Source organism: Anabrus simplex, chromosome X, assembly GCF_040414725.1.
Source record: "Anabrus simplex isolate iqAnaSimp1 chromosome X, ASM4041472v1, whole genome shotgun sequence".
NCBI classification, from domain to species: Eukaryota; Metazoa; Arthropoda; class Insecta; order Orthoptera; family Tettigoniidae; genus Anabrus; species Anabrus simplex.
This window is the reverse complement of record NC_090279.1, coordinates 140,911,717-141,055,895: the sequence shown is the minus strand read 5'-3', so window position 1 is coordinate 141,055,895 and position 144,179 is coordinate 140,911,717. Positions and strand designations below refer to the sequence as shown.

At 40.3% G+C, this 144,179-nt stretch overlaps 2 protein-coding genes across 2 annotated transcripts; both read left to right on the top strand.

The window, feature by feature from the left end:
- Window positions 1-41,264: 41,264 nt before the first annotated feature.
- LOC137503082 (uncharacterized) lies at window positions 41,265-47,513 on the top strand. Its single transcript, XM_068230525.1, has 3 exons — window positions 41,265-41,823; window positions 42,255-42,543; window positions 47,242-47,513. The coding sequence occupies exons 1-3, from the start codon at window positions 41,593-41,595 to the stop codon at window positions 47,490-47,492; spliced, it is 771 nt and encodes a 256-aa protein (XP_068086626.1). The 5' UTR covers window positions 41,265-41,592; the 3' UTR covers window positions 47,493-47,513.
- A 4,011-nt stretch (window positions 47,514-51,524) lies between these two features.
- LOC136886711 (zinc finger protein 664-like) lies at window positions 51,525-105,399 on the top strand. The gene is made up of 6 exons (XM_068230925.1): window positions 51,525-51,828; window positions 54,494-54,571; window positions 59,169-59,264; window positions 92,298-92,380; window positions 103,109-103,676; window positions 105,307-105,399. Exons 2-6 carry the CDS (start codon window positions 54,506-54,508, stop codon window positions 105,397-105,399), a joined length of 906 nt encoding a protein of 301 aa, XP_068087026.1. The 5' UTR covers window positions 51,525-51,828; window positions 54,494-54,505.
- Window positions 105,400-144,179: the final 38,780 nt, after the last annotated feature.

Sequence of the window (144,179 nt, the reverse complement as noted above, 5' to 3'; positions counted from 1 at the left end):
ATTTCCAGCAGACAGACGACTTTACGAGGGGTATGGTGATCGGGCTGAGAAGGGCAGGTTGATCGCTTCGTCAAATCGCAGGCGATACCCATAGGGATGTGTCCACGGTGCAGCGCCTGTGGCGAAGATGGTTGGCGCAGGGACATGTGGCACGTGCGAGGGGTCCAGGCGCAGCCCGAGTGACGTTAGCACGCGAGGATCGGCGCATCCGCCGCCAAGCGGTGGCAGCCCCGCACGCCACGTCAACCGCCATTCTTCAGCATGTGCAAGCCACCCTGGCTGTTCCAATATCGATCAGAACAATTTCCCGTCGATTGGTTGAAGGAGGCCTGCACTCCCGGCGTCCGCTCAGAAGACTACCATTGACTCCACAGCATAGACGTGCACGCCTGGCATGGTGCCGGGCTAGAGCGACTTGGATGAGGGAATGGCGGAACGTCGTGTTCTCCGATGAGTCACGCTTCTGTTCTGTCAGTGATAGTCACCGCAGACGAGTGTGGCGTCGGCGTGGAGAAAGGTCAAATACGGCAGTAACTGTGGAGCGCCCTACCACTAGACAACGCGGCATCATGGTTTGGGGCGCTATTGCGTATGATTCCACGTCACCTCTAGTGCGTATTCAAGGCACGTTAAATGCTCACTGCTACGTGCAGCATTTGCTGCGGCCGGTGGCACTCCCGTACCTTCAGGGGCTGCCCAATGCTCTGTTTCAGCAGGATAATGCCCGCCCACACACTGCTCGCATCTCCCAACAGGCTCTACGAGGTGTACAGATGCTTCCGTGGCCGGCGTACTCTCCGGATCTCTCACCAATCGAACACGTGTGGGATCTCATTGGACGCCGTTTGCAAACTCTGCCCCAGCCTCGTACGGACGACCAACTGTGGCAAATGGTTGACAGAGAATGGAAAACCATCCCTCAGGACACCATCCGCACTCTTATTGACTCTGTACCTCGACGTGTTTCTGCGTGCATCGCCGCTCGCGGTGGTCCTACATCCTACTGAGTCGATGCCGTGCGCATTGTGTAACCTGCATATCGGTTTGAAATAAACATCAATTATTCGTCCGTGCCGTCTCTGTTTTTTCCCCAACTTTCATCCCTTTCGAACCACTCCTTCTTGGTGTTGCATTTGCTCTGTCAGTCAGTGCATCAGTGAACTTTTTTTATAATATCGTAAACCTGAATAATTATTATTGGTTATTCGTTAACAGCAGTAAACAAATAGCTGTGTGCGTGTGTGTGTAAATGTAGAGGTAGTCGCAAAGCTATGTACCGTACTTATCCGTCAGCTACTGAATATGGTTTTCCTTGGTTTCACATTTTCAAATCAGTCAAATGCTAGTCGCCAAACCTGAAGATAGTTTTCCGAGAACACTTACGTATAGACACTTGCTCTTTTCAGATGTGTTTCATCAGTGCATTTGTTTTAAATTATATAATAATAATTATTACTGGTTATTCCCTCCCCTGCGAACCATGTGACCTTGCCGCGGTGGGCAGGCTTGCGTGTCCCAATGAAGCAGACAGCCAAGCCGTAAGTGCAACCATATCGGATGGGTATCTGTTGAGAGACCAGACTAAGGAATGGTTCCTCGAAAGGGGGGTAGCAGCCTTTCGGAAGTTGCAAGGGTGGCAGTCTAGATGATTGACTGTTATGGCCTTGTAATAATACTCAACATGGCTTAGTTGTGTTGATACTGCTACACGGTGAAGGCAACGGGAAACTACAGACGTAACTAACTCCCGAGGACATGCAGCTCTCTGTATGAATTATGTACTGATGATGGCTTCCTCGCGGGTACAATTTTTCCGGAGGTAAACTAGTCCCCCATTCGGATCTCAGGGTGGGGACTACATGAGAGGGGGCGATCATCAGGAAAATGGATACTGACATTCTGCGAGTCGGAGCGTGGAATGTTAGAAGTTTGAATCGTTGTGGTAGATTAGAGAATCTGAAAAGGGAGATGGATAGACTAAAGTTAGATGTAGTTGGTATAAGTGAAGTACGTTGGCAGGAAGAACAAGATTTTTGGTAAGGCGACTACCGAATTATCAACACAAAATCAAACAGGGGAAATGCAGGAGTTGGTTTAATAATGAGTAAGAAAATAGGGCAGCGGGTAAGTTACTACAACTAGCATAGTGAAAGAATTATTGTCGTCAAGATAGACACCAAACCAATGCCCACCACAATAGTGCAGGTCTATATGCCTACTAGCTCAGCGGATGACGAGGAAATCGAAAGAACATATGAAGAGATAGAAGATTTAATACAATATGTAAAAGGTGACGAGAATCTAATTGTGATGGGAGACTGGAATGGAAGAGAAGAATGGAAGACTGGAAGAGAAGGTAATACAGTAGGAGAATTCGGATTGGGACAAAGGAACGAAAGAGGAAATCGGCTATGCGAATTCTGCACTGATCATAATTTAGTCCTTGCCAGTACTTGGCTCGAACACCACAAACGACGGCTGTATACGGACGAGACCTGGAGACACTGGAAGGTATCAAATAGAATTCATTATGATTAGGCAGAGATTCAGAAACCAGGTGTTCGATTGCAAAACTTTCCCAGTAGCAGACGTGGACTCTGACCACAACTTGTTGGTCATGAAATGCCATCTGAAGCTGAAGAAATTGTAAAAAGGAAAGAATGCAAAAAGATGGGATGTAGACAAGTTGAAAGAAAAGAGCGTGAGGGATTGTTTCAAGGAAGACGTTGCATTAGAACTTCAGTCTATGTCACGCAACATTAGTACCATGGTTACCGCTTGCATCGGCAATATCTACGCGCGGTAAGACTGTCCTATGTTTATTTTTCTCGCAGACGACTTGCACGACTCGCCGATGCTGCCAACCACTGTACTTAGGAACTTAATGGTACTGAGCCCTGGACCACAATTACATTTGTTGAGCCCTGGACCACAATTACATTTGTTTTCACATAGGTTAGGTTAGGTTAGGTTAGGACTATGTTTAATTTTATCGCAGGTTAGGGTAGGTTAGGTTAGGTTAGGTTAGGTTATTTATTTTTCTCGCAAACGACTCGCACGACTTAGCCCTGGACCACAATGACGTTTCTCTTCACATTAATACACCACGGCATTCTATGTCGCTTACTGGTCACGAAATGATGGGATTGATAGAAGCAAAGCCTACTACTTCTTTCTTCGTACATAGCGCATCCAGTGCATCTGGCCATTGTTGATACAGAAAACATATCTAATTATATTGACATGGCATCGTACGATGGATGTGCTATTAATGTAACAAGTTTTTCAGCGAATTACAAGAACAACTCCAATGATATACTTCAATTCTATGTACGTCGCAATTTGATTTCAAATAGCAGAGTATGTGAATGGTGTGGCCGTCACGTCAAATTATTAGTGAATGAGAAGTTCAATCGTGTTGTTTTTTCGTGTCGTCGCCTAACCTCCACTACAGTAAGGTTGGTTCCATTTACATACATTCTTCTTCTCTATTATATATTGTTTATCATTTAGGTTACATTTCCTTGTGATTTTTTCTTCCGGTGTCGGGAACGCTACGTACTACTAATAATTAGGCCTCTATTTCTTTTTTATATTCAATCACAAGTCGCGCGGATTTAAGCCTCTATTTCGTATTCATATTTAAGCATAACTAGCACTATCTATGGTTTCAAGTGTTTAGAATCGTAATTACTGCATCGAAACGTCTCAACTATTTCATCACGTTGTTATATAATCGTGGCTGGCGTTGGCACGAATGGACTCTACATCGCCTGAAGATTTGCCCTATGAAATGTCACTACCATAGTTCAACATAGCCAGATATTCTTACTCTTACTTGTTTCATATGGTTATTCTTTGACATTGCCTCACACTTAGGTCTTTTCATCGCGTAAGTTGGTCATAACTTCTGTCTGTATTGAATTATGGGAACGACATTTCACTGGACTAGCCTTCAACCAATGGCAGTGTCCATTCGCCCACCGTCAGCCATGATTACTATGATACAAACTTGCGTGACAAGGTCTGAAGTTTTACCGATGTTGCAAAAGAACTAAATGAAAAGGCTGAGGGAAACACAATAGAGGAAGAGTGGATAGTCATGAAAAATGAAGTCAGTAGGACTGCTGAAGAAATGAAGACATGAGTGCAAGAACTAGATAATGACCACATTTAGCGAAAATTAGTTTTTTACTTCTATTTGTAGCCATAACTGCCCTCTATCAGTTACTATAGAAGTTAATTTCAGAAAGTGCCTACTTTTCTCGCTAGATGGCCTTTAAGTTTCAACTGGTTCCCTTCTGAGTGCAAGACTTGGATAATAACCGGAATTATCCAGTTCTTGCTCTCAGTTTCCCTCGTACTGAAGAAGAGTAAGGAAGATGGCTGAATGCAGTGCGTTATTGAGTGCTGCAAATGCAAGCTTTAATTCAGAGGTAGGTTCCACTAAGAGCTGTATTTTAGTGCTAAATATATAGAATGTATATTACAGAATATTCAGTTCAATGTTACAATGCATTATACAACAATATTTTAGACCTAAATATTATATTCAAATAAATGTGGAAGTTTGTAGCCCACACTTTATGCTTTTATAAATGATTGACATTTTTAGATACCGCTACCAAGTTCTACTGATTCTTCTCCTGTAAAGAGTAAGAAAATGACAAGAAAAGAAGATAACTGGCAAAGAAATGTTAGGAAATGAAATATTTTGATTGGAGAAGAATATATATCAACAACAGGGAAACTTGTGCCTGCAAAGACAGTTGCTCCAGATTGTTTTTGTAAGAGAAAATGTACAGCCAAGTTCTCCAAAGATATTAAAGAACAAATTCTTAGGAATTTCAACGATATGAGTGATAAGAATGCTCAGGATGCATATCTCATGGGCTTAATAACCTCACATAATATTCAGAGGTAAGTTTTAAGTAAATATTAGTTTTAGACATAAATTTTGTAGGAGCATTGAATACACAACAATGAAATATATTTTTGTTGTAGAAGGCGCCCTGATCTCAGCATGAAGTGGAGAAGGAAGAAGAAGCTTGCTGCAAGAAACAATGAAACTGAGAGTGAAGATGAGGACGAAGAAATAGGTGTAGAAGTCAAAAACAGAGCTCCATCATTTAAATACAAGGTAAGTTTCAAAAAACAATTGCATAAATGAAATTAAATATGTTTGTATTGGTTTGTTATTATTATTACTACTGTATTATATTTATTTGTTATTATTTCCTTTTAGGTCTGTATTGCTGCTACAGAATTCATTGTGTGCAAGGCAGGATTCTGCAGTCTGCATGGTATAAAGAAGGGTCGAGTGGAACGTCTAGCTCAACATAAACGAGTGGCCATTACTCCACCAACAGATAAACGTGGTAAGCATGATACAAGACCAAATAAAATACAGAATGACATTATACAGCAGATTGTTGAACATATTCAAAGTTTTCCTGCACGATCCACTCACTACTCAAGAAACGCAACCAAGAAGAAGTATTTAAATGCCGACTTGAGTGTAAATAAAATGCATATGCTGTATCTGCAGACATTTGAACCTGAAGCTTTTCTAGCCATGAAAAGTGGAAGTAAGATTAAACCTAAAGTGACATATGAATTTTACTTACACATATTCAATACTAAATTCAACCTTTCTTTTGACTTTCCCCGGTCAGACACGTGTGAAATATGTGACAGCTTAAAATTGAAATTAGACAAAGAAGAGAATGAAGATACAATAAGAGCATTAGAGGCTGAAAGGAATTTACATCTAGTCAAAGCACAAACATTCTACGATGATCTGAAGAAAACTACTTTGCTCGCCCAGAGGGATGCATCCGTCGAGGCATTATGCTTTGATTTTCAGCAAAACCTTCCAGTTCCTGTATTGACAACAGGAGAAATATTTTACATGCGGCAAGTGTGGGTGTATAATATGGGATTCTATTCTTGTTCAACTGGAGAATCCAAAATGTATATGTATGATGAAACTATTGCGAAGAAGGGGTCCAATGAAACTGTATCTATTTTGAACCATTATGTAGAGAACTACATTCCGCATGAAATTAAAACTCCGCACATTTTTACTGACAACTGTGCAGGGCAAAACAAGAATATTTTGATGGTTCAGTACTTAAGTACACTAGCGGCTTCGGGCAAATTTGTCAAAATATATCACCATTTTCCAGAACGTGGACATTCGTTCATGCCCTGTGATCGTACCTTCGCACAGATTGAGAAGTTAAAACGCAAGAAAGAGTACGTGTTTGTCCCTCAGGAATGGTACGATATTGTTTCATCTGCTTCCCAAAAATTTACTGTGGTGAAAGTACACCAGGACATGGTATTTGATTTTAAACATCACTTGGGGTCACATTTTAAGAAAATAATAAGGAATGGTACTGAATCATTCAGAATAAGTAGGTACCATAAATTTGTTTATGAAGGGAGAGAGCTGTCTGTTTCTGCTGGTCAAAACACTTTTGTTCATACAAAATTTTGTCTGTTCAACACGAAACGTACTCCAATATTACATCCCGCCAAGTTGTACCAAGCTCCACTGCTTTTGAATAACAAGAAGTACAGAGATGTGATGAAATTGGCACAGAAGTATATTCCTCCTGTACACATGAAATGGTATTCCGATCTCAGATGTGAACGCGAGGATGAAGAACATGGCTCTGAAAGTGAGGCATCATACCACGAGTTCTAAAAACTGTTTTCAACCATATTTTACTTAATACTTATTATGTATGACATGCACTGGCCTTTCAAAACTCAATATTTGATATTTATAACATTAAAACATGTAATAAACATGTAATGGCATTCATTTTCCAATTTCTATTCCCATCTTTACATTCCTTAAAACATCTGAGTGCAAGAAATGGATAATTCCATCACACATTTTCTCATTTTTTCATTATTTCTAAATGGAGTAGAGGGTTAAAAATTGAAAGAGTAGTGTATATTTACATATACTTTCACATTAAACTGAAACCGTTAACGAATTATCGGATTTATATAGTTTTAAATGTTTTTCTCTTTTTTCTCAGAACTTAACTTTTGGTTATTAGCTAGTTCTTGCACTCAGGTCTTCAAATGTTAAGAAGGAAGAAAAGATCAACTAAGAATCAGTGGATAACTCAGGAAATATTAGACCTGATGGATGAACGACGAATATATAAGAATGCTAGAATTGAAGAGGGCAGAAAAGAATACAGGCGATTAAAGAACGAAGTGGATAGAAAGTGCAAGGTAACTGAGGAAGACTGGCTGAAGGAGAAATGCAAGGATGTCGAAGGTTGTTTGGTCCTAGGAAAGGTAGATGCTGCGTACAGGAAAATTAAGGTAATATTTGGAGAAAGGAAATCTAGGCGTATGAATATTGGGGTATGCCTGGCCGAAGCGGCAAAGGCGTGCTCGGTTCGCGCGGAAGGAGATGGGTTCGAGTCCTCGTCAGGAAGTTGTAAAGTTTCAGAAAAGAGTTTTCCACTTCCGGAGGTGCACATGTCCCTGAGGTTCACTCAGCTTACACCAAAAATGAGTACCAGGTTAATTCCTGGGGGCAACGGCGGCCGGGCGTAGAACTAACCACTCTACCCCATCAAGGGCCGAGGTTACGGATAGTGGAAGGCTTTACCTTCCAACCCTCCAAGGGCCTTCATGGCCTGTACGGAGATGACTTTGCTTCCTTACCTTTAGGTGTATGAATATTAAGAGCTCAGATGGAAATCCACTTCTAGGGAAAGAAGACAAAGTAGAAAGATGGCAGGAACATATCCAACAGTTATATCAAGGTGAAGATGTAGCTAATTTGGTTCTGGAGCAAGAAGAGGCTGTTGACGCTGATGAAATGGGAGACCCAATTTTGAGGTCAGAGTTTGACAGAGCTGTGAGCGACCTAAACAGGAACAAGGTACCTGGAATTGATGACATTCCCTCTGAGTTACTGGCTGCCTTTGGAGAAACCAGCATGGCAAGGCTATTCCATTTAATGTGTAAGATGTATGAGACGGGAGAAGTCCTATCCGATTTTCGGAAGAATGTTGTTATACCTACTCCCATGAAAGCCGTTGGTGACAGGTGTGAAGACTATCGCACCATTAGTTTAGTATCTCATGTCTGCAAAATTTTAACACGTATTATTTACAGAAGAATGGAAAAATAATTTGAAGCTGAGTTGGGAGAAGATCAATTTGGCTTCAGAAGAAATGTAGGAACACGTGAAGCAATCCTGACTTTACGTCTTATCTTAGAGGATCGAATCAAGAAGGACAAGCCCACGTACATGGCATTCGTAGATGTAGAAAACGTATTCGATAATGTTGATTGCACCAAGCTATTTAAGATTCTGAAGGTGATTAAGATCAGATACCGAGATCGAAGAATAATCTACAATCTGTATAAAAATCAGTCTACAGTAATAAGAATCGAGGGCTTTGAAAAAGAAGCAGCGATCCAAAAAAGGAGTGCGGCAAGGCTGCAATTTGTCTCCCACCTTTTCAATGTTTACATAGAACAGGCAGTAAAGGAAATCAAAGAGGAATTTGGAAAGGGAAAGACAATCCAAGGAGAGGAAATCAAAACCTTGAGATTTGCCGATGATATTGTTATTATATCTGAGATTGCAGAAGATCTCAAGAAGCTGCTGAATGGTACAGACAAAGTCTTGGGTAAAGAGTACAAGATGAAAATAAATAAGCCCAAAACAAAAGTAATGGAATGCAGTCGAACGAAGGCAGGGGATGCAGAAAATATTAAATTAGGAGATGAAGTCTTCAAGGAAATAGATGGATATTTTACTTGGGTGGTATAATAACGAACGATGGCAGAAGTATGGAGGACATAAAATGCAGATTAGCACAAGCAAGGAAGAGCTTTCGTAACAAAAGAAATTTGCTCACTTCAAACATTGATATAGGAAATAGAAATATATTTTTGAAGACTTTCGTGTGGGGCGTGGCATTGTATGGAAGTGAAACATGGTCGATAACTAGCTCAGAAAGAAAGAGAAGCTTTTGAAATGTGGTGTTACAGAAGAATGCTGAAGGTGAGATGGATAGATCGAATCACTAATGAAGAGATACTGAATCGAATTGGCGAGAGGAGATCGATTTGGCTAAATTTGACGAGAAGATGAGATAGAATGATAGGACACATATTAAGACATCCAGTACTTGGTCAGTTGGTTTTTGAAGGAAGTGTAGGTGGTAAGAACGGTACGGTTAGACCAAGGTATGAACATGGCAAGCGGATTAGAGCAGATGTAAGATGCAGTAGTTACGTAGAAATGAAAAGGTTGGCACAGGATAGGGTGGCATGGATTACTGCATCAAACCAATCTATGGACTAATGACTTAAACAAACAACAACTTGTTATTCGTTAACAGCAGTCAACACACATATATATATATACACACATATGTGCGTATGTGTAAAACGTGGAGGCAGACCGCAATCCAATGTGCGCATCGTTTTATAGAAAATGCGGACAGATAATGAACTTTCATCGATACGTGCATATATAAGCGGACAAGCAATTCTCCCCCTCTCTTACATTTATCGAAGTATCTTTCGCGACACGTTCAGCTAAAGTTAAGCATATGTGCGTACTGTTTACAAGAAGAATATGCATTTGAATAAAAATCAAATTATGTATTTACGATTTTTTCAGAATTATCTTCATAATTATTGTCATCATTAACGATGATTTTTTCCTGCTCTCTACTCCATCATCAACGGTGATTGTTATCTGCAGTCCACTTTTATTGTGAAAAATCTTTCGGCTTGATTTTCTACATTAATCTGAAAAATTAAGTTCATTTTTAAAAGCGTACCCGGTATAAAATATTATTATTTTTCTTTTTGTTTTCTTTTTAGATATTATCTTTATTTGTAAAAAGAAGACACGTAATATCATAGCGACAATAGTTAACTGATCGAAGTATTTTTGGTGAATCCTCATCGCTGAAAGTACTAGGTGCAATGCTCTATTCACTTTCAACGATCGGAGAAAGGAGTGGGAGTCCTTTGCTGTATAAACCTTCATCGCATTCATCTTTTAATTTTTAAATGCATGTTTTATCTTCTTATTGTTAACATTGAATTTTATAAATGGATAAAAAGTCTAATAATAGTATTTGATTTTTAGAAAAATGAGAACAATGAACAATCTGAGACAGATTACAGGGGCACCTACAAGAAGGCTAAGTGGTCTTCCTGTTAATAAAAGAATTAAAGTTATTTTCCTTGAGAGATTATCTACAAGATTTGGTAATAGAATATTATATAACTGTGAGGACTCTTAAGTGTTTCTACCTATTATATTTAATGCGTTAACCCATTCCGATTTACAGAAAATATAAATGAAAGAACAATTGCTTTGACATATCATGGAATAGAATACAACACATGCATTCTTAGTTTTAACATTGTTAATTTAGTATTATATCATAAAACATTAACGCATACATTGCATGAATTGAATACGAATTACTTTTATATTTTATTATCAGTTTAATGTCATTGCACTGAATTGGGAAACTATTAATGCGTGTTTTTCATCATTGAATATTTTAGATCCAAATTCGTTTTAAATATCATGCTACAATGTATTCGAAGAAGAAATATCTTCTTTGCTAACTACACATCTGCGCTTAAGTTAAATGTCCCAATTGCATGTTCATTTTTAAAGATAATTGTGAAATTCATGAAATTTGTATACATCATCGAAAATGACAAAACTGTTATGTTCTGATAATATTTCAGAATGGTTTCGTGAACACTTTGTAGATGAATTGCTGGCAAAATTTCAAAAGTTTGAAGAGGGTGCGAGCAATAAAGTTGTACAAAGTATTTCTCATCCTCAGATTAATGTCTGTAAGTTGGATCCATTAAATTCAGGAAGACAATAACTCCCACTTCCGAAAGCCATTGCACATAAAAATGCTGTTATGAGTATTCAGAGTAATGATGGCTATTGCTTTCTGTGGTGTATCGCAATGGCATTAAAACCAGCAAAACATCATCCTTCAAGAACATCACAGTATAAAGATATGTTTATTGAGTTGCAACAGACGTTAAATTTTGACGGTGTTACTTTTCCAACGGACTTTGTTACCGTATTTTCGTGGATTACGGAGGTGAAATAAGTTGTGGGCTGGAATGTGTCTATCTATGAAAGTCAGAGATTAATTTAAAACTTTAAAATAAAGGTTATATTTCTTTTCAGATATTAAATATCAACAAAACACTTCATTTGGTGAAAGAAAAAAAAGGTTTCAGGCACATAGCAATTTTGATACAAAAATTGAAAACCCACTGATTGGTAATTTAAATATTTTGAGCTTCAAGCTCCTAATTTACAAATTTACAACGTCGCTAAATGCGTTTAGTTAGATATATAAGGAGAGAGATCTCCCAAAACACAATTTTCAAGAGCACTTTGCTTCAACGATTACAAAGACGGCCTTCTAAAGGCCCCAATCAATAGTACAGAGAAAACTATTATATAATCACAAAAGAGCTTACATGCACTACAACTTCTGCCAAGGAGACTGCGCTCCCAAACCCTTACAACCTTTAACTTTTCCTAGAGCGTGTTTGCTCGATACAATTTCACCTTTAGGCCTCAACTTACAATTTACAATACCATATGAATTTTAGTTGACACAGGGTTCTACTGGGCCTTCATGAAAAGGAACAGGTTAAGTTACTGGCCCAATCTCAAAAAACGCACGGAGGCGTACACATGCACTCCTAGAAATGAAGGTTAAAAACCTACGGGGGCTTGTAGCCCGACGATGCAGAGGCTAATCCTACACTACTGAGGTGACTAGAAGCACAAGTTGATTTATGATTTACAGGAGAAGAACTTTTACGAAAATCATAGTCACCGCAAGATAATTTGAGGGGGAATTCGAGAGGGTAACGCACTCTCTATTCCCGATTTACAGTTTAAGTCTTTAGGACTTACATGAAATTTTACATGAGAAGGAAGAAAGTTTATATTTTAGAAATCAGGAAGTCTGTTAGCAGCCACTAAGGCCGGGGTTTCAGGGCTCTATGGCGCGTGATGTTTCAGATGAAATCGCAACCCAGTATCGACGGGGATTCGATCCTCAGCTTTTCCAGGTGGAAATCCATCAGCTAAGCAACTAAGGTAATGCCACAAATAATAATATTAATAAAAATAATAATAATAATAATAATAATAATAATAATAATAATAATAATAATAATAATAATAATAATAATAATAATAATTGTACAGGTGTGAACATTCTCCGTCCAGTTAAATTGCGCGCCTTCTATAAGGCCATCTATATATTTGAACTTGAAATAATGTTATGAAAGGCACTTGGATTTTCAACTATTTGATGTTTCTACCATCAGCCTAAGTGTCCCCTCCGGCGGGATTAAGGACAGTTAATTCTTAAGGGAAAGTTAATTTTCTGAGGTGGCTAAGCTTAGTTTTGAAGATTGTTTTGTTCTTGTGTCAAAGTTGCCAAAACACCTGTATCTCCTGTATCTAGCAACCAATTAGAAATTTTATGAGTATTTTCTCTAGCCAATTAAAATTGGTGGTATGTACAAGCTTCCAGCCTATCTGTAAAGAGTTTTGGAAACTTCCCCTCGAGATACTATACAAGCTGGGCGCTTTAAGGCCGTATTGTCATTGTCATGGCTCCAGTTTATTGTGTGCGGCGTATACTAAAGTGGCTGGGATCACAGATCGGGGTTCAGAAGGCCCAACAACTCAAGGTAATGGCAGAATTTCACTAGCATGTGATAGCTCCGGCAGATAGCTTGAGAGGAAGGTTTCAAAGCTATTTTCTTTCATGTGCATTTCTAACCGTGGTGGTTTAAATGTAATATTTTCGGCAAGTCTAAGAAATCTGTTTTATTCTCTACAGAGATATATGTAATGTAAGGGGACAAGAGTGATTAACCTATGTTGACCGCCATTGAACTTGTTATTAACAATATGTTACCATATGGAGGTGATCATTTGGTCACCCTGGCGTACAATAGGCTTAGCCTCTGTATCTTCTGACCATGAGTCCACCTAGTGTTTTAAGAATTTTCTAGCAGTGCAGGTTTCCGCCTCCCTGTATTTTGTTCTTCTTGCTACGGGCTTTACGTCGCACCGACACAGATAGGTCTTATGGCGACGATGGGATAGGAAAGGCCTAGGAGTTGGAAGGAAGCGGCCGTGGCCTTAATTAAGGTACAGCCCCAGCATTTGCCTGGTGTGAAAATGGGAAACCACGGAAAACCATTTTCAGGGCTGCCGATAGTGGGATTCGAACCTACTATCTCCCGGATGCAAGCTCACAGCTGTATTTTGTTCTTGGCTGATCATTATCAACCATTTTTCTTTACATGATGGTCATTTAGTATGGGCACTCATTGCCCCTCTTCATGTTTTCAGAAAGAAAAATGAAAAACTGTTGAGCAGAAGTGACTGTAATTACCTCATTTGAAGATTGCCATTGTATAACCTTGTGCGCTGTAAGGAATTTTTGCGTGTCAGAAGCTGAACTGTATTACATTTTGGAGCTCAGGTTTCTAGGCTACGGAATTTAGTGGAGGAAACCTGCTCTTATAAAAGAATGTAGCTGTTTCAGAGCTGTAATACTTACCCCTCGCATATTACCATGCTGATCATTCTCTCTACATTTGTACCTCATTTTGGACTTAAGTCGTTGTTTTTTGAGATAACGGGCTCATTATTATATTGTTATTGTTCATTTGGATCTCCTATTTACCAAATTTCATATAAGAGAAACAAGAAGAAAGGAATCATATTTCAGAATTTAGTGCATTAAATTATGCTCTGGAGAATCGCTTGTTCGCCCATTCACCCCGACACCTTCTTACACCTCTGTGATCCATGATATTTCCAGAACAAATGGTAGCAGGGCGTAGTTGGATGAGCCTAGACAAAGCTCTTTTTGACGACATTCCTTGAAATTTGAAACTAAACACTAGGCATTTTTCGGTTCTCCGATTTTTTAAAATTTTGGAAAATTTCTTTTATTCATGGCTGGTCCTAGAGAGGTTATAGTTCGGTGGTGTTTGCGCAAGGAAGAACTTGTTTATGAAGTAAATATTAGTAACGTTCTGTCTGGTGGCGCTGTTGCAACATATGTTTCTAGAGTCAAAGATTCTTTGGATTTACCTATTGTTATTCCTGTGCATGGAGAGAAGGAAGTTGGTGACGCTTTATCCATGATCACCACTAACATTGCAGATCTCACTTCTGGTTTGAGTTTCCTTGAAGGAGGTGTGCCCTCTCGTAACCAGCTTAATTCAGGCTAGACTATTGTCTCTTAAAATCAGTGGTGAAAACTCAAGTATGCCAAACTCCCTGGCTCAACATATTTCTGAGCTGCCTAATAAAGTTCATCAACTGTTATCTGGGTCTGCGAGTGGAAGGAGTGACTATGCTGCCCCATTGATTGTCAATATGGAAGACGATCCGAACAAATCCTCAGACAGTGCGGAATTAGTCAAATAACGACAAACTTCTGCCCCATTGGCAATTAATTGGCAATCCACAAAATCTTCTGCAATTTTTCATTAGTAATGCAGCTCTGACCCTCCTCAAAACTCAACTGCCTCTCCGGTGATATCTACGGGTTTTCGCAGCTTATCCCTTCCTTTAGTCATTTGCTCAAAGGATTTTCTACATTTTCCGTTAACTCAAATAATGATGTAGCCTAATAGTATTCTTAAGATTTCTAGTAGAATTCCAGGATCAAGCCTTGGCGTTTTCCCTCTCACATTCAAAAATCTTACGGATCATTTACCCTTACTCTGTTGGGGTCCTATCAGATAATATTGTTAAGGCGACATCGGAAAGGAGTTCCATTGAAACATTCCATGCCCACTTGTTGGCTAACTTTATACCTGCAAGAGCCTTGTTATCTCCAATTCAAAAACACTACTTCCGAGTCCAGAGGCTAGATGAAAACCAAGCGGACATTTTACAGGATATTAAGTTTTATACTATTATTTTTGCATTGCAATATTCTGAAAGCTAATTTGTACAAACTATCGTCGAAGGGATGTCGCCATCTTATATATCATACTTGTGTTTCGCTTCGAGTTCGCAAACGTTCATGGAACTTGAGGCCATGTCAGTGTCAGCGGAAGGAGTGAAATATGTCGATACTCTGCGAGTCGCTCGAGATCCATTACCCTCTTCTAATATCTCTCGGCCACCAACTCGTCGAACATTCTCTCCCCGTTAATGTTATGCGTGAGGGTCGGCCGACCATCTAAGGAGCAAGTGTCTCTTTTTAAAAATTAACGGACCTAAAAATGGAGTGTCGTCTACTCAAGGATGTTTCAAATGCAGGCCATTCACACACCTGGCTAAGAACTGTAACTCATCAAATAGTACAGCTTCTTGTCCTACTTCTGGTTTTACCTCTGCAAACCACAGCAATAGAAAATGACAAGGGTGCTCGGCTGAGTCCTCGCAACTATCTGCATCTCAAGGCTCAGCCCAGTTAAGTCTGGAATCTGCAAGAATAGGATAGTGGTAAAGGGCGATATGAATGCGATAGTTGCAAATAGAATGAAGGATTCGAAAGGGTGATTGGTAAATGTGGGGAAGACATGGAAGCTAATGGGAATGGGAAGCGTTTGATGGATTTCTGTGCTAGTATGTGTTTAGCAGTTACAAATACATTTTTCAGGCATAGGGCTATTCACCGCTATACATGGGAGGCTAGGGGTATCAGATCCATAAAATAGACTATATCTTAACCGACTTCAAATTCAGGGAGTCTGTTAGGAATGTACGAGTTTTTCGGCGATTTTTTTGGTGAAAAAGACCACTATCTGATATGTAGTAAACTAAGTATCTCTAGGCCTAGGATAGGAAAGTGAAATCTGTCTGCAAACGAATAAAGTAGAAAATCTACAAGACGAGGAAATTAGACAGAAGTACATGGGTATAATTAGTGAGAAGTTTTGAACACTGGACAGTAATCAGGTTCAGGATATAGAAAGAGATGTGGCATACAGGGATGCTGTAGTTGAAACAGTAAGGGAATGTCTAGGAAAGACTTTGTGTAAAGGTGAGAGAAAGCGAACATCTTGGTGGAATGAAAGTGAGATCAGCTTGTAAACGTGAAAGAAGGCTTGTCAGAAATGGCTACAAACAAGGGCTGAAGCAGACAGGGAATTTTACGTAGATGAATGAAACGGAGCGAAACAAATAGTTGTTGAATCCAAAAAGAAGTCGTGGGAAGATTTTGGTAATAACCTGGGAAGACTATGTCAAGCAGCAGGAAAACCTTTCTGGACAGTAATAAAGAATCTTAGGAAGGTAAGGAAAAGTAAATGAACAGTGTTTTCGGTAATTCAGGTGAACTCATAACGGATCCCAGGGAATTACTAGAAAGGTGGAGGGAATATTTTGAAAATCGTCTCAATGTAAAAGGAAATCTTACTGGTGGTGTCGCGAACAACGAAGCTCATGGGGGATAGGAAAATGATGTTGGTGGAATTACGCTTGAGGATGTGTAAAGAATGGTAAGTAAACTCCATTGTCATAAATCAGCAGGAATAAATGAAATCAGGCCTGAAATGGTTAAGTATAGTGGGAAGGCAGGGATGAAACAGCTTCATAGAATAGTAAGATTAGAATGGAGTGTTGGTATGGTACCTTCAGATGGGACAAAAACAGTAATCGAATCTATCTATAAGCAAGGAAACAGGAAGGATTGCAACAACTATCAAGGTATCCCATTGATTACTACACCCGGCAAAGTGTTCAATGGCATATTGGCAGGGAGGGTGCGATCAGTGGTTGAGAGGAAGTTGGTAGGAAACCAGTGTGGTTACAGACCACAGAGGGGCTGTCAGGATCCGACTTTCAGTATGCGCCAGGTAAATGAAAAATGTTACGAGATGAATAGACAGTTGTGTTTATGTTTCGTATATCTAGAGAAAGCACGTAGGGAAAAGATGTTCGCCATAATGAGGCGCTATGGAATTAAGGCTAGATTATTAAAATCAAACAAAGGCATTTATGAAGACAATTGGGCTGCAGTGAGAATTGATGGTAGAATGCGTTCTTAGTTCAGGATACTTACAGGGGTTAGACAAGGCCGTAGTCTTTCACATTTGCTCTTCGTAGTTGACGTGGATCATCTGCTGAAAGGTACAAATTAGCAGGGAGTGATTCAGGCAGGTGGAAATGTAGTAAGCAGTCTCGCCTGTGTTGACGACTTCGTCTTAATGGCTGATTGTGCCGAAAGTCTGCCGTCTAATATCTTGGAACTTGAAAATAGGTGCAAAGAGTATGGTATGACAATTCGACTCTCCAAGACTAAATTGATGTCGGTAGGTAAGAAAGTCAACAGAATTGGATGTCAGATTGGTAATAGAAAAGTGGAACAGGTAGATAATGTTAAGTACATTTGTTGTGTGTGCTCTCAGGATGGTAATATAGTGAGTGAGATTGAATCAATGTGTAGTAAAGCTAATGCGGTGAGCTCGAAGTTGCGATGAACAGTATTCTGTAAGAAGGAAGTCAGCACCCGGACGGAACTATATTTATATCGGTCTGTTTTCAGACCAACTTTGCTTCACGAGAGCGAAAGCTGGGTGGACTCCAGGTTATCTTATTCATAATTTAAAAGTAACAGACATGAAAGTAGCGAGAATGATTGTTTTTACAAACAGGTGGGATCAATGGCAGGAGGGTACTCGGAACGAGGAGATAAAGGCTAAGTTAGGAATGAACTGGATGGGCGAAGCTGAACCCATAAACCGGCTTCGGTGGTGGGGACATGTGGGACGAATGGAGGAGGATAGGTTACCTAGTTGAATAATAGTCTGTATTATGGAGGGTAAGAGGGGTAGAGGGAGACCAAGACCACAATGTTTTGACTCAGTTTCTAACGATTTAATGATAAGAGGTATAGAACTAAATGAGGCCACGGAACTTGTTGCAAATAGAGGATTGTGGCGACGTATACCGGTAGTAAATTCTCAGAGGCTTGAAGACTGAACGCTGAAAGGAATAAAAGACTAATGATAATGCATGTATGTATGATAAAATTGTACGATTTTATTTCCGTTAGTAAAAGAAGAATTGGATCGTAAAGTTCAGTCGGTTGAACCCTCCATCCATGCCTGTCCACATACGTTGCGGACGTACAATAAAATATTCGATGCTTCCTACAATGCTTAATACTTATATTACTACCTTCCATCCACATAAGTCAATAATTCTGTCTTCCCCCCGGCCTTTTCAAATTACACATTGGTAGGACAAAGAGTGTCATGATCTGATTAGACAACGTAAAAGTTTATTTAAAACTTATCGTCAACCATTAACGCAAGCGAATTATTTTAATATAAAGCGTCATATCGCTCGAACTAAAATTATATTTAATAACAAAAGAAGAGCTGCTTGGAGAGCATTCATATCGTCATTAACCACTCATGTCTCGGCGTCTCATTTGTGGAATGTGGTTCGAATGCTTACAAGAGCCTCACAAAATAAGAAACAGCAACCTAAATCTCGAGATATACTCTGTGCCTTTATTAATTCCCTTACTCCTGATTATACAGTACCACAACTCACATTTCCCTCCTGCATGACTCAATCCCAATTTTCCACTTTACTACAACATGTACAATCAGTTAAATTAAGAGCTGTATTGTCTACTGCTAACAGTTCCTCCACAGGTTCGGATTCAATAACATACACAATGCTTCAGTTGCTCCCTTCTCAAGCACAACTTTTGACGGGCTGAGTGGCTCAGACGGTTGAGGCGCTGACCTTCTGACCCCAACGAGGCATGTTCGATCCTGGCTCAGTCAGGTGGTATTTGAAGGTGCTCAAATACGTCAGCCTCGTGTCGGTATATTTACTGGTACGTAAAAGACCTCCCGCGGGACTAAATTTTCGCACCTCGGCATCTCCGAAAACCGTAAAAGTAGTTAGTGGGACGTAAAGCAAAAAACATTATTATTATTATTAGTACAACTTGTACTACTTAACAATTATAACAATATTCCGCATACCGCGCGCACCACCCCTTCAGTGGAATGATTTTCGTTGAAAACCAATATTGAAACGACACAAAACTCCCAACGACCCCGAGAATGACCGTGGAATAGTCCTGGGTGCTTGCTTACGTAAAAGCTTTTGTAACATTCTATTACGCCTACTAGTATGACCTTTGGACTAATGCAATCTCTTTCCAAAATTTCAATATGTCTTTTTAAAAGGTCGTAGTACCCAGGATCTGATCAATATGCTACCCATTGATATTCTATTAGCCCGATGGAGAAAACACAACACTATTGCTATATTTCTAGACATAAAGGGTGCGTATGATTCAGTTCCTCTATACCTCCGGTGGGAAAATTTGGCTTCAAAGGGTATGCCTTTCAAATTTTCATCTATGCTGCATCAACTGGTTTCTTATACTACATTAATGATTAAATCGGCACACCATCATATTACTCGTCGACAGGCAAAAAATGTGTTACCACAGGGAGCTATATTAAGTGGCATATTATTTGCCCTCTATACGAGTAATTTCGAACAGATCATAACACCATTTACTCGCGTTTTAGCATTTGCAGATGATTTCGTCATTTACGCCTCACACACTAGCATAGATGAATGCCCACGGACCATAGCGACTGTTATGAGTAATGTATTAACATGGGTCGACATAGGCCTACATGGTTTACAACTTTCTATTTCAAAGTGCGCTGCAATGATTTTTACACACAAACGCTCGTTTGATCATATGCCTATCACCTATGATGGATTCAGTATTCCTTTCACTACTCAACATACCTACTTGGGCATACTTATAGATCGTAGCCTGAATTGGAAACAACAAATTAAGTAGGTATAATGGAGAGTTCGGCCGCCACCTCACCCTCCGGCTCCCAGGGGCCGCTGCGCTTCCTCCTCCCGGGGGGCTTTCTCAGGAGCCTGCTCCTCCTCCTCCCGAGGGGCCTTCTCAGGAGCCTCTTCCTCCTCCCGCGGGAAATTTGAATTTGTAAACAAAGCCACGTGCTTTTTGACAGCTATCACCGACGACAACGCATCGCTAACCTCACTGCTGCCATCTTGACGGGCCTAAACCTCAGTGCGGCCAACGTAACCTCACTAGCGCGAGATTTGAATGGGTAAACAAAGCCACGTGCTTTTTGACAGCTATCATCGACAACAACGCATCGCTAACCTCAGTGCTGCTATCTTGACGGGCCTAAACCATAGTGGTGCCAACTTAACCTTACTAGCGCAAGATTTGAATCAGTAAACGAAGCCACGTCCTTTTTTGACAGCTGTCATCCGCCATCTTTGATCAAGAGAGCACCGTCCTGTCCTCTTTAGCTACTTACCTTTGAGGCGGATAATTTGAAAAATGCTTTCTGACAGCAGCCATCTTTAATCAACAGAGCACCGTGCTGCACTCTTTAGCTACTTGCCTTTGAAATGTGGTGACGGAAATTTCCACGTGCTCTTGTTTGCAAACAAATCCACGTGCTTTTTTGACAGCTGTCATCCGTCATCTTTAATCAACAGAGCATCATGCTGCCCTCCTCAGCTACTCACCTTTAACATGTGGTAGAGGGCAATGTGCTTTATTGACAAGCTGCCATCCTTAATCGACAGAGCATCGTGCTGCCCCCTTTAGCTACTTACCTTTGAGGCGGATAATTTGAAAAAAAAATTTTTGACAGCAGCCATCTATAATCTACAGAGCACCTGCTGCTATACTTTTGAAATTTGGTGGTGGTGGTGGTAATTGTTATCCGCCATCTTGCATCGCTAATCTTAGTGCTGCACTCTTTACGGTACTGCCCTTGAAATGTGGTAGCGATAATTTCCACGTCCTTTTTTGACAAGCAGCTATCTTTAGTTAACAGAGCATCGTGCTGATATCATTATAACACTAAACTTTATTCTTTGACATGTGGTGGTAGGTAATGTGCTTTTTTTGACAGCTGTTATCCGCGATCTTTAATACCTTTGACATGTGGTGGTGGGTAATTTTACAGCGACCATCAACAATGTACTAGCTAAATCCACATGTTTGCAACTTTACGCAGGCAATTTTTTAGGCGCTTTTACGGTGCCTATCCAACGGATCTGTTTTAGGATTCGAGTTAAAGCATGCAGCAGCAACTACAGTCTTAGGCGAATGCTGCTCAGCACGACGTGCATCTGACATGCTCTTGTGCAGGAAGTAACTTAGCAAAAAATAAATCCTGGTCCTGTTACGTCAGGAAGGGTAACCGGTCGAATTCAGGTCCTTCGGCGTCAGGAAGGGCATACAGCTGTAAAACAATGGTTCATGAGGTAAGACACTAGATACTATGATTTAAAATCCTAGAAGGGTATCCGGCTGTAAAACAGATTCTTGCGATTTGAAATCTTTGCACCAAGAAGGGCAACCGGCCGTAAAATAGATTTTTGTGATTTAAAATCTTGCGCCAGGAAGGGCATCCGGGTGTAAAACAGATTTTTGCAACTTAAAATCTTGCGTCAGGAAGGGCATCCGGCTGTTGAACAGGGCTAGGAACGGGGGAGCAGCAGCTAGCTGCGAGTAGGTATGTACTAGCACCGGGTTTCGAATAAGAAGACTCTAGAGTTCCTGAACAAGAAAAACTGTGTTTACTAAAACGTTGTATTAGAGTAAGTTTTCGTTTCTTTCTGTTTGTGGTTTTATATTGGTGATGCTAAATTTTACTATGTTATTTGGTTCTATTTCTGAGATATGCTATGTGACTGATATTTTTCGTCGGGGATATCTTTGTGATTGATTCGGGCGACGTGTTTTGCATTTAGCATTTTCTACTATGCGCTCGGTGTGGTGAACCTTCCACTAATAATGGTCCTCAGAAAATTAATTTATTTTAAATGTAGATATCAGGTAAAATGATATATTTTAGGTTTATTTAAGGAGCTCCTTTATCAGTTAGGTCGCTCGGGTTATTATTTCATTGTAGAATATTTTAATGTTTTCGTAGATGTGGTATTATTTGCTTAAATTATTTATTTACTAATTTTTTCATATTGAGATAATATATTTATTGTTAAAAACCTCACCTTAGTATTTATAAATTATATTTTTCTTATTTACAAAGCAAAAATTTACCAAAATTATTTAAAAGAAGAGGAATTGTAGCCCTATGATTTATTTTCATTCACTTTAAACTTAAAATATTTTTTTAAACTAAACAAAATTAATTCTTTTCATCCAGTTATTTTCTACTAAACATGTATAAGTTTTAGAAATATTTGAATTAATTATAGTATTGTTTTTTGAAAAGGGTGTAAGAAGTTTTCTTGTAGATGCTTGTTCTGGTTCCCCTTGTTGATCCCGCCCTTTGTTCCTTGGGAAATGGGTCCCTGGTGCTATATATATTCACTCTTCCACTATTTTAATTTTATTTATGTGTTTTGGTTGCATTTTGATTTTGTTACTTCCTTGTTGTGATACACTTACCCCATGGTGTCACTAGCCGGACACCATTTTAATATCACTTGTGGAGGGGGCGTGTCACTCGGTTCCTACCTAACGCAAAGGTGCCCCTGGAGGAGCTTTATTCTGCTTGACCCCCAACCACCACGAGTGTCCTACAAGAGTTGGCCAAGGGAGGTTAGATAGACCTTAGCATATATCATGCCTAGACTCAGCTAAAGACCCCTAGTTCGCTAACCCATGCTCTCTCAAGTCAGGTACCACTTTTAGTAGCCTCTTTCGACAGTATTCCATAAGATGACGACATCCTATTTTCCGAAGGTGGCCGAGCACGTAGCGCGTGGCTAGAGGTAGATTGCGGGTGGCGGCCATCTTGCGCATTAGCCGCTGGCCCAGAGTCCCAGTTATTTTCCACTAAACATGTATAAGTTTGTAGAAATATTTGAATGAATTATAGTATTGTTTTTTGAAAAGGGTGTAAGAAGTTTTCTTGTAGATGCTTGTTCTGGTTCCCCTTGTTGATCCCGCCCTTTGTTCCTTGGGAAATGGGTCTCTGGTGCTATATATATTCACTCTTCCACTATTTTAATTTTATTTATGTGTTTTGGTTGCATTTTGATTTTGTTACTTCCTTGTTGTGATACGCTTACCCCATGGTGTCACTAGCCGGACACCATTTTAATATCACTTGTGGAGGGGGCGTGTCACTCGGTTCCTACCTAATGCAAAGGTGCCCCTGGAGGAGTTTTATTCTGCTTGACCCCCAACCACCACGAGTGTCCTACAAGAGTTGGCCAAGGGAGGTTAGATAGACCTTAGCATATATCATGCCTAGACTCAGCTAAAGACCCCTAGTTCGCTAACCCATGCTCTCTCAAGTCAGGTACCACTTTTAGTAGCCTCTTTCGACAGTATTCCATAAGATGACGACATCCCATTTTCCGAAGGTGGCCGAGCACGTAGCGCGTGGCTAGAGGTAGATTGCGCGTGGCGGCCATCTTGCGCATTAGCCGCTGGCCCAGAGTCCCAGTTATTTTCTACTAAACATGTATAAGTTTGTAGAAATATTTGAATTAATTATAGTATTGTTTTTTGAAAAGGGTGTAAGAAGTTTTCTTGTAGATGCTTGTTCTGGTTCCCCTTGTTGATCCCGCCCTTTGTTCCTTGGGAAATGGGTCCCTGGTGCTATATATATTCACTCTTCCACTATTTTAATTTTATTTATGTGTTTTGGTTGCATTTTGATTTTGTTACTTCCTTGTTGTGATACGCTTACCCCATGGTGTCACTAGCCGGACACCATTTTAATATCACTTGTGGAGGGGGAGTGTCACTCGGTTCCTACCTAACGCAAGGGTGCCCCTGGAGGAGCTTTATTCTGCTTGACCCCCAACCACCACGAGTGTCCTACAAGAGTTGGCCAAGGGAGGTTAGATAGACCTTAGCATATATCATGCCTAGACTCAGCTAAAAACCCCTAGTTCGCTAACCCATGCTCTCTCAAGTCAGGTACCACTTTTAGTAGCCTCTTTCGACAGTATTCCATAAATGACGACATCCTATTTTCCGAAGGTGGCCGAGCACGTAGCGCGTGGCTAGAGGTAGATTGCGCGTGGCGGCCATCTTGCGCATTAGCCGCTGGCCCAGAGTCCCAGTTATTTTCTACTAAACATGTATAAGTTTGTAGAAATATTTGAATTAATTATAGTATTGTTTTTTGAAAAGGGTGTAAGAAGTTTTCTTGTAGATGCTTGTTCTGGTTCCCCTTGTTGATCCCGCCCTTTGTTCCTTGGGAAATGGGTCCCTGGTGCTATATATATTCACTCTTCCACTATTTTAATTTTATTTATGTGTTTTGGTTGCATTTTGATTTTGTTACTTCCTTGTTGTGATACGCTTACCCCATGGTGTCACTAGCCGGACACCATTTTAATATCACTTGTGGAGGGGGCCTGTCACTCGGTTCCTACCTAACGCAAAGGTGCCCCTGGAGGAGCTTTATTCTGCTTGACCCCCAACCACCACGAGTGTCCTACAAGAGTTGGCCAAGGGAGGTTAGATAGACCTTAGCATATATCATGCCTAGACTCAGCTAAAGACCCCTAGTTCGCTAACCCATGCTCTCTCAAGTCAGGTACCACTTTTAGTAGCCTCTTTCGACAGTATTCCATAAGATGACGACATCCTATTTTCCGAAGGTGGCGGAGCACGTAGCGCGTGGCTAGAGGTAGATTGCGCGTGGCGGCCATCTTGCGCATTAGCCGCTGGCCCAGAGTCCCAGTTATTTTCTACTAAACCCTGTATAAGTTTGTAGAAATATTTGAATGAATTATAGTATTGTTTTTTGAAAAGGGTGTAAGAAGTTTTCTTGTAGATGCTTGTTCTGGTTCCCCTTGTTGATCCCGCCCTTTGTTCCTTGGGAAATGGGTCCCTGGTGCTATATATATTCACTCTTCCACTATTTTAATTTTATTTATGTGTTTTGGTTGCATTTTGATTTTGTTACTTCCTTGTTGTGATACGCTTACCCCATGGTGTCACTAGCCGGACACCATTTTAATATCACTTGTGGAGGGGGAGTGTCACTCGGTTCCTACCTAACGCAAGGGTGCCCCTGGAGGAGCTTTATTCTGCTTGACCCCCAACCACCACGAGTGTCCTACAAGAGTTGGCCAAGGGAGGTTAGATAGACCTTAGCATATATCATGCCTAGACTCAGCTAAAGACCCCTAGTTCGCTAACCCATGCTCTCTCAAGTCAGGTACCACTTTTAGTAGCCTCTTTCGACAGTATTCCATAAGATGACGACATCCTATTTTCCGAAGGTGGCCGAGCACGTAGCGCGTGGCTAGAGGTATACTGCGCGTGGCGGCCATCTTGCGCATTAGCCGCTGGCCCAGAGTCCCCTTTTTATCCCTACAGACCCCTAGTTCGCTAACCCATGCTCTCTCAAGTCAGGTACCACTTTTAGTAGCCTCTTTCGACAGTATTCCATAAGATGACGACATCCTATTTTCCGAAGGTGGCCGAGCACGTAGCGCGTGGCTAGAGGTATATTGCGCGTGGCGGCCATCTTGCGCATTAGCCGCTGGCCCAGAGTCCCCTTTTTATCCCTACTACACAAGCTACATCAGGCCGGCGAGCACATAGACACTGCTGGAATGTGATGCTTCAGCTAGTTTCGCCGAGTACGAAATTCACTGCTCACGTACAGTCCGCATCATAATTAACAACGGCAGCTTGTCGGAAAAAATCAAGAACTTCAGACTATACACTGCGAACACTGTAACACTAATGTACCATCTTCACATTTTCAGGGTCACTTACGGAGTAATGCGCATAAAAGTAATGCCTGTAGAAGTGCTAGTAATGCAAACATCGAGGAAATTAATACTGCGTTTAAAAGTAGGATTTTTAGTTGCAGAATTCGTACTAGTCAGAAGTTTCAAAGTACTGAAAACTTTTAAAATTGCATTCAACCGGATGTGCAACAGCTTCTTGACAAAACTTTGACTAATCATCATTTATTTAAAGTTAATTTCGAACTTTTGCGTTGTAAATTAAGAGCACAGATGAATCCGAAATAACTGAAATTAAATCATTTAATACGAACAATTTTTTAGTAAGTGAGTCGACTAATTTTAGTGATGTAGTTAGGGATATCTCGAACATTATTTCAACTAAGAGCGAGGAATTTCAGAAAAAGGAATCAGGGTGGGCTTTAGTTGAAATTTTGTATCTAGAAGTTAACATCAATAAGTACAATCCCTTGCGAGGATCTTCGTACATCGAGCTGCCGACACGGATTCAGCGAAAAGAAGCTGTTGTAAACATCGAAAACGACGACGAGGCGTGTTTTACATGGGCTGTGGTGTCGGCTTTAAATCCTGCGAAATCGAGTGTAGCGAATAGAACATCATCCTATCCCCACTATTCAACACAACTAAATTTAGATAGTATAGAATTTCCTATGCAGTTAAAGGACATTAAGCGCTTTGAACAACTAAATAATATTAGCATTAATGTATATGGTGTAGACAAAAAGTCTGTAGTCGGTCCTCTGCATTATACATGTAATAAGAAGAGTACTCATGTTAACTTACTCTATATCGAAAACAGTGAGAATGGCCACTTTTGTTGCATTAAAAATTTGAGTAGACTTGTTGGCAGTCAGTTGTCAAAACGTAATGGTAAAATGTGGCTATGTGATGGATGCTTGCAGTATTTTAGAACTGAAGATCAGTTATCAAACGATTCCAAGGATGACTGCAATCATGTATGTACAGAGATACCTACTACAGGCAATAATGTTTTAAAATTTACGAGTTATGACAAGCAGATGTGGGTGCCTTTCGCCATTTACGCAGACTTTGAAGCCATCCTCAAACCATGCAGCACATGCACGCCTAATCCAGACAATTCTTTCACTAATACTACACACATGCATGTCCCGTATAGCTTCGCGTATTACATCAAGTGCAGTTATGATAGTACCCTTAACAAGTTAGAGCTGTATCGAGGACCTGATGCTGCTAAAATATTTTTAGAAAGACCTGAAAGTGATGCAGTACGTCTTAGCAGTATTCTAAAAACTAATATTCCTATGAAACCGCTCCCCGAAATTCAGTTACAAGAACATGAACGTGCTACAAAATATAGTATTTGTAATGGCGAATTTTCTAAAAATGACCCTAAAGTTTTCGATCATGATCATTTGACTGGCTTGTACAGATGTCCTGCTGATAATAGCTGTAATCTTAAGTACAGAGTTCCAAAATTTATTCCTGTAATTTTTCATAACTTATCTGGTAACGGCTCACATTTCATCGTTTCACAATTTGGAGCTTCAGATGAAAAAGTAGATATAATCCCTCAGAACAAAGAGCGGTACATCGCATTTACAAAGTTCGTAAAAGTAGATGAGGAGCATACTATAAAAATGAGATTTCTTGACTCGTTTCGCTTTATGGCGAGTAGCCTCGATAAACTTTCTGGTAATTTGCAGCCAGAACAATTTACAGAAATTCGACGCGTTTTTCCTGAAGAAGAGCAGTTTAATTTACTTCGGCGTAAGGGTGTCTACAGTTATGAATATCTTGACTGCTTAGAACGCCTCGAAGAACGTGCCTTACCATCAAAACAATCACTTAACAGCTCGCTGAATTCAGCGGATATTAGTGATGATGACTATTTACATGCGCAACGTATCTGGAAGCAGTTCCACATTCAAACGCTAGGTGAATACTCTGACTTATATTTAAAGATGGATGTACTTTTGTTAGCTGATGTTTTTGAAAATTTTCGCTGTGTTTGTAAGAAAATCTACAGCCTTGATCCATGTCAGTAATTTGCAGCACCTGGGTTACGTTGGGATGCCATGTTAAAATACACCCAGGTGAATTGGAACTGCTAACAGATTCGAGTTGGTCTAAGTCAGTGTAGCGGGCGGTATTCTAAGGCAAATAATAAGTACATGCCGAGTTTTGACTTTAGTCAGGAATCTCAGTATATTGTTTATCTCGATGCTAACAATCAGTATGGGTGGGCGATGAGTCAGCATCTACCAGTAAATGGTTTCCGCTGGCTAACGCAGTGCGAAATTGATGATTTACAGCTGCACGCCCTAGACGGTGAAGCTAATAAAGGCTATTTCCTTGAGGTTGACTTACAGTATCCTAAAGAGTAACACACTTCTCATAATGACTTACCGTTCTGCCCTGAAAATATGAAGTCCCCGTACATCACATCAACAAACAAAAATGCTAATTGCTAATTTGTGTGACAAATCTAAGTATGTCATTCGTTATCGAAATTTGAAACAGTGTTTGCAGCATGGTTTGAAGTTAATCAAAATTCATCGAGTACTAGAATTTAATCAGTCACCGTGTCTAAAGCCATATATCGATCTCAACAATAATTTAAGAACAAATGCAGTTAACGAGTTTGAGAAAGATTTTTACAAGCTCATGAATAACAGTGTGTTTGGTAAGACTATGGAAAATGTTGACAAACGCGTTAATGTAAAATTGATCACAAACTGGGAAAATATTATGAAAAGGTATGGTGCTAACTATTGAATAAGTAAACCGAATTTCCACAGCTGTAGTTTCATACATGAAAATTTAGTTTTTATACAGATGAATCGTATTAAGGTTAAGTACGACAAACCTACCTACGTCGGCTTTGCAGTACTTGAATTAGCTAAAACACTCTTGTATGAATTCCACTACGATTATATGACGAAGAAGTACGCTCATAATGAGCAATTGCTCTGCACAGATACCGAATCGTTTATTTACCAAGTCAAAACTGATGACTATTACAATGATATAAAGCCAGACTTGGGTAGGTTTGATACTAGTAACTATGTTGAAAATAATCAATATAATCTACCGCTAGTAAACAGAAGGGTTCTAGGTAAAATGAAAGACGAATGTGCTGGAAATATTATCGATTCATTTGTAGGTACTAAATCCAAGTCATATTGCATAATGCTCTTAAATCAATTGAAAATAAAGAGATTGAAAGGGATTAAAAGGAATGTAGGTCAGAATCAGCTAAGTTTAGAAAAATTATAAAAATTGTACTAAAAGTAATACACCTATTTTACATAAGCAAATGGCTGTTATTAGAAGCAAGAAGCATCAGTTGTACACTCATTTAATTATTAAGGTAGTCCTTAATAATGATGATTACAAACGGTTTGTCATGCCAAATTCTATCAACACTCTTGCCTAGGGGCATAGTAGTATCGATAGGTACTACTTCACATAAAGCAGATGTGTGTGTGTGTACGTGTGCATGTGTGTGTGTGTACACATTTTGCTAGAGGTGTTTACTTTGTAATATATACGTTAAGCTATCTTACATCACAATTTACTGTACATATTGTATAAAGATAGTAAGAAGGGAGAGGTACGCTGAGAGTGTAGTACAGCAAATGATTCGAGTTTAAACTTGTAACATAAAGCATGTACATACAAGAATTGCGTCGAGAAGGGAGAAGTTCGCAAACATCACTACGGTAAAATGCTTCGAGGTAAAGCTTGTACATACAAGATGTAAATAAATAATGTAGAATTGGCATATTCTTTTATTTTAGATTAGATATTACCTCCTCCTACTCCTTCCTCTCGAAGAAGAAGAACAAGAGTAAGAAAGAAGGTGTTCAGTAGATTCGTAAGTATGATCGTCTAACTCAGTAAGTATGTTGAGAAGATAATTTTTTTCTAAACAGTGTTTGATTCTAGTCTTGTAATGCAGTGTTCTACAACACTGAACTACAGTATGTATATGTTTTTGAACGGTAGTATGTGGTCAAGTCTAAACTTGCACACTCTTGCTTTTGCAATGCATGTTCGATAGGGATGTACCTTGATAGAGGAGGAGGAAGAGCAGCTTAGTAAGTATGGTGAGAGGAAATTATTTTCCAAACAGTGCTTGATTGTAGTCTTGCAATGCAGTGATCTACAACATCGAACTGTAGTATGCGATTCTGGTTGTAATAGGTTTTGAACAGCAGTATGTGTTCAAGTCTAAAAATGCATCACTGCAGGTACGCGATATGTGCGCTGCCTTATGCATGAAATCACGTTGTATGTTCGATAAAGCTATGCCTTGGCACAGTAAGTAAAGATAAAGGAAGTTATAAGAGTTGGTATCTTGCACAAACTGTTCAAAATTCTAGTCTTATTTTATTCCCTTTGAACAAAGGTACCCCCAGATAAGTTGTATCGTGTTCTAAACACATCAATCAATGTTCTGATCACATGTTGTTTCGAGTACAGTGCTTGATTATATTCTTAATCACTTCTTTTGTAATATGATCTTCTTAGAACAAAGCTATTCCTTGACATGTACCTTTAAATTGTTCGCTACTACGATAAAGATAGCAGCACGGTGCTCTGTTGATTAAAGATGGCGGATAACAGCTGTCAAAAAAAAGCACATTACCTACCACCACATGACAAAGAATAAAGTTTAGTGTTATAAAGATGGCAGCACGATGCTCTGTTATTAAAGATAGCTGCTTGTCAAAAAAGCACGTTGACATTACCGCTACCTCATTTCAAAGGCAGTACCGTAAAGAGTGCAGCACTAAGGTTAGCGATGCAAGATTGCGGATAACAATTACCACCACCACCACCACCAAATTTCAAAAGTATAGCAGCACGGTGCTCTGCAGATTAAAGATGGCTGCTGTCAAAAAAGCATTTTTCAAATTATCCGCCTCAAAGGTAAGTAGCTAAAGAGGGCAGCACGATGCTCTGTCGATTAAGGATGGCAGTTTGTCAATAAAGCACATTGCCCTCTGCCACATGTTAAAGGTGAGTAGCTAAACAGGTCAGCATGGTGCTCTGTTGATTAAAGATGGCGAATGGCAGCTTTCAAGAAAGCATGTGGATTTGTTTCCAAACAAGAGCACGTGGAATTTACCGCCACCACATTTCAAAGGTAAGTAGCTAAAGAGTGCAGCACGGTGCTCTGTTGATTAAAGATGGCTGCTGTCAGAAAGCATTTTTCAAATTATCCGCCTCAAAGGTAAGTAGCTGAAGAGGGCAACACGGTGCTCTCTTGATCAAAGATGGCGGATGACAGCTGTCATAAAGCCCGTGGCTTTGTTTACCAATTCAAATCTCGCGCTAGTGAGGTTAAGTCGGCAGCACTGAGCTTTAGGCCCATCAGGATGGCAGCAGTGAGGTTAGCGATGCGTTGTTGTCGATAACAGCTGTCAAAAAGCACGTGGCTTTGTTTACAAATTCAAATTTCCCCGCGGGAGGAGGAAGAGGCCCCTGGGAAAGCCCCTCGGGAGGAGGAGGAGCGGGCCCCTGGGAAGGCCCCCCGGGAGGAGGAGGCGGAGCGGCCCCTGGGAGCCGGAGGGGGAGGTGGCGGCCGAACTCTCCATTATACCTACTAAGGCAGCACGACAAAAAGCAGATGGCTATCTTAAAATCCTTAAAACAGTCACGAGGCGCCAATGGAGAGCGGTGCCCTCAATAGCGTTATCGCTATATCGGGCAACTATCCGTTCATATATGGATTTGAGTGCTAATTTCATAGATACGGCGTCTGAAGCCACTTTATCTCAACTTCATGCAACCCATCATCAAGCCTTACGAATCTTTATCGGCGCTTTTAAAACTTCCCCTACCAATGCTTTACTCGTAGAAACAAGTGAATATCCCTTTTTCATTAGACGCCAAAAGCTCGCTAAAAAGTATATTCTTAAACAACTCGTCCTATCCCGTTCCACACTAATACCAAAGCTACAACTTCTACACGAATATTAGTTAATAGCCAACACCCCAAAAATATGGACGAACTCCCGCAGTATATCAGGCTTACGTTGAGATTAGTTTCCTTCGCAATTCATTACTACGCTCCCCTCAGCTACCTGTGCATTCCTTCTCCTATGATAGCTTAAATTTTAAATTTTACTCCCCATATTATAATTACCTCAACATTGATTTCACCACATCAATCAATAGATTCCCTATTTCAGCGATTAAGAAACTCAAAATTTCTCCATTCGACTGTGGCGTTAATATCTATACTTATAGATCGAAAAATCATCGGGGTGTAGGTGGAGCCTTCTTCGTTTCCAATGCGAACAAAACTGAGCGATTCCATTTACCAGCTAACGTTTCCATCATTTCAGGAGTTTGCGATTTGACAAGCGCTCCTGTATGTTCAACACCATTCCCTAAAAAACAAACAAAAAAAAAGGTAATCATATATACTGATGCCCAAAATGTTTTACAGCTCTCATTTCGAACACACAGTCGTATAATTGGTATTTATATATTGTCAAATATTTACTTTATCATTTTGGAATTTCGGGTGTTTATTTAATTTTAATATGGGTCCAAGGACATTCCGCAAATCCAGGAAATGATAAAGCTGATCTTGCTGCTCGAGAAGCGAGTAACTCACCCTCTGAGCCTCTACAGTAGCTACTCCTCTCCCTGATTATTATCCTCTTATTAAAGATACCACCTTTCAATCTTGGCAGGAAGTGTGGCAACGCTCCGCTCGCACGAAAGGTCAATTTTATTATCAGCTACAACCATACATTCCACATAAACCTTGGTATCTTAATGGTTCATATACACGGCGGCATATTATTAACATTAGTATACGTTTACGGTTCAATCATGCACTCACTCTTCAATATAAATATCGTTTTAATATTAATAACCTCCCCCACTGTGTATGTGGTACTCCAGAAGGCGACAGTAATCGCCTGCTCTTCCAATGCCCTAAGTATTCTTCTTCGCGCCTCACATTGTTAAAGCAACTGGTAGAGTTATCCATCTCTTTACCAACAAGTGTTTCTTGTTTATTATTTGAACCCTCTTCCAACATTCTAAAAATTCTAAACCAGTTCTTTGATGACTCTAAATTAATTTTGAAAGCAAATGATCCTCTTTTGTTTTACGAATTTTCGCACTCCTACGTTCCATAGTCATATGAACACAGAAACTGTTCAATTCGATTCATAGCACTCCGTGAGTAACGTGTGTATAGCATAGCTTTTTTTTTTTTTTTGTGAATGAGCGCTTCGTTATTATGTGTGTGTTTATGTGGATTCTTCTTACAACAAATAAGTAAAGTAATACTCCTGATTTGTGACTGGGTAACATTAAGAGAGCCCAACCCCCCCTCCAAATAAAAGATTAAGAACAAGAATACTTGTGACTGGACGATAACACATGAGTCTACCTCAGTCTTCGTTTGAACGTCGAGGTTTCTGGACTGTTCCGGATCTTGGCGTGTACGTGTTTCGGCCGTGCATCGGTGGTGTTTTGTGTGAAAGTCGGTGTGTGTGACGAGTTTTAGGCAATGGATGCTGAAAGTGGGGGTGGCGGGACATTACGTCCACCTAAACTTCTGGTGAAGCGGAAGGAAAAATCAATTAATTCCAACCCTACAAAACCTGATTTAACATCTACTACTAACCTCAGTAGCACTCAAGTAACTAACAGTATGGATTTGGCTACTAATACCCCGAGTGACATTGGAAGTACTCAACAACCTAAAAGTATGGATTTGGATACTAATACTCAGGCAGAAGTTCAGGAAACCTATTCTCGCGAACATTTTGGCCCTTATTTGGTTATGGTAGAATCTATAGATCAAAAAAATGTGGCGGGAATTCACCCTATGGCTCTAGGGAAATTATTTTATGATAAAAAAATTCCAGGTGTTAAAAAAATCGTTAGAAAAGGGCGTAATAGAATACAAGTTGTTTTTACTCAAGCAGCAACCGCCAATGATTTTCTCAATAATCCTCTCTTACAGGAGAAAAAGCTAAAAGCCTATATTCCTACATCCAATGTCTATAGAGTTGGTTTGATAAAGGGAGTTGATAAGGATATAACAGTACCAGAGATACTTGCGCATATTGAGTCCATCTTCCCGGTGGCCAAAGCGCAAAGGCTTAACCGAAAAGTTGTCACAGAAAATGGAATAGAATACCTACCAACTGGCTCTGTGAAAATTACATTTCGGGCACAAAAGTTGCCAAGCCAGGTCAGTCTCTTTAGTGTGGTTCTGGAGGTCCAACCATTTATCTTCAATCCCTTAATCTGTAAAAATTGCCAGCGTTATGGCCATTTAGCAGCTTATTGTCGTGCGAAATCCCCTCGATGTGGACGCTGTGCTATGCCACATCTTACCAATGATTGCCAACAGGATAGTTTAAAATGCCTCCATTGTCAAGGGAATCATCAAGTAGGATCGAAAGACTGTACGATGCATGAATATCAGGTACATATCAAAAAAATAATGTGTACAGATAACATCACTTTCAAAGAGGCAGCTGAGCAAATCCAACCTGCAACATATGCCCCAACCTTACACCCTCAACATTTCCCCCCACTTCGGGTACCACAATCCCAATCAGCTATTGATACACCCAGGAAAAGAAAATTTACCTCTATAGTGGCTAGGGAGCCTCGACCTGTTCCGAGGCCCGGCTATGATAAAGCTGGTTATCATCGTATTCTTTTTGGGCAACAGCAGCCATATAGCCATTCGAGTACTTTTCCACCCGCGACCCAGAATGAAACTGTGTTTGTTACTCATGAGGCCGCAGCCTCACCTCTGCCAGTACCACCGCCTCAAGTAGGTTCAGCATCTACATCTGTGACACAACATAAGCAGTTGCAAACAGAAATTATTAACACTATTTTGCAGCTCCTACAACTCCTAGGGCCAAATGATCAGACCTTCCCTGTGGTAAATAAGCTGCGGGACACTGTAACTAATTTTTTCAAGTTAAATGCTCAGAATACTCCAATGGAATAGCAGAAGTATCCTGACAAAACAAAACGAACTACGACTACTTATACAGGAATATGTGCCGCATATTATTTTATTACAAGAGACTTGGTTTCAACCATACTCCAACTTTAATCTGAAGGGCTATAACATTGAAAGGATAGATGGATATGGATGTGATGGAATAGCTACTTTAATAGCAACCAACTTGTCTTACAGAGTGATTTCGTTTCCGACTTCTATCCCCAATCTCTATGTCCTTGCGATCCAGCTGCTTAATCTACTGGTTGTTAATTTTTACTGTCCCCCAGACATATATCTTACACGCGCTCAATGGACCACCATACTTCATCAATTTACATCCTATCCACAGCTTATAATTGCTGGTGACTTCAATGCGCATCATACTTACTGGGGTTGTGTCGACAACTCATCAAAAGGCAACAATCTATATCATACAGTAGTTGAACAACAACTCATAATCCTGAATGATGGCTCACCTACCAGGTTATCTGCCCCAAGTGCAGTTGATTTATCTTTGTGTTCAATCCCTCTCGCTCATAACATATCATGGACCACCATTAAGGATACGCACCTCAGTGATCATTTCCCTATCCTTATCTCAATTGGTGTCAGCAACTCGCATCCGATTAGAGCATGCCAAACATATCATTATTACCATCGATCACTCACTAACTTCGATCCGGATAATTTTCGAAATTATATTTGGGCTCGCATGACTGAAACCAGAGAGGATGTCCTCACTTATGACTGCTTATTAACTCTGATCAAGCAATATTTGGATCTTCATCACCCTTTGGTGATGACTATTCCAAAGTTTGTACCAGCCTCCACAAAAATTCATTGGTGGGATCAACAATGCCATAATTTAGTCCAAATGAGAAGGCAGCTCTTCAAAACCTATAGACATGCATCTACTCCCCAAAATTATTTTGTCCTAAAGAAACATCTTGCTGTAATGAGACGAATCTTTAACAACAAGAGAAGAGAAGCCTGGAAAGCTTTCATTTCCAACCTTACGATGAAGACAAATGCCAAAACCATCTGGAAGGCTTTACGTTCTCTGACCCATAGAAATCATTCACCAGGAGCTACCATAATTGAACCACATACACTTCAAGAGTTCTATCAGCAACTCACGCCCGACACAGCATTACCTATATCTCCTCTCATATTGCAACCATCGAGTAGCCACTTCAATACTTTATTACACCCCATATCCCTTCGAGAGTTGGATTTCAGTATTATTCACAACAAATCAACCTCTCCGGGACCTGACTATATAACCTACTCTATGATACATGCTTTGCCTGTACCGGCCAAGCAGACTTTGATTGATCATTTTAACTTTATTCTAGTTACTACATTGATCCCCACTGAATGGAATGATTTTTTTTCTAGTCCCGATACCAAAAACAAACAGATATCCACCGACCCCAGCTGACTACAGGGGAATTGTTTTAGGTTCTGTTTTGCGAAAAAATTTCTTAAAGATTTTACTCTATCGACTGTTATGGTGTCTCAACTTCCACAACCTCCTTCCTCGTAGTCAATATGCCTTCATTCCAGGAAGAAGCACTCAAGATGCACATAATGTGCTCATAACAGACATCCTACTAGCAAGAGCTCGAAAACATACCGTCATGGCAACTTTTCTCAATATACAGGGAGCATATGATAATGTCATACTTGATCTTCTCCTACGTAAGCTTCAAGATTTACTGCTCCCCTACAATTTCCTCATCATTTTGAGTAAGTTGTTGATGGATCGACGATTATTTATCAAAACTCCCTGCCCCCCAATGCCACTACGGTTCTCCTCTAAAGGTTTGCCTCAAGGAGATATTATGAGTGGGATCCTTTTTGCATTATACTTACATGATCTAGAACGATTAGTTCTACGGACATCACGTATTATCTCATATGCTGACGATATTTTGATTTATACTAGTCACGCACATCTGGACACATGTAGGAGAATATTAACAATTACTCTACGGGAAGTTCATATATGGCTAACGGATCATGGATTGCAGCTCTCTCCTTCCAAATGTGCCACGATGGTTTTTACACATCACCGGCAATATGACACCTCCCCTATTAATTTAGATAATATCAACATTCCGCTCACCACCTCACATCGCTATTTGGGACTAATTTTGGATAATAAATTATCATGGAAATACCACTTTCAAACCTTAACCCAACAGGCACAACATTGTCTACATATTCTGCAAGCTGTAGTTAGAAGGCAATGGGGAGCGGACCCCGTTATTGCCCTTGCATTTTACAAAGCTACCATCCGCTCAAGATTAGAATATGGTGCTCATCTTTTTGACATAGCTAAGAAAACTCAACTTCAAAAACTAGAGCGTGTTCAATTTCGAGCCCTCAGGCTGTGTCTAGGAGCCCTCAAAACCACTCCCACTAATGCTCTGTTGGTAGAAGCAGGAGAACAACCACTCCACATACGCAGATTATTTTTAGCTAAAAAATATATCCTTAAGAAGATGGCCCTAACTAACTCTGGTATTCTGCCCAAACTCCAACTTTTGTATGAAATCCCACAGCGCACTAAACAGAGTAACTTTCCTCAGCCGGCTTTGATTCAAGCATTCTCACAATTGTTGCCGTATGAAGGTGATATTCTAAAGTGTATGTCCCAGCCACATTTTGCTTTTAGTTTGCATATATATTTTTATACTCCCTCTATCATATTTCCTTCGGCAAATTACAGTCATACACCCAACAAACATTTTCCACTTCAACCGGCATCTATAAAGCGATTGCGGGTTGCTAACCCGTCCCCCAGTTTGGAAATTTACACGGATGGTTCAAAAACTGCGACGGGAGTCGGAGCAGCAATATATATGCCCCAAACGAAAACCCATCAAAAGATGTCACTACCTCATACAATATCCATTTTCACTGCAGAACTATTTGCTATAAGACAGGCTATTTTATTTTTCAAACAATCACGACACAATAAAGGTCATATTTTTACCGACTCACTGAGCTCACTACAGGCCATATCGTCCTTAAAACCCTCTACCAACTGGTACGTGTACAATGTTAAAAAACTCCTTTATGACTTACAAACAGCAGGACGCCATATCACGTTAGTATGGATACCCGGACACTCGGGAATAACTGGCAATACCATTGTAGATCAACTAGCTAAGGATGCGGCACATGCGACAGATAATATCAGAAACATTGCCCTGCCATATTTGGATTTATTAACCTCACTACGGATTGATAGCACCAATACCTGGAATGAGCTTTGGCAGGAAACATCCAAATATAAGGGTCAATTTTATTATCAGCTTCAACCGCAGGCAGGGAAAAAACCCTGGTACTATACCGGACACTATACTAGACGACATATTATAAATATCATACGATTACGTTTCAATCACTCCCTCACACCTCAATATAAACACAGGTTTCATCTTCCACCACATGCTAGATGTTACTGTGGTAATATAGCGAGCGATGCTAATCATATTCTTTTCAACTGCACAAGTTTTCATACATCTCGGCAGAAATTTCTGTACAATTTAACACAACTAAACATTCCGTTTCCTACAAGTTTATCCTGTTTATTATATAAGCCTTCTCCGCAAATAGTTAATGTCATTAATCGCTTTGTTGATCAAAACAAAATCCACGTGAAGTCAGTCAGTGGCACCAACATGATTAGGAGGTAAACTTCGTGCGGATAAAATCAGTATTACTGTTTTCGGCGCATTTCTCCGGCTCGATATATAATTACGTTTTCGTATTATATTGCAGCCACGGTAACGTGTGATAAAATTAATTAATTTCATGCTTTTTACGAATCCCAATCTTTTACCCGGTAGATTGCTAACTTTGTGTCTTTGAGTGTGTGTTTTTGTGTTTTTGTTACTCTACCCTCCTCTTTGTATCCCTTCTTCATTAACCGTTCCTAACCTTTCTATGTAGGCCCGGTCTTGTGTGTGAAAGTAGATAAGACGTCGAGACGGGTCACTCCGACGTGAAGACTAGAACCTTGTGTACCTGTTTTTATGTGTGCTCCTTTAAGACTATCTCGGATAATCCCCTTTTGCGTAATGATCCACTTATTGGGTTGGCATCCCGATTGGAAGAAAGATGAAGAAGAAGTTACTCTATGCGCAAATACTACTAATGTTTCGCTTTTCCTGTGTATCTTGCATATCTAACTATATTGTTTCACTTCGTAGTGATCATAAGGACTCAACTGCATGTTTTTATTTTCTGTTGCTACCTTAATGGGCATAAATGTAAACCAAGAAGCCCAATATATATCAAGAAGAAGAAGAAGAAGAAGAGTCTACCCCCACCTTTCAACAAGAAGAAGTGTCGAATACTCTGTAGCTGTCACTGGTAATATTTTGTCCGACTCGTTGGCTGAATGGTCAGCGTACTGGCCTTCGGTTCAGAGGGTCCCGGGTTCGATTCCCGGCCGGGTCGGGGATTTTAACCTTAATTGGTTAATTCCAATGGCCCGGGGGCTGGGTGTTTGTGCTGTCCCCAACATGCCTGCAACTCACACACCACACATAACACTATCCTCCACCACAATAACACGCAGTTACCTACACATGGCAGATGCCGCCCACCCTCGTCGGAGGGTCTGCCTTACAAGGGCTGCACTCGGCTAGTAATAGCCACACGAAATTAAATTAAAACTGGTAATATTAATACATCTTTCTTACATTCAACCTGTTCTACTGACTGAGACATATCAAATTTGCTCTCTAAGAGGTTGTGATTTAACTACATTAAAATATCCGGTTTTGTTTTGAAGTGGCAGGTATGTTGTTATATAAAACGGGTATTAGCCAGTTGTATAGCTTATTCCATTAGTTGTGTTAAGTAGTGATGGGCTAGCGACGGAATCGAGTAGAATCGAGTAATGTGCTCTTAGAATCGGTATTACTCGACTCCAGACTCGAGTCCAAGCATACTGGTGTCGCTATCTGTGGACATACCTTAGAACTAAAATCTACTGTACTGGAGTGCACGGCATTCAGGGTCACCCACAGAATATTTTTGTGGTGTGGAGTGCAATATGTTTGCTGCTGATGATTGATGTTCAGTCATCGGTCGTCAATAATTCGATTGTTATGATTATTATTATCATCATCGTAGGCACTAAAGGTTGTGACTTACTAACAAACTGTCAGCTGTTTAGCTAGAACAGAATGACGTCAATAATTCGATTGTTATGATTATTATTATCATCATCATAGTCACTAAAGGTTGTGACTTACTAACAAACTGTCAGCTGTTTAGCTAGAACAGAATGACGTTCTGTCCGCTGATTTGCTGCGTGAACGTACGTCACATTCTGGACGCCTCATCTTAATACCCGACATTATATCTGCCGAAAGTAAGATGTACATATAAACTGCTGTAATTCACCTGTTCCCCCGGACGATTGTAGGCTTTGGCACGGTTAGCAATAGGCTATGGTTACAATAAATCTGTCATACTACCGATCATATTAGCACATCTACGCCCGTGTATATGCATAATGGCTACATGAGATATAATTTACCAGTAGCGAAGCAATACAATGTGTGCAGAAATACCGTCTATAGTCTACAAATAGCACATGTTACCGGGAGAGTTGGCCGTGCGCGTAGAGGCGCGCGGCTGTGAGCTTGCATCCGGGAGATAGTAGGTTCGAATCCCACTATCGGCAGCCCTGAAGATGGTTTTCCGTGGTTTCCCATTTTCACACCAGGCAAATGCTGGGGCTGTACCTTAATTAAGGCCACGGCCGCTTCCTTCCAACTCCTAGGCCTTTCCTATCCCATCGTCGCCATAAGACCTATCTGTGTCGGTGCAAAAAAAAATAGCACATGTTTAAAATACACTAATTACAACATACATACCGTGACAGGGATTTGAAATAATAATAATAATAATACTGTTATAACTTTTACGTCCAAGTACGTACATTTGTATGGTTTTCGGGGATGCCGAGGTACCGCATTTAGTCCCCCGGGAGATTTTTTACGTCCCAATAATTCTACCGACACTAGGTTGACGTATTTGAGCACCTTCAAATACTACCGGAATAAACCAGTATCGAACCGGCCAAGTTGGGCTATGAAGGCCAGATAAGCTGTATTATCAATATTAGAATAGATGGCATATTCAGTGAAGTGTGTGCGAGACGCCGTAAACGGATATTTTCATATCTTATTATGCGTATTAAGTGGCATTATTATCGTTCTCAAGTAATTATCAAATTTAGGTTATTCCTTTTCCGCATTCATTCAGTTTTTTCATATCGTACCGCGCTGTCGCAATCCCATAAACCCTCAGCGACCGCTTGTACGCATGCTTCATCCATCTACGAGCCGGCGAGTGAGCGAACGTGTGACGTCATGCTACCATCGAGCCTTCGCAAGCGAAGCGAGTCCGAGCCTGGGGCCTGTTTCATAAAACTAACTAATAATATTAGCTAATAATATTAGAACTCATAAAACAAATTATTAGTTAACCAAATTCTGTTTCATAAAGTTGTATGCATGACTAATAAAATGGCTTCACTAATAATATTAGTTCATTAGTCAGCTGATACAGTTTGAGGTTAGAATCGATTTGTTGAGTGTTCTTTGGTTCTTAGTTTGATTTTGTTCCTTGCAGTAGGCTAGCACTTGACCCACTCGAGTTGATTACCGGCTATTCAGTGCGTATATGCAGCTCGATTGACTCAGTTGTAATTTTGAAATTTAATATACTTTCGTTGTTTCGTTGTTTTGTTTTCGTCGTTCGTTTTTATACAATGGGAAAAAGAAACGAAAATAACGTAAGAAAAGAAAGTTTTCTACGAAAAGTGTTGGAATTGAAGGGGCAGCTGTTCGGAGCCTTTTCACTAACTGTAACGAAGGACACCAAAAGGCAAGCGTGGATGGAGCTGCGAGATTATGCTGTGGCTATTGGGCTGGTTACAGCCGACAAAGATTTTACGTATGTGCGGGATGCTACTTGGCCAAACATGAGGAGCAGAACAGTGGTAAGTTTTAGCCGTTGTTTTTCTCGTAGTTGGAGGTTATGTTAGTGTTTATTTACTAAATTCAAGCCACCCTTTTCTCAACTGGATGTCGATATTGCAATAGATTAAACACATTTTTTTAAAGGGTGGTGGGGGGTAGTGGGGGAAACAAGGAGACTTCGCTCTGCATTAGAGTTCACTGTGCAGTATACTACTCATAGTCATTTAACATTATGCATCATACAGCCACCCTTTGTGTTTTTATGATTGTGACTGAGCAGAGCATAACCTCAAATGAACTCCAGTGATATTTATAAATCTTTGTTGTAGTAGGCGTGAAAGCTTACAAAATTAATTGTATAAAATAGATACATTAGATATAGGTAGTGCTTTAGTACAGTCAATTATAACAGGATATCCTTCTAGACTTACATGATTTCTTTTATTCACAGGCAAAAATTGACAATGCTTGTCAGACTGGAAGTGGGGGAGGAAGTTCAAAAAAATTAGACGATATAGACCACCTAGTCCTCAACATCATTGGAAGGGAATCTCCTGTTTTACAGGGATTCGGTGTAAATGATTCGTTGGGAGAAATAGTTCTTCCCATAGTGGAGCCAAGTGCAGCTTCGAGCAGTAAAAATATAGTGCCATTGGGAGAATCTGTATCAAACAATGAAATTGAGGGAAGCTGGGAAAATGGAGAGCTCCAGCATCAACAGGAACCACCTAAGGCTAGAGGTAAGCTGGAAATGATGTAACTGAAGATGTATTCTGGTATCTAATTCCACCTCTTGACTGTGACTTTAAACTTACAGGCTCAGGGTGCCCACTAGTAACCAAAATCTATTTTCCCTGAATTACATTTAGTGGAACACAGTACATAAAAGTGATGCTTGAGCATGTTTATCATACTCTAGTATAGTCATCTTGAAACATATTTTGCATGAACACTAATGGCATAAAGAACTTGAAATAAATGTATCATATGTCAAAGAAGCTACACTTCATCAGAAAATGTCAATCTGTGAAGTGGCTCAACAGTAATTCCATTGTACACAGCCACTACAACCAACCAACAAAAACTGACTATAGTACGTGCACCTTTTAGTGATACATGCACACCCTAGTGCTGAATCGGTCAATGTGGGGAATCTTCAAGATTCGTATGGGCGATCTTTCAAACACAAAGTATGAATCGCTTACGCATCGCTCTGAAACATCTGGCGTACACTTTACGTACTAGTACTGTTGTTGTTTACACAGCAAATCCATGCTAGGAACAAGATTCACATTGAGAAATGTTAAATAATGTATGTGTGACAAAGTTGTTGGCGTAAGATAATAAATGTTTAGAAAATTATTATTATTATTATTATTATTATTATTGATATTATATATTATCGATTCAATTCAGATTTCCTTTCCATTCGGTTGGCAGTATTACCGGGAGAGCTCCCTCCTTACTCCTCAACCCCGTACAAAGAAATATCGCTAAAAGGTGCGCAGACTATACATTGCTCACAGGAAGCCATCAATCACTCTTCTAATGCCTGTGCTCATCAGGGACCCTTTCTTGAAATTAGCATGAGTGAGCATGCCAGTTTTAATCACGCTCATAACAGAAACATATGGATTAGTTTTCAGAAACTTGGGTACGTTCCTAGTTCCTATCGCAAATGAAAGTGCCGTTAAATATGTAAGCTGGTCAACTAGTGTGTACAGAAATAAGCACCACTGACACAGTCCTTTATTTGTAGAATTAATTTCTGTGATAACTTCCCTTTTCTATAATATTTTCTCCTTAATAGCGAGGGAAAATCTGTAATAATCGTGGGCAATCCATAATACTTCGAGCACCTCTACGGTATGTAAATTATATGGGCAGCTTTTAAAACATTAAGAAGATAAGTTATTGTCTTTTTCATTTGTAGTATTATAATTTAAATTTTGGTTCAGTGATTACAAGGCAGTTAGGCCTACAAATTTATATTATTATTCCTAGCATTTACCCGTTGCTGCAAGGTGCGCCACTTTGCACGATACTGGGCATCGTGTTGTCTTAACTTGAGAGTCTTCATATAATTTACTGTGTTATGCTAGCTTTGCTCTGGACGTTCGTGTGGATGTTGCCCATTAATTTCAAAGGAGTGAGTTAAATTGGCAGCTATTCCAGGACCAGGTGAATTGGCCATGTGGTTGGGGGCGTGCAGCTGTGAGCTTGTATCCGGAAGATAGTGGGTTTGAATCGCACTATCGGCAGCCCTGAAGATGGTTGTCTGTGGTTTCCCAATTTTCACACCAGGCAAATGCTGGGGCTGTACCTTAATTAAGGCTGTGGCCGCTTCCTTCCAACTACTAGCGCTTTCCTATCCCATCGTCGCCATAAGACCTATCTGTGTCGGTGCAACGTAAAGCCGCTAGCAAAAAAAAAAAAAACCTGTTCCAGGTGCGGCACACAGAACATGACCACACCATTGGAGATGCTTTTCCCATGCCTTCTCAGTGATGGCTGCAATGCTCATTTGCTAGTGAACGGTGCAGTATACATGGTATTGATAATAATTAGGACAAATAATAGCTGAAGATGTCTCTAATAGAGATGAAAACATAATAGCCAAAGATGTGTCTGTTACAGACAATTTATATAGGCTGATGTTTAAAAACTTATTCCTGTCATTAGTCTCTGAGTACCGGTACCCCTTTCCTGTTAAAATAGGGAAAGCATGGAGAACACAGGGAAATGACTTGTTACATCAAAATTAGTATTTCTGTGTAATACTGTACCCAAACGGAATGATCGAGTGAGACTGATATTAGACGGGACACCAGTTGAACGCAGTGAGTAGTACTTTGAGAGAGAGATAGAGGCAGATGCTGAACACGTGTGGTAATGAAGGAGAGTGAATGAAAAAGAGACACATACTTGCACGAACCGCTCAAATGTTCCATCAGCCGCACTGTTCCAAATACAGTTTGTCCCACTCCCAGCATGGCCGGAAGACTACACACATGTTCCGAGCGGTATATTCATAACCTCCTGCGTATTCTGTGTCTGATAATACATTTATTGCTTGCTTATGCACCCAGTAGCCTTCATCATGAGTACTAATCTCTTTAAATTCAATATTTTAGTAGCCCTATGTACGGAGGATTTTGACTTACTAACTTCTTGTGCAACACATCGTACAGATGTAGTGGGAGATCATACTAATGATATGTTAATGTCAATGTTTTTTTCTAATAGAACCCTTTGTTTGGTTTACGAATCACAACATTAAGTGATCCTGTTAATTTATTCACGAGACATCGGTTTCTCTACCTGGAAGTGGAACCCCGGGAAATCTCTTCTGAAATCGCCTACTCACCTCTCTACACGAGTTGGTTTTTACATATGTGTCAGGCGTGAATTTCACCGGCATTTCAACATTGTAATAATGTAATTAATTTAATTAATTCTACTGTAATTCAGCCCCACACGCTGTTGTAACAAATGTATTTCTTCACGACTTCCCACGACACACAAATTCTAGTAACTGACTTCCTCGTGGCAGTGCAGTGAGTCAGCATGAGGTTATGAATACACCGCTCGGAGTGTGTATGTCAACTGTCGGCTCCGCTTTGAGCGGGACACATTGTACCACCTTCTCCACTGTAGCTACTGTTGTGGACTTCACTCATAACCCTGCCAGAGAAATGGTCTACATGGAAGTTGCTCAACAAAATACACCCCTCCATATTTATCTGGGGATACAGCCTCTAGAGGTTGGCGGGCTCCCCCGAGGCAATCCCAGATCAATGGGGGAAAGTTATTATCTGTGAACATTTAATTTTACTAATGTTTCATTAAGAGTGAATTTTAAGGTACATCACATGTCTCGTGCACTGTCTCCTTTGAGCGTTTAGCTGGGTTCACACGGTGCGAGTGGACTAGCATGATGCGCATCTTCTGGCCAGCTACTCGCATGTAATGGGTGTTCACATGACGTTGTACTCGCGTCTGAATTAATATGGCAGACCTCGTAAGGGAAAGGATATCAGCTGTTGCTGATATGTTAATTGTCAAGTTAGTAAATAGTGTTGGAAAAATAAATAGAAACAAAAATGTAATATGAGCGCGAGAGTGGATTGCATGACGTAGTGCATTCGGTGCGTCAACACATTTTTTACGTCAAGTTCTAGAGGGCGATGAAAACACATTTAAAAATCACTTACGACTCACCGCTATCCAGTTCGATCAACTTCTACAGATGATTAAAGTACAAATACAGAAACGCAACACAAATATGAGAGCGGCTTCAACTGCCCGTCTGAAACTCCAGGTTACACTATGGTACTTGGCAACTTGTGACTGTCTCAGATCTTTGGAATCTTTATATCGAGTTCCAAAGACTACAATATCCACGTTTGGGTCGGCTGTGTTGGATGCGATCTATGATGCACTGAAAGAATGCATCATAGTGTGTTCGCATGTATCAATTATTAAGTGTCAAAGAATATAATACATTGTTAAACATTCACTCAGCCCGGTAATATTGAATGGTTTACAATGTAGGTATTATATTCTTTGACCCTTTAATAAATGACAGATGACAACGGAGTAATAAATAAATACCGGCAAATAAATAAATAAATAAATATCACATTCTTACCAACTTAGTGAAATTGCTTCTCGTATTCATTACTCCATTCAGGAATCTATCAGCGATGTTAAACCATTAAACTGTCGATGAATAAATTTCTTCGGGTGATGTGCCTGACTTCTTGGATTTCATAATCTTTAATAGATTTTCTCTGTACGTGCTACGAATGTTTTTGGTTTTTGTTGATTTCTTCGGCGCCTACCCCAGGAATATTCATTTTTCAGCAATTTGTAGCAACGCTGAATCCCTGGCATCTTTTATTTTATAACTGGGAACCTGGCATTCCACAACACTTCTTCAGATTCGTACAATTGTACAAATTTTATTGTCTGCATATCGCTCCACTTCCTTTCTTGCACGGTTTTCAAGCTTTCCGCCATCTTGAATTTGTTACTCGCTCGTAGAAAGTTGGGCACGGTCTGAGTTGACTCGCTTCTCTCAAACTCAGGCAACTGGACTCGCATGAACTGTTCAAATGATGCGAGTGGCGAGCCAAACATGCGCACGCATCATGCGAGTCTACTCGCACCGTGTGAACCCAGCTTTTAGCACAAGTACCGGCATGCCTCTTTTTCTTTAAATGTCTTTCACTACCACACGTGCGACATATCTGTCTTCATCCCTCTCCCAGAGTACTCATTCAGTATGGGCTACAGTCTTAGATTGAAAGATTAATTTTGTCAATAAAATGGGTACCCTGAGATCAATAGCGGGAATAAATTGTTAAACATTAGCCATTGTAAATTAGCATAACTGTAAGTCTTAACTTTCCCCTTATTTTCTCCTGTTTTTATAGGTACTGTCAAGAAGAGGGTACTAGTCCGGGATCTGCAGGAAAGCAAGGAAATTGAGTACCTTAAGAAGCGAAAGCTTCAACTTGAAGTCCGGAAGCTGGAGTTGGAGGTGTGGGAGAAGGAAAATAAATTAAATCTTGAACATTCGCACCTCACAAGTGATGTTCAGGAACATTTACAAAATGAAAAGGAACCTGAATATTTTATGGTAGACAGTGATGGAAAATTTGTTATGGTTCAACCTAAAATGTAAAAAATCCAAATAAAAATCATAAAAAGCAAAAATTACTGTGATTTGTGTTTTATTCATCACAATGTCTGTTCACATGAAGTGGTCGTAAAGGAATTGCAGTTTTTCTTGAGCTTGGACTGGAACCTCCTCGCCCTCCTGAATATCCTCTTCCTCCAAATGATCCTCTTCCATTTCAGGAGCCATGTAGTTATCTAGACGTCTTGACAGGTTACAAAGTACTACACAAGCATTGATAACTTTACAAGCAAAGGTGGGATTTAATCGCATACCAATGCTAAGGACAGGAAATTTTTCTTTAAGGAGTCCTATTGCACACTCTATAACCCTCCTCGTTTTTTTATGTGCTCTTAAAAATCTTTGTTGAGACCGACTAGCAAAATCTTGGATTACTGGTGGTATGAGCCAAGATTTTAAAGGGTAGATGGAGTCTCCAAGCAGAACTGCACCAGGGAAAGGTCTCCAACCATTAGCCATCCTGTTGTTCAAGCCACTTAATCTTAAAACTCTAGCATCGCTGACACTGCCAGGCCAATTTGCACATACATAGTAGAATTCTAAATTTGGCCCACATACTAGCATAACATTCAAGGAATGTTTCCCATGTCGATCAACAAATGCCGGTTCATATGCACTTGGTGCATCAATTTTGATCAGTGTTCCATCCAGTACTCCACAAACTAAAGGAATACCACCAAGTTCAGTGAATCTGGCAACTACTTCCCCACAGTCAGCTGGCCAACGTACAACATCCTGAAGAAGAGTGTCATTTATCGCAGTCACAACTCTGTGCACAACTCTGCAGACTGTTGCCTTTGAAACACCGTGCATATCAGAAATACAATGATACTGTGCACCACTACCTAACCAGTGCAGTGCAATCTGAAGCTGCTGTTTTGAGGTTAGTGCTTCATTCCTTGCAGTGGGAGATTCTAAGATATTACCAATCCTATCAAGCACATATTCAAATGTTCTGTAATCTAACCTAAATCTCTCATTGTATTCATATGATTGTTCCATACCAGTATAGGCTGTTCTTGGCCTAAAAGTTCTTGGACGGCGAATATAAACTCTCTCCTCATCACTATTTGAATCAGAGTCAACCATTTCACTGATCTTCACAATTTTATGCCAATATATCAATATACCACACTCTTTGGTTTCACTAATAATATGAAATATGAGTCAAAATACACTAATAGAAATAATCCCAATAATATGAGTAAATTTTATTAGTTATGTTGTCTATGAAACACTTTACTAATATTATTAGTAACATCTACTAATAATTTTGACTCATAAACTAATAACTAATATTATTAGCTAATAATTTTATGAAACACAACACTAATATTATTAGTTAATATTATTGGTTTTTACTAATAATATTAGTGAAATATGTTTTATGAAACAGGGCCCTGGACTCGAAAGAATCGAGTACCGCGATTCCAGGCATCACTCGCGCACATCACTAGTGTTAAGGATTACCTAGTGAGTGGACGTAGTCCGCTGCGCAGAGTCTAAGAAAAAACAACGAAGAAGTGTTAAGGATTTTCTTCAGAGAGGAATTGTGATTTCTATAATTTTACACCGTGTCCACAACCTTTAACATATTGTCGGTAATGTTCAAGTTCAATAATTTAATTTTGCGAAACTTATAGATCTCAATTGAGAACAGTAAGAAGTTAATAGTAATCATTCTCAGTTTCAGTATCTACGCATTTTCAATATTTAATGTTTAATTTTCATTTTATTTTTAATTAACCATAAAAACTGTATACGCATATAACTGGCTTTCTTTTTGAAAACTCGCCTTTGCGTTGCAATGCCGGCAAGTCGTGTGTAGTAGCAATATATCGCATATCTAAATTTAGTGGAATGAGAATTTTTTCTTTAGAGCTACTCAGGTGAAGAAATGCGGATGATAGTTTCAGGAAGAAATTACAGTAGGTAATGTTTAATTTTAATTATTGAGTTGCTGTGTTATTTACCACTGTGTGCAATTTAATACCGACGCTGTGAATGTTGAGTTGTTCTTTACCCTGCAACGGTTACGTGAATGATGTTGATCCACGAAATATCACTGTAATATTTGTCACCAATGGAAGATAATCATTGATTTACTCAAATAAAATCTCAAATCCCAGATTGGCTAAGAAGTGATAGGAAATATTTTATTTTACAGAATACATACTTTACTGCCTTACAACTATATACAATCTCTTCTACGTCGCAGGGGTTCCGTGTTTTGTTTGTGTGTAACACTTTCGTGTGTGATGTCTTTGCTCACTGAAGTTCTTTGGTGTCGTGTCACTTCAATTGTCTTTTCACGGTAGTGCTGCAAAGGAAAAAAGGAAATATGCCATCATTTCCTGAATTATGTCATAATATGCAGGAATTAATTGGCAATAAAAAGCTATGGCCAATGTACATTAGGAGAATTCTGTGGACTAGCGAACTCAAGTACAGAGATAGATTACCTCTTACAGTGTTTTTTTTTTTTTTTTTTTTTTTTTTAGGAAATGGTTGTCCTATGGACTGTTTTATTGAATTTTTGGAAGGTCGTAGACGGAAAGCTAACATTCTAACTCCAAATAAATTTGCAAAATTCATAGGAATCTGGAAATGGTTGGAGAAGTGTGTGGAAGAAAAAAGAATGGATATTTTTTTAGGAAACAAACATACTATGACATCGCATTAGGTCGAGTTGTGGACTTGTGCCCTAACTGATTCATGAAATGATTTATTGGTCCAGGGATCATGCTCTTTTCCTTTAAGAAAGTAATATATCTATTGGTCCAGGGATCATGCTATTTTTCTTTCAACAAAAATCATTTTTGTGGTACTTACAATATTTTTCTGTAATGTGCAACAACAAGTTGTTGAATGCATCCTTAGTTGATTTTCCATACAGTTCCATTAGTGATGGGATGCACGAAATTTCTGCTATGGTTAACTGTTTTATGTATGAATGGTGAAACCCCCTCAAAGTAGATAATTGAGAATATCCCCGCCAACGGTCAGTCCATAATTCCGTTCCAGGTAGAACATGTTCTAAAACAATGTCCATTAATGTTTTTGATTTTCTGTCGTCGACATAAATAACCATTCCCCTTTTTTTACATTGTCATAAAGGCCGAAAATCCATTTTTGTTTAATTATTCTTCCAACATTATGTTTCCTTTTCTTAATAACACTTTCGTCCAGCTGAACATTAGTACGTACCCCACCGAACTGCAATATGTCTTTATCCTTAATCAATTTCCAGGGCAAATGTCACGGATATATCTGAATTGCTGCACCATAGAAAGAATGCTTCGTCATATTCATAATATTAGCACTTGCTCAGACGCGACATTTAGATGCCCACAACATCAGTATAAATATTGTACCGAGTTCAAATTTTGATCATTAAAAATGTCCCTTTCCTCAGGCATCTGAAAGTTCGGCAGTTTTTGCATCTTAAACTGTACCCCCGAAATCCACCTCTCTCTCTCTTTACCAAAATGCAATTGCCTCTACAGTTACTCCTGACACATCTGGCTTGCTTCGGCATGAGGTGTAGGTCTTGTAGCTTCCTTATTATATGCTGATTTTCCTCGTCAAAAACCGCGATAACATCCTTAATGTTGCTGACCTCCATTTTGCTATTTGAACTGCCCGCACTAGACATATGGACAAAGATAATGAGAATTCACATAGCACTCCCATTCATTGTTGTCAGCCCTGGATCTCAAGAAACAAACAAAAGACGGTGCGAGCAGCAGAATGCAACATAATGGACTCCTCTTTACAGCTTGTAAGTACGTATTCATATTTCTTGCTAGTAACGTAGTATTTCTTAATCAACCTGGAATTTGAGACTTTATTTGAGTAAATCAATGATTACCTTTCATTTGAGACAAATATTACAGTGATATTTCATGGATCAAATTCACATAACCCCTGCGATATATGGTGGTAGAATTCAAAATCTTGAGAAGTAGATTCTTCTATATCACATCATTACCCCACAACAGCTATAGCTGGTGATAATACTCGTGATAATTTAAGTAACAGTAGGCTGCCTCACTTTTGCGAGTTATTTCCTGATTTATTGGTGTGTAAAAGATCTTCAGGGGTGAGTGGCGGTGAGTATGCATGGGTCCAAATCCCAGGATCGGCAGCGCTGAAAATCGTTTCCGAGGTTTCCCTGTTTTATCATTAATAAACTTAATTAATGCTGCTCCATACCTAATCCTATCCCTTTCCCTTGGACTTGTTAGTGCAACATTAAACTACTAGCAGGAATGGAAGAAAAATCTTCAGGAATAAATTCTGCCTGTGGAAACTGTAAAAGGTACTTACTTGAATGTAAAACCATTAATATATTAGTAGAATAATCTGTGATGGCCAGAACATTTATACATGGCACACTACAGTAATTTCCCCTACATTTAAATATACTAAATACAATTGATCATAGTTTCCTGAATAGATATGTGTTTACATAGAAACATATTCCCTGGCAATGCGTAGGAATCAACTCAGTTAGCAACAGGAATGAAGCTTGTATTACCTATAGGAGAAATTGTAGTATTCATTGTTAGTGATATTCCCTGGCAATGCGTAAGAATCGACTCGATTAGCAACAGGAATGAAGCTTGTATTACCTATAGGAGAAATTGTAGTATTCATTGTTAGTGCAGTATGTTTACTTTTAAAATAAAACACCACAAAGTGACTAACAAACTCTGCTATTGGCCAAAATGAATTCTGTGAGGCACTACTCAAGGTATTCAACACAGAGAAGTTTTGTACCACCTGGGGAACAATATAAACTGCTAAACATTTAAACCAATTGTTTGACATGGAACTCCCTTCAAAGGACACTCTGGCAAACACCACTCGGTTGTGTCATTTGACACGACATGCACATAAAAATAAAGAAAGTATATTTAAGTAAAGGTTGGTGGCATTGTTTGATGAAATGAGCTGCTAGCAGTACTGTATAAATTTTTGTTCTCAGTGCAGCATATTCTTCTTCATTTTCCATTTCCAGTCTTTTGGGTTGAAATGTGAATCAAGAACCTCAGTTTTTTCTCTCTCCACCACTTCCTCCCTTCCTAGAATATTTTTTCTAATTTTACTCCTCTCTTCTCTATACTCTACCGTATCCATCCACCTCTTTCTTGGCATTCCCCGATGTCTTTCTCATGTGGCCTTCTCCATAAATACTTGCTTTGGAACTCTATCCTCTTGCATTCTCATCATGTGTCCATACCATTTCAGCTTGCTGGTCTCTATCTTGCCTTGCAGTTCAGGGAATCCAATTCTCTCCCTGATTTCTATGTTTCTGATTTTATCCCTTCATGTCTTCCCTATTATTTCTCTAAGGAATTGGCCTCTTGTTTTATGCTTTCATCATGTTTTTTATTGTCCATGTGCCTGCTGCATATATCAAAATTGGTGTGTAATACATTGGGTGCTAAATTTTCTTGCATTCCTTTGGAACGTGTCAGTTACAGACTATATATTTCACACATTGGTGACTTCTTAATTGATTTTCCCATCATATGCAATTATTCTCCCCGAATACTTGAAGGTTTCCACTACTTCTAATTGTCTTCCATTTCCTTCAATATTCCCACTTCCTTCCCTTTTACCTCTGGTCACCACTACTATCGTACACTTTCCACACTTATTTTCATAACGTATTGCCCTATCTCCTGATTCCATACACTATCTTGTTCTTGTACTTACATTTCATCTTCTCCACATATTACTGCATCATCTTCAAAGAGGAAGGCCTTTGCCACCTTGGTTCCCATTTTTTTGTTGTATACTCTTGAATTTTACCCATGAATGTAATGAAGATTGGAGGGGATAAAACACATCCTTTTCGAAGTCCTGTCTCTACTTTGAACCAGTTTGTTTGGCCTATCATGGTATTCTTCCTACTTACTCGTGTTTCGTTTATGGCTATTATTATTGGTTCTTCTCCTCTCTCTGCCTTCTTTTTTATCAATGCGTCTGAGACCACTTGCCATGGGTACACTGACATATATCTTCTCATTATAGATAAATATCACCCCTAAATCCTGCCTAAACTCCCATCTGTTCTTCATCATGTTCTTTAGGTTCAACGGACTGAAAAACTTAAAAGTTATGTTTACACTGAGTATAAAGTATGACACTGTATGGAACTGAAACATGAGATAATAACTGATGCTGAGAAAAACAGAGTTGAATCATTTGAAATGCTTTATTATGAGAAGTTGTTGAAGATGAGATGGATAGAACATGTCTCAAATAAAGAGAGAGTGAATCCGCTTGATGAGAGGAGAATGCTTTGAGAAAATTTTATCCTAAGAAGAAAAATTTTGATAGAAAAAATCTCAAGTTGTGAAGTTGTTCAGTTAGTTTTGAAGTGATGTGCAAAGGATAAAAATGGTATGAAGATTCCCAGATATGCACCCGGATGACCAGAGTGATATGCAAATGGAATAGTCACTGAATTTTCAAAACATTTTGTGCATTTTGATCACAATCAATGAACGTTGGATTTTTAACAAGAAAGGTGATCTTGCAGAGGTTTCAGTTCCATATAAAACTGTATGTAATATAGCTATGCATACAATATAATGTGTCATGTGAAACTAGGGGTCTCTTGACTATGATCTTGATATCGACATAAATGTTAAATTATATTTCCTATGGAAGTGGTCACTGTTTTACAAGTCATGTAAAACTGGAGGTCCTTAGCTATGATTATAGTATCAGTCATAGTAAACTTGAGGTCCCATAGGTATGTTCACAATGTCAACAGTCATGTAAATTTTTGAGTCTTTTTGGTATAATCATACTATTGAAGATCATGTAAAATCACAAGCTTTTTGCTAAGTCTCTTGACAAATAATGTTAGTAGCAATGACAGCAATAATGTAGTATATTTTACTGGCTTATGTTTCAGTTTTAGGTCATTGGAAGTAATTAACAATTCCAGTAACTTCTAACTACTTCAGTTGCAGTGTGAAATGGACCTGGAAGTAAGGATTAAGGAGGAACCAGCCTGGCTTGAAGGAACAACAAATGCATCACTTGTAAGTCTCATTCCAGATAACTTTATAGAGGTCAGAATTTAACCCTTAGTAGGTGAATTAGTTAGGCAGGGGCATAATTTACCATGTGGCTTCTCAATATTAACACCAGCAGTCACCATTAGTTGCATGAGCACCTGGGTATATTACGACTGTTTTGTTTCTTTTTCTGGGAATACGCCACAATGCTGTACACAAAGCTGCCAACTCTTAGGAACAACAAACCACAGTATTGATGTACAGTAAAACCTTGTTATATCGAAGTAGTTGGGATGCAAAAATTGGACTTCGAATTATATGATTTTGAGTTAACTGCCAACTCGTAGTTCAGATAAACCAACACTTGCCATGTCACAAAATATTCTTAAGACCTGTTACTGCATGCAATTAACATTGATACACAGTTTAATCCCTTCAAATGCCATAGGAAAAAACTATTGCTAAAATGTATCCAACAAGGTGCATTTACAGTACTCAAATAACGCACTTGGACAACTCACTGACAAACATAACCTCAAGCAACAAAGAAAAAAACATGATTCAAAGAAGAGAAGAAGTCTATGCTGGCTCCCCTGTGCAAGTCCCTTATTCATTGAATTACTGTACTGTAGGCATTTTAGATGTCCTGTACTTCCACAGAAAGTACTAATCCAATGTCCTCAAAACATTGTGGCTTATCAAACTTTTCTATGACGAGGGGAAAAATTCTCACTCTTCAGTCTGCATCACAAGTTTATAACACAATACAGTATTTCTATTCTTGTACAATTTCCTGCTGTGGTACTTCTCTCGAAAATATTCTCGTAATTGTCACGTCACGAAGTATTGTAAGACCCATTAATGCATGCAATCACCTTGGTTCACAGTTTAAAACTTTCAAATGCCATTGATAAATCTATTTCCTAAAAGTGTCCAACAAGGTGCATTTACATTTATTCAAATAATGCACTTGGGTAAATCACTGGTAAACACAACCTTCACAACAAAAGAAAATTACATACGATTCAAAGACAAGGACAAATTATGCTGGCTGCGTTGTGCAAATGCTTTATTTTTTGGTTTACTGTTCTGTTTGCATTTTTTAGATGCCTTGTACTATAACGAGAAGTGACCGACTCCCTTAAAACGTAGCTTGTCAAACTTTGCTATAAAGTCAAATAATAATACTTTGCGTCTCGCTTCCCTGTGCGTTGCAACACTGTACAATGACCCTCACCCTTGTACGATTTTCCAGCTGGCAATCTCTCCTTTAAAACCAAGTCCGTTTGGGCTTGGCATTAAAAGAAATGCAGTTTCATGGGCATTTACGATATTGTTCGGTGTGCACGAACTGCTTATATGCACAATTTTTCGCCAACTGTAAGCATTGCCATTGTTTGCGGATTCAACTTCTCCTCACACTGTCTGCTATGTGATATTGTGGCTTTCCTTAAAACGCTGAATACAAAAGAATTATGATTTTATTCGAGCTTGGAAAATGTGAAGCACACTGTAGATGCAGCGGAGTGAGTGAATGTATGGAAAACTACCTCAGCCGGTTCCGGAAGACGCATTCTATCATGACCCGGATAAATTTTGAATTTAACTTACTCTGAAAAACACCAATTTTTAAAAATTTTGAGGATGTTTTGAATTGAAAGTCTGAATTTGGGTAATGGGGACCAACACTGTTCTTGAATTATGAGTTATCCATATTTCAAATTAAACATTTTGAATAACATGAAAACCGTACCTCATGTTTCTGGGAACGGGAGCTGCTTTGAATTATGCAGTATTTTGAATTAACCAATTTCAAATTATATATTTTCTCCTGTACATTCATGGGTCAAACTAATGACAGAAACATGGTTCATGGGACAAGGAAAGCGGTTATGGTGCCACAAGTCACCAGATAAGGGCTGCCTAGTGGATAGTTGGCCTCTAGCATTTATTAGGGAGACGGCAGTGCATTCTATGTTTGATAGTGGCATAAAGTTGAATCAATGTTGTGGGCTTGATATTGAAGGAGCCTTGGTTAGGTCCAGCTAGTGACAAAGTTGTGATTAGCAATGTCTCAAGATTAAGGATTCAGGGCATTTCATGTGTTAAGTACCCATTGACTGACTGACTGTTTTTAATTGAATACCTCTTTTGGTTATTGAAATGGATTCCAGGAAGGTGCGTGGTTATGTATTTATTCTGCATAGTTTGGTAATGGACTCTTTGTGGAATTGACATAATTTCCTATCATATCAGCCAATTGCCGTGATAGTAGTTGCTGAAGTGATGGTAAATGGTGGGTGCTAGATTGAATTATGTTATGGCCATTAGGTCCCTGGCTCTCATGGAGAACATATTTTCCCCCCAAAATAGATTACAGGTCAGATTTGTACCATTCAAAGTTCTTTACAATGACACTAATGTTCGGTGAGTAAGCAGTAAAATTCTGCCTTAGAAGTTTACTGTGAGTATAGCTTGTCTAAAGAAAACACCCTGATGAAAGCGGAGAGGCAGTGGAAAAGTTTTGGAGAAGATGCAAGATTTTTTCTTCACCTTTCCTTGCTCTGTCTGTTGCTACTCTAATCACAGTCCATTGCAATCATATGAGTGTGTGGCTTTCAGTTCAGTGGGTGTTCATCTGAGGGTAGAGTGATGACATGCTAATTTAATGTCGGCGAGTGTGATTTGGGTTCGGTCTAGAGGTATTGAAAGAAGCTGAATTATCCCAATACATGTCTGTAGTTTTACTGGCATGAAAGTGAATTCATGCACATCATTCTGGCACCTCAGGGTCTTTGATAACCTTGACAGTTTGAAGAGATATATTCAATGGATACTGTGACTTGATAGTAATAATCTTTTGCACACACAGTGAACTGCTAATTTACAGATGAGATATTGCCCAATAGTTGCTTTAAGCTGAAATTCTGCAATTAATAAATGCTATTCTCAGAATAAATCTGTGGTTTTGAGTTCTGAGTTAGTGGCACTACAGAAGAGAATGGTGTCTGAACATATCCAAAATGTGAGTGTACTGCTGTTTCAAGATCTTTACCTTTGATATATCTTGTTATGTTCTGTGTCAGACTTGAAGCTGGCATGTGAGTGCACTCCTGATCAAGAACTATAGGTTTAATATTGGTTATAACACTACTGCATCAAACTTGAAAATTATGTTAAAGAAATGTTTGCCAATATCCGAAACTGTTAGCAAGTGCGTTAAGTTTGGGGTTGGACTAGTCTGTACTTTTTACTGTCATTGTCAAAATTACTTTGGTTTAGGGGTTGCACCTCTTCTATTTTTCCCCTCTGATTATAATAGAGGGTGGTTGGCCCATTGTACTTCTTTTAAACTAATATCTTCCAACACTACTGCACCAACATTAGCACCACATGTTAAAATGATCACTCCTATCATAATTAGTGTAGAAGAAGTTAAATTGCAAATATTCCGTTGGTGTTCTTGAGACTGGATACACCAGTCTGCTAAACAAAATGTTAACACAGGTGTGATTACTCTGGGTTACCCTCACATCCACAATGTGTTTGAAGATATGTGTGTTAAGGAAATATAAAATATAATATAAATATATATAAAATATAAATGTTTGCTCAGAAGTTGAATTCATTTGGAAAGGCAGAATAGTGATTATCTCATTTTATTCCACAAATACAGGTCAGACTCTATGTAGTATATAGAAACATGCTACGGGATTATACTAGAACATAACCTTTTTATCACAGTCCCCCCCTCCCCCTTCAGTGCTGACAGGGTTTTATGAATCCAAGTGAGAAATTTTGAAGGTCGCGTAGTAGATCATAAAAGAGCTTTTGAAACTGCAGATATACACTCCGACACTGTTTACTCTCCACTGACAGTGTTCTTCACCGAACACTACAAAACATCCTTGTAGTAATAAAGTAATAAAATATTTCATTTGTTGTTGCTTTGAGTTTGGGCAACAGCAGATCTTTTGCTGGTTTATGACTGTGATAAGCCTGCTTCTTTCATGTTTATTTTCTTTATTTTACACTTGGAAGCATCAAAATATGCTGTTTGAAACAGAACTGTCTTAATGCTTTATGTAGCACCTGTGAGCTCTGCAAGACCAGAGTAGAGATTGTGATTCCAATACTTCAAGGTATTTTAATCTGTCTGTAAACAAATTCTATGCTGAGAACAAAAAATGACTTAGAACAAATGTAACACTTGTAATTGGTTCAAACAACCTTTAAGGTTATATTGATATGATTGTACATATGAAAACAGTTCCTACAATTTAGTGTTTATGTCTATGGCTGCTTCCTTCCCAGTTCTCTGCGAGATGGCCCCAATTCCATCCCTGGTGGGATATCTTCTGATATGGCTAGAAAATGCTTCTCATTTGATATTTGGTTCTCTGTCTTATCCTTTCTCTGGCATAAGGAGTGAGCAAAGACAATAACACCATTCTCAGTACAGCCTTTGGTTATAACAATCCTCTGCTGGTAGAAATCTTCCTTAAACATCAGTAAAATTTTGAAAGTAACTGTGAGTTAATTAAATAACATGATCATTTGTTTGTGACTATGTTTGTAGATGTGTGTTATGAGCATACCTAATGTATCTTATTTTCCACAGGAAAATATTGAACATCTATCAGAAGTGATAGCTCTGAAGGAAGAAGTTAAATCAGAATTAACAGAGGCAGAATCAATGCAGGAAAACTCTCTTGGGGTAATGTACATAATTTGATAAGCCATTGTCAGGTAATGAAAATAGTTAGAAAATGGCTCAACAGGTATCAGTGTTTGACCCTTCATTTCAGTACACATTATTAATAACCCTATGGAAAATATTCTTTTTTATGAGATTGACTGTTTACTAACCTAATTTTCACTTTTCCTTCAAGTTATTCAACGATATTGCATTATGAATTGTGCAGCTGTTAGGATTGCTCCAAGACTTGTACTGTATATCATTTGGGAGCTGGTATCATTCCTACTATACTTTTGACTTCGTAATTATTCTCGAACACAAATTAGCTATGAAATACATTCTTTTGTTACTGTTCCAGGATATTTTACTAGTTGCATCCAAATGAAACACCTTTGTAATTTTATTGATATATTAATTATTGATTTCTAGGTAATAGCATTATTTATAGATACAAGTTGCAGGTGATATGCTTGCTTACTGTGAGGGTCCACTTATATACTACACACATTGTAGCCATCTTGTGGCAAGTGAAAAACATTCTTATTCTTCCTAATGTGGTTGTGTTGTTACTAGTCCATTGTGACTTATAATATTACTTAAGCATGCAATGAATAAATAAGCCATTCAAGAGTTATCTTGCCTGTCTGTTTCATACTTTGTAAAGGACAGTGTTTGTGAATAGGCCTTTTAAGTTCACCGTTACTCACCTGAACATTTGTTACATGAATGAATTTGTCACTACCAGGATACATATTTGATCACTGCCATTGTCCACTTCATAGCATGGGTCGTCTTCTTTCAGTATGAATATGTTGCTATGGGGTATTTCATTGCCCATTTATTGAGATACTAGCATATGTACCCGTTCTTCGCATGGGAATTGGTAATGGATTTCATGAATCTTTAATGAATTTATTTTAAGTTACATGCCTGTATTCAATCGTTTAATACAGCACATTAAACTGATATTCTTCTACGGAAGCACGTGGCAGTAATGTGAAGTACGTTAAAGCTGAACAAAGTGGAGACAGAATACGGTCAATCACATAGTTTATTGAATTACACAGTGCCTTTTCCAAAATTGTTCGTAAATCTCCCTATTCCTTGGTTACATATTGTTGTTCATCTGAAACCGCCAGTGGTACTGTGGCTGAAGGATATGAAACCAATCGTTGACAATAACCTCCCTTATTATCTCTTCTTTTGAAAACAGTAAACCGGCTCTTTAATTAAACAATTTATCCTAACTTGAAATTTCATGACAGCCTGTAAAACAGTCCATTAATCTTAACCCCCTTTTTTTCCTCCTGTCAAAAATGTGCACATGAGAGTTTTCTTTTAGGAATAGGTTTTCCTTAAGGCTGGAAGTTCTCCATTAAAGTTCATCATGTATATTTTGTGGGGGAGTAAAATCACTATTTCGACTTCCAATAAACCCTCAAAGCAAACCAGGATTAACAAATAATATCCTAATACCTACCTAAAGACAGATATAAAGTTTGGTAGAAATATATACGGCAGTGTCCCAGTTATAAGAACTCAACAAACGGACAAAGAGACAAATCGACATAAAAACTAAATGGAAAGTTTGCTTGAAGTTGGGCTGAAAAACGTTCGTTAATGATATCTCCTTTATTCCTCATGTTGTCCCCCATAAGTCCACCCCCTCGTCTACATCGTGGGGACGGGCAACGGTACGAAGTAGGGGATAGCCTGTAAGGGAGAAGTACAGCGGGGACCTTGTGTGCCCCAGGACCGCTACAGTAGCTGTGAAGGCCTTACAGGAACCCTGAAAAGTAACGGCTAACGGGGCTCTGGTGAAGCCTTTAACGGCAGCTGAGGTGGAGAAGGAGACCTTTGGTACGGCAAAGTTGGCGGAGGAGGCAACCCTTCCTCTTGGGGTAAAATAAAGAGGAAAACCACTGCCTTGTGGTGAAGAGGGATCTTCAAAGGCTAAGGGAGACTACCCCAACAGAAAACAGCAGGCTTGGAGGCGTAGGTGGCAGCCCCACCACCAAACTCGGGTGCTGTGGGTCAGTAACTCGCACAACCTTAAATTACCTTATTACAGAAACATCAACAATGAGAAACCGGACTGATCCAAAGATGACAACCTTTGGCTTGAAAAGGCTAACAAAAATTGGGCTATAGAATGCGAGGACTCTGCGGGAAAGTGGAAGGCTATGACAGGCAGTGGCATGTATTAGGATTTATGGCCTGAACATCCTAGGTTTGAGTGAGGTAAGATGGAGTGAGTTTGGGGAATTGGCAACCCATGATGGAGCTACATTTGTATACTCTGGAAAACCTGAGGGAGACGGAGCGAGTTATGGAGGTGTGGGTATATTAATGGATAAGGAGGCCAAGAGGAGCCTTATGGAGTGGTACCCAGTGACGGAAAGTATAATAGTGGCACGTTTTAAGACCAATATTAGAAACATTGTGTTGATAGTATGCTATGCACCTACGGAGTTGGCGGAGGAGGAAGACAAACAGGCGTTCTATGGACATCTTAATAGAATGGTTAAGAAACAGAAAAGGAAGGATATCATCCTAGTTGGAGGAGATTTGAATGCAAAAGTGGGACAGGATAATGAAGGACTTGAACATATTATGGGAAGGCATGGTTTAGGGGAACGAAATGAGAATGGACAGCTGTTTGTGGAATTCTATGCAAGCCATGATTTGGTTATTGGTGGTACTATATTTCCTCATAAGACTGCCATAAGGTGACATGGGTATCACCGGATCATAGGACAGAAAACCAGATAGATCATGTGGCTATTGGACGAAGGTGGAGGAGTTCATTGTTGGATGTGAGGAATAAGAGAGTTGCGGACATTGGTAGTGATCACCATCATGTTGTGGCTACCTTTAGAATGAAGATACAGGCACAAAAGAGAAGGATAGAGCTAATAAGGAAGCGATATGATGTTAGAAAGCTAAGGGATGACAGACATGTGAAAGAAGCCTTCAGGATAGAACTAAAGAATCGATTCCAAGCACTCACTGAGGTGGAGGATGAAACTATTGAGGAAAAATGGGTGAAGACTAGATCTGTATTTACTGAAGTAAGTGAAAATATCCTGGGTTATAAGGACGGGAGGAAAAAAAGACTGGATGACTGACCAGACATGGGAAATTAACAGACAAAGGAAAGAGATAAAGGAAGTAATGAATGCATGTAAGACACGAGCAAGGAAGGCAGAATTGCAATCCAAATATGCTGCGAAGGATAAGGAAGTAAAGAGAAGTGTGAGGAGAGATCAAAGGAAATGGATAGATGACTTATCTCAACAAGCAGAGGAGGCAGCCAGAAAGGGAAATCTTAGAGAACCCTATACCATCACCAGAGTTCTGGCAAGGAAGCAGATGCAGAAAAACCGTCCAGTCAGAAACAAAGATGGTGTCCTAACAAACTCCGAGGATCAACTGAAGCGATGGCAGGAACATTTCTCTGCGGTGTTAAACCACTCCTTGGAGGAGGAAGTAGATGCAGGAGAAGGCGAAGAAGAAGAGGAAGAAACCCAGCCTGACCCAAGGATTAAAGTCTGCATTCCAACAGTGGAGGAAATCAAGCGGGCATTGAGAGAGTTACATATTGGTAAGGCAGCAGGTGTTGACAATATTCCAGGAGAAGTCATGAAGGTTGATATGGATACCACTGCCAATATGTTGCAGCCGCTATTTGAGAAGATATGGCTTAATGGAGAAATGCCGACAGATTGGAAATGTGGGTTGCTGGTGAAGTTGCCAAAGAAGGGCGATATATCAAACTGTAACAACTGGAGGGGCGTTACGCTTCTTTCAATCCCTAGCAAAGTCTTCATCAGGGTTCTGTTGAACAGAATTAAGGAGTATATCAACTTGAGGCTCCGACAGGAACAGGCAGGCTTTCGATCGAATCGCTCGTGTGTAGACCAAATAAACACCTTGAGGATAATTCTGGAGCATCTGCTGAATGGTCATCTCACCTCTATGCAGTGTTCATCGATTTCGAAAAAGCTTTTGATTCGATCAACAGAGAAGCTATGTGGAAAGAAGTGAAGCGGTATGGAGTGCCATCCCAAATTACCAACCTCATTCAGGAAACATACCGTGATTATACATGCAGGGTCATATATAAGGGCCATGTATCAGAGCCTATATCTGTACGTTCAGGAGTACAGCAAGGTTGTATCCTCTCGCCAACCATGTTCCTGGTGGTGATTGATGTGGTAATGCGGAATGTAATGCAAAATGTGAAACGCGGTATCCAGTGGGGATTGGCTAATAGGTTAGAAGACCTAGACTTCGCTGACAATGTGTGTCTCCTGTCGGAGGCACATGGTGAAACGCAATCAAAGATTGAAGACTTGGTAAAAGAAGGAAAAAAGGTAGGACTAACGATTATCTCCAAGAAGACCAAGGCCCTAAGGATGAACACCAACAAACTAGACCCATTTGTCTTCAGTGATGAACCTATAGAGGATGTGGATAGTTTCACCTACTTGGGCAGTGTAGTTACCAAAGATGGAGGAGCAGTACAGGATGTTTCTCAACATATACAAAAAGCAAATGGTGCCTTTGTTCGGCTCTATCCAGTATGGAAGAACAACAAAATATCTATCAGGACCAAACTTTGCATTTTCCGAAGTAATGTCAAGGCTGTTCTACTGTATGGGTCCGAGACCTGGAAGGTGACTAAAGTGATTACCTCCAAGTTGCAGACTTTTGCCAACCGCTGTTTAAGGAAGATTTTAAACATCTACTGGCCGGAAGTAATCTCCAATCATGAACTATGGAGAAGGACAGGTGAAACCGAGATGGCCATACAGATAAAGCGGCGGAAATAGAAATGGATAGGGCATACGTTGAGGAAAGGGAATGAAGCCATTGAGAGAGAGGCACTGGAATGGAACCTGCAGGGTAAAAGGAGGAGAGGAAGGCCCAAACAAACGTGGCGAAGATCTGTACACATGGAGGCAATGGAAGAAGGCAAGACCTGGAGAGAAGTGAAGAGGTTGGCTGGCAACAGGATCAGATGGATATGCTTTGTTGATGCCCTATGTTCCACAAGGAACAACAGGAATTAAGTCAAGTCAAGTAATCCTCATGTTGAAATGATGCACATGAGGAAAAAGTTTTAAGTCAAGTAATCCTCATGTTGAAATTATGCACATGAGGAAAAAGTTTTAGAAATTGATTTCCATTAAGGCAGGAAGATTTACATACTTACCTATATTTCGATGGAGTGCAAAATCATGGTTTCTGTTTCATATAAACCCTACTTAATTCATTGATTTAGAAACAGTATTGGCCCTGAAACCAACCCAAGGACAGGTGGATTCTAAACATGAAGTAAGGTAGAAATATATCCAATAGTTTTCATGTTATAAGAACTCAAACAAACGGATACCAAAGCTAAAAAAAATGCAGATAGCCATTACTACACCTGAAATGGAAAACAGAGTAAAAATTTTGCCAAAGTAGTCAATGCACAGACACACGGGCATTTGGATTTTATTTATATAGATTAAATGTTAGGTCTTCCTGTAAAGTACCATTTCACTTAGCGTGTGTAACATTATTTTTAGCTGGATTCTCTGGCAGATGGCATATTCCCATCATCGCCGCTAGATGGGGGCTTCATTCAATGCATTCCTGACCCGGTCAAATGACTGGAAACAGGCTGTGGATTTTCATAGCCTGGATTGTAGTGCCTCAATTCCCGACTTAACATACTGATTTTCATTCAATTCTCTTCAGTCATCACTCCCTCTCGTCTTATTCTTCAAGAGATCATTCCTTTGTGGTTCTCTTGAGTTTTAAAAATCATCCTCACAATTTTCCTTTTCGATATGGACCGATGACCATGCGGTTTGTTCACTGTAAAACAATCATGCCGAGAACCATTGCCAGTGAACACGACTGAACCATATTTCCATGTTAGCAATGATCGGCGTTGATATGGATTAAGCAACAGAAGTCTAAACTTATGAATTCTATTGTCATAGACAGTACAGTAAAACTGTATAAGACATACATGATCAGAAATTGTTTTCCCTGTTTGTTATGTAGTGCAGTGCTTTTTGACAGGACCCGTTCCCAATATTTGCATGTCCTCTCCTCCCCAGGGAGTAAGTAGAGTAAGTCGTATGTGTACCAAGTTGCTTGAGAGCTATGCTTGAGCATACACACATACTTCCATAATGTTGCTCAGAATGGACATTCCAGCTGGGGCTGAACTATGACTGACACAGTTCTTTTCGACGGCCTTGAAAACTGTGGATTCAACATTAATATCTGGGTGCTAGGGGTGTTTTGCCCCTACAGTCATTTTTTTTTTTCAGATAGTAAGTCGTATGTGTACCAAGTTTGGTTGAGAGCTATGCTGGAACATACAGGGTGGCACACAAAATGTTATACACAGGAAATTATTTATAGAAATGATAATATACAATGTATTGAATACAAAATGGCATTACAACATTCACTGACATTTGCATGGTTAGTCCTTGTGCAGGACATGTTCAATATGTCCACCTTTTCGGTGTAAAACAGCTTTGAGATGAACCCGCATGTTCGTGATCACTCCAGAAAACAAGTCCTCACTCAACCCTTGGAAGAAACTCACAATGGCCGCTTGCAATTGCTGTACATTTTCTGGTATATGGCGGTAGATTGTCTCCTTCAAATTTCCCCACAGGAAGAAGTCGCAGGGATTGAGATCGGGGCTATGCAGTAACCAGATTGAGCCGCTCTGAAAACGCTCGGGATATCAATGGGACATCACATGGGGCCCGAAATGTTCATTCAGGAAGTCCAGAACTACTTTTGCGTGTGTGGACGAGGTCCATCTTGCATGAACCATTGTGTCTCAATTGGTAGTCATGATGGAAAGAGTTCTGGAAGGAAACTGTCAACATGCCCAAGTAATGCTCACTATTGACTGTCATTGAAAAAGATTGGCCCAATAATTCCATGACTGGAAATTGCAGCCCACACACACACTCTTTCACACCATGACTTTCAACTTCGTGCCTAGTAGCAGGCCGGACATTCTGTTTGTTCACTGCACCACTGAGATAGATGTGTGCCTCATCACTGAACCATTTGTTGTGCAATACGGGATCACCTTCTGCAATAAGCCCATGCAGCAAACTGTACTCGCCGTTGCTTTTTAAGTGCCGTTAGTTTATGACCTGTTGTCATTTTGTTTGGAAACACATCAAGGTCAGACTGCAGTATTCTCTGAATTGTCTGATGAGGGATGCCCAGCTGAACACATGCAGTTCTGGTGGATTTGGAGTGGCTCTGAGCCACACCTGCTCTCACAGCATTCTCCAGTGAGTGGATCAGCTTGAGGCGGGGCTGTTTTCTCTCCAGTATGTTGCCTTCTGTTTCAAATTCGCTGGCCAGTCTGCATGATGTCTGCTGGCAAGGAGCCCACCGAGTACGGAAATGAACACAAAACCTACGCTCCTTTTTTCCACATAAAACAACACTCTCTTCACCTTCTGTTCATGCGTCAATCTCCCTTTGTCCGCCATGCTGTGTAACTGGCAGCCGGGACGCATATGGGACATGTGGTGCTGCCTGTTGGATCACGCATGAAATAAGGTTTCTGTTCACGAAAGGACATGGTTGTGAGCCCAGGTTTAAACATATTATAAAACATTTCCATTGTATTATATTTTGTGCACCATCCTGTACATACAGTATGTTCATCTGTAATCTCGATCATTTTGGATATATTCTTTTCCACCCCTTCTCACCGTGCCAATGAGGCTGATTTTGGACTTAATTTATATCTGGGGTGTGACTATTCACCTCAGTGACCCCAAAATCTGTGGATTCTACATTGATATAGCTCTTTTTCTATTGTTTTAATACTTCACCCCCTTACCATCTCTGCCCAAAGGAGTCCTATGTGTCTTACACAAAAGTATATTTTTTCCAGATAGTAAGTCGTATGTGTACCAATTGTGGTTGGCAGCTATGCCGAAACGTACATGCATAAATCCGCTTCTCTAGAATCCTGGAACTGACATTGCCATGGTTACGGCAGTTAATTTCTTTATCTGATTCCTAGAGCAGGTGTAGTGTGGTGCCAGTATCTCCATAACATTTGGTTTTAGGGCATTAAAACATGGTTAAACTACTTAAGGTTCACAGTAACCATTCTACGACTTCAAATTGAGTTGCCTTAAACCAGATCCCATTCATACTTTCAACTTGTAACTTGAGGCCATAATTTTAGCCTTAGACATTCTTATCATTCATGTAAATATAGACAGATTGGCCATTTTTTAAAATCTTTTAAAGATATCAAAGTAAGATTGCACCAACATTAACCATTACTCTCACACATTTTTTTCAGTTATGTTTTATTTGTGTAAATTGTCATTTGTGAACTTGCAACAAGTTTCCTCATATTTATAACACACATGTTTCTCTATGTAAAACTTTCATAGAGTATCCTTTAGGCATGAGATCATGGCTGATGATGCCCATGCAATGGGTGAAACATGTCCCTTTAAATTAGTATGACAGGACGAGTTGGCCGTACGGTCAGGGGCGCGCTGCTGTGAGCTTGCATCCGAGAGATAGTGGGTTTGAATCCCACTCAGCAGCCCTGAAGATGGTTTTCCGTGGTTTCCCATTTTCACACCAGGCAAGACTGTACCTTAATTAAGGCCACAGCCGCTTCCTTCCAACTCCTAGGCCTTTTCTATCCTGTAGTCGCTATAAAACCTATCTGTGTCGGTGCGACATAAAGCAAGTAGCAAAAATTAATATGACAAGATGTAAATCTTAATTTTAAGAACCCAGTGTGTATTGAAAAGATGGATCTCAAGAAACTTTTGTAACATTGTTGAATTAATGTACATTTCAGTATGAACCAGTCATGAGATTTGTAACATTTAATGTCAAAACAAACCTGGCTCCCTATAAGTTAAACAAATACCTCAACCTAAAGCTAATGATCTGTAAAATAAGTAAGGATATAGCTTATTTAAAATAATGTTTATGATTAAAGTTGGTCTCTAGATTTTCGAGACATGTTCAGAGGAAAGGCTTACCTGCTCCCAGTTTAACTATAACCCAAAGTAGCATCAAGGAAATCTGGCCTAAGGACAAAATCAAAACATTCTATCAAAAGAATTCGCAATTAAATTTACAGTTATACAAGATACACTTATCAGTATTTTAACACTTATCCTCAATAGATTGGAAATCCTTTCAGGTACAAGTAGATTACAAGTTAAATGATATGTTGAGCAGGAAACAAATGACTTTAGATAATAAACTTGTTTATTTAAAAGAAACTCAGCTGCAGTTAGCAAAAAAACATAGAAAAAATAAAAAGCATCCTGCCTATTAACTCACCAGCCATAGTTAATATAACAAACACAGACTTCTTACAAAAAGAAATTGGCCTGTTAAGCAGAGGATAAAAGCATAATTGGCCCAGCATACGAAAAGGAAGTAACATGATCAACACTATAGCAGAGGTTGAGTCAAATATATCGAAACTCGCCTTAGATTTACAGAAAGACATCAGCTATGAAATAAAAAAGATATTACCAACAGTAACCGAGGAGATAAGTAAAACTTCTGATTCCAACCACACAAATCTATTGCAAAGATTAAAAACCAAAATTAATTACAATAACATCATAGTAGCTAATATGGACAAAAGAGGGACCACACTTTTATTAAACAGGAAGGAATATATTACAAAAACAGTAAACATTTTGCAGATACAAAATTTTCAATAGTCAACAAGGAACCCACAACCAGAATTCAACAAAATTTAAAAACACTAATAAAGAATTCAACTTTCTTACTCAATGAGCAAGAGCAGCAAAAACTAATCCACATGAATCCCATTATCCCCATAGCCAGATCCTTACCTAAATTATACAAGAAAGACAGACCCATGCGTCCCATCAACAATTGCAGAAATAGCTCGACCTATGAGGCTTCAAAGTACATTCACTATTTTCTCAGAAGTCATTATATATTTATATATTTAATAACAAATCCCCATTAAAAGTTCAGTGGACTTTTGTGATAACTTGATGAAATTTACCTTCTACCCAAACACATTGTGTGCTTCTTTGACATTACTGACATGTAATCTAATGTGTCAACAAAAGAAACCGTGAACATTATCAAGGACAACCTTTCCAAACACAGTAATCTTAGCACATTTGAAATAGATGAGTTCTCTAAGATCGTGAACTTTGTTTTAACGAACAACTATTTTACTTTCAACGGCAAAATTTATCACCAGGATGGCCTAGCTATGGGTGATCCATTGTCAGGTATCTTGGCTGACATATACATGGATTCATTACAACACCTTAAAATGACATCGGAAATAAAGGGACTCAGCCTGTGGCTAAGGTATGATACCTTTGCAATAATCAGTAACAGTCTTAAAAATAGTAATGAAATTTTGGATTTTTTAAACAACCTTGAACAAAATATAAAGTTCACCAAGGAGAATGAGGTCAATGGATCCATTAACTTTTCAGACATCACAGTAACATGCATTAATAATACATTCGATTTCCAAATTTTTTGCAATCCCACTCATACCCCACTAACAGTTTAATTTACAGAGCATTAAAAATCATTTTAACACCTAAGAGGCTAAAAACAGAAGTAAGTTACATAAAGAATTTGGCAATATTTAATGGTCAACAAGATCAAACTTAAGTTAGCAACAAACCTTGTCCCGGATATACCCAAAAACTCTAAATTCGTCACTTTCATTTACATAATCCAAGTATTTCCCAGGTAACAAACCCCTTAAAATATCAAAATATCAACATTGCCTTTAGGACAACAAATACCAACCAAGACCTGTTTCTCAATCACGACACAGTTAACTCAAACAGTAGAATCTATTCTGGCTCAGGTATATACAGGCTCAAATGCACGCAATATAACGTCTCGTTCATGACACAAACAGGCTGGAGTTTCTTTAGAAGGTATCAAGGGCATGATAATGCCAATAAACTAGAAACAAATTATCATCCATGAATTCCCACATGAAAGATGAAGGGCTTCAGTTCACGACTATCATACCTTACGAGTATCAAGAGTCAGCGAAGGGAAATTAATGAACAAATTAGAAAACACTTATATAATATTTGGACCAATACTATAACAAAGACCTAAATTTGAACAACTTTTTTTGATGTAAAGAATCTCTTATATGTAATTTTACCCAACTTGTTACATTCACGGAATGTGAATCAAAATAAAAATCTAAAACTAACATCCATAAAAGCTTCCATCTTTCCATTAAAAGTAACTCCCTCCATGTCCGCCCCTACCAACCTCCTACAGCCAGCAGTGCATAAGTTTAATGCTTCGCCCGTCTCCTCTCCTCTTCCACACCCCCTTCCCTCAGCTCCACACAGATACAATACAAGAAGTGCATGTGTCATTTGTTCTGACACTGCAAAGGCAACTAGTTCTCACGAGAAAAGTCAAGGGGGTAAGTATATGTATACACAGCATTTTTCGTCAAGTTTAACCCTTTTCTCCCTAACCTTAAAAAACCTTCTACCCTCCTCTCCTTAGAGATTCTTCACCACACATCCCTCAGTATTCGATTTGAATATTCAAGTTGTAGCCAGCTTCAAGCACGAGCATCCCCATTTGACTAATAGTACAAGAGGAAGCTATCACATCAGCTAGTAAAGGCATACACAGCAACACACAGTTGTGAACCTTTTCTCACTTCTTCAGCAAAAATAAGAAGACTGTGGACTCACCTTACAAATATGGGTTTAACAACAATAACAACTCCATCAGTCACAGAGCTATACACTCTATAACACTACAAACTTGCTATAGGAATATTCAATGTCATCTTTCAATGATTAAACTATTAAGGTTCATAGTAACCATTCTATGACTTCAAATTGCATTACCTGAAACCAGATTCCATTCATACTTCGAATCTGTAACTTGATGCCATAATTTTAGCCATAGACTTTCTTATTGTGCATGTAAATATAGACAGGTTGGCTATTTTAAGAAATGTTTTAATTTAGGACTGCACCAACCTTAACCATTATTCTCACACATATTTTTTAGACATGTTTTAATTTTGTGAATTTTTGTTTGTGAACTTATAACAAGTTTCCTCATTTTTATAACACACGTTTCTCTGTGTAACACTTTCACTAGCGTAATCAGGATCCTGTTTTTTATCCTATAGGCGTGAGTTAACGGCTGATAATCCCCACGCAATGGGTGAAACATGTTCCATTAAATTAGTCTGACAAGATGTAAATCATAATTTTGAGAACCCAATGTGTATTGAATAGTTGGATCTCAATAAGATTTTTTAACATTGTTAATTAATCTCAGGTAATTTTTAAACAATATTCAGCTAATCTCTATACCTTGTTTAATCTTGTAACTTTTGTTATGAACAGATTGTCATGCATGGCTGTAAGAAGCATTGGTGGCTTTTTTTGAATTGGGGGATTAATTTGACAACACATTTTCATTTTGGGCTATTCAAGGGATTTTGATTCAACCATCTGGGACCATGGCAACAAACTGTCTTGTTAATGATTATGTTAATTTGTAGTTGTCTCGGCACTAATTCAGCAAATTTGTCCTATTCTTTTTCTCTGTGATATCCTCCCTAATGTTTCTTATTTCTTATTGTACAGTTGGTTAGGAAACATCTGTGCTTTTTAATGAATCTAATTGTGCATGTTAGTGTCGTTCTCATTAATTTTTATAATATTTCCTTTGTGATTTGTTGTGAAATATTTTTTTATACATTTTGGTGCTGTACTATTTGTAATTTTTTGTGTCTTGTTTTTCAGAGTAGCCAGTTCTTATTCATACACTAGTGTCCTTCTATATTCGTGACTGCTTGTGTATTATTTATATCTCCCCCCTCCCCCCAATCCATGTACCATCCTTTTTATAGCCCTTGTTGACTGGCACTCGCCTTTGTCTCTTCGACGATCACTTTTTTTCGTAAGTAATTATACTATAAGTTTCCCTATCCATCATTAAATGCTCATGAAACCTTGTGTTCCTGGGAATAAGTCTGTTGAGCATGGGATCAGCAAGTGTTAAGTCTCTAGGAATGTTCTAGTAGGAAAGATGTTGATCAGTTATTTTAGAAAGTACAAAGCAGTCATTGTTGAAATTGTGGTTCTTTTTCGGAAGCTCACTAGCCTGGGTGAATTTTGTAAAGAAATGGTAAGTAGTGACGTTTCTCTCTGTTCCCTCAATATCCATGACAAGTCTCAATACCACATTCCTTCCCTGGTTCTCTTCTTTCTGTCTGTTTACTGGTTTATGTTCTAAACTTCTGTGGTGCACACATAAGCCATTTAGATTAAGAAGTGAGGGTAATAGTTTCCACCTGATTAGGTATTGAATAGGTTGAAACAATTTCCCTCACTCCTTAAAGTAAATCGTGATTCAATATGGGCCAAAAATGAAGTTTTTGGCATTAAAAACATAAGCCATGTCGAAACCCGAGATGAGCCGTAGATTTAATCCATGTTTTACTCTTGGTTTTGTAGGTAAATACTACCTAAAGGGGCATTTTCCCCTAAGGTGAACCTTCTGTTCACCCACAGTAGTATTTTCGTATGGAACAAACACTTTAGGTTCTTGTGAAATGGACATGTCAAAGACATCCCTTATTGCTGCTAACTTGCCGTTTCGTCTACGGGCTGGTCTGTCTTCCTTATTATCGAACCTCAAAACTGGGTTATCGTTCAAAACCATTGAAGAGACATTGTGGCTCGAAGGACAAGACGACTTTCTGCTTCCTACTATAATTCGGGTGTTTCGCCCACTGATTTTTAGACTCCAGTTAGCAAAACCACGCCTGTAAATTTAGATAACTGCATGTCATTGTTGGTTGTGATCATTGGCAGTCAACAGTGAATACTAAATTCTGTAAATCGTACATACTGCACCTAAAACTGCTTCAAGCTTTATTTTTAAAAAATGGGCTTGTACGTTTTCTTTTATCTTCTAAGACCCTCTCCATTTCACAGTTTGTTTCCCATGAAGTGGTTTCCATCGTTTAATCAGTGATGAATGATTTCATTGCCAACAGCTGGGAATCACCTGTCCTCTGAAGAGCGTACCTCGTGTGTCCAGGTGCAATTCTCATTATGTTACCCAATCTGGAATGCAATAATTGAAATGTACGTTTCCCTGAAGTATTATAAATATAACCTACTGAAATCTTTATGATCTTATAGGCCTATAGATATAGGTTGTAAATATTGTAAATGAAGAAATAACGTCGTTCATACTACACTATAACCGCGATTTTGTGTGACCTTGCTTTAGCATATATATTTAACAGAAGAAATACCTAGTCCCAAAAATTATTCTATAACAACAATGCAGTTGTCTATTTGATTTTTCATAATTCAAAATAGGACAAAACCTGCATTTAGCATTAAAGAAATGTTAAAATTCTCCAATGTTTGTTTCTGTGCAAAAGATGTCATAAACTTGCTAAGAATGATTCAAGGCAGAAGTGGAATTTAGAGCATAGGCACTTAAGTCTGAAGGGAGATGTCGGACTCTGATAGATCTGACCGCGGCCGCTGTAGTAGAAGAGAACCCCTGTTTTAATGACAATGTTATTATATACACACATACATACATTATCATTATAGACTGTTATGCCTTTCAGCGTTCAGTCTGCAAGCCTCTGAGAATTTACTAAACGTCGCCACAATCCTCGATTTGCAACTGGTGTTGTGGCCTCATTTAGTTCTATACCTCTTATCTTTAAATCGTTAGAAACCGAGTCTAACCATCATCGTCTTGGTCTCCCTCTACTTCTCTTACCCTCCATAACAGAGTCCATTATTCTCCTAGGTAACCTATCCTCCTCCATTCGCCTCACATGACCCCACCACCGAAGCCGGTTTATGCGTACAGCTTCATCCATCGAGTTCATTCCTAAATTAGCCTTTATCGCCTCATTCCGAGTACCCTCCTGCCATTGTTCCCACCTGTTTGTACCAGCAATCATTCTCGCTACTTTCATGTCTGTTACTTCTAACTTATGAATAAGATATCCTGAGTCCACCCAGCTTTCGCTCCCGTAAAGCAAAGTTGGTCTGAAAACAGACCGATGTAAAGATAGTTTCGTCTGGGAGCTGACTTCCTTCTTACAGAATACTGCTGATCGCAACTGCGAGCTCACTGCATTAGCATTATTATAACCTTCAAAAATTCCTATAGTAATCTGTGCAGTATCCTTTGGTTACAGTGAGGACTCTCTTCCTGATTCATCTGTTATCACGGGCAAATTCGGGCATGATAGTTTTTTTATCCCTTATCTGTATTCACACAGTACTTCAGCGTTTATATTGAATGCGATCATTCATCTTAGGTATCGATTCCTCTCTACGCAGCAGTGAATCTATGTTCGGCAAGCATGAGGTCTTCTCACAACTCCGACTGGTGTACTAAACCTCGGTATGACATGGTTTTGCAATAAGTGCAGTGACAGCAGTTTTTGACTCCTTAGAAATAAAAGCTGAAGTAAATGATTGCTTAATGTTAATACTATGTACTTAAATAATATAAAAATGTGATACTTCTCCTTCTCAAGATAGAGCGATGTGCATAACTTATTTCAGAGGTTAGGTTATGTACTTTTGCATCTTGTTAAATTTCAGAAAGGCTGGTCCCGTTTAAATTTTTAGTAAAATTATCATTATTCTGTAGGGAGCTTGAAATATATTTTCATAATATGTGCGCGGTAAACCTAGGTTAGGAGACGCCATTTGAAATAAGAAAATGGAAATGTTGGCCACAATCCTCTGGATTGATGCTAACACAGTTCTTCGGAATGAAACGCAATATGCGTGTTCAGACTATTGGAATCAAAATATGTGCGTTAATAAGTAAGCCACTTTTTTGTGTGTGTAACATCCGCAAAAATGTCTAAACAAAGCGATTTCCGTTTCAAACCACCTTTAATGTGTTTTTGTGCAAGTTTGTTATCTTTCCGACTTTTATGGAAAATCATGTATAACATTATAAGAAAAACCTTAAACTAAAACGGTTTGCATTCACCGACAAAAATTTCTCAAAATGAGGAACAAGCTGTATTTTCAGTACAGTGTGTAGGGTAGTTATCTCCTTCTTTTATTGCTGTTATTGTGTAAGTGATGTATGATGGTACCATTTTTGTTATTTCAGCTAAACCCTCATTTAAGGTTAAAAAAATCAGGTCCCTGTAAAAACGTTAAATAGGGGTTCTACTGCAGTTGTTGAAAGTACCTTGCACGTGATTGTCAATAGGGGTGTTTTCTCCATTCCATCCCATTTCGAGATATATGCACTTCTTGTGGCACAGAGTCAACCTCATCTTGTACTTCATTATTCGATACTTGGAGATTCTCATTTTCTTCTCCTTCAAGAGAAACGTTATCCTCATCATCACCTTTTTGGAAACACAAAATCAGGATCAGCCAATGTATCATCAGCTTCCTCTGTATCTTCAATCTCACTAATTTCATACAATATATTTCGTATAAATTTCTGACATAACCATATTTGAACACGGAAGCAAAGAACAGATTATTACATTCCTTACTGCAGCACTCCCTAGTCTTGGAGGTAGTCATGCATTGCTTCTGTTGTGACCGTTAGGTAGGGCAGCTTTGAAATTAATGGATGGGTCCATTCGACACATTCATCATATATGTACGCAGGTAGAGTAGTCAGCAAGCAAAAAATATTTCTGAAACATGTCAATAATTGCCAAATGAGATGAACAAATACACAAGGATTTTTGCATATACAGTCCATATTTTGTCAGTTACAAGCAATTGAAAATTAAATCTGGGTCGATTCGACCCATTCAGTGTAGAAGGTTTAAACGTGTTGGAGGCGAGCTTTAATGAACATGTCCAGATGAAGATAATATTTTCTGAAATCATTATAATGTTTCAGGTAGAGCACAACTCATTAGTGGATTTGAGAATGTGCTTCACATACTCCGATGCTATCAGCTTTGGGTAGTGGTATCGGTTATGAATTAAGTTGTATAGTATGTTGACATTGGGTTCGATCATGGCAATGTGATTTTATGGTTTTCTTTTTCTGAACTTTCAGGTGCAAAGTGATATAATGGTTTTATTTTATTCTAATTAGTGATCATATTTTCAAAAGTGCCCTTGAATTATAGTCACGACATTATGTCTCCATCGAAACAGGGTAATTTTATTTTTGGAAGGCAGACCTTTGTCATATTGAACAATTCTGTTGATTTAAATAATTCTTTGCTTCAATTCCATTATTGTTATGTACTAGATTTATGGAGGTTACTATTTTTGCCTCCAGTAAGTCTCAAAGATCTTAAAAGAATTTTTAATATAGTCAAAGTCAGTCAGACACCTCTTCTTCTAGAGGATGGTTATGTAGTTGTATTTTCCTTTAAAGAATCATTCACCTCTGCTAATCTACTACTCTACTACCTGTACTCCTTATTTTAAAGCATTAAATATGAAGTTCCTTTGATGTGTAGTTTTTTATATGAATATTTTTATGCCCTTCAATTCTGTCCTGTGCCTTACACAGTACTGTAATTCACTGCTAGGCCATACAACAGCTGATACTGTTTCAGATTCTTTGCAGTATACATAATGTGTGGCAGTTGGTATCATTGCCACTTGTGGTATTTTGCAGGAATTGCCCTTTTCAAGCAGTGGCTTGTTGTTAGGACAGTAGTGTGAATTTTTTACAAGTTGTTCTTTTAGGCTTTGCTGTTATGAATTGAGGGAGTTGTCTTTAATATATAAAAATGCTTGAACTAATCGGTACATACAGGGACATCCCTATCCATGTGGTCATCTGACAAGGAACTCCTTGGGTTGGACCAGACCGAATGCAATGGAAACTGTTAGGATTATCGCTGATGAGAGTAATCCTGCAAGTACTTAAAAGTAGTGACTTTAACTGTAATCTGGAGTATCAAAGGTATGCCAACACAAAAGGTCCACCTCTGGATTCCCTGTGTTCACCAATTGGGTGCAGAGTAGTTTGGGGGCAGTATATAAACATGCAAGCTATTAAGAATATTTCAGGCATTTTTGTATGTGGCAGGACTTTGAACACGTCTGGCAAACAAAACAAACTACAACAGGGGATTACATTTATTTTATTACTTAACTATTAAAAAATAACAAGAAATACAATAATTAAGTCATCTTGATGTTGTTCAATATTAAAGTATTTTTGAATTGAAAATCAACACTCACACATTTCTGCAGTATAAGTATATAATACTTTGAAGATATTATTCACTGTCCTTGGAAGGTATGGAACGTGGTTTATGCAACACTGAAAGATGGATATATTATTAGGTACTATTCACAGGTTTGCCGGCCACTGCCACCACATGCCCCTTGGAGAGGCCTCCATCGCACAGAATGTGCTGTCTTAAGAGTGCATGCTTAATCTCTCCTCCTTACTTGGCAGGAGAATTGAAACATAGGGCTTGGCAAAGAGTGCAAGCTTAACCTAACAGGCACAGATTTAAATTTAGACCTCACTTCACAGGCCCTGAATTCAACCATAGGCTTAACCTTACAAGGGCGTTAGCTTCACAGACTCAAGTTCAATGCCCAACCCAACTGCCAATGTGATCAGGGATATGAGTGCCAGCTTAAGATAACTGGCATGAATTTGATGCCCAGCTTAATCTTACAAGGGGATTACAGACTCAGATTTCAGTTTTGATCCCAGGCTTAGCCTAACTAGACAAGGTGAGACATGGTCCAGGGGCTTTTTGATCTGTTCTTGGAAAAAGATGGTGGCTACACAATTATTTTAATAGGACTAGGGAAATGGAATAAGGCTTTATACATTTGCTTTATTCATAGGGCAATAACGTTGAAAGGCGGCCTTATGTCATGGAACTGAGGAACTGTAGAAGGCCCAAAGAGTTAAATGGTTATAAGACGAAAGGGCTAAATGGCTAAAGGACTAAAAGGAAAAGGACTAAATGGCTGAAGGACAGAAGGGCTAAATGGAATGAGTTATGGTGCAGGGCTCAGAGCTGAACTTGGACAAGATGGTGGTATGGGACTAGGGAGATGGTGAAGAGTTTAATATTTGTGTATTATTCATAGGGGAATGCCTATATAAAGCCACTTCAAGGTCTTGAAGCCGAGCGGCTGCAGAGTCAAATACGCTACCATGTGAGCTGAAGCATAACACGCTGTTGGTTTTTAGTGTTTAGAACTCTGAATTTTCTATTGTAACATTTCGAGCTTGTAGATTTTAACTCTAAGAGACTTATAGTAGCTTACAATATTGTTGATATCACTTAGGGAATAAAACTTTGTGTTCAGAACCGAAAAATATGTTAGCACTTCACATGACTTGGAATGGAACTGCTGAGTATCATGCTAAGGAAATGCCTGTGCATTGAGAGCATCTATTTAATTCAAAACACCTGACGTTTGAGCTGCAAGAAATTAAAAAAAACCACCACAACTGGGAATCAAATTCGGTACTCTTTCCCTTGGATTGCTGACTATCATATTAAATAAATGATTGTGCATTAAATTCAAAGACACCCAACCTTCGAGATACAAGACATTACGTAAATCGCCAACCCTACTAGGAATCGAACCGTGGGTCCTTTACTTGGGAAGCATACATTCATGCTAACTAAATGAGTGTACATTAAAGTCTTGTGTGGTTAAACGAAACACTGCTAGTTCGACTTCCTTTCGAGGTGGGGACAATTAATATTCACTTTACGTCTTACTAACTACACGTTAACGATTGAAAAAAATCCAATAATAATAATAATTGCAATTTCGAAGATCCAAGCTGCTTTCAAGCTGAATACTCAACATGCATGCACACTAAGAAAGAAAAGGCCAGCACTTTAACCGTCTGAGCTACTCAATAAGCAATTAATTTGCTAATGACTGAAATTACAAACCACGCTTCAAACAGTTTTCGAAGGCGCTTACATGCCAGAATTACTCCTGGCAGTTTGCTTTTACGAGTCAGTAAATATACCGATACTAGGTTGACGTATTTGAATACCTTCGAATGCCATCTGGCTGAACCAGAATTGAACCTGCCAAGTTGTGGTTAGAAGGCTGGTGCCTTAACCGTCTAAGCTTTTCAGCACGACAGTTCAACTAAGTGCCGGAAGCTTGTGTCCTTATCCTGAGTTGGTGCAGCTCTTTTCAGTTACACCCCAAGTGGAGGTGAGTTGCTTGCACCATTTTAACCACATACCATTCTGAAATTTCAGGCAGTACAGGGAATCGAACCTGGGCGTACGAGAACGGCAGGTAATGACACTAACCGTTATGCTACGGAGGCTGACACACTAATAATTATAATAATTTGGAGCCACGAACCTACTACACTGTCGTAGCAGGGGCAGAGGTGATACTCCCATGTGGCGCATCCCAGGGGGCGGATAGGGGGGTCCTAACCGGCTTGCCGGCGGACTTGAGGGAAATAAAATACCTCTCGCGGACCAAACACACTACCCCCTGCGGGTGGGGGTCGCACATGTAGAATACACCCGCGGTATCCCCTGCCTGTCGTAAGAGGAGACTAAAAGGGGCGACCAAGGGCTGACTGAATTAGAACCATGAAACTAATTTTGAATCGTACCATCACGCGGGGAACACCATAGGTTGCCTGTACTTGCGAGTAGTACCACTAAATTTGGTATGAAATAGGTTTGTGATTAGTAGCAGTATAAGCCTGGCCTGGTGGATTTCAATACCCGTGCGTCATACCCATGTGAGCAACACCGCGGGTCTGGGCGTAGCCTGTGAGTTGTACCACTATATGAGCAGTACCGTGGGTCTGCGTTGTCTGTGATTAGTACCCACTATGAGAGGAACACCACGGGAATACTGGCACCCGTGTTTAGTACACCTAGGTGGGGAACCTTCTCGGTTTGCGTTGGCTATGAGTTGCGCCATTGTGTGAGACAAACCATAGGTCTGCGTTACTTGTATGTATTGCAATACTTGTGAGTAGTACCATCTTTTGTGGTACACCGTGAGTCTTCGCTACTTCTGATTAATACCCCAACATGACACATACCATGGTTCTATTTTACTCGCGACATGTACCATTCTGTGGGGCCTTAGACGTGGATTTTGCACCCCCTTTTGACACCAAGCATCATTGTGCTTTATAAGTGGTTCCTTGGTCCCACAGGAGTTCGCGTCTTATCAGAAATACTCAGTAAAGAGTAAAGTCCGCGACCAAGCCTGTAATTACAAAATCTAGAATATTTGAATCAGTCTGGATTACACCTACACGCACATTATTTCCGTAATATTCAATCGTTACCAATTAAAGGGCTAGTCCTGAACCAAAGGCCTGTTCCACACTCAGTTGACAGAGACCAAGGGATCGCTGTTTTATTGTTTCTAACTGCTAGGCTCGCAATGATAATGCTGACAAGCTGTAACAGTTCTGATGATTTTTGCGCACATCTAGCTTGCGAGGTCCAAAGAATGCAGTAACACGAAACTTCCTGCTTACTTGTCACCATTATTATTGCGAGGCTAGTTGTTAGAAACTACAATAGAGTAACCCCTGTGGTCTCTGACAATTGAGTGTGGAACACGTCTGTGGTTCAGAATTTGCACTTTGCTTGGTAATGTGTGAATATTACAGAAAATAATGTGCATGTAGGTCTAATCCAGGCTGATTTAAATATTATAGATTTTGTAATTCCCAGCTGGGTCGAGGATTTTATTACTTATCACCAGGTAGGTGGTTCTGATAAGACGCAACTCCTGCGGGAGTAAATTCGGGCACCAGCTATTTTTTCTCATTAGGTGTGCATGTTGAGTATTCATTACGAAGGTGGGTTGGATCCTCCAAATTATCATTATTTTTATCATTGTTAGTGTGTGTGTTTTGGGCACTTAATAGGTGAATTGTCGGTCTGAGAAGCTCAGAGATTAAGGCACTAGCCTTCTAACACCAACTTGGCAGGTTCGATTCTGGCTCAGCTCAATGGTGGTTAGATTTACTGGCACATAAATGAAAACTTGCAGGACTAAATTCTGGCACGTCAGCATCTTCAAAAACTGTTTCAAGCGGGGATTGAAATTTCTGCACTTAGCAAAGTAATTGCCGAGCTGAGTGACTCATGCGGTTAAAGTGCTGGCCTTATCTTTTTTATTGCGCATGAATGTTGAGTATTCGGCACGAAAGCAGCTGGGATCTTCAAAACTTTTCAAACGTTGGACTGTAGTTTTTTTTTTTTTTTTTTTTGCTATTTGCTTTACGTCGCACCGGCACAGGCAGGTCTAGTGGCGACGACGGGATAGGAAAGGCCTAGGAGTGGGAAGGAATTGGCCGTGGCCTTAATTAATGTACAGCCCCAGCATTTGCCTGGTGTGAAAATGGGAAACCACGGAAAACCATCTTCAGGGCTGCCGACAGTGGGGTTCGAACCCACTATCTCCCGATTACTGGATACTGGCCGCACTTAAGCGACTGCAGCTATCGAGTTCGGTCGACTGTAGTTAGTAAGACGTAAAGCGAATATTATTATTGTCCCCAACTCGAAAGAAAGTCGAACTTGATGTGTTTCAATTAAAAACACAAGCTTTTAATGTACAGTCGTTGATTTAGTTGCCCATTTAAAGAAGCCACCGGTTCGATTCCTAGTCTGGTCTGTGATATTTAATTTCTTTTAGCTCGAAGGTTGTGTGTTTTGATTTTAACGCACAATCCTTTAGATATTATGATAGTCAGCAGTCCAAAGAAAAGTGTGCTGAGTTTTATTCCCAGGCGGCCTGGGGATTTTTCAATTGCTCGCAGCTCCAGTGTTAAGTGCCAAGTGATGTAAGCATTACAGCAGGCAATTACACGTCTCCAGGGTTCAAATCTGCAGACCAGAGGTCAATGCAGGAACAATAAATTTTATATTCCCCGCCTTAGCAAATAAGTTACTTCTAAGTCTAGTCAACTTGCTCGTATCGCCAATGTGCTTTTGCTGAGATATACATACTAGGCTAATTGCAAAAACAATGGACTTCTTATTTCATGTCACAGCAAATACTTCCATGTGTAATAAGAATGTTCCTACAGTTTTTTTTCTTTCTGAGATGCACATATGTCACGACCTCAGTTTAAACTAAATCTGTTGCATTCTCTCTCCACATAATCATTTTGTGCTAATCTTTAACACTTAGGCCGATTGCAGAAACGATGACTACTTCTAAGCCTTAGACAACGTCTACCTAAACAGCGTCTAAATCGAGCACGAGCTTCCATTGCATAAACAATGTTCAGTCGATGTTTAGCTATACATCGCTTAAAGTTTCAGCTTAGGTTTAAAAATTGCACCACCCCCATATCCTGCTACCATTACACATCAACACAGTGCACGACATATACGCGCTGATACTTACCTCGCTTACCTCTCTTCGTAAATTGCCGTGGATGGACTGGAACGAGCTAAAACAGCTCGGAGCTGGATCCGTGCGTAGACAGAGGGAAGCGAAAGGACAGAAAGGCATGAACCCGTAACCCCATGAATAAAAGAATGGATCAAGGAAACTGGGGTTTATTATAAACACACATAATATTAGAATGAAGACAGAAATGTGAGGCTGCATTAAAAGTTACTTACATAATTGTAGAAAATTGAAACATCAAGTAGTATCCCGTTCAATGACATAGTAAGTTTCGTGTAACACGCCGCCAGTACACACGATCGCACTACACACTTACGCATGACAACATAGAATTAACAAATTCGTTTCAGAAAAATAATGTGACGTGAAACACATAATCGAAGGAATCAGAAAATGGAACCACTAAAGGAATAATACAGTCGCGGTAATACGGGCCGCGCACATATCAACAGTTTGCATCCGCGCTCCAAGCGAGCGTCCACTCGATGATAGCGCGTTCCAACCAAAGCCAAGCACAGCCTCCCTAAAAGGAGTAGAAGTGAAGGAGAAGAAGATGTTGCCACAGTTACAAAAGAAAAACTAATCGCCGCCAATGGACCAAATAACGGCCTAGAAATATAAAATAGCACACTACACATGGCCCAAACCGGCCAACTAAAACGAAAAATAAAATAAAATAAAGAAAAATTAAAATTGAAATTACGAGATACGGAGTACTATAGACCGTACACAAGCAGACAGCACAGGCGCGCGCGCGCGCGCGCGCACACACACACACACACACACACACACACACACACACACACACACACACACACACACACACACGTATGAACAACAAGAAAGACCCAATATAAAAAATCGACCCAGATCAGGCCGGAGTGTAAAGGCACGCGACGTATACTATCGCACAGGATAGCGAAGGATATCATGGGCTCACGAGCATGGTTCGAACACCGCAGATACAATGCTGGACCGCCGCAAAATATAGGCAAGGCTGATCCAAATATAATCGTAGCAATCACAACACTCGTCGACCCGCTACACGGGACATCCAAATTGCCTCACGTGGACAAACATGGATTAAACCCCGTAGCGTCAAATCACACAATACACCAATGCTCAGCCATGATTCCGAATGATGAGTAGGTCTAAACAAAATGCATGGTCTCAAAACCCACAAACACACACAGGCCCAAACAAACAGATAGGTAAATACCACTCTCCGTTCCCACGCGTGTGCACACAAAGGAAGGAAAAATTAAAACACACACATAAAATGAAGTAATTAAGAGCCTGCAAAGACAGGTGATAAAAGACTACCGAAATACAATCACACAGAACAGTTTTTGTAACTGGCATGAAAATGAAATAAAATGAATGAATACCAGGGAGCAGCAATCAGGAGTCTCGAAATATTTATCTGAATCAAAATAATAACTTCAACCGAGCCTTGAAACAAGTAAATCCACGATAACAGCAATTCGCAGATCAAGAAGCACATTTTAAATTCCAGTCTGCTTATCACGTTTGATCCGACCATTGTTGGCATCACGAGCAGACCAACTTAACACTCGGAGAGCGAGAGATAGACTGTGTCAAAGAGACTGTGTATAAAAATAGATGGCTAGAGCGCCATCTTCAATGAGAAACTATAGGTTTCACGTCACATTCGGGTAATGTTATCGCTAATGGCGACAACGACAGTCAAGGAGAAGTAGGAATAAAGGAAGTGCACCACCAAGGCAGGCTTGGTTCGGCACAAAATGGAGACAGAAGTATTTTTCATGCAACTCTTTGCTTGTCGCAACCAATGAAATTTTTCGGAGGGCGCGCCGAACGCCAGCCAGCTGTTTGTCTTCCTACACATTATACTCAAATATGGCTAAGCATGAGCATGACTTGCCCACAGATAACAGTATCACTTTCGGTAGAAATTAAATCTCATCATAATATTATCGACACTAAAGCGACATGCCAGTAGTATAAGTGGACAGTTCAGCAGCCGCCACCGCCACCACACGCTCTCGGGAGAGGGCTCCGCCGCATTGACTGCACTGCCTAAGAGCGCGAGCCTAACCTCACATCCGCCATCTTGGAGGGGCTTAACCTAATTTTTTATGCGTAAGAGAGCTAGCCTAACCTCAGTTTTACGGCCGGATGCCCTTCCTGGCGCGTAAGAGAGCGAGCTTAACCTCAGATTCGCTATTTTGAAGGGGCTGAACCTAACTTTTTACGCGTAAAAGAGCTGGCCTAACCTCATGGAGGGGCTTAACCTCAGCTTTACAGCCGGATGTCCTTCCTGACGCCTAAGAGAGCGCTATCTTAGAGGTGCTTAACCTAACTTTTTTACGCGCAAGACAGCAAGCCTAACCTCATGAAAGGGCCTAACGTCAGTTTTACGGCCGGATGCCCTTTCCGACGCTATCTTGAGTAGTGGGGCAATGGGTATTCTCGAGACGTGATTTGAATAGTAGGGCAATGGAGATTTGCATAAGACAGCACACCTAACCTCATGGAGGGACCTAACCTCATTTTTACGGCCGGACGGCCTTCCCGACGCCAGTTGCACAAGATGGCGGCTATTCACGGCTCCTTATGAGACGCCTTAATGGTGTTTGCGCAAGATGGTGGCTGCAGTACACAGGCTCTTATGAGACCCCTAGGGACGCTTGCACAAGATGGCTGCTATACATGGCCCCTTATGAGATGCCTTAAGGGTGCTTGGGCAAGATGGCTGCTGCTCTTATAAGACGCACTAGGGACGCTTGCGCAAGATGGCTGCTGCTCTTATGAGACGCCCTAGGGATGCTTGCGCAAGATGGGGCTACACGCAGCTCCTTATGGGACGTCTTAAGGGCGCTTGCGCAAGATGGCTGCTGCTCTTATAAAGAAAGTTAGCCTAGAGGCTAACGTGCCGTGCTAGAAACAACGGTTTGATTCATTAAATTTGGGGCTTAAATGAAAAATGTTAAATATCTCGAAAACTGTGCATTGTAGAGCAAAACGGACACATTTTTTCTACATAATACTCAGGTTCGCTGTATCAGGAATATGATGGCATAAGAAAAAAGTAGTATAATGATATCAACGGTTCGGTTCCTACTTAGGCCCTTTGGCATTTGGTCTGTTTTAGCCTGTTTTGTTGTATCTTGGAGCATGTTTTCGTATCTTGATTAGGTCTTGGTATGGTAGAGAGTATAACGTGCCATGCTAGAAACAGTGGTTCGATTCATTAAATTTTGGGTTTAAATGCAAAATGTTAAATATCCTGAAAACGGTGCGTTGTAGAGCAAAACGGAAAAAATTACGAAATTTAGATTAATTTTGAGATAGATGTCAAACGAGATTACCAGGTTATTAATTGTGTCGAAACCCCAAAGATTAATTGACATTAGATTACAGTACAATGGAGATGGCCTGAAACTCAGAACATTCCTGTTGAACATAAATTTCGTTTAGACTGAAGTAGGTAGATACTCCCACAATAATCTTATTCACATTTGTTTCATATTACTCGTTTATAATTTCACTTTCTACGCAGAATCCATCGCACCATTTCAGGTTCCGTAGCTGGAAGAAAAGTTTTGTTACTTACAGTTATCGGCAAAACTATAAACCATCAAAGCGTGCCTTGGCATTTCGCCGGGCGACGATTATCTTAACCTGGGTCAAACTGCAACCACATTTCTTCTGGTTTGCTGGGAATACTACTTAATTTTGTCCAGTCACAGTTACAAAAAAGCTTGTTCCTTCCAATCAACCAAGATAACAACTGCCATCACACACCATTGTCGTTCTACAAGCAATATGATGATTAAAAACATTAGTTTTGGTGGACGCGCCTAGGTGGCAGGAGCGTACACACAGGAACCCCGAGAAGCATAGCGCTCACGGCATATACTGGCTAACTAACAGCAACTACTGGGTTACATAATAAATTTTGGAGAGTCTCTGGCAGGTCCACAAGATACATATAATGAATGTTGCCATTCCTTGGCATAATAGTAAGTCTGTTAGATAGCCAAACACTTTCAAATTCTTTGAATACGTCATAACACAAATGTTCGTCTCTGTCCCCATTCCCCTTTGTCCTCAACATGGACACTTACACATGGGACCTGCAGAGGAGTATTCCTGGGGCTCTCTCTTTCGTGCAGATGATGTTTTACTTGCTGATTGATCCAGAATGGGACTGCGGCATCAATGTGAAGGTTGGAATACCTGTTTCTTACAGTATAACCTTAGAATGAACAAAAAGAAGATTGAATACCTGGAGTCGTCCGAACCATCTAATGGCTCCATCCAAGTTGATTCATATACCTAGGATCGTGCCTAAAGACTTATAATGGGGTAGTTGTTGAAGTGCTAGTTATGATAAAAGCAGCATGGATGAGATGGCAGGAAGTTACAGGCACACTCTGTGACTGGTGGATGCCACTACAACTGAAGTCCAGAGTATACTGCATGGTACAACGTCTTTCTGCTGTGTACGGTGTTGCATGTCGACAGACTGAGAAAGGTATGGAGTAGGAATTATACAACATGAGAATGTGTATACTCCATTAGTCGATGGGTACCGATATCCTGCGTCACGTAAAAAAGACACCGTTCACCAGCAAACCGGCATCGCTCCCGTCCCTTGTGAGCCATAGGATACGTCACCAATAATGTGGTCATGACCTCTTGCAGTATCTGACGCAGTTGACAATTTCACCCAATCCTCTGAAATTACTTTGCAGTGTCTGCATGGACCTACGATAAAAACATTGACAATAAGGTACAAAAATTAGGACTAGAAATGCTGCTGGGGTTGGGGAAAATTTCTGGGCATATACGAAAATATGTACATTGAGATATAGAACCAAATCTGCAGTGCTTAATAGATTAGTGTATACATGAAGCAGCTATACCAGACGAATGAAGAATTAGTGTAGTAACAGCTTGTGTACAAAGGATAAATATAAAGCCAGTAATTACGCACTAGTCATCTTTACTGCTGTTGCTTACAAGCACTTGGTATGCATTCTTTATGATTATATTATACATATTTACGAAATTACCAACTGGATCAATATTTCAGGTTTGGGAAACATTATTCCACTGAAGCTCATCTTGTAGATTCCAGCAGGATGTAAAAATTGGCTTGTTTGTGAAGCTCGTTCAGATCTGCTTACATGATGACGATTTAAGGAGTCAGTGTAAAATACTGATTGAGGGTATGCACAGTAGAATCAAGTCAAGTCCCTTAAAAACTCCATTACGTTTTTGCTTTGTGGCAAATTCACTTTGGCCAAACCACTCCTGCCCCTGATGTATACTAGAGTCAGGAGGTCAAATGTATCACAATTGAAATATCTTCGGCTTTGGTAGGGTAGATCTTGGGAGACTACTGACAAAAATTATTGCAGTTGGGCTAGATAAAATAGTGACTAAATGGGTGGCTATAAAGTTGTGGCCAAATTATTAGAGTAAACATTAAAATGTTGAGAATTGAACACATAAGATGTTACCAGTTTTTAAGTTGATGACTTTAGTACTTGGTATTCATGCCCTTAGCTTTCACGAGTGACTTGATTCAACTGGGTATACCCTCAATCAGTATTTTACACTGGCTCCTTAAATCATAATCATGAAACGAGATCTGAACAAGCATCTCAATCAAACCAATTGTTTTCGTCATATTTGTTTTTTTGGATTTTTTCTTTGCTATCGCTCAAATATTTTCTATGGGGTTCATGTCTGGACTGTTTCTAGGACAATCAAGCACTTTTACATTGTTTTTCTATAAAATGCCATTACTTTTTTGCTTTGTAGCAAGTTCACTTTGGCCAATCAACTCTTGCACCTGACTTAGCAAATGGATCCTTAATACTATGTTGTTCACGTTCCTTCTACACTATATAATCGTCCATAGCCCTACCAAGAAAACTCTCCAGACCATCATTGAATTTGGATGCTTCACTCTCTGCTTCACAAAATCAGGATGGACAGCTTCTTCTTTTCTTGTGACATATTGACTTGTCTCTTTTTTGACAAGAAATACTGATTCGTCACTAAAACAAAACCTGAAATAAATACAACGAATAAGCCTGTCATAAAATCCAATACACTGTACACTTTCAAAGCAGAATTTCATCCTTGTGCTGTACTGTATGGTTACATCAATTAGATTGGGTTAAAAATGGAATAATGAATGATAATTTAGGCACTGCAGTAGTTGTCATGGACTTGCCTTTTTCCATTCATCAGGTGACCAATTCTGGAAAGTCTTGGCCCAGTGGAACCTCTTTGCAGCCATACAGGAGTAATCTTTGCTTTTCTTTGAGGTCATGTTGCTTTCATTCCAGCATTAAACAGCTCTTGTCTCTCAGTCCTGGCTGATACGAATGGCCCATACTCTTCTAATTTCTTACGTAAATCCGAACTAGTAGGCTTGCAATTGTTTACTAACAAATTAGTCAGTTTTCGCTTACTTCTTGGAGTTAGTTTCATCTTTTGCCCATGGTTTCCAACACGTTGACATTTTGTCTTCTTCTTGTCTTCACATTTTTTAGTTATACTAACAGATTGCTGATATATGCAGTGTAGAAACTAGCTCTTGCTGTGAATAACATTTCTTGGCAAAATGGCCTTTTATCTCCCCATAACCTCAAAATTTGACAGTTCTCTACAACCACTCTCCAAAAATATCAACTGAACTTGTGAATAGCATCAGTAATGCATGTAGCTTACAGAATGCACAGTCCTAACAATAGGTCACATTATTTACTTCCATACAGCAACAATATGCAGATGTAGATGATAAACAACAGAACATGAGCATTAACAAAACTGACTAAACCATCTGAATATTAAAATTACATTGTGGTTCTCACTGTAACCACTATATGCAAAAATTACATTACGGAGGACAGGGATATCCCAAGGGGTAACTTTACCTCCAAACATGTTCAAGGATTAGGCTATAATAGTCGATAATTTACATAAAGATAGAAATATATCTTCTACCCTAATAATTTGGTCATGTCTGTGTATTTCTAGAAAGTAGAACTCAGAGCATTAGAGTAGGTGAAGCTTTATTTGATCCTGTGACAATTATGAGATTGGGTTCCACAGGGCAGTATTGTGAGACCTTTATTATCTGATATATAAACAATATGAATAATGAACTGAAATTAGAGATGAGGATCTTTGTAACAAATAAGTTTCAGGATTGTGAGTGACTGGAAAAAGGCCTTGACAGTAATGTGAGATGGACATCAGGCAATGTTATGATGGTAAATGGGGTGTAAAGTCAGGTTATATGTTTCAAAAATAGAAAGAGTCCTCTCTGATTTAATTATTGTGTTGATGGTGTGAAAGTTCCTCATGGTGTGATCTCTGTAAGTACCTAGGTATTCATAATAAGGATAGATCTTCATTGTGATAATCACATAAACAGGATCGAAAATAAAATTTACAAATCTCTTAATATGATTATGAGGTAATTTACGGTTTGTAAAGGAGAGGGTATATAAATCTCCAGCCAGGCCACAATGATAGTATGAGACTGTCAGCAGTATTACTTGATTAGAGAACAGAAAATAATTCACAGAAACAGCTCCATTTCTTGTGGGTGATTTCAGACAAAAGAGTTGTATTACAGAGATGTTGCAAAGTTTTGGCTGGAAAGCCATGGAGAAAGGAAACAAGCTGTACAATTAAGTAGTATATTCTGAGATGGCTTGGAATGACATTAGTTGATGAATAAATATAAGTCATGTTGTTTGTATGTAGGAAAGGTCACAGCATGAAGATAATTTGGAATTCATGAGGACAATTTTCGGCAAATGTTCACTTATAGGAAGATGATTTAGTGAATGAAATAATTTACCAAGGGAGTTGTTTCATACATGTCCACAATCCTTTTCTACATAAACAATCAACAGCCCTAAATACTGTTGATTGATTGATTATTTGGTTGATTGATTGATTTAAATTTTTTGGTCTAAATTTGATGTATACAGAGAGGGATGATGGATACTTCTATTGTTATGATTTAAGTATTGTTTACTTGTTGAGGATGTGGTAGCAATAATGCGTAATTATTTGGCATTACATTGAAGTGTTTTGGGAAAGAAAGTATGTAGGAACATGGAAATGAACAAAGAGGTGACAGGTCAAGTAATGTATAGAAAGATAGGAACAGGGAAATATCAATATAAGAGGATAAAGAAAAGTAGCTAGTCTTTGTGGAAATAGGGATCAAATGAAAGATAAAAAGAAGCAATGAATGGTACTTCCTAATGATGTGGAGATAGTATTTATTATTATTATTATTATTATTATTATTATTATTATTTATAATTGTCCACGGAAAAGTTTGTGGCACAAGGACACGAGGACGGGTCGCAAAATTATGGGTTGATCAAGTAAGAGAGATCATGGATTTACCATGGAGAGTTAGTGTCCCGAAAACGCAAGTGCGTACAGAATGATATCAGCTTATAAAAGAAACAACGAAGCCCATGGGTCACAATACTCAGTCATGAGTGGAACGACTGCGGAGATAGATTATTTTTTACTTTCTTTAAATTGTACATGTACTCATACACAAAAGTGCGTCCATCCCCACATGTATGTGTACATATACTCTGCTGCATATTCACAAATAAATAGGCAATTTAAAATTTTCATAATTACAAATGTAGCTCCTTTTCTATTGCTACCTTGACTACTGCTCTCCTACAGTGTGTTCCTTTTCATGTTCTTATCTCACTTACCTGTTGTCCAAAATGCAGTGGCAAAAGGGACTCTGGTTAGGACATAGCAGGTCGTTATGCAAGTTAAGTTCCAAAAAGGGTAAAAAATAAAATAAATAAATGCAATATATATTTTAATCTAGTACCAGTTGTATAGTATTATTTGATATAATTCCACATGTTGTAGTGTATATGAGTTAATTATATTTGTAATTACAGAAGATATTATGAGTACAATTTTGTAAATAATATAAATTTATTAAGGATGAGCTATGTGTTTAATAGAAAAAATAGTTAAATTGAGTAATAATGTGTTTTAGGAAAATGTCTTCTTCTCTGTTCATTTAAATTTTTTTTGCTATTTGCTTTACGTCTCACCGACACAGATATGTCCTATGGCGACGATGGTATAGGAAAGGCCTAGGAATTAGAAGGAAGCGGCCGTGGCCTTAATTATGGTACAGCCCCGGCATTTGCCTGGTGTGAAAGTGGGAAACCACGGAAAACCATCTTCAGGGCTGCCGAGAGTGGGGCTCGAACCAACTATCTCCTGATTACTGGATACTGGCCACACTTAAGCGACTGCAGCTATCAAGCTCGGTGATTTAAAATTTAGTGCTTGATATTAATTTATTATTGTGTACCATTTGCCACCAAGGTAGACACACCTCTTTTGCATTTTATGTGATTATGATTTGATTGTTCCTATCCATTCTTATATTTTTAAAATGGGAGATAAATTAATTTTACTCTTCTTGTGCCACTATGAAATTTTTTTTCTCAGCTGTTTCTTGTTTAGGCCTACATATTTTTATTCCCTTCTTTATTCTACTTTTTGTATTTCTTGCTTACAGCCTTCCCAAGATATTAAGAAGGAAATATTCATAGAAGAACATACTGATGATCAGCTGTTTCCATACATCAAAGAAGAAACAAAGTACGTTCACTAAGAATCCTGTACAATATGGAGTATGTTTACTTATTTACAGTTGTGTTCAGTAGTGGTTGGTTTATCTCCAAAACTGGCCATTTTCATCAGTTGAACCCTTTTGTCACAAGGTTATTTTTAAACACTAATACTGTATCTTAAAATTAATTTTGTTAAAATTATCTAAAATATTTGGGAATTTTAAGATCATATTTAATGTCCTGTCATGAATTTTTATTGAATATATATATACAAAAAGAATCTCAGGTATTTGTTAAGCAACCATGAAAAATGTGTTCTTTCTTTCACTGTCACTGCATCATTAGTTCACCCTATTCTCTGTTACGGAGTTAACCGTGGAAGTCAGAGGTGAAAGAAGGTGCGGGCTGGAACGGGTCTAACTACAAGTTTGAAAGATGATTTAAAATTTCAACAAAGGTTATATTTTCAAAACTTAACAATGGTGACATAGAATTTTGAGCGTACAACAAATAACAATCAGTTAAATCAGGTACACAATCTAGAAGTCCACAAAAAAATTTAACCAGTTTCCACTAGGGAAATAACAAAATCAGGTACCAGGGTAGCTTTACAAGGAAAGCCCGATTTTCGGGTTCTTACCAGTTCTGGGCTTCATGCCCCAAGTTACAATTCCTAAGCCCTCAGCTCACAACCACACATACCCAACGGGCAGAAAATCCCTAATTGCTCGGAGCACTTGCTCCCAACTTTTAAACTCAAGCCTCCACAGAGGCACCTTTCACACACAAGAAAGAGCTGATCCCACTCTCAAATTTTGAAGCCTATTGAAGAGGCCATAAACTGACTTTACACTAATTGCCCTCAAGACACACATATAATGGTACAGGGGTACCTCATACCCAATCTGCTGGGCCTTCTCAGGAAGGACAACAAAACGGGTTAAATAATGGCCCAAAGTACAAAATTGAATGGAGGCGATTACTTGCACTCCTACACTAAAGTGTTTTTTTTAACCCATGTGGCGCTAGGCCGATAATACAGGGGCTAATCCCAATCTATGGAGGTGACTCGTATGAGGAAATTTAACACATTAAGGAAGAGTAGAAACGGTTATGAAAACGTAGTCACCTCGATTTCAAAATGCAGGGGTGCTCAAGAGGGTAAAGCACTCTCTATGTCCGCTTTACAGTTAAAGAGATTTGTAGTTTTTACATAGACAGAAGAGGAAATTACATTTTAAAGTGGTAGGTTACATAAAGGTTTCGAACCCTCCCCGAGAGTTAAACTGCTGAGCTAGCAAGAAAAAAAGATGTTAACAGGCCATTACCTTGTTGAAGAACTGTTGCCTGAAGAACGGGGCGCTTCCCGCCCCCTGCTACATATCCACACACTAAGCCAGATGTTACTGAAGTGGCCCTGAGACAAGAAAGTCAGCAGTTTTTATACCCTCGTGGAAAGTTCGAGGCCTTTCATGAATTATAACAACCCGCCCTCAAACTGTTATTGGCTATGGTACACAGTTACATACAATATTGGAGAAGAAAGCCCCGATTGGCCGAAAATTAATTACAGAAATTCCTGATTGGCTACATTCAAAACAGGCAGAAAGAAAGGATTAATATTGCCAACCCACGAATGACAGAACGAAATTTAGTAAAGACAAAACTTATGAATACAACATTTCTTCAGGAGAGTTCATTCCATTACACCAGAGTGTATTACCGTAGTTTTTGGTAGAGACATTTGTTACAGAATGTCCACACTTCTTGATCAATGAAAAACAAAGGCAAATCAAAAACACTCAGTGACATCTTCTGATAAACCGTAGAGTTAGTTCAGTTGTTAAAGTTCCAAGTTTCTCCAGTGGAGAAGTTTCAGTTGGCGCAAGATTTGAACTTGCGTCGTAGAGGTGTACCCCCCGCAAAAGTCCTTCCAAGGGGTGACACAGAAGAGAAACAAATTTTTTTTTTTCAAAACAAGGTCCAAGTTCGTTGCTGATTGGTTGAAGAAGAATTTAGAAGAGAAAATACAATTTTTCAGTAGTTGGAGGTCACTTAAGTTGTTTGATATAGATAGGTGCGACTTAGATTAAGTCCAGTTTTAGAATTTCTTTGTTGTGGTAGAATTGCGAAACAAAACATTAATTCATGGTAGTAAACTTTTTCTAAGTCCTCCAAAAGTTGACTGAAGCAAAATTTATTAATTGCCGAATAGAGTGTCCATGTAGCAGAAGAAGTACATTAGCTGCCGATTACTTTTGATGGCAAGACCTGCCACCGCTGCCTGTGTCCAGTGGAGGCTGCTCGGACCCCTCATGTACCCTGAGATACCTCTCTCCCGCTACTATGGGAGGGGTAGTCGTGGTGAAGCACGCCGCAGATGCGACAATGTTGACAGTCCTCGAGCAGTTTGCGGGTGCTGTGCCGCACATCAGCCTTGGCCGGAAGGAGGGCTCCGGCTCGCCATACACTGGTTGTCCTCACTGGAGTGGAGTGGGCCCGAACCCCACCTCAGTGGCGGTACGGCGCCGCACGGCTACGGGGGCACTAAAGCAGTAAGATCTCGGCGGCAGAATTTGTGCTTGACATTAATGTTTTTAGGGTACTGTCTTTGTGGTGAGGCTGAGGGGCCAGCGGCGTGAAAATATTTATTTTATTTTAATGCCACTGGTGTGGTTTAGCAGGACACGGGAGCGTGGTAATGGCCGAATAGACAGGACAGCAGAGTAACTATGGGGAAGATTTTACAAAGTGAATGAAGTAACACAGAGCAGAAGGCCTTAGAAATACCCCCCCCCCCAAAAAAAAAATATAACATTCTTACAAAATGTTAAAGATCCAATGAGCAAGTAATTTACACAGGTTTCACCTGAGACAGGTGAACCCTAAAAATTCTCTCGGTGGCTGGATTGCTCACTCACAAAGTGACCGGCATAGAAAATCTAAGATGGTGCACGGCCCATGAAATCTGGGGGCAAGCTTGCCCGCGGTAACAAAATTCTTGACCATAACTTGGTCTCCTACCTTTAAATTGGTGGGCCTCCTTCCACGATCATATCTTTCCCTAACCTTTTCATGAGAAATTTTAGGATTGGCCTTAGCCTTCTTCCAAAGATCTTTAATATTATCTGGATCTATTGTCTCAGGTAGCATATCACTAAGAGACCAAAGGTTAGAGAGCAGCGTGTTGGGTACAAACTTAAACATCGAAGAAGCTGGAGTGAATTTATGAGATTCGTGAACCTCCGAGTTCAAACAGAAGGCTAACCAATGCAGGGATGTATCCCATCTGGAGTGGTTGTCGTGATGATAGGCAATAAGAGCGGACCTCAGATTACGATTGACCCGTTCAGCTAGAGATGGTTGAGGATAGTAAGCAGAAGTAGTCATATGAGAGATGGACAGATCAAAACAGAATTTACGAAAGAGATTGGATGTGAAAGCTTTCGCATTATCTGAAACAATATATTGACACAGACCAAAAGAAGCGAAGATGGAATTTAAACAAGAATTGGTGGACTGAGCGGTAGCCAGCTTAGTCGGAAATAACCAAAAAATCTAGTGAATCCATCTACATGCACAAGGATGAACTTGTTGGCATTCCCCTTTGACTGGCGGAAGGGTCCTACGTAGTCGATGTAAAGATGTTCCATGGGGCGCCACGCTTGATGAGAAGACAAGAGCCCTTGCTTAGTGGACATGGTGGGTTTACTACGCCAGCAAGATTTACAAGCTTTTACTAATTCACGAATTTCGCCATCCATACCTTTCCAGATAAACATTTCTCGGATCTTTTCTGGAGTTTTAAAGATGCCTAAATGCCCCCTAATGGGGTCTCATGATAGTACTTGAAGATCATGGACACAAGCACAGCTGGAACCACTACTTTCGTCATCTTATCATGCCCCGACGGGCAATATAAAACACCATTCCTCAATACATAAGGGACGACATGTTCCCCAGAAGAAAGGGTTTCCATAATGGGAGCCAGCACTGGATCTTCACGTTGATATTTTTCAATATCCCTAAATAACATGGGAGCATCAGTCAGAATGGCATTAACCTCAGTTAGTATGGACTCGGGAGGTGAAGTACTATCAACCTGTTCAGGGGTCTCTATGTCATTGGCAAACATACGGTTTAGTCCATCTGCCACAACATTTTCAGTACCTCTTATATGCCTAACATCAAATTGGAAGGCAGAAATTCTGATGTCCCAGTGGGCTATGCGACCTGTACGACGTGGCCTACCTAAGACCCAACTTAAGGCTTGGTTATCAGTCTCCAAGTCGAACTTGACATGTTCCAGATAGAGGCAGAACTTTTCTGGAGCAAGCAAAACAGCTAAACCTTCAAGTTCATAGTTGGAATACTTGGCTTCTTGAGCCGAAAGAGTTCTAGATGCATAGGCGATGGGTCGCCTCCCTAGTTCGGTCTCTTGAAGAAGGATCGCAGCCACTGCCGACGACGACGCGTCGGTTTGGACGATGAATTTCTTCGAGAAATCTGGCATAGCAAGAACAGGGGCATTACAAAGAGCTAATTTCAGATCTTCGAAAGCGGCTTGTTGAGAAGGCCCCCACTCAAATTTGACGCCTTTCCTACGAAGAAGGTTCAAGGGCGCCGGTCTATTAGCAAAGTTGGGAATAAATTTCCTGAAGAAGTTCACCATGCCTATGAACCTGGCAATACCTTTGATGTCCTTGGGAGGTTTGAAATCACGGATGGCCTGTGTTCTAGAATGATCAACTGCGACACCATTGGGCGACACTGCCCTAGGAATGACATGGAAGGTTTAGCGAAGGCAACCTTGGACAACTTCGCTGTTAACCCTACCTTACGAAGGCGACTCAGGACCTCTTTCAGATGATGTAGGTGTTCTTCAAAGGTCTCAGAAAATACGACGACATAATCTAGATAATGATATAAATACTCAAATTTGATGTCAGAGAAGACCCTATCTAACAGTCTCGTAAGCACAGCTGCACCCGTGGGGAGCCCTATAGGCACGCGGTTGTATTCATACAAGTTCCAATCAGTGGCAAATGCGGTAAGATGTTTAGATTCCTCAGCTAGAGGTATCTGGTTATAAGCCTGATTGAGGTCTAAGATGGTGAAGAATTTAGCCTTTCAAAACCATGAAAAACAAGAGTGAAGGTCTGGAAGGGGCACAGATTCTAACACCACCTTACAATTGAGAGCCCTATAATCAATCACAGGCCTGAAGCCGCCTTGGGGTTTCGGGACTAGAGAAATAGGCGAAGAATATGCCAACTTAGAGGGGCGAATAATACCATCTTTTAGCATCTGATCTATGATTTCTTTCAAAGCCTTCATTTTAGGTGGAGATAGCCTATAAGGTGGAAAATGGACTGTAATTGAATCAGTAACCTTGATCTTGTATTCGATAAGGTCAGTTACACCAAGAGTATCAGAAAAACTTGTGGAAACGACTGACACAACCTGCGAATACTATCAGACTGCTCCTCAGGTAGATGTCTAAGGTCTAACAACATCTCATCCTGGGTAGGCGAAACAGATGAACACAACACAGAACTACATTTTAATAAAGGGATTTTGGAATTACTAGCAAATTTGAAAGTGCACGACTTGCTCTGAAGGTCGAGCACTAGACCAGTGTGAGACATGAAGTCCGCTCCCAATATAATGGGGCAAGAGAAGTGCTTAGCCACAAACAATTTAATTTTCCAAGTAAATTTGGCAATTCTAATTTTGGCATACAAAAAACCTTCAATTTCTAATGGAGAGGAGTTTGCCGAAACGCATTGAACAAAAGACGAACAATAATCAGGAAGTTTACATACAGATTTTAATTTGGAATACCATTCAGCCAAAATAGTGGAACAAACACTGCCTGAGTCTAAAAGAGCAGTTACAGGCTCATTATTCAATTCAATCTTGAGAAATGGAACAGGTGCAGGGGAATCCGCCGCAATCTTAAGACATTCTTTGGGACCTCCAAAAGGTAAATTCGAAGACTGAGATTTCCCTTGAGATTTCGGCAGTTTTACTTGGGGCTGAGCCTCGGAAAGAAGAGTTAGTCGACTCAGCCGAAGCCACCGGACATTTTTGATTGTTGGTGGAAGTTGCACCCGAAGTTGTGCAGGAGGGAGTGCTATTAGAATTCGGGCAATTTTTGGCAATATGGGTGAAAGTGCCGCATTTAAAACAGCCTTGGGATGACCCTGCTCCCTTGTTTGTCCCATTGGATTTAATCAAGGGGCACTTGTTCCAAAGGTGGTCGGGTGACCCACAAGTATAACATTTGCGGGTGTTACGGTTCGGCAAGGTGGAGGCTGAAAATTACTGGAAGATGGAGAGGGTTCTTTCGCGACACGTAAGGTGTCGGCGTATCTAACCCCTTTGGCTGAAACCGCCATAGCTTCCAACTCGGCAAAGATTTGCGGACATGACGCAAAGCACAAATATGACCTGTACAATGGGGAAATGCCTTCCACAATGGCCTGTACAATTTGGTCTTCAGGAAAATGAAGAGCAAACACCCTAGTATAGAACTTAATATCTTGGATGAAGTCGGCAAGATTTTCATCGAGCCGCTGTACACGGTAATAGTACTTCTGAATTAGTGATGACCTAGCTCGAGCCGGAATAAAATTAGCTAACAGATGGGCGTGGAAGTCTTTGATAGATGATTGCTCGGCAATCCCTAACCATTTTGTCCGAGAGGACACCAATGGAATAAGGGTAAATGATCTGCAAAATTTGACACGGAGAAAGAGAAAAAACGAGAACATGGTCTTGGAATTCAACTAAAAACCTTAAGAATGAAATAATGTCACTGGTAGAGTTAACAGAAAATACTTCGAAATACCCCTGAGCAGCATTGCTAATGGATGAGGCAAACTACTGAACCCGGGTGACATAGTAGGTAAGGTTCTAAGGGGCGGAGAAGCTGTTTCAGAGGGTGCATTATTCAAAACAAAGGTTGGAATGGATGTGCGACGAACGGACTCAGTTTCTAATGGAACAGTTGTTTGTCGGACTTTTACAGTTTTCCTACTTTCTTCCCCCGTGGGAGAATGCTCCTCGCTGACAATGTTTACCAGAGTGGGTTGGTCAGTTTAGGGGGGGACTGCCCCAGTTAACAATAGGCTAACCTTACTGGACAATTCAGAATGGATTTCGAGAACTGCACTAGTTTCCTTCCTTGGACTGTCATTTAACTTGAGACAATAGATCAGTGACCCTATTGTAAAAATGAAACAATCTACCTTGCACACGTTTAAGTTGATTTGGAGAGGTATCATTTTCTTCAAAAAAACTAACTACAGATGCTAGCTCAGTAGTATTATCAGTGATCGTGGGTAGAGCGTCGTCAATCTCTTTCTCTCCCAAACTGGGGATTGACATAGGCAAATCAAAGGACACTTTAAGCTTGTTGGTATCTACTGCAACCGTGCCTCCAGATTGCACATTTCTAATTGTTAATTCATAAATCAATTCCTCCTTGCGCAAATAGCCGGGATGGAGGACATCGCAAGGGCCGGGCATGATGATACAAATTTACAAATTTAGAAAAATCGAACAAAATTCCAGCGATGGAGAAAATTGTTATAGTTCGATTCAAAAGCAATATTTAGCCGTCAAAAGGAGCTAAATTGAGACCCATTCAACCACGCTCTGCTACCACTTGTTACGGAGTTAACCGTGGAAGTCAGAGGTGAAAGAAGGTGCGGGCTGGAATGGGTCTAACTACAAGTTCGAAAGATGATTTAAAATTTCAACAAAGGTTATATTTTCAAAACTTAACAATGGTGACATAGAATTTTGAGCGTACAACAAATAACAATCAGTTAAATCAGGTACACAATCTAGAAGTCCACAAAAAAATTTAACCAGTTTCCACTAGGGAAATAACGAAATCAGGTACCAGGGTAGCTTTACAAGGAAAGCCCGATTTTCGGGTTCTTACCAGTTCTAGGCTTCGTGCCCCAAGTTACAATTCCTGAGCCCTCAGCTCACAACCACACATACCCAACGGGCAGAAAACCCCTAACTGCTCAGAGCACTTGCTCCCAACTTTTAAACTCAAGCCTCCACAGAGGCACCTTTCACACACAAGAAAGAGCTGATCCCACTCTCAAATTTTGAAGCCTATTGAAGAGGCCATAAACTGACTTTACACTAATTGCCCTCAAGGCACACATATAATGGTACAGGGGTACTTGATACCCAGTCTGCTGGGCCTTCTCAGGGAGGACAACAAAACGGGTTAAATAAATGGCCCAAAGTACAAAATTGAATGGAGGTGATTACTTGCACTCCTACACTAAGGTTTTTTAAAAACCTGTGTGGCGCTAGGCCGATAATACGGGGGCTAATTCCAATCTGTGGGGGTGACTCATATGAGGAAACTTAACACATTAAGAAGTGTAGAAATGGTTATGAAAACGTAGTCACCTTGATTTCAAAATGCCGGGGTGCTCGAGAGGGTAAAGCACTCTCTATGCCCGCTTTACAGTTAAAGAGATTTGTAGTTTTTACATAGACAGAAGAGGAAATTACATTTTAAAGTGGTAGGTTACATAAAGGTTTCGAACCCTCCCCGAGAGTTAAACTGCTGAGCTAGCAAGAAATAAAGATGTTAACAGGCCATTACCTTGTTGAAGAACTGCTGCCTGAAGAACGGGGCGTTTCCCGCCCCCTGCTACATATCCACACACTAAGCCAGATGTTACTGAAGTGGCCCTGAGACAAGAAAATCAGCAGTTTTTATACCCTCGTGGAAAGTTCGAGGCCTTTCATGAATGATAACAACCCGCCCTCAAACTGTTTTTGGCTACGGTACACAGTTACATACAACATTGGAGAAGAAAGCCCCGATTGGCCGAAAATTAATTACAGAAATTCCTGATTGGCTACATTCAAAACAGGCAGAAAGAAAGGATTAATATTGCCAACCCATGAATGACAGAACGAAATTTAGTAAAGACAAAACTTTGAATACAACATTTCTTTAGGAGAGTTCATTCCATTACACCAAAGTATATTACCGTAGTTTTTAGTAGAGACATTTGTTACAGAATGTCCACACTTCTTGATCAATGAAAAACAAAGGCAAATCAAAAACACTCAGTGACATCTTCTGATAAATCGTAGAGTTAGTTCAGTTGTTAAAGTTCCGAGTTCCTCCAGTAGAGAAGTTTCAATTGGTGCAAGATTTGAACTTGCGTCATAGAGTTGTACCGCCTGGTACATTCTTATAATCTGAAATGCCATAGATACTCTCAGTAATTTTGTACATTCGTACCAACAGTGACATGGAGAAAAAGGCATGTTTGTAGATTATAAACTGAATCTACATATTGAAAATTGTTAGGTTTATGCACATTTTAAACAATATGATAATTTCAAACTAAGATGACTGGGTTCATTAATCAATATAATGATGGCTGAGTTCAGTAATGCAATAACTCAAAGAGTGTCATTTTTATATCATTTATTTGTTTAGACTCCTTTTTTATGATCTTTTCTGTCACATTGTATGTTAAGTCAGGCTGCTCCATTTGTGGATGCAAAAGTTGATAATATGTTGTAGAAATGAGTTATTCATATCATTAGCACTACATTTTAGATATCAGCATTTTCAAACACTAATTGAAATTTGAAATAAAAGGAGCTTCATTCCTTACTTTACGTAGGAAGAATATCCACTGAGATGCAATTCAATGTCCTGTCCAGTCCAATTTCACCTCAAGCCCTGATTTTCATGCTTTTTCTAGCTGTAAAATATTGCAATGAAACACTACTGGAAAAGATATATTCTTTGTCACCTTCATAACAGCTATGAGAGCAGTATCTGGTGGAGAAAACTAGTGTAAGTGTTAGGGAAAGAGCCGCCATCTACCTGTTATATTTCAGCATTGCAGGATTACATCAGGATTAGTTGTAAAGACAGCTATTAAGATATACACTGATGTAATGCTTGCTACTAAGTTTGAAGTTCCTTTTATAATCCTACCGTCCTATATGTAGGTCGGCTCTGTTTGATCGTACATCAATGCTATGTAATAAGGAATAACCACTCTAACGTAAAGAATCCTACACTGATATAATAAAATTGCACAAATACTATATGTATGTTTCCATGACATCAAATAACATTCATATGAGATTAGCCATGGTTCAGGTGATCTTGCTGACAGTCGCAAACAATGTTCTCACCTTTATTAACAACATTGATTCTTTCAAACAACTTCAACAAGAAGGGCTTTTACAGAAATTATTAGTTGCCTGCCACAAAGTGCAGAGTGGCTGAACAAGATCAAAACTCCAATGTATATACCATTCTTTATGTAGGAGAACAGATATATATATATACATACGGATATCAGTTGATAAATGTGTGGCAGATTAAAGAGTTTTCATTTCTCCTTTTACACTGGACTGCTTCTTCTCATGCATTTCTTAAATTAGGTTGTCTATGAGCTTGTACATTCCTAAATCGTCATTAGCTTTTTGCATGTGGTATCGTGATTCCAGAGAAAATACTCAACACATCCTCGTAACAAGTTAGAGCTTTTGAAATTTAAGACTACACGTCAAATTTGACTTCAGATGACGTTTACCCTCAGGATTGTGATGTTCATGACTAATGATCTATCTGCATGGGATATCACTGAGTAGAATGTTCAGTAGCAGTTCCTTTGTGTGAGTGTTGTAGTAGAGTTGGCTGTTGCACTATTTGTCACATGGTTTTAATTTGTCTCTGTAGATCGAGACCCGAGGTGAGCTATGCAGAATATCAACCTCCAGATGGCGGAGAACTTTGTTTAAGGTGCAATGTGTGCGGTAATGTCCTGTCTGAGAATTCGGGCCTCTTGCAACATCTAAAGAGGTACAAAGATGATCCTACCCTCAAGTGCCATCACTGCGGAAAGCTGTTCGATAGCGGAAGCAGCTTGTCGGAACACCTGAGGATCCACTCGCTCCTAGTGTGCGGATTTTGCCGTAAATGCTTTACAAAGAGGAACATGCTGTCAGAGCGAATGCTGTTGCATAATGGTAGAATAGGATACGACTGCACGTTATGTAATAAGAAGTTCAGGAATTCGTGGCACTTAACGAACCACATGTTGACTCACACAGGCGGCGAGAAGCCATATTGTTGTAGTATCTGTGGTAAATCCCACAGCAGGAAAAACAACCTAGAAGTTCATATGCGGTTTCACACAGGAGAGAAGCCTTACCGGTGCAGTGTCTGTGGTAAACGCCATAGCAGAAAAAACTCCCTAGCAATTCATATGCGAATTCATACAGGCGAGAAGACATGCTCGTGCAATGTTTGTGGCAAATTTTTTACCCAGAAATCGCACATAGTTTCTCACATGCGTACTCACACAGGCGAAAGGCCACACTGTTGCAATATATGTGGCAAATCATTCATTCAGAAAGGAATCTTAACAGGTCACCTCCGAATGCACAAAGGTGACAAGCAATTCTGTTGTGATGTCTGTTGCAAATCATTTGTCCGGAAAAGCGACTTAGCAGGTCACATTCGTACCCACACAGTAGAGAGGCAATTCTGGTGTAATATCTGTGGCAAGTCATTGAGGAGGAAATCTAGCATAATACGTCACATGCGGTCTCACACAGAGGCTAACATATAACATCACACAGGCATCAGGCCACACTGGTGCAATGTATGTAGCGAATATTTCTACCGGAAATGGGACCTAGCAGCTTACAATGCGAGAAGTCATAATGCTTCAATGATTATAGCAAGTACGTTATCTCGATAATCTTCATAGTATGTCAGACGGGAACTCGCTAAGTAATTCATAAGGAAAGCTCGCATAGCACGGCATATGCAGACCGACATGGGCGAGTAGCCGAACAGATGGAATGTCCGAGGCAGTTTTTTTTAGCAGCATATCCCTTATAGAACTTATCCTGCGAAATCACACTGTTGCAGTTGGGAAGCTCTTTGCCGTTAGAGATACACTCTCGAAACACTTGCGGTCTCATATAGGCGAGGGGCCGTACTGGGCAATGTCTGTGGGAAATCCTTCAGTCAGAAAATCAATGTAACAGGTCAAATTCAGGAGCACACAGGCGAGAAGCCACACTGCGGCGGTCTGTGACAAATCGTTCAGTTCAAATTGCTACTGCTACATGCGGACTCACAGGCAACAAGCCGCCCTGAAATAATGTCTGTGGCAAATCATCAAGAAACGAAACCTTGCAGTTCACATGCGGACTGACACGGGCGAGAAGTCCCACTGCAGCAACGTCTCTGGCAAATCAGTCAGGACAAAATTCTGTTTACCTTTTGACATGCGGTCTCACGAAAAAGTAGCCATACCGTTTCAGTATCTATAATAAGCACTTATCCGGGCGAACCACACTCTCGAAACGCATAACAGTCTGTAAATTTTCAGCAAGAATGACAATGTAATCGCTCAGATCCGAAGTGACACTGGAAAGAAGGCAAATGAGTGCTCTGTAATGCGATAAAATGTTCGAGAATCATGCAAATGTGAGTTTCACTGGAGAGTTGTCGTTCTGATCATGTTTTATGGCAAATCTTTCGCACGCAGTCCAGGTTCTCGGTGCACACGAGCGAGACAACGTACGATTGTCACGTGTCGCCCGGAAGAAGCCGCACGTGATTTAATAATAATTTTATTTTACCTTTACGTCCCACTAAGTAATGCACGAGTGTTCGGAGTTCCACAAGACCTTCTCCAATTCTGGAGATGTAGCCAGGGACATGCAATTGCACACAACAGGGAAGTAATAATTTCTTCAGCCAGAACGGCACTTTCTCGGCATACGTCGTGATGTGAAGCAGAGAGCTGTCCATCCTAATGTGCCTTTTTTCTGAGGTAGAATATTCAGGTAACATAATGCCCGTTCCATGTTCGAAAAGAGCAAAGTGCGTTTAATGAATTTTCTCCTCATCATTCACAGATAAGTGACAACCGCTTGTTCTCGGTCATGGACGACCTTTTTTTCTGTTTCCGGACTTCAGTAGAAGTAGTAGCTGTCCAGATGCGAGAATAAGAAGTAATCCGAATGAACACAGAAGAATCATATGATAAAAACAAGTGGTCAAAAACTATAAATGCAGGAAAAAGTATTCAAACATTTGAATAAACAATTAAGGGAATAAATAAGTGTCAAATCAAGTCACAGTAGGGTATTTAATTGAAGAAATTGTTGCTGAAGACAGAGCACACCTGTGCTACCCCTTCCTACATTTCACTAGTTTGTTCATTCAGTTAGGTGTAGACCAGTAGCTCAAAACTTTATCTGCTCCCTCGGCTCTTGTATGATAATATTGTGTCTATCAACCTGTCTGAATGTAAATTGAAAGTTCAACTTCAGTGCCTGTGGCTATTTATGATGTTCACAAAATGCTCAAAGAGTCGTCTGTAAGTAAGGACACGTATGTCAACGGATGAAGTATACACGCGCTTATGTTTGTCCATCTTTGTGTGCCTGGTTGCAGAGAATTGGCCACTCGTTTTTCTCTTATGAAACCACAAATAAGTCACTAATAATCTTTTATATCTCAACGTTGCAAGTGTTGAGGAGGCATACTGAGTAATGAGCCCTTTTCATCATGTCAAACTTATATTTTTCTGTTCAAAATCTTCAGCAAGAATTGTTAACTCTTGTGTCTCAGCAGGTGTTGAAAGCTGTTACTCACATCCAGACATATCCATCGAGTATCAAGGTAGGCTTTCTTACTTAAATTAAAAGCCTACATAATCTGACTATATTTATTAAATCAAAAACAATGAAATATGGCGGGTGAGTGTACAAATATAGCCATAAACAGTGGTCTGCAGTCAATGATATAGTGTAACGTTGTGGCTGTATGATTTCAGCATGAAATTAACACCTACCACAAAAGAAGGCCTGAAGGCAATTTTCTAAAATTCCCTTTGTGGTTAACTAGAAAACAACAACTTGAGATTCACTTTGCTTGGATCCATAAACAACTGTGTGTTACGCTTCCGATTTCTCAAACGCCTAAATATCAGGAAGTGATCTCCAGACCTTTCCTAATTTAGGCTGTTCATTAACTGACCATCAGCATAGAACGACTTACCTGGACCCTGGGTTGAACCTGAGTAGTCTCCAATTGACATCGCTGAGCTATCACGGTCATCCAATAAAATTAAAGGTTAAGGAAATATGCCTGATGACGAAAGTGTCCATCAAAACAAGAGGACTTCAAATATCAGTGAATTAATGGCATAATATTGCACAACATAAAGTAGTATTATTTATACTAAATGAATGAAGTTATTTCATGAACCAAAATAACAGGTACCGGGCGAGTTGGCCGTGCGCGTAGAGGCACGCGGCTGGTGAGCTTGCATCCGGGAGATAGTAGGTTCGAATCCCACTATCGGCAGGCCTGAAGATGGTTTTCCGTGGTTTCCCATTTTCACACCAGGCAAATGCTTGGGCTGTACCTTAAGGCCACGGCCGCTTCCTTCCAACTCCTAGGCCTTTCCTATCCCATCGTCGCCATAAGACCTATCTGTGTCGGTGCGACGTAAAGCCCCTAGAAAAAAAATAACAGGTTGAAGTCAGTGATTGGAATAAATCCATGAAAACCTGCAAAATGAAATCCTGATATACTACAATTTTACCCATGCTATCATTTTGATATAATGTTTAATCAAACCCCAAAATGAGCTCGGCTGATCAATTATTATTATTGGTTACGGAGCTGAACTACACCCACTTATATAGCCCTACTATAATATAAACATGAAAAATGTTACAACTCCTTTATGAACAACATGGCCATGAATCATGGGTATCCCATAGACTGATGGCAGCATACCATGTGGTACTGACTCTTTGTCAAACTAGAATAGTAACCTCTCATTTAGGAGCAGTTGGCAAGCTACATCATTTCATGGTCTTATCATGTCCGAGCAATCCCAGGAAAACGTTCCATGTACTTCAACCACCATACAACGTTCACACTGGAGGACACGCCATCAACAATTCTTAACACCTAGCTGCACTAGGAACATGTCTGACTGGTTGGCTGAATGGTCAGCATACTGGGCTTCAGTTCAGAGGGTCTTGAGTTCGATTTCCATCCGGGTTGGGGAATTTAACCTTAATTGGTTAATTCCAATGTCTCGGGGGCTGGGTGTGTGTGGTGTATTCAACATTAGAAATCATCGTAGGTGGGGCCCTCATCTTCACAGATATGCAGGTCGCCTAATAGGCCGTCTACTAGAAAAAGACTTGCACCAGGCCTCTCCGGAGGCCATACACCATTATTATTATTATTATTATTATTATTATTATTATTATTATTATTATTATAAGAACATATCAAGAAATGGAAATCATAAATATCTAAGAACATCCTTCTGACACCTTAATAATTACTTAAATGCTCAGTGAGAATATGAACTATGACTGTGTTATGGAAAAATTGAAATGGGAATAAAATATCAAATGTTCGGAACTGTTACTGAAAGTCCACTCCATCATTTGCCCAGACAGCTGCCTCTGTGGATTAGTGGTAGAGTGTCGGCCTCCGGATCCCAAGATAGAGGGTACAAACCTGGCAGAGGTAATCGGATTTTTGAAGGGCGGAAAAAAGTCCATTTGACACTCCATGCCGTACGATGTCGGCAAGTAAACTCTGGTGACACATACGGTGTTTACCCGACAAACTTAATTAGATCTCAGCCATAGACGCCCGAGAGAGTTTCGGTTTAATCGTTCTGCCATCTAGAGGGCCTAGAGTAAAACGGAACGTCGAAATTGACGAGCAGACAGCCGGATGGCGTCAACTTGAAATGTCTGCACACGGTAGCTGAGGCCATACAATTCTTCTTCTTATTATTATTATTATTTGCCCAGACAGTAGAATTGAAATTCAAATTGACTTCCCATTTATTTTAACATCAATAATGTTGTAACATGCCCTTCCATTTCCGAAGAAGGTCTTCCTCATATAATTGTGAACACCTGTTATCTCGTCAAACAGGTTTATACCTGCGATCTCCACTGGCTTACAAGTGAGCAAACAAATCTAGCCACAGACGGCTTTCACTACAGCAAAAATCTACGTCCAAATATTTGTATTATCAGACAATTTACCGGTCGAAATTGTCATCACGAATGAACTCAAGTCTAATGGGATCTGTGGAATATGATATGCGTCTCCCTGGATTTAATGGAGTTATTAGATGAACAAAGGATCCCTCTGGATATAGGATCCTGCTCAATGTTCAAACTATGGACCTTACCATATTTCAAACATTTTGTCCTGATGATTCTCGCTCAGGCTTTTTTACAAAGAAACCTTGGCTTTTTCTACACTATTATTTCTGGAATATCTATTTGGAACAAATCTCCCTAACTGAGTCGCATTGTTTCATAACTACATTGACAAATTGAACTTATCTGCCACCGAAAGTTATGGACAGTACGATGTTTCTCACTTCCCCTGAAAATATATTACTCCAGACGCATATGGCAACGACTTCAACATCGACCCCAAACCTCAATAGACCGAAGCCCATACTATCACCTCCTGACAAATTTGTCGCAGATCTTTTTAGTGAGTCTTTCATCATCCATTTGAATTTAGCCATCAAATTTCAATCAGCTTTTTACAATTTTTTCTGATAGTTTCTCAGTATGTTGGTATAATTCCGGAGACCTATTCATCCACACTCCTATGCATACTGGACCAAAGATTTCCCTAAGGACTTCTCTATCTTGTTTCTCGATAATTTTTGATATTGATTTTTGTCTAATCGTAAAGGTTTCTGACGTGTGTAATGCTTCAGGCTTAATTACGGTGTTATAATATTTTAATTTAGTGTTGCAGGATGTTGATTTTTGTTTTACCTTTTCCATGTGATTCTGTGGCCTACTTGTAATACAGAAATCTCTCACTTCCCCATAATTTAATGCAGATGGTTGGATGATATCTCCATGTATTTGAAATTATTTGCCTGAGAAATTTTGCCAAACTGAGTTACCAGATTTTGTTTGTTTGAGTATCAAGCAGATCCTTCCATGTATTGGGTTTTTTAATATGAGATTTGAATTCGTTTTAGATGCAATTGCATGAAGTTTTTCCAGGGACAGAATTCATTCTGGCTATTGTTGGATAGAATAACTAGACCATTTGCAAAAACCAAATATTTGATATGAATTTTGTCATTAACTAGCTTGCCAGAAATTGCCTTGAGGCAACCTCTAATGCTAAATATCTAAGTTATACTGCTGAGATAGGTTAAAATCGAATTCTTCCCTGTCTTCAATATACTAGCTTGGTGGAATAAATTATTATTGTTATTACTATTGTTATTAGTATGAGATAATTATTGTAAATATTATTTGTTTTAGTGATGTAGCCATATGCTAAATAAATAAATAATTATAATAATTATTGACATTTAAAAATAACAGGGTTACCAAGGCTTTCCAATTTGCATACACAACAGATGCTACGTCTGTGGACATGAAATCCCGCAAATTAACATAAAATTCCTCTAAATTTCACTGCTCTACTGCAAACATTTTCCTCATTACGTCTGAACATATTCAATGAGAAATGCACTAAATTGAACGTCCCAACCTGAAAGAAAATTTAGCAAAATTTCAGTTATAACACAGTGACACTTATAATACACGCAAGCATCGTAAATTTCGCCTCGTGTCTTCTCAGCACAAATATTAATAGTTGAGACTGTGATAAACTTCCACCAAAATAATACAAGGTGAAATCAACAGTACACAAAGCAGTATTCACCGGACTACGTTGTAGAAGTTACTGAAATACACAGACCTCATTTAACTCTTATCGGCTCCCATTTATGCTCATCGTTTTCCTCTTTTTGTATGGATTTACTGGTTTATTTTACGCAAGTTTGCTCAATAATATTTTGCATTTTCATTATTTTATTTCTCTTATTGTCTTAATACTAAGAATCTGAGAGATAACACTAAATATATACCCTCGCAATTTTCTACACACGCTAATAATATACATTCAGAAAACACATCGAGACTAGAATCTTCGCAAAAATCAAGGATATGTGTTTAGTGGTTGAACACCCTCAGTGCTATTCAATATCCATATCCTCTCCCGTGATGACATTGAAACTCTCACAGTAGAGCTCAATAAGTTACCAGGTACTGTATTTAGATTTGTAGTGCCTTCCAGCATCAATATTTGATGTTTGTGTTTGGTGATTTCACCACTCATAATACAATATGGAGCTACCCTGGTACCGACAAGAACGGAGAGGCTGGCGCGTAGAATGGGCAGATTCGTTTGATGCAATTCTACTGCATGATGACAAACTTCCAGCATCATTCAAGAGTGCGGGATGGATGTATGGGTATAATCCAGATATTAACTTACGTATCTCGTTAGGAAACGCATATCTCAGTTATCAGTGGGGAAAGCAATTCATCATCGTCCTGTTGTATGTCAGATATATGCTGCAATCTGACCTCAGACAGTTCCTTTTCATACATACTTCTTCATTACAGACTACTATGCCTTTCGGCGTTCTGTCTGCGACTCGCTGTGAATTTCCTACACGCCACCACAATCCTCTATTTCAACTAGTTCTGTTGCTTCATCATAGTTCTATACGTCTTATCATTAAAACGTTAGAATCTGACTTCCTTTTCGAAGGAGATATTTTTGTAAGAAGGCTTGAGGGGGAGAAATTGACCATTTCAGTTTACGCGAACATTCTGAATATGGAGCCTTTTCCTGAATCATATGATAATTTTGTAAATTTCGTGAAGTATTGTTCTCGTATCTCGATTCCCAGAGGCTGCATACTATATACAGAAACTAGGGAAATATTGAGAATCTATCGTGATCACTTAGACAATGACCTTTTGAGCTCCCATACCGTCCAAGCTGGGGAAGATCTATTAAAAGTGATATCGATTAACTGGAGCGATGGAGGAGACTGATCTAAGGAAGAATAACCAGAAAGCCTCGAGGTTTCTTACCCGTCTGAGTTGTGACCAAAAGGATAGAGAGGGTCATGCGAATGTAACAGCTATACAGATTGCCCGCCAGCTCGTGAAAAATGGTAAACCTCACCATCAGTCTTCAAAATGTAACGGTCAGAAGAAATAGAGTCTAGTCGTCTTATGCGGCTTTTCTGAATGGCAGCCATTGACCGTTTAAAGAGCGGTAAGCCAGGAGGGATAGACGATACTATATAACAGCAGATTAAACAAGAACGTACTACGCTGTCTTAGGAGAGGAAGAGGTGATACTCCTACATGCCGCGTCCTACGTGGTTTTCGGGGGACTTGAGCGAAATGAAATAGCTCTCGGGAACCAAAATCACAAACCCCTGGGGGTGGGGGACGAGACCAAAGGATGTCGGTTTTGAAGCAAATTACCCGCGTTTAGTTCCATGAAACCTGAGGAATACCATGAGTCTTTTGGAAGATCACTATGGGTTTACAATACCCGCGTATAGTACCCACCACTATGACGGAGGCTAACCCTTTGCCCAAATTCCGTTGGAGTGTCCCAGGCAGATGAAAAGAGGCTAACCTCGCTCGGGTGTTTCAGCATCTGGTAGTGGGCATTATGGGTCTGCTTTCCGAGGAACACCACGGGATAGTACGGGTCCCTGTGATTAATACCACTATGTGATGAACACCAAGGTTTTGCGTCCCGAAGAACAGCACGGGTGATTTGTACCCTTATGTGGGAAACGCAATGGGTTTGCGGTGCCTGTGGGTGGTGCCCTTTATATGTGGAACACCGTGCGTCTACGTTACTTGTCATTACCTGTCATTGTGTACCAACTATGTGAAGAACATCACGGGAAGTACGTGTCCTTGAGACTTGTACCACTATGTGACGAAACCCTGGGTTAGCGTTCCGAGGAACACCGCGGGTCTGGGGACCTGTCATTAGTACCAGTATGTGAGGAACACCACGGTATAGTACGGTCCATGTGATTAGTGCCACTATGTGAGGATCACCACGGGATAATGCGGGTCCCCGTACTTAGTACCACTATGTGAGGAACACCATGGGTTATCGTTTCGAGGAACACCACGGGTCTCAGCTTTACCAGTCATTACTACCCATTATGTGAGGAACATCATGGGTCTGCGTTCGAAGGAACACCACGGCTCAGGGGTTTACCTACCATTAGTACCCACCTGATGAGGAAGGAAAAGGGATAGTACGGGTCTCTGAGATTTGTACAACTATGTGAGGAATATGATGGGTTGGCGTTCCGAGGAACACCACGGGATAGTACGGGTCCCTGTGATTAGTACTCACTATGTGAGGAGTACGACGGGATAGTACGGGTCCCTGACAATAATACGGATCACTGTGATTAGCACCCACTATATCAGGGACACCATGGAATAGTACGGGTCACTGTGATTACTATTTACAATGTGAGGAACACCACGGTATAAAATGGGTCACTGTTATTAGTACCCACGATATGAGGAATACCGGCGGATAGTAAGGGTCACTGTGATGAGTATCCATTAAGTGAAGAACGGGGAAAGCAACGGAAAACTACCTCACTCCTCACTTCCCTAGTATGCCTCTTCAGTGACACCTAGGCTATCTATGACAACTGTTGGTGGAGCTGTAGAGGATCAAACCAGCCTTCGGGCTGAATACCCAACACAAGTGAGGAACACCGCGGGATTGTGTGGGTTACTGTGATGTTTACTCACTTTGTGAGGAACACCGCGGGATATTACGGGTCATTGTGATTAGAACCCACTAGGTGAGGAACACCACAGGGTCCCTGCGATTTGTACCTTTATGTGGGCAACACCAATTGTTTACGTTGCCTATGAGCGGCGCCCTTATGTGAGGAACACCATAGATCTGCGTTACCTGTGCGTAGTACAATAATGTGAGGATCACCGCGGGATACTACGGGTTACTGTGATTGGTACCCACTAGGTGAGGAACACCACAGGGTCCCTGCTATTTGTACCCTTATGTGGGGAACACAATGGGTTTGCGTTGCCTGTGGGTGGCGCCCTTATAAGTGGAATACCGTGAGTCTATGTTACTTGCTATTAACGCTAGATGAGAAATACCATGGCTCATACGTACGTATATGGAGGTCCATTGACCTGGATTTTGTACCCGTTTACACAAAAAGCATCATCGATTCAGGGAAGCAGCATCTTGGTCAGTATATACCATTTTTGTAAGTTAGCTTCCGGTAAGGTGGGCCAATGCGGATCGGATCCGCTGATTGTTTTAAGTTCATAATAATTGTTCATCGTCGTGCTTTGGAATCTAGTCGGATGATTGATTTTGGAATTATTTTTAATTTTTAATATTGTGAGTTGGATCCGCTGTTTATCTTACATTCGTATGCATCCATACATTATTCGCAATCAAGATTTGAATTATTGTCAGAGGATCAATTTTTGGACTTCTAAATTGTTATTACAATTCGTACGATTAGGGGCCGATGACCTTGAAGCTAGGCCCTTTTAAACAACAATCATCATCATTATCACATCACGAAGATATGGAGTAGACTTGGCTAATTGTTACACACACTGTAGTTCCGTCGTGTGGAATGTAATCACTATACAGCTCAGTTGATTTCTGGGTGTGGCTGCTGTATGTTGAGTGCAGTTTGAAATATCTACACATGGCCGAGTTTTAAACAGTCTTTCCTCTGTTGTACATAACGGACATGTGAGGTAAGCTAAGCCACAGCTTGTAAGAACATATCCATTCCACTCGACGGTCGCAAGCGTTGCTGGATTCCCTCTTTCACGGCAGTTTCATTCTGCTACATTTTCAGAGCTATACCAACAAAGTATTTTATGTTTCCTTTCAGAGAAATGTTTTGCCACTTCGGGTTGCTCTTCCATTTACTAGATGCCACACCTTCAGTACACTACAGACCTTCATATGAAGCGGATTCCTGAGAATGCCCCGCTCAGTTTGCTTCGAAACGTTTGCAGCTACTAACGCAATTCGACCACGGCATACACCGGGCATGGAAAACTAAGCCGTCAATCTCATAGAGTTCAGGAAGCACTCGAGCCTAAGGAGCGGGCAGTGGTGAAGTGACTAGCCGCATCATCAAGGACATCTTAAAATGTCTTCCTTACAATATATTTACCCAAAAGTCTAAATTCTCTTGGTCTCTTGCCTGTAGCTCCACATCTCCCTAGCTAGTGTTCTCTGTCTGTTGACCATCCAAGTAGTGCCTTAGATGATGGCATCCAAGTTCGATGTAAAATACAGGCCCATTTCGACCAGGAACGATGTTTCTATATAAGGTTATATCTGATTTATCTGACGATGATAGCCTAGTATCACTGTCGCTGAGCTGGCTGCGGTTTGAGTTCCGGCTACGGAGTGTGGGAGTTATGAAATGAAGGCATCCTCTGGTTGGGATTCCAGATTAAACTAGAAACCTTTGGTCATGATCAAAGTATGTAGGTTCATGAAGGACAGGAATTTTCCTTGCAGAACAGACTAATTCATCATGGTGTTGCTCTGTTTCCAGTTGTCCATAGACCTTTGTGGTTACATGGTAAATTGACTATACTATATGATATTGGTCTGGATGGAAGAGACATACGAACCGTTGCCAACCTGTATTAAAATCGGTCCGTAACTGTGATGGTTGATAACACCAACAATTGTGCTATTGAAATAAAGCAAGGGCTGTGTTATAACTCCACTCCTCTTCAATATCTAGAGTGAAAGGGTGTTTTTCTGAAGCACTGCAAGTAAAACAGGATATCAGAATTGTTAAAGGAATCTTAATAAATTATCTGCCATATACAGATTATACTTTTCTGTTTGCAATAAGTGCTGAAGATCCACATACATTAGCAAACTGATGGGTCAAACACAGTTCTGCGTTTAAGCACGAAAAATACTTACTACCGTAAGAAAACATGTCATTCAACCTATAAACTTGACAGTATTTGGCACATCCCTAGAGCATGTACAGTGCTTTAGGTCTCTCACCTGCGCACTTGACCACAGCCTGAGCAGTCCTGTTGAAACTAGGTCCCGAGGACTGCTTTCAAGAGATGATGTGAATCCTCTGTAACAGGGACTTCCTTCTCTTCGCCCATGTTTACTTCGTGTTGTGTATTTCCTGTTTTACTTTATGTTGCTGAGGCCTGAACACCATCCTTCGAGGTGTGGGGCTACAGTACTCACGTACATTGTCATAAATTAAATTACTTCGGTCATTTCATTCGAAATTAGGAGGTAGTTCTCTGGTTTATACGTTTAGAGAATAATAATTTCAATTCATATCCATCAAAAACCCAGACACATGCTTTTCACATGATGAATAAAGAAGCATCTTTAAAGTTGCAGGTGTAGTGGATGGGAAAAGTAGTGGAACACAGTGATACGCACTCTTTGCAAGCGTTATTGCGCCAAAACCAAGGCAAAAGTCCTCTCTCACCATGCTTGACATGATCAGGCAGGGTTGCTCATCCAGATCGTCCGGAACTTGTGAAACTTGAATAGAAGTTGCTCCGTGACTACGAAGAGTCCTGGACAACGTGGAACTCTTTAAACAGACTGCGAATTGGGAAAACGTAAGGAAGAACATGCACCTGATACTAGTGTTCGTGTCTCGCACTAGGCAGCACCACTGTAATATGTAGCATCTTTGTTGTAATTTGTACTGTATTATGTGACTGACACAGCTAAATAAATGACCTTCAGTTTATCTTAAACATACATTTTAATAATAATAATAATAATAATAATAATAATAATAATAATAATAATAATAATAATGTTATTTGCTTTACGTCCCACTAACTACTTTTTAAGGTCTTCAGAGACGCCGAGGTGCCGGAATTTAGTCCCGCAGGAGTTCTTTAACGTGCCAGTAAATCTACCGACACGGGGCTGTCGTATTTGAGCACCTTCAAATACCACCGGACTCGGCAGAATCGAACCTGCCAAGTTGGGGTTAGAAGGCCAGCTCCTTAACCGTCTGAGCCACTCAGCCCGGCAAACATACATTTTAAGGAAAGAGCTGTAGGGGAAGAAGGAGAAAACCTTGACCACGGACTGTACGAGAATGTTATGGACTCGGTACCCCCACGCTTTTCCGACTTGCTGAGAACAAGAGTCAAATTTCTCCGATGACAGCCGACAACCGATGAAGATATTGTAGAAGAATAAGACGATGAATCATTGCTAGTTGTATATTGTGAATACATCTGTACAACGTAGGATGCGATAAGCCTGTCACTGCTGAATGTTTCATACGGCACAACGCATTTCTTGGAAGCAGCGTGTTGGCACAGTGCGCACTTCCGTCTCGGAATGCAAGAGAAACAGTGCTTCGCGATGGCGTGGTGGAACATGAACCACGCTTCATAGCCAAGTCCAATTCACTGACTAAAATGTTCGACGTTCTGAAACAGATAGAATATGTTGTTCATGAAATACGAGGGTCGAGTCATAAGTCATGGCAACTATTTTTTTTCTCGCGAACAGGAGACAAAACTAAAGGTCTAAGATATGCATTTAGAAGTATAGGCATGTACTTATGCATAATGCCTGAAGACAAATTCTGACTTAAGGAGATTCTCGTAGGAATGTGACAGAACCCGGGCCATGGGTAAACATTGTTTTATTATGGTATAGACAGCAAATACAGAAGACTACGTACAAAGGACATGTCTCCACTGATTACAGACCTTCGAAATAATCACCCAATGTTCCCACTGTGCGTTGCCAGCGGTGGGGCAGGCGCTAACGTGTGACACCTCTCTCCGAAATGCTGTTGCGATGTCCTCTTCTTTACGAAACCGTTGCCCACGTAATGGGTCTTTGACGTTAGCGATTAGATCATAGTTATACACATAATGCTTCCCGCAGCTTTGCATGGCTTTGGCATGCATTTCTGCCGCAGAGAACTGCTATTTTAATATACGATCGTTGCTCTGCTTGTTGACTTCCATTTTGTGACGCTCTCACTTACACACTGAACTTAGGGGCATATTTAAACCCACATTGTTGTTTAGATACACTATCTAGCGGCATTATACTCAAGTACATACCGTACGTTTCCAAATACATATCTTAGATTTTCCGTGTTGTCTCCTGTTTGCGAGAGAGAAGATAGTTGCCATGACTTATGACTCGACCTCCGTATTTAATGAGCAAATGTACAACGTATAGTATGATAAATATATGATGCACAGTATAATAGTATCAGTATATAGTACCTGCAATAAACAGCGTATTTATCACTACGCGCTTACAATGGTACTAAAAGGAATCAATTTGCCGTTAAATGCACACTTAAACAGTAACTACTTTCATAATTTTAAAATGATTAACAAAATTTAAGAACAGTTCAAAATAAGTATTCTCTGTGTACCTAATCCAGTTGCAAAATCATATGGTACCTAGTAGTCTAAGTAAGTGAACTAACTTGAATATTATAAAATGAATAATTAAACCTCAGAAGAGCCCAAAACCGACATTACGTGTACAGTTACAGGCTTGAACAATTCCATTTTAAAAATTTACTTCACATTGAAGTTTCAAAACTTAATTTTATAAACTTTTTCACTTGCCATCGGAAACAACTTTCTGTTATAATATAACCCTGCTTTGAAAATAATAATGTACTTTTTCCGTGCGAAAGTCCTCACATTGTGGAGTACATTGTTCTTTTAATAACTCGACTCGCGATGCGGAATATGTAGAGTGTATTAACGAACATGGGCTCATCTTCAGGGCAGTTTCACGCGGAGTGAGGTGATGGGATAAACATAGCTCCGTCACTGTTCCGAAGCATCAATATAGCTGACGGTTGTGGGTTCCTGTTCCTGTTCACGCGACACGACTCACGAAGTAATCTCACTACTTCGAAACAGTGGAGCGTTGATGTGTTGATTGAGCCGGCTCAGTGTTTCGAAGCCTACCGGGCCTACGGTATAAATGTGAGTTGATCTAGAGACGCCTCCTCTGAAATATAAATGAAAATTTTCGCTTATGCCATTCAGAATAGTGACGGATGTCCATACATCTCCGTAGCTTGTACCGTCACGCAGGAGTATAAATTATTCTGAAGTGTTGGTAGATAACCACCTCGTTAATAGCTCTGAAAGCGAGGCGCATGACTATACCTCGAAGTATTTAGTCGTAGATAAGTACAGAAATATTATGGCAATCACCTCAGTAATGTGCCCTACACGATGGGCCCAGAGGAGGGATGACAGCTGCTTCGATTGGCGGTGTACACGCTCATTGTAGGCGCTCTCTTTGTGCAACAGAACTTGCTGACGTACATCCTATGCCAGAATAAGCTTACGAAAACTGCAGCCTGTTGAGCACCTACTGAGAGAGATTATGCACCACCTACATTTCTACTTTGTTCACAGACGAAGTCTCCATAAGACGGATGTGTGAGAGGAGAACAGTTCCCAAACTGTGACAGGAATGCCGAGAGCATTACTGGTGTGTACTTCCCGCAGTTTCTCACAACACCAGCACCACCTAGATAAATCCTATCTGCAGAGGTGGAATGGGCGTTTAGGGCCTGTCAGGTGGTCAGCGAAAAACCCGGGTCCGAACCCCTTAGATTTCATATGGGAACATGTTGGAAGCTTACGTGTGTCTCAGAGGAGTGAAGTACGACAATGTTTGTTTTTAGTGGCTCAGGAAGTAATAAGCCGGATCCAAGCTTTTGAGTTGTCGCTCTGTCTGCTGGTGTACCTCGTAAGAGGACAAGTCACCTCTCATTCCATTGTTTGTGTAATGCTTCAGTGTACAATTTAAACCATTTAATTTCACGTACACAAATTCCCGTCCAATCCAATACCACGTTCCATATGTCCAGTCACAACACTTCGTCGTCATCCTGCTAATGAATGCGCGACGCATGTTAAACAATCGTGTATTCTCTTTCCAATTTTCACATGGTGCTGGCGCTTCTTGGCGATAAGTTAAAATAAGTCACTTGTAACCATGGCATGGCACCTCTTTTTTCCATACCAGTGGGTGCGAGATGTGTCTCACATGTGGATTTCACTCGGTTTTACGATATGATGCTCTTCCCGGTGCCAAGCGTGTTGGTAGTGTTGCGTAAATATGAAGAGGAGAGTGCTGGGACAAACAAAAACTCCCAGCCCTGAGCGTGAGCCAAGACCAACTACAATATTATCAGATCTGAATGCGTACAGTGGCGGTTCATGGGGCCCAATATACAGATTTTGGTCATGAATATGGGATTGAGGCAGGTGTTTTTGAAACATGGGTTTCTATACTGTACTACACTATTTTGTACCACATGAACCCCGAAAGAGAGTACATATAGCAAAATATATCGCCCCAGATATACACACTAAATAGTTAATAATGAAGAAATACAATTGAACTCACCAAATGGCACAATACTTATACAACGGTTGAGCACGCCTGTTCTTCTAACTGGCTAACATTTCAATGAGTGTGTTGTTGGTGATGTGCTTTTCACCAGTTTCCTCCTTATGAATTGAACGAACTTTTACGTATGGAATACCTTGAGGTAGATAATCAGTAGAAATACACGTTATTTTTAAAGTACCACATCAGCTAAGGAGTCGGAATGAAACAGGTGCATGCTACATGACGACTGACTGGAAGTCAAGGGAAAGCTTAGGCTGTGGATAGGCGAGATAGGAGTAGCCAGTGAGATAGCTTTATTTGAACGGCCACATGACCCAATGACGTACACATCGTCCAATCCTGACGTAGTGACAATCTTATACAGCTGATTATAATCACATGGTTTACAATCGTAAGTTCTAGAAATAAATATGAAAATTGTAACAGAATATATTACACAAACAGTGAGTGAATTCAGTCTGTTTTGAAACTTCGCTCTGCTCCCGCTGTTTTAACTGGCGTAGTTAGTGCAATTTGTACAGTTTTGTGTACCTCAGAGAACGATTCTTCGGAGGAATGCTTCATGAAGAATGTGAACAAATCATACACAGAAGGAATACCTTTAAAGGTATAATTGCGATAAATAACTGATCGTTCATTTCTCCGTTTCTATCGGTAAATAAATGGCCTGCAACTTAATGAAAATTATTGACTGAATTTGTTAGGAAAATTTCTCTGAAAGTAGCAAACTTTTCGGAACTAAATTTCGAAACTACTAAATATATGACATTGTTGAATCGGTCTTTCATTTGGCTGATCACTGTAACCCACACTTCTTTGGCATCTACAGTCAGATTGACACCAGAACTGTATTTAGAGCTTTTTGTTGTCGGAATAGAACATTCTTCTTCATCTGCCTGATACCTTTCGTTGTTTTCTCTTATTTCGGAAACAGCTGATTCAAAACTTGCAATGCATTGGATATGGTAACTGCATTGGCTCTGTGTCGGAATTGGGTCATACAAAATATAAATATGTTTCATCGTCTCCTAGAAGAATTCCAGTTAAAACATTCTGAATTGTTAAGTAATTTTTAAAACCAAAATACTCCACTATTATTACATCATCCCAAGGCAAGTATTGTAGAACGCTTTAATCGTACACTCAAAACTATAATGTAGCGAGAATTTAAAGCTCAACGTTCATATCATTTGATTGAACTGCTACCTAAACTTGTGTCTACCTACAACGTTGCACCTCATCACACTATCGGGACAAAGCCACATCCTGTTACAAAGAATACACCACGCTTAGTTGCTATTCATCTTGTAATCAAAACGGCTGATCCGCTTCGCCATCGCTTTAAAAATAGGTGAATTCATACGCATCGGCAATCAAAAGTCTATCTTTGCAAAAGGATACACCCCTAACTGGATCACAGAATTTTTTAAAAATCAGGAGTGTTAAGCTTAATCCAGTTACATATATATTTCGTGATCTCAGAGGACAGCAATAGGTATATTGGAGAGTTCTGCCGCCTCCCCCTCCACCGGGCCCCCAGGGGCCTCCTCCTCCACCGCCGCACGGGAGGCCTTCTCAGGGGCCCGCTCCTCCGCAGCCAGGGGCCTCTTCCAGTGCTGCCAACTTAACCTTATTAGCGCGAAATTTGAATTGGTAAACAAAGCCACGTGCATTTTCTGACAGCTATCATCGACAACAACGCATCGCTAACCTCACTGCTGCCATCTTAACGGGCCAAAATCTCAGTGCTGCCAACGTAACCTGAAAATAATCCAGAAAGGAACTAAACAGATGGATGACATTAAGGTAAGAACTGCTTCATCTTCTTTGTGTTGCATAACATGCATGGTATGATATAATGTGTTTTTATAAACAATATATCTTTTCTTTAATTTGATTATTGCAGGGGCTTTGAAATTTTGAAAGCATGATACCTCTTCAAAGTAAGATGTTAAGGAGCATAACTAACTTTTTCTCACCATAATGAAGACTGATATATAAATGGTAGTATATTGTTTCATTTTGCAAATACACAATACATATTTCATCAAATTTAAAAATGTTCTACTTATTGCAATTCCTTTGCTTCCCTCACACCTATCGAAAATATTCTCACGTATAGCATCTAAAATGTTTTGAGTTTAGTAGAAATAATAACGAAGAAGGCTAAACATGCAACCCTCATATCAACATAATCGATATCAATATCTTCCCTGACGTCAGGAAGGGCATCAAGTTAAAAATCAGCTTATTCACACCACAAACCCATGACGTCAAGACTGTAGAAAACTAGGCCAGATGAAGAGGGAAGGTGATCTACCGTATAAAAGCTGGGATCAGACAAAGAGAATTGCATATGAGGAGGGAAGGGGATATGACCGTCAAACTTTGCCAGACTAGATGGAGGAGGAGGGATGGGCATCTGTCCGTAAAACTTAGTTAGGTAAGGAAGAGGAGAGAAGGGCATCTATCCATAAGACTGGGCCAGACGAAGCGGAAACGCATTTATACGTAAAACTGCGCCAGACGATGAAGAGGAGGAGGGAAGGTGATCTATCTGTAAAACTGCGCCAGATGATGAGGAGGAGGAAGAGGGAAGGAATCTATCTGTAAAACTGCGCCAGACGATGAGGAGGAGGAGGGAAGGGGATCTATCTGTAAAACTGCGCCAGATGATGAGGAGGAGGAAGAGGGAAGGAATCTGTCTGTAAAACTGTGCCAGACGATGAGGAGTAGGAGGGAAGGAATCTATCTGTAAAACTGCGCCAGACGATGAGGAGGAAGAGGGAAGGAATCTATCTGTAAAACTGCGCCAGACGATGAGGAGGAGGAGGAGGAGGGAAGGGGATCTATCTGTAAAACTGTGCCAGACGATGAGGAGTAGGAGGGAAGGGGATCTATCTGTAAAAGTGCGTCAGACGATGTATCCGTAAAACTGGGACAGACGATGTGGAGGAGCGAAGGGCAACTATCCTTGAAACTGAGACAGATGACGATGAGAAGGCGTAGGAGGGCATCTGTCTGTCGGATTGTGTCGTAAAGCCTTGAGCAGACTTCACGATATCACAAGTGCACAACTAAGAATAGAGATGCGTTTTAGGTGAAGGAAGAGGACTTGTGATCATGGACATTTGTCCGTCGGATGAATTCGTTCAGTAAAGCCACCAGAATGGTATCGGGAAGGGGATCTAGCGAGATGGGATTGGGAAGGGCATCTAGCTGTAAAAGTGAGGCTAGGCCGTTCCAAATGCCCCTCCAAGATAGCGTCGGGAAGGGCAACACGCCACTCTGAGAAGTGTCATATGGAGTCATATATTCTAAGGAGGGAAGACCATCTTTGAAAGTCCAAAGGAGTGTCTTAAAATTGCCTCTGATACTTCGGATTTTGTTCCATTCCTCAAGATTGAAATAAACAATGAACATGTTACTGCCCTCTTAGATTCCGGAAGTGTTGGCTCTATTATTTCAGAAGAATGGTATTCCAAATTAAAGTTTTGATGTAAATTTCCTGAATATGTTTCTTCCTCTGTAGGTTGTGCTTCGGCTAACTCTTCACCACTAGAAATTTTACGATTTATTCAGACGAAAATTCGTACTTCTAAATTAACATGGAAATTTGATATTTTTTGCTAAAAACTTGTCATGCCCTGCGATGTTAGGGGTAGATTTCATGTCACATTCCCGTATCGTGCTCGGTCTTCAAAGTAAATCCCGCAAATTCAAATTTAGGCATAATTTCCATACAACTCTTTTAAAATGTAATTCAGTATCATCTTCTGTGATTTCACCTAACCAGACTGAGATTTCGTTAGACCATAGCCGTCTACCTGAGGATCAGGCTACTTGCATTCGTAAATTATATCAGTCATTTTCCTACGTTTTTTGCAAAACCTATGTGTGACTGGCTTAATTGAATACAAGATCGAGTTTCCGGATCGGTCCCCGTAAGATTTACTTCATACAGGCTCTGTCTACCTAAAATGAAGTCCTTCAAGGAAATCATGCACCAAATGCTGAGGACGGTATCATTCGACCCTCCAAGTAGGCGTATTCTTCTCCTATTTTTCTGGTTCCGAAACCTCAAGGCGGCTTAAGGCCATTAATTGGTTAGAGGGTGCTAAATCGTAAGATAGCCTATAATCAGTATCCCTTCTCGACTTGCATTCATGTTCTTCCTGGTTTCGTAATACTATGTTCTTCACCACCTTAGATCTTAACCAAGCCTATAAACAGTTACCTCTGGCAGAAGAATCGATATATCTGACTGCTTTCGCTACTGAATGTAACCTGTATGAATACAACCAGGTGCATTTCTGGCTCTCTACGAACGTGGCGTTTCTTACTAGGCTGCTAGTTGGGGTCTTCTCCGATATTAAATTTGAATATCTGTACCATTATCTGGATGATGTTATTTTCTTCGAGACCTTAGAAGAATTGTTCGCTCATCTAGCTAAAGCTCTGAAACGCCTTCGTAGAGCTGGATTGACGGTCAAGTTGTCTAAGGTACCTTTTGCTAAACCGTCTATGTCCTTGAGGACTTTCGGTCGATCATTCCAGAACTCACGCAGTCCCTAACCCTTTCAGACCGAGTACGCACAATTGTGCGGGTTCGTATTTTAGTTATCCCTGACCGTATTTGATGTTTTTTCGGCGCTACACCGGACTGCAGTGATTGTGCAGGACACGTGGCGTGTATTTCAATTGATTTTAGTATGCGCTTGACCGCCAGGGCGAAGGAAGAAGAGTTTAAAAAGCACAGTTGATCGGCGAGATGGCAGGAAGCAGTAGTGCCGAAAGTAAGTATTTATTTACTGCGTTTATATTAATCTAGAAGCTTTACTGAATACCGGAATATATTCAATGAAGTGTGTACATTGGTTAGTGAACGTAAATTTTGAAGCTACACCATCGTACGTGATACAACGAGGTTTTGAATTTTGATACGCACAATTGTGTGGGTCCTCTTTTTCGGATGTTAGTTTTTATTTTGTAAAATAAACAATTAATATGTGTATTGAGGAGCATGTTAGTCAGTTCTTGACGTACAAACAAAAATTCACACCTCTAGTTTTCTTTCAGGTCTGAAAGGGCTAACTTCAAGCCTCCTAAAGGTGCTAAAGTGGTTGCCAGATTCAGCAGCATGGTGAATTCCCAAACTCCGTTAGTAGGACGGCACCCCGAAACCTTCACCGCAGGAAAGGTGTCAAGTTTGAATTGGGGACGTCGTAGCAAGATGCGTTTGAGAATATGAAATTAGCTCTGTGTAACGCCCTGGTCTTCGCAATGCCAGATTTCTCCAAGAAGTTAATTTTACAGACAGACGCCTCTTCATTTGCGGTCGCGGCGGTTCTTCTTCAGGAATATGAACTCGGAAGGCGGCCAATTGCTTATGCGTCTAGAATCTTGTCACCTCAATAGGCCAAGAGCAGTATATACGAGTTAAAAAGACTGGCCGTGCTATTTGCCTTAGAAAAATTCCGTCTTTACCCTGAGCACCGAAAATCAGGTTCTGAGCTGGGTTTTGCCCAGGCCCCGCGTACCGGGTCCATTGCCCGATGGGCACTTGGATTTCAGCTTTTAAGTTTGACGTGTGACTCATTTGAGGGTCCGAGAATGTAGTCGCAGGTGGGTTAAGCCGAATGTTCTCCGGCGATTCTAATTCTGTTAATCCGGGAAAGACTTTCACCTATTTTCAAATCACCTAGCATAGGTATCATTTTGACTGATGCCTCTTTGTTATTCACATATACCCAAATGCCAACGTGAAGATCCGGGGCATGCTCCTATTATGGAAACCCTTTCTTCTGGGGAACATGTAGTCCCTTATATTTTGAGGAATGGAGTTCTGTGTTGCCTTTCGGGGTACAATCAGAAGATGAAAATTGTCGTTCCAGCAGTGCTAGTACCTATGATTTTCATCTATTACCATGAGACCGGATTAGGTGGACATCTAGGCATGTATAAAATGAGATGACCGAGCTCGATAGCTGCAGTCGCTTAAGTGCGGCCAGTATCCAGTATTCGGGAGATAGTAGGTTCGAACCCCACTGTCGGCAGCCCTGAAAATGGTTTTCCGTGGTTTCCCATTTTCACACCAGGCAAATGCTGGGGCTGTACCTTAATTAAGGCCACGGCCGCTTCCTTCCATTTCCTAGCCCTTCTCCGTCCCATCGTCGCCATAAGACCTATCTGTGTCGGTGCGACGTAAAGCAACAAAAAAAAAAGAGATGGAAGGTAAGGGAGACGTTTATGTGGAAGAGTGTGAAAGCCGAGATTAGGTAACTGGTTAAAGCATGTAAGTCTTGTTTGATTAGCAAGCCCACGTTGTCTGCCAATTTAGAACTGTTGTCCTCACACTAAGCATCTCGCCCTATTGAGCGACTGTATGGGAATGGGATTGGTAGAGCAAAGTATGTTTTAAAACAATGGGTGCTGCGTCAGCATTATTCCACGAGGTCATTGACCCCTAGTAATGGGGATACGGACGTATGAGGTCATTGACCCCTGGTATAGTAGTGGGGCAATGCCGATTTGCGGATTTTGCATAAGAGAGCAAGCCTAACCTCACAGCCACCAACTTGGAGGGGCCTAACCTCACTTTTACGGCCATTTGCATTATCTGACGCGGATTTTCCGTAAGAGAACAAGCCTAACCACACAATCGTCATCTTGGACGGGCGTAAACACACTTTTACGGGCAGATGCACTTCCTGACGGCAGCAGTCGCCATCTTCATGGGGCCTTACATCACTTTTACTGCTAGATGACCTTTCCGATGCCATCTTGAGTAGTAGGGCATTGGGGATTCTCGCGACGCAATCCTGAGTAGTAGAGAAATGTGGGTTTGCGGATTAGGCCGACGCCATCTTGAGCAGTATGGCATTGGCGAATTTTGCATAAGAGAGCATGCCTAACCACTTGCATGAGGCCTAAATACACAGAGCCTAGTTTTACGGCCAGATGCTTTTCCGGTCGCTATGCATTTACTGTCGGATGACCTTCCCATCGTTATTATGATTCTCCCACCCGAGGGGGCACATATGGCCTAACTTAGTTTTAAGGCCAGATGCCCTCCCTGATGTCATCTTGGAGGGCCCTAAGTACATAGGTCCCAGTTTTGCGGTTGGATGCCATTCCGTTCATTATTTTTGGAAGGGTCTAACTACACAGTGCCCACTGTTACGGACAGATGCCCTTTCCTTCGCAATTTTGCAGGGGCATAAATACACAGTCTCCATCTTGGACTCAGTTTTACGGTCAGATGCATTTTCTCCTCACGGACGACATTTTGAGGGGACCCAACTACACTGTCGCCATCTTGGGCGCAATTTTAAGGATAGATGCCCTTCCAGTGACAGTTTTTGGAGGAGACTAACTACAAAGTTGTTATCTTTGGCCTACGGACAGATGCCCTTCTCTCATTGCATATGACATTTTGGATGGGGCTAACAACACGGTCCCTATCTTGGGCCCAGTTTTACGATCAGGTATCCTTCCCTCCTCTTCCTTATCTGGCCTAATCCGCATTGGAGTAGTAACAGGGCTGTGACGTAATAAGCGCGGGCGATTTGAAATACCGTTTTAACTTGCAGCGATAATGTGGACATGGTTATGCATGTTGCGACTTGTTCGTTATCAAGGTTACTCACTAGTGAACTCAAGCCTTTATAGATGGTATGAGTGTGAGTTCTTTACTCTCTGATATACAGTAACAGAGAGTAGAGCACATTATTCTGTCATGATAAGAACGTTAAAACTTGATATGCAAGGCTTTAAAATGAACGCCAACGAATTGGTGTTCAAGGAGGTGGCTGTGTTGGATTGTTCTGTGTTGTGGGCGCCAAAACTCGTTAGTTTAGTATTTATCCCACCTTTACCTTACTGTTTGCAAACAACTTAAGACTATAGGCCGACACAATGGATAGAAAAATGTAGGTCTGCAGTGGGAAGAAAAAGTAATATCGCTTTCTATCTATGACCATGAACGCTCATTTCTGAAGAGCAGATCTTGATTTTTGAAGGGTTGTAAAAAGAAGAAATATTCGCACGAGTATCTACCATCAATGTGTGAAATTATCTACATGCATGAATTAGGATTTTCCCTCATTTAAAACTCTTGACAAGGAGCATAGTGGAGAAACAATTAAACAGTCTTTACGACATATGTGCATTCTCTTTGATTGGTTGTGTTGCACAGCACGCCGCGAGGTGAGCTACATATGTAAATTGCAGTGTCGGAATGACGTCAGTGTGAAGGAAACATATGTAGAGTAAAGACATCATGTTATTTCTATCGGAAACCATGTGTAACGCAGTTGAAAATGCAATAGAAAAGTTTTTGTATGCAGAAAACTAAACACATTTACTGAAGAAAAGTTGAATGAATTACCAAGATCATTTTTAGACAATGTAGCTGCCAATGCTGTAAAGAAGATCTGGGATAAGTTACTCGTGAGTGAACTCAAGACACTGCTTTGTCAGAGCTTGAAACGTGTAGTTTACATCATGAACAAGTACGTTTAGGTAGGAGACCTTCCGTGGGACAGTGCCGTACAAGTCAACTCATTAAACTCTATCTCTGACCTAAAAGTAACGAGTTAATTTCGCATATTAACACACATGACTGCGAAAAGGGTAAGCAAGCTGTCGCAGAGAAAGGTGAAGAAACGTTCTGGGAGAAAGATGAGGAAGCATGCTGGGCATGGATTCATCAATAAGATGATTGATCTTCTTCCTTTTGAGCTTCCTCTTCTTTTTACCAGTACTGTGGCCCTGGAACTCGACTTGACGTTCGCCTGGCACGCTGTGAATGTGTTAATATGTTAGATGCTGTCTGCAAAGAGCATGATATTGCTTATCATCAAAAGAGTCCTGAACTACGACGAGTAGCTGATAAAAATCTGTATCGCAAAGCTATGCAGCGTGTGTTGTCATCTAATGCTACAGTCGCTGAGAATATAGCAGCACATTTCGTTGTCGATGAAATAAATAGAAAACTGCTACTTGGCCGTGGCATTAAACAGCGAAGACGGTAGAAATAATCTATGTAATAAAAGACAGATTTATTGAAGGAAGGAAATGCATACATTCTAAAAAGAATATGAATTTTGAAATATATTGTAGGTGTTAGGGTTTATTTTCGCAATATTATTCCTGCCCTACAGCATGTCATAAATTATCATGTAGTAATAATGTTGACATGCAAGTTTAAACTTGTCCTATGACGTAGAAGAAAGTAGAGGTAGAGTTTCGAGAACAAGAGGTAGAGTTTCGAGAACAAAGACACAAGATTTAAAGTACATCCTCTTTATTAATCCATGAATTGAAGTTGTTATTAAAACGAAGCCAATTTACGTAGAGTTCATTCGAACAACAATGAATAACACGTTCGATTAAGTACTGATCAGGATATTTTGTTTTCTGCAGTTCTTCAACGTAGAATCCTCCTTCAATAGGCCGTCAGTAAGTATATTAGACAGTACTGCCGCGTCCGCCTCCACCGCGCTCCCAGGGGCCTCCTCCTCCGCCACGCACGGGAGACCTTCCCAGGGGCCCGCTCCTCCGCAGCCAGGGGCCTCTTCCAGTGCTGCCAACTTAACCTTATTAGCGCGAAATTTGAATTGGTAAACAAAGCCACGTGCTTTTTTGACAGCTATCATCGACAACAACGCATTCCTAAACTCACTGCTACCATCTTGACGGGCCTAAACCTCAGTGCTGCCAACTTAACCTCATTAGCGCGAGATTTGAATCGGTAAACAAGGCCACGTGATTTTTGAGAGACAACAACGCATCGCTAACGTCAGTGCTGCCATCCTAATGGGCCTAATCCTCAGTGGTGCCAACTTAACCTTACCAGCACGAGATTTGAATCGGTAAACAAGGCCACGTTCTTTTTTTGACAGCTGTTATCCGCCATCTTTAATCAACAGAGCAGAATGCTGTCCTCTTTAGCTACATATCTTTGAAATGTGGTGGCGGATTATTTGAAAAATGCCTTTTTGACAGCAGCTATCTTTAATCGACAGAGCACCGTGCTGCACTCTTTAGCTAGATACTTTTGAAATGTGGTGGCAGGCAATTCCACATGACAGCAGCCATCTTTAATCAAGAGAGCACTGTGCTGCCATCTTTAGCTACATACCTCTGAAATGTGGTGGCGGCAATTTGAAAAATTCCACGTACACTTGTTTGGAAACAAACTCAGGTGATTTTTCGACAGCCGTCATCCACCATCTTGCATCACAAACCTCAGTGCTGCACTCTTTAGCTAGATACCTTTGAAATGTGGTGGCGACAAATTCCACGTGCTCTTGTTTGGATACAAAGCTACGTGCTTTTTGGACAGCTGTCATCCACCATCTTTAATCAACAGAGCACCGTGCTGCTATCATGCGGGCAATTTCGTCAGCAGTCATCCGCCGTCTTTAATCGACAGAACACCGTGCTGCCCTCTTTATGGCTACTACCTTAAGCACGTAGCAGTGAGCAATTTGAAAAGTTCCGTTAGCAGTCATCCGCCATCTTTAATAAAGAGAACACCGTGCTCCTCTCTTTAGCTATTACCTTTGAAATGTGGTGGTGGCAAAATGAAAAAAATCCACGTGCTGTTGTTTAGAAACAAACTCACGTGCTTTTGAACAGCTGTCATCCGCCATCTTGCATCACAAACCTCAGTGCTGCACTCTTTAGCTACATACCTTTGAAATATGGCGGCGGATAAATTGAAAAATTCTACAGCAGCCATCTCTCGACACTTATTGCACAAGACGGTGGCTATTCATGACTCCTTAAGGGTGCTTACGCAAGATGACCGCTATACACAGGTTCTTATGAGACTCCCTTGGGATGCTTGCGCAAGATGGCGGTTGCTCTTATGAGACGGCTTAAGGGTCCTTGTACAAGATGGCTTGAGACGCCCTATAGATGCTTTCGCAAGATGGCGGACACAAGATGGCGGACACAAGATGGCGGCTATACACGACTCCTTATAAGACGCCTTAGGGGTGCTTGCGCAAAATGCCTGCTGCTCTTATGAAGAAAGCAAGCTTAGAGGCTAACGTGTCGTGCTAGTTCGATTCATTAAATTTGGGGCTTAAATGCAAAATGCTAAATATCTCAGGCAATTCCACGTGACAGCAGCCATCTTTAATCAAGAGAGCACTGTGCTGCCATCTTTAGCTACATACCTTAGCTGTCCAAAAAGCACGTGGCTTTGTTTCCAAACAAGAGCACGTGGAATTTGCCGCCACCACATTTCAAAGGTATCTAGCTAAAGAGTGTAGCACTGAGGTTTGTGATGCAAGATGGCGGATGACAACTGTTGAAAAATCACCTGAGTTTGTTTCCAAACAAGTGCACGTGGAATTTTTCAAATTGCCGCCACCACATTTCAAAGGTATGTAGCTAAAGAGGGCAGCACAGTGCTCTCTTGCTTAAAGATGGCTGCTGTCACGCGGAATTGCCTGAGAAATTTAGCATTTTGCATCGTAGAGCAAAATGCACAAAACTTTTCTGCCTAAGACGTAGGTTCGCAGTATGAGGAACATGATAGCATAAGAAAAACATAGTTTAATGATGAGATCAACGGTTCGATTCCTACTTAAGCACTTTGGCATTGGCAGCTATCTAATTCTACAAGATGGCGACTATACATAGCTTCTTATGAGACAGCTTAAGGGTGCTAGCACAAGATGGCTTGAGACACCCTAGGGATACTTACGCAAGATGGCGGACAGAGAATGGTGGCTATACATAGCTCCTTATGAGACAGCCTAAGGGTGCTCGCACAAGATGACGGCTACTCTTATGAAGAAAGCTAGCTTAGAGGCTACTGCGCAAGATGACGGCTGCTGTTATGCATGCGGTGGAGGACAATTTGAAATTCTATGTGCTTAATCAACAGAGCACCGTGCAGCTATCTTTAGCTACTACCTTTGAAATGTGGTGGTGGGTATTTAAAAAATTCTGCGTGCTTTTTTGACAGCTGTCATCTTTAAACAATAGCGGTTATACATAAGCTGTTAAGGCCTCTTCCTATGTCAAGGCATAGCTTTATCGAACCTGCATCGCGAAGGCAAGAGTATGCAGCGATAACATCATCGTGCATCTTTAGACTTGCGGAACATAACAAGACTAGGATCGATGTCGTTAACCTCAACATGTGAACAGAATATTGATTGATGTGTTGAGAAAACTACATAAGTGATTAAGACTAGAATCGAACACTGTACTCGATACAACATGTTTTTAGAATATGTTAGGGGATATTTTTGTTCTAAGAAGATTAGATTGAAATATAACAAGACTAGGATCGTTGCTGTTAACTTCAACATGTAATCAGAACATTGTATGATGTGTTCAGAGCAAAAGTACAATTTCAATGATCTGCCTACTGTAAAAATCAAAAACACACTGTGCACATATCGCGTAGCTAACTAGCTCAGTAAACGATACTGCAAAAGTACAACTTCAATGATTTGCCTAGTGTAAAAATCGAAAAACACACTGTGTACATATCGCGTAGCTATCTCGCTTAGTAAACGATATTGTGAATGTACAACTTCAATGATTTGCCTAGTGTAAAAATCAAAAACACACTGTGCACATACTGCGTAGCGAACTTTCTCGGTAAACGATATAGCAAAAGTAAAACTAGCTATTCTTTGTACTGTAAGTTCACGCGTATAAGTTTTGCTAAGATAGTTGCACAATCTAGCGGGAGAAGTTTAGTACGAGAGTCGATGCATGCAAAATCAATAGGTGATGTGTACATGCTTTTAAACATGGCTATTCTTACTGCTGCTCTGTTGCCAAGATTTTTAAACGTAGGTAGTCCTAATGCTGCTCTTAACGACGTAGAGCTAAGAATTGATCGCGTGATCTTCATGTCACGACCACGTACTCTTGTTGGTAAACAAAGCCACGCGCTTTTCTGACAGCTGTCTTCTTGACGGACCCCAAACTCACTTTTACGGAAAATAGATCATCGCTAACCTCAATGTTGCCATATTTACAGCGCTAAACTTTAAGGCTGCCAGCTTATGCATGTTGTAGCGCGGAATTTAAAATCCAACAACAAAACATCGCTAACCTCACTGTGTCATTTTTACGGCGCTAAACCTCAAGGCTTATGCATGTCGTAGCGCGGAATTTCAAATCCAACAACAGAACATCGCTAACCTCATGCTGCCTTCTTGAAAAGTTCGGTGTTCCAAACACTTAAAACAATCAAGCAGATACTGATTTCTGTTAGAGAAACGCAACTCATCGCACCTCTGGTGATTTTATTAGGTAATTCTGATAAGACGTGACCCCCGAGTTCCATTCCTTGTTCTGAACATAAAACCATTTACCAATAAAGATTAATTTTCTACACTTAACAAAGTAGAAGCGTTCTTGCTGATAGCAATCGACGAGGGTGTTAAAAGTGTACCTACTTCAGCTAATTCCTTCCGGTAGGAGGAGGGCGTGGTAAGGTAGTAGAGGAGCCCTTTAGCCCATTAGCCCTTCAGCCCTTTAGCCCATTAGCCCTTTAGCCCTAGGAGGAGCAGGTGGAAGAGGAGGACGCTGTTAGGAGGGAGGAGGTGGAGGAAAAGTCCTTTTCTTCTGAACACATCAATCAATGTTCTAATCACATGTTATATTGTTCCGCATGAGCAACATGCTTGTAACCCCTGCCGACAGATTGACTGATATTTCATGTTACATGTTTATGCGATAACTTGTTCGACTGCTAGGGACTTAAATATGACCAGTCTATTTCTTATAGCACTAATCGTTCTGTTTAATTTTACTCTCCGTGTTTGCGATAATAGAACAGGTTTTAAATCTATGTTTTTTCTATTGTAACTAATTCAGATTATCGTTTACTGAGCGAGTTGGTTACGCAGTATAGTTTTTCTGTAGATTTTGCTTTTCGCACAAGACGAATATCATAAGTTGTACTTTTGCTATATCGTTTACCGAGAAAGTTCGCTACGCAGTATGTGCACAGCGTGTTTTTGATTTTTACACTAGGCAAATCATTGAAGTTGTACTTTCGCAATATCGTTTACTAAGCGAGTTAGCTACGCGATATGCACACAGTGTGTTTTTCGAGTTTTACACTAGGCAAATCATTGAAGTTGTACTTCTGCAATATCGTTTACTGAGCTAGTTAGCTACGCGATATGTGCACAGTGTGTTTTTGATTTTTACAGTAGGCAGATCATTGAAATTGTACTTTTGCTCTGAACACATCATACAATGTTCTGATTACATGTTGAAGTTAACAGCAACGATTCTAGTCTTGTTATATTTCAATCTAATCTTCTTAGAACAAAAATATCCCCTAACATATTCTAAAAACATGTTGTATCGAGTACAGTGTTCGATTCTAGTCTTAATCACTTATGTAGTTTTCTCAACACATCAATCAATATTCTGTTCACATGTTGAGGTTAACGACATCGATCCTAGTCTTGTTATGTTCCGCAAGTCTAAAGATGCACGATGATGTTATCGCTGCATACTCTTGCCTTCGCGATGCAGGTTCGATAAAGCTATGCCTTGACATAGGAAGAGGCCTTAACAGCTTATGTATAACCGCTATTGTTTAAAGATGACAGCTGTCAAAAAAGCACGCAGAATTTTTTAAATACCCACCACCACATTTCAAAGGTAGTAGCTAAAGATAGCTGCACGGTGCTCTGTTGATTAAGCACATAGAATTTCAAATTGTCCTCCACCGCATGCATAACAGCAGCCGTCATCTTGCGCAGTAGCCTCTAAGCTAGCTTTCTTCATAAGAGTAGCCGTCATCTTGTGCGAGCAAACCTAGGCTGTCTCATAAGGAGGTAGGTGTAGCCACCATTCTGTGTCCGCCATCTTGCGTAAGTATCCCTAGGGTGTCTCAAGCCATCTTGTGCAAGCACACTTAAGCTGGCTCATAAGAAGCTATGTATAGTCGCCATCTTGTAGAATTAGATAGCTGCCAATGCAAAAGGGCTTAAGTAGGAATCGAACCGTTGATCTCATCATTAGACTATGTTTTTCTTATGTTATCATGTTCCTGATACTTCGAACCTATGCATAAGGCGGAAAAAATTTGTCCGTTTTGCTCTAAGACGTGCCATTTTCGAGATATTTAACATTATGCATTTAAGCCCCAAATTTATTGATTCGAACCAGCACGGCACGTTATACTCTCTACCATAGCTAGACCTGATCATATTACGAAGGCTTGCTTCAATACAAGCTAAAACAGAACAAACGCCAAAGGGCCTAAGTAGGAACTGAACCGTTGATCTCATCATTAGACTATGTTTTTCTTATGCTATCATGTTCCTCATACTGCGAACCTACGAATTATGCAGAAAAGTTTTGAGCGTTTTGCTCTACGATGCACCGTTTTCGAGATATTTAGCATTTAGCATTTAAGCCCCAAAGTTAATGAATCGAACTAGAACGACACGTTTGCCCCTAAGCTTGCTTTCTTCATAAGAGCAGCAGCCATTTTGCGCAAACATCCCTAAGGCGTCTTATAAGGAGTCGTGTATAGCCGCCATCTTGTGTCCGCCATCTTGTGCAAGCATCCTTAGAGCGTCTCAAGCCATCTTGTGCAAGGACCCCTCTGCCGTCTCATAAGAGCAACCGCCATCTTGCGCAAGCATCCCAAGGGAGTCTCATAAGAACCTGTGTATAGCAGCCATCTTCCGTAAGCACCCTTAAGGAGTCATGAATAGCCACCGTCTTGAGCAATTAGCGTCGAGAGATGGCTGCTGTAGAAATTTTTTAATTTATCCGCCGTCATATTTCAAAGGTATGTAGCTAAAGAGTGCTACACTGAGGTTTGTGATGCAAGATGGCGGATGACAGCTGTCAAAAAGCATGTGAGTTTGTTTCCAAACAACAGCACGTGGAATTTTTTCAATTTGCCGCCACCACATTTCAAAGGTAGTAGCTAAAGATAACAGCACGGTGCTCTCTTGATTAAAGATGGCGGATGACTGCTAACGGAACTTTTCAAATTGCCCGCTACTACGTGCTTAAGGTAGTTGCCATAAAGAGGGCAGCACGGTGTTCTGTTGATTAAAGATGGCGGATGACAGCTGACGAAATTGCCCGCATGATAGCAGCACGGTGCTCTGTTGATTGAAGATGGCGGATGACAGCTGTAGAAAAAGCACGTGGCTTTGTTTCCAAACAAGAGCACGTGGAATTTGTCGCCAACACATTTCAAAGGTATCTAGCTAAAGAGTGCAGCACTGAGGTTTATGATGCAAGAAGGCGGATGACAGCAGTCAGAAAAGCACGTGAGTTTGTTTACAAACAAGGGCACGTGGAATTTTTCAAATAGCCGCCACCACATTTCAAAGGTATGTAGCTAAAGAGGGCAGCACAGTGCTCTCATGATTAAAGATGATCGCTGTCACGTGGAATTGCATGCCACCACATTTCAAAGGTATCTAGCTAATGAGTGCAGCACGGTGCTCTGTCGATTAAAGATAGCTGCTGTCAAAAAAGCATTTTTCCAATTATCCGCCACCACATTTCAAAGATATGTAGCTAAAGAGTGCAGTACTCTGCTCTGTTGATTAAAGATGGCGGATAACGGCTCTCAAAAAAGCACGTGGCCTTGTTTACCGATTCAAATCTCGCGCTAGTATGGTTACGTTGGCACCACTGAGGTTTAGGCCCGTTAAGATGGCAGCACTGACGTTGGCGATGCGTTGTTGTCTGTCAAAAAGCACGTGGTTGTCAAGAAAGCACGTGGCCTTGTTTACCGAATCAAATCTCACGCTAGTGAGGTAAGTTGGCAGCACTGAGGTTTTGGCCCGTTAAGATGGCAGCAGTGAGGTTAGCGATGCGTTGTTGTCGATGATAGCTGTCAAAAAATGCACGTGGCTTTGTTTACCAATTCAAATTTCGCGCTAATAAGGTTAAGTTGGCAGCACTGGAAGAGGCCCCTGGCTGCGGAGGAGCGGGCCCCTGGGAAGGCCTCCCGTGCGGCGGTGGAGGAGGAGGCCCCTGGGGGCCCGGTGGAGGGGGAGGCGGCAGAACTCTCCAATATACCTATTGCTGTCCTCTGAGATCACGAAATAAATATGTAACTGGATTAAGCTTAACACTCCTGATTTTTAAAAAATTCTGTGATCCAGTTAGGGGTGTATCCTTTTGCAAAGGTAGACTTTTGATTGCCGATGCGAATGAATTTACCCATTTTTAAAGCGATGACGAAGCGGATCAGCCGTTTTGATTACAAGATGAATGGCAACTAAGCGTGGTGTATTCTTTGTAACAGGATGTGGCTTTGTCCCGATAGTGCGATGAGGTGCATCGTTGTAGGTAGACACGAGTTTAGGTAGCAGTTCAATCAAATGATATGAACGTTGAGCTTTAAATTCTCGCCACATCATAGTTTTGAGTGTACGTTTAAAGCGTTCTACAATACTTGCCTTGAGATTGCTGAACGTAGAGTAGTGAAGAATACCAAGTAACTTGAGGTAAGAAGAAAAATCAGTGTTGTAAAACTCTTTACCTTGATCGGTTTGAGGAAGCCTTGGGCATCGTTACGATTGTTCTGCAATATGTTTAAGTGCGTCTTTGACTTGAGCTGCTGTCTTAGAACGGACAGTTTGTGCAAAAGCAAACTTAGAGTACACATCGATGAGAGTAAGGGGATACTTTTACCCCATTTGTAAACCTGCACGAATTATCCTGTACCAAAACGAGGAGGATTTCTTTCTGCACTGTTTGCTGGACTAGCAGGGTCTTTGCTGGGTTTTGCTAGGGCTGTAGGAAGAACTGTAGGCAGTAGAAGAAGCGAAGCTGCAGTTGAAAGAGAGTGAACATAATAACAAAACTATGGAGGCATTTGTACTACGAGGCATAGGTGTACAGATAAAGCTTGCGCCATATATGAAAGGGCTTGGCATCTACGTATCTCCAAAAACGCCTACTGAATGCACTGCCACATCGAGCTCTAACCCACGAAGAGGATTTTACATCTGCTAAACAACAAGGAATTCATTATTTTCGAGGTGTGTATATGCGCGATCAACTACCAGCATGCCCATGTGAACGCGAGTGTGCTGTCATTAACTTAGACAACCGTCGCGGGCCTTGAACTCATTACGTTGCCTACATAAAACTTAAATCTAAAGTATGGTATTTCGATAGCTAAGGAGACCTACCTCCTTCATTCGAGCTCATACTTTATTTCGGGAGAAGTACAGACATTGTTTACAATAAAAACCGTGCGTAAATATTTAATACATGCGTGTGCGGGCGAATATTTCTTATGTTCTTATTTCAAACTCAAACAGTAGACAAAGAGCAATGGCGTGCACGTAATGAGTAACGGTGAAAGAACGTTCGCTGTACGCGGAGAAGGACCTGAAACAACTGTCTACTTTAATCCACCGATCGAACTCGGTCAATAGCTACATAGTCTTGGACTTGTGTCGTTTAAAAGCTACAATAAAATCTATAATGTGCGTGAGGGCGTAAACAAGTCCTATAATCATGAGTATGTCCTAACACTACCATGAGGCAGTTTTTCAATATACGATATTCATGACAACATTGAAAGTACGGTATTGAACAGTTTAGAGAAGAGGATTTTGGTAATGATAATTACAAGTTCTCATTTGCTATAAGCAACATCACACATAAATGTGTTATTGAGTCATCACTTAAGATTGTTTTCAAATCACAACCCGATTCGATTGGACCATTGCCTGGATTTTCATGAAGAGAGCTCATACCGAACGTACGTTACGAGTCTGATCAATGTATAACACTCTTCGATGATCATCATGTAAACATTACGTGTAACATTATTACAGACTTGAATTGTAATCAACAACCTTCACACGTCCTGTATGACTTTATCATTACAGTTCATAAGAGTAGAAAGCAGATAAAAAGTCACCGATAATGATAGCGGTGATGATGATTTCCTAAAAAGAAACAATCGTAAAAATAATTATTCATATCTCCTTGTTAAATATAAATAATATATTCGTTTCACAAACAGTAAACACGAGCTTACATTAGTTCAACTTGTCGCGAAAGTTACTGTGATAATAGTGAGAGAGAGAGAGAGAGAGAGAGAGAGAGAGAGAGGGGGGGAGAATTAATTGACTGCTTATATATGCATGTATCGATCAAAGTATCGATCCCTTTTTATGAAACGATGAGTACATTGGACTGAGTCCACCTCCAGGTTTACACACACATATATTATAATTGTCCACTGCTGTTAAAGAATAATTATTGAATTTTACAATAAAATAATAATGCACTGTATACGCAGCCGAACAGAGCGAGTGACATTGCATAACCGAACTGCTATATTTTGTTCTCTCAAACGAAAACGATATGACACACACTTAAGACAGGGGTAGCCAGAAAAGACGAGTTTGCTTGTCACGATATGCCTGTTACATCCAAACAGGACAGGGAATACCGTTACAAGTAACGCCATTTATTATCGGTTGCCGACATGGGTTTTATGGCAAAATCGTTAGTGTGCTTGTTGCGTCAACCTCAACACGACTTGCAGGTCGCCTACAAGGGCGTTAAATAAATCAGAACTGTACCAGGCATTCTCCGAGGGAGGCTACATGCTATTGTTATTTAGAAATTGCTTCTTAATGAATTATCTTGATATGACTGAAGTGAAAATGGGAAATCGCGGGAAACTGTCTTCAGATCCAGCAACACTAGGGTTAAAACTCCGGATGCAATGTTACAGCTGCGCGCTACCCAGCCCACTCACACAGTTATAGGTGGCACAGAAAATCACCATCTTGTGGAGGCGCAGCCTACCGAGTTATCCTGATCACGACACGCAGGACGCCAATGGGCATAACTTAAAAATCCTGGCCCTAACTACATTTAATTACCATTTTGTGTACAGTTTTCCTGTTAGATATTCCTCCTAACATGATTTTTAGGAGATATTTACTAGGTTATCTTTATTACGACGTACAATTGCTTCTTAATTATCATGATATGACTGTACTGAATTTAGGAAACCACAAAAAACTATCTTCAGAGCTAGCAACAGTATGGTTCGAACCCCTAATGCAAGATTACAGCTGCGCGCTTCTTAATTAACATCGTATATGTGTAATGAAAATAGGAAACCATCGAAAACTATCCTGGAGGCGGCTAACAGCACGGTTCAAAACTTGGATGCAAGCTCACAGCTGCGCTTTACAATATCCACACAGCCCAGTCACAGTCATAGGAGTTCGGCTTAAGGGTCTGCACACAGGAAAGAAATAACTACTAAATTATTATTATTATTTCTAGCCCATCTGCTTTACACGCGAGTGCAGCCGTCAGTCCACGCAGTTTGTACAACCACTTCGGCATACTGCTTTCTGCATGAAAGCTGCTGTCTGCTTGCTATCTGAAAAAACTACAGTATACCACTGTGTTAAAACAAAAATCTGTAAATTAATAATATTAAATACATTGCTGCTGTATCAACTAAGTGGCTGCGCTGTTTCATGACATTTTTCCAGTAAGGTGGTAATAATCACTAACCTTAATCTCTGGAGAATATAGACGCGGTGTTCTGTTTACGATCTGTGTTGCCATAATATTTAATATTCAGTTATCGTTTAAAAATGTCACCCTCCGCAGTGTATGGGGCAGCATGCCTACCTCTGCCCCTCCGGGTTCGATTACCAGCTAGGCCTAGGGATTCTTAATACGATCTGTGGGCTAGTTCGAGGTTCACTCAACCTACGTAATTTCAATTGAGGAACAATTTGACAGTAAGATACCGCCCCTGGCCTGGAGAGCTAAGAAGTTAAATAACACAATTAAAGTAAGGGACCCCTAGTGTTCGATTCTTGGCAATAAAAATATAAAAAATCAACCTGCGAAATTTAAAGATAATAAGTACAGCGAAAGGCTTAACGAATATGACAACTATGCTGGCATTTGTGCTTAGCAGTGCTAAGCGCTAGTTCGCAGCCTGCTACCTCTAGAATCCTGCGTTCTATTCCATGACACCCATTCGTAGAATTTAAATCATTTGAAAATATTCCGAGTCGGCCTCTGTGGAGTAGTGGTTGGCGTGATTACCTACCACCCCCGGAGGCCCGGGTTCGATTCCCGGCACTGATACGAAATTTTTAAATGTGGTACGGTGGCTGGAACCGGGTCCACTCAGCCTCGGGAGGTTAACTGAGCAGAGATTGGTTTGATCCCCACCTCAGCCATCCTGGAAGTGGTTTCCCATAGTTTCCCACTTCTCCTCTATGCAAATCCCGGGATGGTACCTAACTCTAGGCCACGGCCGCATCCTTCCCTCTTCCTTGTCAGCATAGCAAGTAGGGCCGCCTGGGCGAGGCACTGGTTATCCTCCCCAGTTGTATCCCCCGACCCAGAGTCTAAACCTCCAGGACACTGCCCTTGAGGTTGTAGGGTGGGATCCCTCGCTGAGTCGGAGGGAAAAACGGATCCTGGAGGGTAAACACATAACGAAGAAGACGAAAATATTCCTGCTAACACAACAGCCTTTTGCCACTTACCATCGACAAGATTATTAATAAAGGTAGCCCTTTATAATGATTATTAGTGTGTGCTTGTACAATGTACACTATGGAATTGGTCGTTCAATAGACACACATTCAATACTCATGCAACATTATTCCCAATGTTAGTAGGGGGCCAGCCACACGGTAGCGATCCTGTTACTTACCTAGTAACCCACCAGAGCTCGAATCTTGACTAGGTGAGTTACTCAGCATTACGTCGCGCCTCGCAGGCTCCCGCGTTTGATGTCGAGCCAGGTCAGAGAATTTTTACCTAGGTCCCGGCTCTACCTCACACGCAAGACAATCTTTGCTCATAATATTTAATATTCAGATAGAGGTTTATTCCCCCGGCTCTGCCTCGTACGCGCGACGATCTTTGCTCATAATATTTAATATTCAGATAGAGGTTTATACCACGGCTCTGCCTCGCACGCGCGACGATCTGTGCACATAGCCACAGGGGTTCTCGGGTTCGATTCCCCGGCACGGTCGGGGAATTCTATCCATTTTTTTAAAATTTCACTGGTGTATGTGTCGTCTCGCAGGTTTCCGGGTTTGATTTCCATCCAGGTCAGAGACTTTTTATCTAGATCCCGCCTCTACCTCACACGCACGACAATATGTGCTCATAATATTTAATATTCAGGTAGAGGATTATTTCCCCGGCTTTACTTAACACGCGCGACGGGCTGTGCTAATAGCCACAAGGGTTCTCGGGTTCGATTCCCCGGCATGGTCGGGGAATTTTATCCATTATTGGTGTATGTGTCGTCTTCTATCGACTACAAGACCCGCAGGTCCCCTACGGATGCCCAATATTCCTGGTCTTTTAGGAATAACAGAAAGGGTTAGTATGTAGTTAGGCCTATGTTCTTTCTTGCATCTACACAATATCGTAAAAAACACCTTACTACTTAACCACCTCTAAGGGTAGCCTTGCACTCTTGCGCGTCTCAGCACTCGGTCGCGTTGACAGCTGTCAAAAAAATAACATGTAGTGTGAGGATAAAGCCCGTCAAGATGCCAGCCGTGAGGTTAGGGCCATTCTTTTGTTCAAATTCCGCGCCTTACACCTGTAAAAACTAGTGCACATGGTCAAAATTAAGGTTAATATCTGTCAAGGTGAGAGGTGTGTGGTTAGGGTCGTTCTCTTATTCAAATTTCGCGCCCTACACGTGCTTATATTTGTAGACAAAAGCACATGGTCTTGTTTGTAAACAATAGCACGTGGTACTAGGGGTCAATTATATTGCCAGGGGTCAGGGACCTCGGGCGCTGACTCAGCACCAAAAATGCTGACGGTTTTTTGTTTTAGAACATACATAGCCCTACTACTAATGGGAATAAATTCATTCTTGTGAGTGTGGGAGGTTTCACACGGTCTCCGACTAGGCTTGCCACTGCTCAATCCACTATTTCTTGTCTCAACGCTGTTTTGTCATCTTTTGGACCCTGTCAGTATATTGCTTCTGATAATGCTAAGGCGTTCCCCTGTAATTTATTTCGTAAGTTCTGTTTCGTTCTGTCTATCTCACATATCACGGCGTCTGCGTATCGCCCACAGCCATCTCTAGCTGAGCGGGTTAATCGTAAACCTCGATCTGCCCTGATTGCTCTCCACCACGAAGTTCATTCTCGTTGTGATACTTCCTTATACTGGTTATCAATAGCAATTAACGCGGTCGTTCGTAAGTCCCACAAGTTTTCTCCTATTTCTCTTATGTTTAATTTTGTCCCAAATACTCCATTGTCAAATTAGTACTCGATCAATGAGCTTTTGCCGGTGACAGTAGATACAGATAATATTCGCGATTTATGGAGAATAGCTAGAAATAATGTTAAGGCCTCTCATCAGAGGGTAAAAATGAATTATGACCATGGACAAAGACCAACCAATTTTGAAAATTGGAGATTAGGTTATGGTTTAAAATGTTGTTCCCGCGGAGAAGCCTGCCCCCAGATTTAATGGACCTTGCATTATAATTGATTGTCTTACTCCTGTGAACCATTTGGTGAGTAACCTGGAAAATAAAAGGATTTTAGGGGTACGCCTGTTTCAAGTAAAACCTGTGTGAAGGCCTTTGCTTTTTCGTAATATGCCACCAAGTGATGGTGTTGCTGATTTAATTACTGTATATTTCTTTCCTTAGCATCTTATTAGTTTTCGTTTTATATAAGCAAGTTAGAATAAGGAGGCCTTCTGCCCCTGGGGTTGTGATATAATGTATGTATTTAATTTATATCATATGTTAGCATTCATTTTTCTTTGAATCCTTCTTTGAAAACCTTTCCTTCAATGATTTCGTTACCATTCTGCCATTAAGAACCCTGCTTCCAAAACTGTCTAAAAAAACTCCGTGCACTAGTCCCCCAAATTCGTCAACCTTGCCTGAACCACATGTAATACTGTCTGTGAGTAAGTTACTGTTGCCACAATTTTCAGTGTTACAGTGCCCCACTCTCACCTGAGGCTACGTCGTGTCAACCAGCGAGAGATGCCAGCGCGGGGTATGTGCCCGCCTCGTTCCGGACGAAACTCCGTCTAAACTGACTCCTTTGTGACCATCGCCTTGTTTCCTCCCCACAATATACGGGAGGATGGTATCTCAGAGTACCGTGGGGGTTCGGGCGACCCCATCCTGAACTCGTAAGCGGCGGCCGCTGTTGCTATCGACTCTGAGCGCAACAGCCCGAACGCCTACTACTTCGCAAACACTATCTAAACTATTTTACTTCAAGAAATAAACAAGGAAAGACTCTATCTAGCGATACTCCAAATTACATGTTTTCTCAAAAATTATGTATGGCAAGATTCAAGATTTCAAAGCTGTTAATACTGTGTTAAAACCTTTGGGGGT

What these genes read in the sequence shown, in the direction of transcription:
- LOC137503082 (XM_068230525.1), top strand. Translation starts at nt 41,593, where the DNA reads ATGGGAAAAAGAAACGAAAATAACGTAAGAAAAGAAAGTTTTCTACGA. An exon ending in ACATGAGGAGCAGAACAGTG is followed by an intron (nt 41,824 to 42,254) that starts GTAAGTTTTAGC and finishes TTTTATTCACAG; the next exon opens with GCAAAAATTGACAATGCTTG. An exon ending in GGAACCACCTAAGGCTAGAG is followed by an intron (nt 42,544 to 47,241) that starts GTAAGCTGGAAA and finishes CTGTTTTTATAG; the next exon opens with GTACTGTCAAGAAGAGGGTA.
- LOC136886711 (XM_068230925.1), top strand. Translation starts at nt 54,506, where the DNA reads ATGGACCTGGAAGTAAGGATTAAGGAGGAACCAGCCTGGCTTGAAGGA. An exon ending in GAACAACAAATGCATCACTT is followed by an intron (nt 54,572 to 59,168) that starts GTAAGTCTCATT and finishes TATTTTCCACAG; the next exon opens with GAAAATATTGAACATCTATC. An exon ending in TACATCAAAGAAGAAACAAA is followed by an intron (nt 92,381 to 103,108) that starts GTACGTTCACTA and finishes TTGTCTCTGTAG; the next exon opens with ATCGAGACCCGAGGTGAGCT.